Raw genomic sequence first — 101,160 nt, 5'->3', positions numbered from 1 at the left:
TAATTACGTAAGGCACACTCATACAGGCTTTTTTTTTTTCCTAATGTTCCCTCAAATTTTGACTCTTCTTAACAATACTTGCACACAGGGTGACTCTATTTGCACACACGTATATGGCTCGTTGTACCCACTTACTCGCAATATCCACCTTTAAGAAAATGTCTTATCATACACACCTAATTCTATTTATTTTTTTTGTCAAGTTCTCACTACACCTACCCAAATGAGTTTTGTGTTAGTTTCGATCTATTAAAACCCATAAAACCCCCTTTTTCGGATTTATTTAGTAGCCTACAGTGTCTTTGATGACACATTTCTTGAAGTTAAGAAACGTTAAGAAACGTAACCCACGAATGGATCACTTGTGGTAACCAATCAAAATGTGGGCGAGTACTTGATGGAAGCCTCGTTAAAATCCGGTTATATTTAGATCCGTTTGGCCCCCAAACTCTATACTCTCTCTTAATCTTCTTCAGTCTATACCATCTAACGTGAGTGTATCCAAGTTTGGAAGTGCTAAACGAGACAGAAAATCAGTGGAAGAAGTGCGTGTGAAATCAGTGGTCGGAGGTATGCATTTTGGGCATTTTTTCAGATTTCGATTCTCTTATTTTATTTCCGCATTTGAGAATCAATATTTTAGATTCAGATTTATCTAACATTTCAAACACTTCTCTTTTTTACAATGTTCAGTAGCTAACTACCGATCCTAAACATAGAGAGATTCGATACTAGCATACCAAATACAAAGATTTACTTGAGAAAGTTCTAGTCAGTAGATACCTAACAAATTTGCTAAAAATGAATTACCAAACAAATTTTATAAAAAAATTTCCCAATTTTGGAAGTTTTAGTAGTGCCTTTTCTATCTTCCTTAGTGATTTATGAATGATATATTTTCTTTTATAGAGAATAAGACATTTTAAAGAAAAAATTGATAAATTACAATCCTTTTTGAAGAATTAAATATCATTCTTCACCATGGAAAACTAAATCTTCAAAACAACTGAATGTTTAGGCATATTCAGAGAAGGCCGTTCATATAATCAATTAGAAGAAATATTCGAGTTGAATGTCCTAAAAGAACGAGAAGAAGATTCAAACGAACGTAGATAGAGATGGTAAAAGCAAATATAAATACACTTTCTTCATTAACAAGTTTTGGACAGAATCGAATAAGGAACAAGATTCATTTAGCTGAACCTAAGTCTTTGGGATTAGGCTTTGTTGCCGTTGTGTTCCACTCTAAGGAACTTTTATTCAATAATTTGAATGCAGGTTCATTTATTGCAAATTTAGCTTTTACCAAGAACGGGTTTTGCACAAGTGATGGAAAATCCATACGCACCAAAGTGAATCGAGCGAAGAGTTTATCTTAATGGGAAGAAACAAGCTCATGAAATAAATCATATTAGATTGCGTGAAACTTGCTCTAAAAAAGAGGTTCTGCTCAGTATGAATTAGTTACAATTCAGGACAAATAATGCACAACCATGCGTCGCTACTTCCAGTGATATTGTTTCCTTCACAACTCCATAGTCTTTTGCACTCCATACTTCGCTGTAAGTACACGTATCTTGGTTCAAGTTTCTACCTGGGAGCACCTTAGCCAAATCCGACATCTTTGCAGAAATTATCGTTTTTCCAGGGTTTAGGTTGAAAAAAGCAACGTATATTTCTCCTATACAAAAAGAAAGAAATCAGAACGATTGAAAATACATAAAAGGAATATAAGTAGACACCTAAATTTCACCCAAAACAAGAATGGTGTGAATTTTGATTAATTTATTCTTATTAGTTAGTATGGTAAGAGTGATGCCAAGGATGATCCGAAACATTTTAACTTTAGCAAAGACCAAGATTATCTTTTCAGACAAAGAAAAATTGGGAATCTTAGCAAATCAAACCTTTTCTTCCAGTTGCAATCCAAGAACGAATTCCACCGGAATTGGCATTAGCTGCATGAACAATCAATCAGTTATTTAAAAGCATTAGCTTTCAAATATGTTTTTTTTTCTTTTTCTTTAGAGAGGGTAAGATTTTATATATTTGTAACTTGATATCGATCACCTTTTGCTGCCTTCACAGTTGCACATAGTCCAGAGTAGCTGTTCATTAAGGTCCCATCTACCTTTAGTTCCCACATCTGCAAAGTGTAGGACATGTTAAATGTCATTCTATGAATATAACTTTCGAAAAGAAAAAAAAAATCCAGACCTCATACCAAGAAAAGGTAAACATGGTCAAATGCAAAATATTGAAAAAACAAAGGAAAAAAGTTAGAATTGTATAACAACGAGGGGCCCACATGAAATCGAGTATGTGGAACTCATTTTGTTCAAGCTATTAGAAAATGACTCCTTGAGACGGGCTTAGAGGATTCCGCTTTGAGACTCTAAGAATATTTAAATTCTGGAATGCTCATAAACGACTCCAAATTACTTTTTTCAAAGGATGCATAGCTTACTCCTTTAAATTGAGGCATAATTCACAGTTTCAGGCTTGGTTTCTTCTATGACCTGCATATTTTGCTTTATTGTTTGCATTGTTATAGCAAAAGATTGGGCCTAGAAATTTCTAGTTAACTAATCATAATGTTGCTTGCATGTTCTTTAGCATTGATCGCTTCATTCCATAAAGATTAAGTTTGAATCAAAACCAATACCCAACTCATTGAAGGAAGCCATGTTATAAAACTTTGCTGCTTGTGATAATAATCATCAGCAAGGCTTTCCAGTTAAATTAATGGAGACCCAAAGTGCATAGAAACTACCTCTCAAAGTAGTCTTTGAAATTAAAAGGTTGGGTACCTTGGGTAGAAGTAGATAGATACCTGATTGGCATCCCATCTGCACGGGGAAAATGAAGTGCTCTTCAACTCTCGAGAAGTAAGCTTTCGCTTTGGAGATGCATCCAAGCAAAACTTCATCGAGTCTGATGCTAATAAATGAAGCTTTCCTTGGTATTGTTGTTTGTAGACCATCTCTTCATCCCTACATCAACATAAAATAGAGTGACTTTGGTAAAAATAAATAAAAGCAAGAAGAGCAACAATAATATTCATAATAACGTTCATGTCTTGAGCTTAACAGAGATAAGGTCGTTGAAATAAACGAGTCGTTAGATTCAGAAACACAAAATTAAAACCAGTTGCATTCAAGGAAATTTATAAATGACTCCAATAGGAAGAGTTAAATGGCAAAATAAGATTCATGTTGCCCACCCAAGCCATTGGAATAAAGTATAGAAGATGATGATGATGATGGTTAATGAAAAACTTTAAACAAGGATTCCGTACGATGTTGAGAGAGGTTTTCTCTTGTATAGGCAAAATGGCCGTCTATATTTTCTTCCAAAATTATCTTTCCAGCAGGTCCGTTCAAGCTCTTGGTCAAGAACTTCAATACTCCAACCTTTCGCCTTGTGATTTTTGCAACTAGTGAGACCCAGAACATGTGTATCCAATGTATTCATTTCCTTTAGATTTGTAGATCGACGGGTCCAGATCAAATTATCATTTCTGAGACCATTAGTTCCAGTGATGTACAGAAACTGAAAGAAACAATAAAGAAGATATGATGTTGTGGACTTCCGATTTGTTTTCAAAGAAAGCTCTAACATGGAAAATTGGGAAACATACCTCCATGTTGGTCATGCTAAAATAATTTATTTCAAGCAAGGTAGGATTTGTGATGATAGTATAAGTGATCTCATCGAGCTTCCTCAGGTCTCCTCCAAACATGAGAGGAGACTTAGCCATAGACCATAGAGTCATCTGTTGACACAAAATTTGTATTGTTGCAAAACTGCAATTATGTAAAATATATATCACAAACTTTCTAGTTAGAAATTGTGTCTACACACCTGAGTTCTCTGCTCATCAAGACTGAGTCTACATTTTCTGTGAGGACCTTCATTTGATCCTGGTAAATATAGAAAGATGAAAGCTAAATGAGGCTTTCCAGTTGTTCATGCAAGGTAAGTTTCCCTTGTGAACTTCTTAAACCTCTGCCTAAAAAATTTTCAGGCATAAAATAATTCGTTGGTGCATAAACATGTGAAGGATATAATTTCACTAAAGAATTTTAGTTTCAGTCAAAGAAAGTGTGACTAATTTATCTTATGTTTGTTTCAAGAGTCCAGGATATGTGTATGGGTCAAGATATCTTAACATACCATTTTTGTTACATATAAAAACACCATCCTGACTGAACATCTTGAAAAACTATGGTCAGGATTGATGCTCTGATGTAGCAGCAAAAAGTGACATTTTCTATGGCACTATACTGACCACTGCTTTCGAGATGTGAATCCAGGATGGTGTGTTTTTCTGTTTCAAACGGTGTATCAACAGCCCTATAATAACAGCTTTATTGATCACTCATGATACCCACAGGAGAGAGAGAGAGAGACAGTTGAGGGACGAATTTTGTCGGGCTAATCTATATAACAGATCCGTGATGCCTAGAATTGACATCCAAAATCCTGCCTGATGGTGGGGAGTGGGGACCATACACAAAGTTGATCAAAATAACAGTTTAATAGAAAGGACCAAAATTTTCAAATTTAATTCAACTTTTCACAAGGTTAGGAATGCAAGGATGGACTGATTTATTGTGATGATGATCTTCACGATATGGGCAATTCAATGTGTGCCAGGTCAATCACCTGGATCGGTAAGCGTCCCCAATGGTAGCATATCTAAGTCAGGCCATGACCTTCCTTGCAAGCCCTTAGCTCCTATCATATTAGAAGTAGCAAAGTCCCTGACGCACAAGTATATATGAGATGTAAAACAAAAAAACTCCTTAGTTTTGAAATATCTCGAATTGAATTGAAGAACACTAGTATACCTCGTTACATTAAAATGAGCTGACACATCCCCCCATGTATCCCAATCATCCCCGGTTATCCTATACATGTTCACAAGGGAACTTATATCCTTGGCCATGGTTGGTGTCGCACTAGTTCCCGGAGAGAGAGAATACAATATAGGGCGGCTGAGCTCATTCAAAACCTGCACAAGGGTTCTCTATGGATCATCTTTTCTGTATGTAGTTTCCTCCATGACTCAGTCAGCTCCTAATCAAATATCTTAACTTTAAAACTACTATTGCGATAGAAAAACAGAGTTGTCATAGTGTACCTCTGACACTATGCTTATCTCATTAACATCCAAGTCATCACCAAAGATGCAATCATGCTTCACTGCGTGAAAACCAGAAAAAATAAAAAATAATCAACATTTACGAAATTAAAATTTGACCCACCAAAATCAGATGATAATTCAAAAAATATTTTGTCATATTGTGATCACAGAAGCATATGAATAGACTTATATTGTGGTACACACATATTACCATGTTATTCAGCATTACAGAAGGTTACAGGATCCGTCAAGGGATTTATCTGTGATAGAAATATGTGACTTAATATGGCTTGTATGTTCAGGTGTATATCATCGTACTTTTCTTTTATGGGTAAGCTGACCTTGAACCCACAACCTCAAAGTTACTATGCAATGTGTCAAACCAACTGAGTTATGCGTCTAAGCCCTTATATCATAATAATTTACTATGTGCATCAGCAATTAAAAAAAAACACAAACAACGCAAATCTCCAATTGGCAATATCGAATTACCGAAATCTACACCCCAGTCGGCATATTGTTGATACAGAGACCTCAAGAAGGCCTTTCCAGCTCCCAATTTGGTATCCACACTCATGAAACCATGTGACATCCAAGCACAAGCTCTTTCTCTCAGCCCTATATCTTTTGCCCACCATTGTCGTCCAGACTCCTCATAGGCATGTCCCTAATAAAATCACAAACAAAAGTTCAAAAATAAATCTTAGTTCTAATTAAGGTTGAGAATCACAATATTGATTTCACTTGTTCAATTCCCCTTTTTTTAACTTGTTTTGGCTTTGCTCCAAAAGTTTCATCGGTGAGTACAACTAGGAAATTCTTTATGAATGTTTAACCATTGAGTTACAAAAGGAAAGTAAGAGATTGCAATTAATGATCGGAAGGAGAAAGACCGTGGTGATGTCCAGGATGGGAGTGTTTGCATTGACTGCCTGTGTACTTATTCCTCTCATGACATGAATCCCAAACTTCAAACCCATAGCATGTACTTTGTTGGCTACTTCAGTGAACCCTTTCCCATCCCTAGAAGAGGGCCATCTTCCAGGGTCAGGGATAACCCTTCCCCATTGGTCAATCACATCGAATCCAAGTGAATCTGTGTACGCACCTTCCACCTTCCTCCTATACCATAGGTAGTCCACCACAACATACTGCAAAGAATTGAATAAAAGAAAACAAAGAAGCAATTACATCTCATGTGGAAAGAGTCTCAATCCTCTCTCATATTGCAATATATACAGTCTTAAATACAAATTGGCCCAAAAAAAAAAAAAAAATCAAATTTACTATTTCTAACCTGATACCCATGAGTGAGTAGCCTCTTAGAAATGATATCTGCATTTTGGAGGAATTCTTCTTCAGAGATAATCCATGAAAAGGAATCATATGAGTTCCAACCTCTAGGAGGGAAATTGGCATGCTCGTCTTGCCCCTCGGATGAAGCCTCAAATAATTCCCTGAAATGGGCATTCTTTTTTACTTTAATTTCACAAGACTGATTGATTCAACAACTAAAATCCTAGGCATCAATGTCACAATTGTATAAACGTATAAATAAGTAAAGAACAAGCAAACTAATTCTACGCAAATGGGTATGCTTTATTCATCCTCTATGTAATGAATCTGAGGAATTCAGCCATTACGATCGTATAAACCTTTTGTTGCAAAACAATTGGAACGGGATATTTCATTCCGTATCAATTTGATCAACCAGATCAGTTCAGAAGCCAATCTCTTAACTATAGGAAAAATTTTGTTAAATTGGTTTAGTTTTTCTCCTCGTTTTTTTTCAATGAAACTAATCATTTTAGCTACTAAACTCCTTTGATCACAATTAATAATAATAATAATAATGCTGAAAATTGTTTCCTGAAATGGGTATATTATATTCCATATTAATTTCATGATAACAGATTCAGCTCATAAACTTTGAAAAATAAGCAAATAAATAAATAAAAAATGCTGCAAATAGTTTTCTGAAATGGGTATTTTATATTCCTTATTAATTTCATGATAACAGATTAATTCAACTAAAAAACTATGTAAAATAAATAAAGAAATAAATGCAGATAATTTCCTTAAATGGGTATTCTTTAAAACTCCTCATTAATTCCATGAGAAGGTAAATTTAGCATCTATGATACCAAATTATCTTGAAATTATTAAAAAATATAATTTCCAAGATTGGGCGTTTGCATCTCATTCATGATCTCAATGAATGTTTAATTTTGCTAGACATTTCGCATAAGAAAGGAAAATTTTAAAATAAGAGCAAATTGGGGGAGAAGAGAAACAGAAACCTTTGAAGAACAAAACTACAGAAGACAAAGAAGAATAGAGAGCCCAAACGGATCACTTTCATGGCTACAGGTTTTGCTTTTCAGACATTGACGAGTGTGATTAAGTGATTTATTTGCTTTGAAGTGACGATGAATTTAGACAGCGTTAAAGAATTTAACGGCGTCAGTAACGATTGATTGATATAGATACCTACGTTTTGGTGAATATTTGAGAAACACCCCTATGTTTTAAAACTGATGAGAACGTGCGTTCTTGACCTTGGTCTTCAGTTGATGACTAATAGAAAATGTCATAAATACCTCCATTTACAACATTCAGCCAAAAACCATTGCTTTTATTCCCAAATTCATCTATCTTCAACCTTTAGGTTTTATCTATTTAAGTCTCAAGAAAATATAAGGATTTTTGGAGAGGCAGAAGATGATGGCATTTTTGGTAGAAAAATAAAGGATTATTGTTAAAGTGAGGTTGAAAATAATGGCTTTAACATGAGTAACTTGTAGATGGACAATTTTGAAAAGAAAAAAAAAATAAAGAATTTTTGGTTAAGGGTGGGGGGTATTTAAGTAATATAAAATTTTGGATAAAAAAAATCAGAGGTTAAGGTGAGGTTGAAATGGATGGATTCAAGATGAAGTTGAACCATTTATGTCCTTTTACATTAGTCCATTAGAGAAGATCAAGGTCAAAGCACAATATCAACAGTCTGAAAACATAGAGATGTATATCTAATATTCACAAAAAATCCGGGATGTGTACCTAAATAAACCAACTGTTTCTGACTTGTTTTGATTGATGTCTGAACCTCATATAACGACAAAATAACAACCATAAAATTTTATGTAGCCGACTAGTTAAGATACATCATGAGTTATTTTTACGTGGGCCCACATGAAATGATTGCTAATAAGGATTATGGATTACAGCCTTGGAGTTATCAAAACGGTTTCATGGGCCCGACACGTTCAGCAAAGAACCGCGTTTGAATGTTGTGTTGGTAAATAAAAAATCATGTTCTTTGAGACAACTTTGCTGCAATTCTAAGTTATTCAACTTTTTGTTGAATCACTTTAATGAGCATTTTGATTGCACAATTGGTCGATTGGTGATAGTGTTTAGAAAAAGTTATTTTTTTCCCCAACTCTGAAGGTTTTGGCTCAATGGCAATTTCGAACCAATAAATGGTTGAAAGTTCTTATGTCTTGAGTTCGATATTTAATATGAGTATTAAATTCTTCGAGGCCATGCACGAGGGTGCACCCTCACTAACTTACACGGTGCGTGTGATGTATGAGCGTTGCAAGTACCCAAGGGAAGGGAGGGACCCATACGACTTGGCCCAAATTCTAACTCTAGCTCTTCTGGTCCCACAATTGACCGTAAGTTCAAATAACCCCATCATCAAAACAAAAAAAAGTCTCCAAATTTAAAGAAAATGTAGGGGTATATTTGGTGAATAAATAAATTTTGCCTGAGAATTGTGTGTGTGTGTGTGTGTGTTTTTTTTTGAATCATGATAATCTGATTTAGCCACGAGGCATACTCAATCGACACCCTTGATGTGATAGACTTGGGAATCGTAGATCTACTCTCCTTGAGGTACAAAATAATGATTCATCGTAAAAGGTGCAAGTTTATATCCCGAGGAGAGCAGATCTACGGTTCTCGAGCCTGTCACATCAAAGGTGTCGATTAATTACACATGACTAAGTCAAATTATCATAACTCTTTTTTTTAGTTGCTAGTAATTTAAAAGTGCTCAAAGAAAGTTATAAGATAGAAGAGAAATTTTATTCTGAATTGAAAATTTGGAATATTTTTTAATATCCTGTTGAAATTAAATTTAAGAGTGCTTTCATTGGGGACTGCTCTATTTGCATCATCACTTTATGCTTAGTGTACCCACTTTCTTCTATACATCCCACTCCAAAATATGTTTTAATTGGGTGCAGTCATTACAAACGGTGGGTGCAAATAACTTCCATTTTTCACGATTTAAAGACAAATTGCACTTGGGCACATAAAATACATAGCCAAGGCTTGAAGACCAAATATAGATGTCATGATCACTTTGGTCCTTGGAGAGCAAGTCATTCATTTCTTATTCATTTGGAGGCTTTTGAAGGCAAATTTATAATATAGCATATGTCCACTATTTATTTAGGGATTATCCTTATTTTTGTTATTCTCTTGAGTATTGATTTCTTATGGAAAAAGAGAGAAGAAGTTTAAAATAATTCTTGATTTTCAAATTAAATATAATAGAAAATATTACTTAAAATTCAACCCTCTAAATTCTAACAATTTCCATTAACATGCTCTCATCGACCTTTATCTTGTTTAATAGACAAATGAAAATGACTTAACTTCCCTTAGAGGAGGACTCAGAGAATTTCACTTGCAGGGTTAAATTAATTATTTGAAGATGAAAATTAAAATATAAAAAAATTCATATTAAGATGATTTTAGAAATCGATTTTCTTTAGAAAACAAAAGGATTTAGAAGAAAAATCTTAAAATAGGAGAAATGATGGTTACTTGGCCTTTTGTAACTCAAATTCTCAGAGTGAAGAAGTGGATAAGATGAATAGAGTACAAACCCTAACAGTTAGTCCCATGTCATTTTAACCAAAATAGCCTTTATTTAAAAAAAACCCTAAAATTACTGAGTAAAATTGCCTTGACTAGGTAAGTTCTAAAATTATGATTTGTTGAATCACGTAACAAATTAGTGAAACTGTGAAAGAGTTTTTTCTGCCCATGTCTTATATTCAAAAGAGTCCAGCTTTATTAACTGAGTAATATTTCAAATCTTAATAAAGGTCGTTGAGCTCATCTTGTGACATAAAAAACATGAGCAGATGCCAATGGATGTGGAGGAAAAAATTATATGAACTTAAAAATAAAAAAAATAATAATAAAAACTTAGAATTTTTTTTTTTTACTGTTAAATTTTAATTTTAAACTTAGGAGTTCAATGGGAGTCCAGTAGCCATCCATTTTTAAAACTGTGTATCAAGCCCCAATTTATTTATTTATTTTTTATTTGAATCTTTCCATGAAATCTGAAGGGACATGGTGTTGGATTGCCAATTTGGTAATGATTTCGACTAACTTTACCAAGGATCCTTGGGCTCACCTTGTGACATCCAAATACATGATCCAATGCTTCAGGGTTGTAGAGGAAAAAATTCTATGAACTTTGAAGCAAAAATTTTCCCAAAAAAAAAACTGTTGTATTTTGATTTTAAGTTTGAGAGTTAGGTGGAAGTTCAGTAACTGTCAAATTTCAAAACCTTGGATCAAGATCAAAAGAAATTCTTTGTTGAAAAAAAAAATGATCTTTGTTTTTCAATGAATTTGAGAGGATTGTGGTGTTGGATTGCTGATGTGGTAATCCATTTGAGCAAAAGAAATTCTTTGTTGAAAAAAAAAAATGATCTTTGTTTTTCAATGAATTTGAGAGGATTGTGGTGTTGGATTGCTGATGTGGTAATCCATTTGAGCTTTACGATCCTTAGTAAGATTTGAAATTTTACTAGGTTAATAGGAAAAGTGTTTTCCTACATAAAAATAAAGTGTTCCTATTGTCACACCAACTTTTATTAACAACACCTAAGATGTGGGTTACTTCTTTGGTGATTTACATATGAATTATGGTGCTTTTAGCAAAAGTTGGTGTGGCAATAAAATCTCTCTAAAAATATTTTGTGTGGCCACACAACCGTCCCAAATTAGTTTAGTCTGTGCAACTGTGAAATAATTTTTTTTATTCAAGATTCTACGTATAAAAAATATTGTGGGGGGCACACATCACGCTCATGTAGTTCAGCTATTGCAGCCCTTGAGTTTGTAATGGAAGCAAATCCTTAGTATCACACTTTTAACGATTAAAAAAATGCCATGTCATCGATACAATTAGATCCCACACTTAAAATCTTGGGAGTTCACTAGTCATTCATTTTTAAAGACATGAATCTGAAGAAAAAAAAAATATTTTTGATTTTGATATATATTTTTTGAATTAGATCTAAGTCATGATCACAAGAGGGTTGAGATGTTATTTATTTATTTATTTTTTTTAAATATAACTCTCTCTCATCCGTTAAAATTGTGGTACAAGAACCAGGTGATATAGAGGATTCGCTTCCGTTGATAAGCTTCAAAAAAAAAAAAAAAAAAAAGAATTCTAAATTTTTTGTAAGGAACCATTTGAACTTAACAATCCTTAATAAGATTTGAAATTTTACTAAGTTAGTAATAAAAGTGTTTTCTTATATAAAAATATAGGATTTCTATTGCCACACAAATTGTACTAACAACACTCAAGATGTGTGTTAATTTTTTTTGGTGATTTCTTATGAATTAGGGTGCTTTTAGTAAAAGTTGGTGTTGCAATAAAATCTCTCTTAAAAATATTTTGTGGAGGCCACACAACCGTCCACGTGATATACTCAAAATAATCTCCTGACATGGCATGTTCTAGAACCATAGATTTTATGTCTCAGGATACAAATATGCACATTCCCATAAATATGTGCATTTGTGTATCCCAAGAAGTAAAGATCCATAGTTCTATAACATGCCACATCAGAAAAGTATTTTGAATATGCCACATGAGGGAGTCAAAAAAATCATTACTCTTCTTTTAAATGAGAAAGAGGGATTCTATTGCCTCACCAAATTGTACTAGGAACACCCTAACTCATATGATATGAAGAATAATTAGCACAAATCTTGAGATGCTCTTAGAAAAGTTGGTGTGTCAATAGAATCTCTCTTGAAAATAACATGGGATATGGTCTGAATTTTAAAACAGTGGGAGTAAAGATTGTCTGATTCAAATCGGATTAAATCTAGTTTTAGAATCATAAATAGTTAGTCTTAGGAGTGCACGTTGGATCGGGTCAAACTGCAAATCAAATCAAATCAAAGCATTTTAGATTGGGTTGGTTCAATTTTAATGTGTTTTGATTCGATTTTGGGTTGTAAAAAAAAAATCGATTGATTAAGTTTAATTCTCGATTTAAGAGTATCATAAAACCGAACATTTCCATCATTCCATGGGAAGCATATATGGTTCTAATTTGTCTTAAGTTACTTTTCAAGGTTAATGTATCAGTTTTGACGATGGTTTTGAGTTTTGTTTGATGGAGCTTCATATTAAGAACAAGTTCAATCTTGGTGATAAAATCGGTAGTGGGTTGTTTGGGGAACTCTATTTTTATTTGGGTTCATTGTTTTTCTCCCTTCTAGTTTTGATGTTTTTCTTTGTTAATTTATGATTTTTTTTCTCTTTTTTAGGAAATTTAATTGGTGAATTAGCTTGCTTTCGTAGGTACAGATGTTCAGACAAATGAGCACGTCTCCATTAAGCTTGTAAATAGCCTTTTTGTTTTTGTTTTACTATCCCACGTGGCAAATTCAATGGACTACCTTGACATGACAAGTTTGGAATAGTTGATCTGCGCTTTGTTTTTGTTTTACTATCCCACGTGGCAAACACAGTGGACTACCTTGACATGAAGTTTGGAATAGTTGATCTGTGCTTCTCGAGATATACGGCTGCACTTCCTCACAAAAATGTATTCCGAGGGAAAGGTGTATCGCGAGGAGTGCAGATCTATATGGTTCCCAACTTTATCATTAGGGTAGTCGATTGAGTACGTGGGTAGTTAAATTATCACTAACTCTATAGATGTGTTTCCTCGTGATACGAGTAAAAAGCATTAACGATTATGTATACAGATCATCACGACTCTTTCGATTTTGGATTTGTAGGACCGAACCATGTGCACCGCACCCCCTAGTTAGTCTCACTTCTTGGCAAGACCGACGAAAAAAATAAAAATCCCCAAATAGAACCAAAACCCTAGAAATGAATTCGATAACGAGGCATGTATCGGTCTTCTCTAGAATCCCAATGTTGCAGCAATGGCGAGGGATCAAAGTGGAAGTACGAGACGGAAACCTAGACCGGGCATTGAATTTGATGGAGCGTAAAATGATTTCGAGCGGTGTAGAAAGGCTGATAAAGGCCCAGCAAACGCATCACCTCAAGAACTCTGAGAAACGCATCTTAGCTCGCAAGAACCTCGAGCGCAAGATCAGATCTCAAGATCTCGCCCGTAAACTCCAATCCATCCTCATCAAGAAAGTCAGGTACATTGTTTCATACAACCTCTCTCACGAATCACGATCCTTCAATCCTAATTTTGTTTAATTTTCGTTGTTGATTCGTTTTCGTATTTTATCTCTAGATTCACAATTTATTTCTACTCAGAATTGCATTAATTCATGAATTATTAGGCCATAAGAGAACCCTTTCCAGGTATCAGATTTTTTATGGACATTGCTCGCAATCGATTTAGCTGTTTTAAACACTGCTATGATATTAGTTACAAAGCACAGAGATATCTTGAATATTTACCAAAATGTAGAGGGATGTCTAAATCATCTATTTTTTTATATTAAAAAATAGTTTTATGCGTGGGTAGGGTGAGCAACCAGATCAAAGGATAGTCACAAAATTCTTCTAATTATTTAGAAAATAGAATTCTTCAAATGATGGACTTGTTGATTAAATTGACGAATCAAGATCAATGATTCATCAATCATAAAATGTGATAACATTTTTACACTTCAACCTAATTTTTTTTAAGGTTAAGATAGGATTTTTTTTTTGGGAAGTTGAAGTGATGGTTTTAGTAAGAAGCACAAAAACATCAATTTATATATTCCTTGAAAAAATTTCCTTTTTTTTTAAACAAATTTATTCAAATTAACCGATTTGAAGCCCCACCGAATGATTAGTGAATCCAGTCCTTTGCTACTGTGGCTCAAAGGGGGCATGTAATCAATTTGGAAAAAATAGGGGTTTATCTCAAATAGTACCCAATGAAGAGGTGTGTCTAAAATTGTGGGAGAGGGGGCAACTCTGTAAAAGATGGAGCATATCATCATTTGGAATACACAAGAGGTAGCTAAAATATTCATCATAGAGGGATTTTTAATAAAATTGAGAATGGGCAAGAACTTCAGAAATAAGAGCGTATCTCAAATATTCTCATAAGCCTAAGGGTATATCTAAACTAACCATGAAGTTGAAGGGGGAAACTGCCCCCTCTTGCCCCGTGGCTCCGCCCTTGGTTCCCGTCATCTCTATATCCTTATTACTCATCCTCCTACGTCTCTTCACAACGCTAACCTTACTAGTTAGGGCTGCAACTTGGGCAGGCTAATCCGAACTTAACCCGATTGATGGGCAAGCCTGAGCTGGGTTATATGGAAAATGAGTTGAGTCTGGGCTAGGAAATCTCAACCCAAATTGAGTTTGGGTTGAGGCTCCGACCTCCGGGCAACCCAACTCAACCCGAACCCGACGCTATATATTTACATATAAATATTTTTATTTATTTATTTAAAAACAATAGTTTTCTCTTCCTAAATATATTTGTAAAACTAAGAAAAAAAATTTATTATTGATTTTTCTTTCTATATTTAAATTTATTGCTACATATGTTTAAGTATAGTATTTTACAGATTTTTAAGATTAAGAGTCGTTCTTATATAAATTTTGAAGAGAGAAAAATGAGTTCAACCTGCCCAAAGTTGCCTAATTTGAAAATGAAATTAGGCTTGCTCAAAATTACCTTAACTTGGGCTGACCTGAGCTCAACACGATTTTTTAAGCTCAATCTTGGGTTGAGCTTGGGTTAATGAGCTCTAACTCGAAGGTCAGGTTGAGTTGAGCTCAGGCTAAGGGTTCTACAACTTGGGTTGAGCCTGGATTGACCGCCCAACCCTCCCAGGTTCAGCCCTATTACTAGTAAGATCACCATCCGTCTGGTGATCCCAATCTCACTTCTCAACCATAAGCTTGCCAAACTCAAAGGTTCACTAATCTCCTCAAGTCTTCCAACAAGGCCTCAGGCCCACAAGAAGATTTTCCATACGTAATGGTCTTAAACTCTCCACTACTTCCCAAACCACCACATCCTGTATCTGTCCTATAATCTTCATCACACTTTCCCTGAACAACTCACTGAATTTGGCCCCGGAAACACTATATTATGCTTCAAGATATGATGCTCAACATTCTTTGGTTAAGGTTGCTACCATTTACCAATTGACTCTTCACAAAGAAGTTACAAACTGGGTAGGGTGGGGTTGGGGGAGAGACGATCAACGTTCGTCAGTGAAACTTGCAACATTTACTAACTTGATTCTTCACCAAGAAGATACAAACTGTGGTAACTGCTCTTTGTTCACTTTGGTAGATGGGAACCAACTCTATCCAATGGAATCTTGCGATGCTAACTTACTTTGACGTAACTATTAGATGTTATCATGGAGTCAACTCGAATCTCCAGTTACCCAGCCTCAAAAGACTAAGTTTGCCTTCCCAATGGATTTGATTTCACTACTAGCTACTATTTCTTACGTTATAGAAAGAAACCAATATTCTTGTTTTTTGCATGAAATGGTGAGACATAACATCCTTGTGTTTGTGCAACAATTCTTTGAGATGGCATGTGCATTGATGTATTTGGTTGGAAATGCTGCAGGGGTCTTTGAGAACAGCTTTGAAGTAGAAGCTTGAATGAGACTGCTTTACTTGATGAGTTACAAAGAGGGTCTCTGCATGGTGCTATTAATTTCACAAGTTTGTTTCATGTTATTTTAGGTTTACATATGAACTGCTCCCTACTTTTTTTTTTGTGCAAACATTCCTGCTGTTTCCCATTTTGGTTGTAGTCACCATACACAAACATATTCCAATGGTTCTTTATGAAAGTGTTCAAAACTATATATTTTTTGAGACCATACTTATCACATAGACCTTTCTTGTTCATGAGATGAGCCAGTGAATTTATTGTGAATCACCAGATTATGTGTATGTATTCCCATGATGAGTCTGAACAAAGAATGCCCGTGTTTTAGGCCTACCTAGGCTGCAGAAAATGAACTGGCGCTTTCTTTGGAAAAGGAGTGTTGAAACAACGAGACAGATTTTTTGGTGAATTTTGCAAGAGTATGTCTTGTTCCCAGGTGTCCAATCTCAACAAAACGTCTTGAAATGCATCTCTGTAAGGCACAAATTGTTAAATTATCTCATAGTTTACTAGCTATTATTTCCCATTGAATGTTATTGTTAAATTGGCTCGGAAGTCTTTCGGTAATGGTTGCAAAGTCTGAGCAAGTCTTATTCATCAATCATCATCTAGGCATTGTACAGCACAAATGACAATAACAGCAGCTAGGCTCGTACTGTCAGCATCCTCACCAACTTTGCGAATCCAAACAAAACATTTACATGGGCTTCGGCAATAAATGATTCCTGTAAACATTCAGGCCACCAAACGAGTTATAGGTTTTCACCAGCAAGCAATCCCTAAGGTTTCCATATAAATGTACACTCTTCGGGGATATATATATTTTGAGGGGGTTGGTATTTGTGGGCTAATGGTTATGACCTTCTGTTTTACAAGAACTTCGCTATTTTACACACCCTAAGAGGTTTGATGACCGTTGATGCTTAGGACAAATCACTCCCAAGAGGGGTATTCCATTACCAAACCAACTTACACTCCTCTTTATGCCCTCCGCCCCATCTTCGGGTTGATTAATCTTCATATTTGCATAAATCCAAGCTTCAAGAATCACTATTCTTTTAAAACCAATCGGGCAACAACATATCTTCTACCTATAACCTATATAAAAATAAAATGTTCGGATGTTTTTTTGTCTTTTAGTGAGATTATCATGTCATCTCTGTTAATAATTCTTAATAATATTAATTATCCCTTCTTCTCCATTCTCTTTGACTACTACCGTTTTAATTGCTTCTCTTTGACAGCAACCGTTGCAACATTCCCTCACGTATCTTTTTGAGAGATCAACCAAAGTCATATGACACCTCTTCGTCTTCTCCATCTCTACACATTCTCTGCAAATCTATTGATTAAATCATGAACTAAATTGCTTTCATAAACTAAATCAAGTCTCTCTACACCTTCTCTGCAGATCTATTGATTAAATCATAAACTAAATTGCTTTCATAAACTAAATCAAGTCTCCCTCCGCGACTTATCTTTAATCTTTATCTACCAAGGGATATGCAATGACTGAGGTAAAGCAAACTCATTCTTCTTTCTTATTATTATTTGAGGAATCGTCAGAGAATATATTCTCTTTCAAATTTGTTATCATTGTTACTTGATTTTTGCATGTTGATCTTTGAATTGTTTCCAATTCTGTTTTTTTTTTTTTGTTTGTTTGTTTGTTTGTATATCTTTGTTAAATGAAACTTAACTGATCACTTTGGTGTTCTTTGACTTGCATTTTCAATTCCTCTCAATGAAGCTTTCTTCGGTTAGTCCCATGTTCTATGAATTTGATGTAGATTTAGATGACTTCATGCATAAATCAGAGGTATTATCTACCTACCCCTCTGGTTTTCAATTTCTTTTTTTTGTTATATTTTGGTCATTTTTATTTCATTGTGAAAGCTGATGGGCTCTTCGTTTCTAATACGAAATTTCAGAAACAAAATAACTTGTTCTCACCATTTCCATCTTTGCAACAATCCATTCCTACACCATCAACAGCTTTTGCTGGTACTACAACCACCTTCCACGACAAATAACTACCCTCTTCTACATAACTCAGTTGCTCTTTCACTTCATTAGGGACAAAGGCCAAATTCATTCTCAGGTATTACAAAACTCCCAATCAACCCCCTATATCTTGACTTAAAAGAATCCAAAAAAAGAAAAAACCCATGTCCTAACATTGGCCATACATATTGGGGATAATGGTTTCACAAGCTATGTTCTTTTACCTATCTGAAATAATATGAAATCTCTCTCTCTCCCCTCCCCTCCCCCCTCTCTCTACCCCAACTGATAAGTCCTTACCTATCTTTTATATTAAAATTAATTAAATCTTAAATTCATTCTCTCTCTCACACAAGAATATTTGGTGCTTGAACTTAGAGAAATATTATACCAATTAAATCACATAAATAAAATTGCACTGTATCATTATTTTTCCAGTTGTGGACACAGAATATCCAAGTAGAAAATCTGTCATTGGTACCCAAAGAGGTCAGAAAGTCGAAATAAGTGAATCGATCAAGACAAGGGCATTTTTGACCAACTAAATTGATCACAGTTAATAGTCAAATGATGTACTGTAATACTTTAAAAGCGTCCTTAATTCTTTGCTAAAAAATTTCCTATTATTAATAAAATAATTTTTTTTTATCATTATTCAATAAAAATTCCAAAGTGCATTTCCAATAATTATTATATTCATAATAAACTTTAAGAAACTATCGATAGTGCTTTTTCTCATGATCTTTAAAAAAAAAAAAAAAATCAGGATCAAAATCTTATTAAATTCTATGTAATTAAATATAATTTCTTACTTAGAATAATGATTCTACAAAGTATTAAAATATAATGTAACAAAATTATAACGCTTTACCAGTAAATAGAAAAGGAAAAAAACTCATTGGTTACCAGTCAAAAGCAAGGATGAAGATGAATGAAGCACAAAAAATAAAACAAAGTAAATGGCTACACTTTGCCAGTCAAAGCTCCTCTTTATATTAACAAGAATGGAGTCACAGTGTAATCTGTGCTCCACAAAAGATCTTTTTCTACAACACATTGTAATGTAAACATCCTCCTCCTTGGTGATTGCACTAGGAACACAGTTTTGTCACTAATGCAGCCGCCGCCGCAGCAGCAGCAGCAAGCCCATTAGAGAACTACTCTAGAGAGATGTCCCCTCCCAGAAGCAAATTTCCCCCCCCCCCCCCTTTTTTGTTTTAAGACCTCCTGTGATCCCTGGTAAAGAATGGATGTCTGAGGGCTTCTCTAGCTGTCAGTCTATCCGATGGATCATACCTCAGGAGACCTTGCAGTAGATCTATCAAGTCCCCAGCCGAGTGGTCCACATGCTGCATTACTAGATTCTGACATGATAAAAGGAAATAATAAGCACAATTCACCATCATCATCATCCCTCATCATGCATTAATGTAAGATAAACAAATGTAATTAACAAGCACCATACCTGAAGTCGAGGTAACTTTAATACTGCTTTTATACTCTCTCGTGACGTAGAGCCCTCTGGCCAGTCCAATCTACCCCTTCTCACATACTTCTCTGCGTGCCGGCTGGATAATAAACAGATATATATATATATAAGGGGATCTAACTACCAGATCTATATAAATTTAGTAGAATGAAAAGGGGCTTCAACAAAATACGCACTCTACTCTCTTCAACATGTGCATAGGCAATGGGCCTAAAACCCTCTCCATCATGGCTAGGTGTTCCAAATTCTCATGGGTCTGAAACAGTGCTTCTCCCTGCAACAAAAAAAAAAAAAAAATACAAAATAAACATCCTCATCATATAGAAAGACGGCACACCAAAAAAAAACAAAAAACAAAAGATCAAATAATTAAAATAGCCTACCGAGCACAGCTCTACAAGTATACAACCAATGCTCCAAATATCACATGGGTAATTCCATCCAAGTCCTGCAAGGACAAAATCACAATGGTTAACAGTAGTACAAAGCTGCTGATTATTCTTAAGAGACCCAAAAAAATAAAGAATAGGTATAAAAGAAGAATATAACAGATCGAGGTAGGAAACAAGGGAGATGCGGATGTCAATAACATCATACCAAGAATAACCTCAGGTGCACGGTAATGCCGTGTTGATACGATGTAGCTATGATCCTGATGCTCATAGGTTGTGCTACCAAAATCAATCACCTTGATAGCACTTGACTTTGGAAGTCTCTTGAAGTAAGACCCATCCTTGGGCGATCGAGATGAAACCTTTACATCAACAATATTTTAATGGTGTTGGATAACCAATGAAATAATAATAAAACAAGGTAGGCAAAGAATAAGAGAAAGAGAGGTTTTTCAATTTCAGGTAGTAAGAAGATGAGATCCATTTTTTAAAACATAACTAACCTTGAATTCTGGAATTTTTACATACTCTGGCGAAACAAGGAGTATGTTCTCTGGCTTCAAATCAGTATGGATGAGACACAAATCATGCATAACTGCAAATTTTATAAATATAATACCAAAACATAAGCACTTGTAGCAGTGGACACATAATTCAACATAACAACCATCTACTGATTAAACAATTTAACTGATAATAGCAAGCATAGGCAGAGAGGACTGCCAATGATGTGCAAGACCAGGATATATAAATTAAATAAAACCAATGGAAAAACCTGACTGAATCCCTTGATTATATATCTACTAACAAGAAATGATCCCAAAAATGTTGAAAAGATATATAAAAATGGCAGAAGTGATGACTACACACATGCTACACATTCCAACAGTTGTCTGCCAAGCTCGCGGACTAGATCAATAGGAAATGAGCGATAATTGTTTTTCCGTAGAAAATCGTATAAGCTAGGTCCAAGCTTCTCAAATACCTGTTAAAACCATTTAAATCCACTCACAAGTCTTAACCCCCAAAATATTCATCAGATTGGGGAAATCAATCTATCACAATTCAATCATATATACTTACAATACAGATATGGTTACGATAGTCAAACCAGTTCCGTATTTGCACACAACTGCAAAGAATAACCCGCTTAACGGCTTATGTGAAAAAGAAAAAAAAAAACCTTGAATCTACTAAAGAACACGGAAAACATTACAAAATATATGATCAATGGGTATAGTGTTTATATAAAAAATAATAAGACTCACCGAGACCCATTTCTATCATGCTTTGCAAGATATTGTAGCACATCAATCTCTATCAAAGCTGCTTCACGATACTTCTTAATTCCACGGACAATTTTGATGGCGACCATTTCTTTCCTTTCTCTATCCCAGCATTCCAAAACCTGACCAAAGGTACCTGGATAAGAGAATAGAAAGGAATGCATGGATGTGAATGAAAAGTAGAATTGAACTTTTAAGGCAAACAGTAATTCTAAAAAGAATACCTCAATAAGCTTATTAATATTTAAGGCTATTTTCACATCACGAGAAAAGACGATAAAATCTATAATCATGATAGAAAATAACAAATATATACATATATATAAGGGTAGACAGACGATCATTGCTTATGATTTAAGGTGCAAAAAACTGACCTTCACCCATTTTGCTTTGGATCCTATCTGCAAACACAACAAAAGAAAACCCATAAGGAGAGCACTAGATGATGTAATACTAAGATATTCAATGTTAGTATCAAAATGCTTGCATTCAAATAAGAAAAAATAAAATAAAACCAACTAGACTCCAAACTACTGATGCAAAAAAATAATCTAATTTTTTTTCATTCAAAGAAAAAGACTGCTGGTATAATGAAAATAATAGATAGATGAGGAGAAAAAACAAATAGAACAAAGATTTACTTTCATAAAACCTAAATCAAGGACCCAAAAGGGCAGTAAAATAAATAGTAAATAATCTAACAAAGAAAGCAAATCAAAATATGGCCCAATTTGTACTGCAACCATGAAATTAATACATGGTTAATGAAATAAGTAGATAATTTGATAGAACAAGATTGAGACGCAGAAAAACGAATGTAAAGATTCATTAATTGTGATAGTGTAATTACAGCGAGAAGTTAAATTATCCCCAAGCGCAAACATGTAATGTCCATCCTTGTCATCATCTCGCCACGGGGGAGAACCATTTCGAGCAACTCCCTTTAAAAATAGAGTAGAACTAGTATGGTCTGAGGGTGGTGCATAGCTTGTCACATTTCCAACATCTTGCCCACAAAACATCCCTGGCTGGGCCTACACACAGCCATCCATTCATGTCTACTCAACACAAAGTAAAATAAATTTATACGTTCCCTTTCCAACCCTTTCCAACACATATCCTTAGTTATTGTCAACACATCATGGATTGAACAAATAAAAGGAAGAAGAATAAAAGATCTACCCTTGTAATCAACCAAAGGAAGTCCATCAAGTCTAGAATAATTCACACAAAAGATAAGGGCTAAAATAAATGCTTCATGCATAGAGCCCTTTTTTAAACAACAAGAGTGACCAAAATAATAAAAACTACAAAGAATAATAAACCAACTAACCAAGTAAAAAAAGAAAGAAAACTCCGAAAACACAGAAATACCTCTAAAGAGATGAAAAAAAAATCCTTACAGAAAACGGGGAAAAATATTATAAAAATAAAAATAAAGAAAACCTTATGTTCTGATAGATCTTCATCGGATATGTTGATAAACCTACTTAAATCGGCTAAAAACCCTAATACGTGGAAGAAATCTCTTATCTTTGCTAAGACCTGACCATACTAATTACTCCAAAATAAAGAAAAACAACACAAACGGGTACAAAATTAGAAATAATAATAAAGAAAAAAAGCAAACGATGAACAGATCCTGTAAGAAATCAACCGAAAAATATAAGATCCTGTACTAAAAACCAAAATAAACTAGATCCAGTAAAAAAAAATACATGAAATCTTCATATAATTTAACGAAAAATAGTCAAATTCATCAGATCGTCAAAGAAACCCGGAAAAAGAACGCAAACATGCAAATCTAACCTCATTTGAAAACAAATATAGATAAACATAATCAGATCTAGGAAAAAACAACATATAATCAACGGATCTAAGCAGATCTGAAGGGAATTTTTATTTTTTTTACCTTAGGTGCCTGAGGAACAACATCCCAAGCTAACCTCGGCCTCTTCCTTGGACGACGATCCATGTGTGTATGAGGAAACTCTGTCAAACATTCCAACTCCATGATCGAAGAATAAAACTTGCAGAAAGATCGAAATAAAAGAAACTATATTATGAGATCGATAGGTTTTTTCTATGAAGAAGAAACCCTAACCCTAAATCCAAGAATAGGTAATGCGTGCGTCGGTTGTGATGGGGCTTATCTGACGCTACACGTTTCCAGCAATTGTTGTTGAATTGTTGACCGATTCTTAATTTATAACCCAACTCTTATCCTTGGTAGACCCTAACCATAGTTAAATATTGACCGTGGTTTCATTGATACTCCTTCTCCCAATAATATACGGGTAGTTTCTAGAGCTACGGACCAGAGTTCTTCTCTAAGTGGAATTTTTAATTTTTGGTTGTATTTTTTATCTTAGTTACATTTTATTACTTATTAAAAGGAATTTTAGAAAATATTAATTTATTTTATATTGATATATATCAATATATATGTATATTTATAATTTTTAATAGTATTGTGGCATGTGCAAACAAACATGTCTCAAAAGGATTTTTTTTTTTAATTTAAATATTAAATAAAAGGCATTTTAAAGATTAAAACTACCCAACATGATTATAAAATCTTGGATTGCCATTTTCATGATTTATGACTAAAATGACCTTAAGTTTAGATGTAAAGGTTGGTTAATAATGAGAGAGACGGACTACTTCGGCCTCTCTCATTATAATAATAAATATAAAGATAACAGTAAAGAATAATCGTTGGCATGTGAGTATGCATATGAATTTCAGTAATAAGTATATATGTAAAGTAAGAATTATATTCATAATTAATTTAAAGATTATTTTATAATTTTTAAATTAAAAATTTGCTTAAAGATTGATTATTGAATCAATTTATTTTTATAATAATTATGAAATAATAAGTATCCAATTTTGTAATTATATTTTTTATACAAATAATTATTTTATAGACAATTTGATGAATTTACCTTTATCTTTTTGCCCATGAGTTGAATGTATCCCAAAAAAAAATGGCAAATAATATAGTAAATGAATTGCTCTTTGTTTTTTTTCATAGGTATTGAGGTAATCACTTTTATCCCAACTTAATTATTATTCTAAAAAACAAGGCAAGCCCCCCTGAGTTCATATTTGATTCATAACTCATATCTAATATAAACCCTAACTCGTATCTAAATTTAAGTATAGTCGCTCACTTTAAATAAGATACAAAAATATCTGAATTAAATTGATGGGATACCATGTATTAGAAATATTTTATTTCAAATTTAATAAATTGCAACACTTACACATCGAGTTCAATCTTACTAACAAGTGATGGGTTCATCTCCCAAAACACTAAAGTGTACCTTAGTTCAACAACTCATTTAAATATTTGGACTAGACGGATGGTGACACATATCTCTAGATTTCATCTATAAAAATCAAGCTATCAAGTTGAATGAAGAATTGGAGGTGGGAAAGTTAGGAATGCGATAAATTGGAACTGGGTGAGTTGAAAATTGGATGACTGAAAATTTACAAGTAAAAAACCACTCTACAAGTTCATTGTAGATCTTCTCAATTATTTGTTTTCTTTCATTTGAGTATTAACAAAATCATCGAATGAACGTTGACAGTCCTCGCACCAGAGCCTTCAACCTTCTTTAGTTGTCTCCGACCATTATAAACAAAAAAATGTTATTCGAAAGAAGTTTGATGGAAATCAACGGTAAAATCAAGATTATCAACACCATCCGAAAAAATGTACATCTTGAGAAATGGAAGGACCTAAAAACCTCTCCACAAGTATTAACAAAACAAGATTGATTTGATAATCTTGATAAAAACTTGGTTGTTTTCATAAATGCCCTTATATATATAATTTAATAGCATTTTGTATAATTTAACACAGTCTAATAATATTTTAATTACTTAAAAAAATTAACTAACATGAATTTAAATAAACGATACTCACCCTTCTCTCATCACAATATAAAGATGATATAATTCGTGGATATTTTTGTAATTTAATAAACTAATTAATAAGAATTTGCATTAATAATAGTCAACATTTTCTTGTTGACATAATTTATTTTATTTTATTTTATCTTATTATATTATTGTAGCTAGATTATTTTATCTATTCAAAGATATATTTATAATTTTAAAAATATTAATTTTAGTAGGTTTGAATATAATTGCTCAACCTTGTCTCATCAAATTTGTATTAAGCAGACATTATGTAATTTGTAATATAATTCACCTCGAGTAAACAAGACCATAAAATGCAGAGAAACTTTTAGGGTGCTGCTCCAGAAAACTTTTGGTTGTTATTCTTATCCCCATCTACCCAACCAATGAAAAAGATAAAATCAAGAAAAAAGAGCAAGCAGAAAACAAAATACCCCTAGTTTTGCAATGATTTACTATTGTGGATATTTTACATTAATAACCCTGACCATTACGCCAAAGATTATTGTTGTCTGTGTGAAAAATTCTAAAAGATTGAGGGTACTTAAGTCATTTAACTTCAATTAAGGATATTGTATTGTACCACCCACGAGAATCAAGCGTCCACATTCATCCTCTGCCGCACATTTTTTTAGATAAGCGATCATCAACATCCGTCAATTACTGGGTCGATTAGGTTATTGGATTAATAACTCATTATGATAATAGTTTCCAAACGGTCCCTAAGAGTCTTTTTGGATTGATTGAGAGAAAAGGAGAGAAGAGAAGTGAAAATAATAAATAGAAAGTAATTTGTACTATTTTACCACTTTCTCTCCAAATCTCTCCAAGGGAGAACAAAATTGAACTATTTTCTCTCCATTAACTTTCTCTCTCTTCTCACTTAACTTCTCAAACAAGAGAAATGGAGAGAGAACTGATTCATTTCTCTCCTCTTCTCTCCATTTCTCTCAATCCAAACCATGGTTTTAAATTTCGTTCAAGACTGAGACAACTCGTGTGATACGTCTCGGTATTGTTCACCAATGAGACGGATAAGATTTTAAATGTATTGGACAAGATTTTAAACCATGGTTCATTTGTCTCATTGATCAATGAGACAGCTCAAACATATTGGAAAATTTGTTTGAAACGACTCGGTCTTGTTCATGGACAAGATGAGATGCCAAAACAAGTTTTAAAACCACGATGCAAACAAAGTGTAAGTGACAAAGGAAGAACAATCTCATGCAAAAAAACAAAAATAAAAATTCTGAGCAAATATTTTTTACAATTTCTTGTGCTTCTAAAGGTCTACTCAACCAAGCAATTGCAAAGTGTTTCAATAATTTTCAGAAGAGTCAACCAAACAATCGTAACGTAATAAACCACAAACCAGTAATTGCAAGAAGTAGGAAATGCGAAACTTTGCATTTTGTGGATATTAGCAGGTAACCTAGATCCGAGAAGAATGCATTAGTCGGCTTTAAACAGCAGGTCCATTGTCACGATAACACGTGAGCACATCGTAAGGCTACTCAATCAAGCTCAATAGACAGAATGATTGGGAATGTAGGAACGGAAATCTCTAAGAACATTTAACTACAAACACGTTCAACGTTGGCTGTTGGTGTCTCAGTGAGACCTCAGGTCTTGAAGATATCGAGCCGCTTGTTGAGCCCCAAGAAACAGAGCATCTGCTAGGAGAAAAAGTCCAACCTGTGTAAACCATTAACCAAAAGGAATTAGTCCTTTTTGATGGAATATAACTCCATTTAGCACCATCGAGCAAGTATGTTTAAGCCGTTTTGTTCCGAATTGGCAGTGAAACTCATACCAAACGGGCGGAGAAAACTAATCTGTAACTCCAGCCTTCCTTTGCAGCTGCGGCTCGTTGTTGATCAGTCCAACTGAGAACAATACAAGTATAGATAATGAGAAGACTTCTTGATAAAAAGTGGTAAAAAATACTTTTAACAGAAGATATCGTTCTTAGATTTTAAAATCATTTTGAGTAAGCTGGACTTGAACTCATGACTTCAAAGCATGGTTTTAAAACTCATTTTGACATCTTGTCTCGTCCATGAACGAGATCAAGTTTTCTCGGACGAGTTTTCCAATATGTTTGAGTCGTCTCGTTCAATAATGAGACAAATGAACCATGGTTTTAAATCTCGTCCAATATGTTTGATTTGTCGATCCATCTCGTTAGTGGACGATACCGAGATGTATCAGATGAGTCGTCTCGGTCTCGGACGAGATTTAAAACCATGTCTCAAAGTTATATTGCAATAAGTCAACCAACCTGGACCTAGGGGTCTTTGACAGAATTGAATTGCATAATACATCTCATGTTCATTGTCGTCATCTACGCCTTAACCAAAATATTTGGATTGGTAACATCAATCTCATTCCCCCATTAAACTCTATGTGGAGTCATGTAAGGAGTCAAGGGAATTGTCTACTCTTCACGTTGCCGAACCAAGGATTGTTAGATGACAGTGGGGAATGATGAGATCTCCTAGGTGGGACCTCTTGAAAGTGACTGCTGCCCACTTAGCATGCGTACTTGTATATAGAAGGGACTAATCCTTAAACCAAAGCTCATTGAAAATAAATATAAAAATGTAGATTCTGATCACATATCAGGTCTCAATAAGACGGAGGTACATTATATATTACCATCTTACTAATGAAAAGAAAAGAGAAAAAAAATGTGGATTCTTGGTTTATGCATCAAAAGAATCTCACAACTTCTTTAGGGACACTTTTTTTTTTTTTCAAAGGAAATGTACCAAGAATGAGATATAGTTACCCAAGGAACTCCGAGATCCCACCGATTCCAGCAAACTTGAAAGGCTGAGGACCTTCCCTTTCAAGATCCTGCTCCCAAGAAAGAAAAGAAGGAAAAACAAACACACGTCGAGAGATTTTATTGGACTTGAAGAAGAAAACATCATTGAAAAGAGTAAAAAATACAGAAAAAAGGAAAATAATTTGAACTGCTTAAAACACATCTTACTTCTTCTTCAGCAGCCTCCAGACCCCCTTGAACCCAAAAAAGGTTTTTGTAACCTGCATTGTATAGTTGCTCACATGCAGCAAGGGATCTGCCAGGCACATATGGTTAAGTTTGAAACACGACAAAGCATTGGGGAAAGGTCAAAAGATATGAGATTGTAATCAAGTCTTCTTGACATAACTGATGTTTATAAATGATTATAGATTGATTCTAGGTACACATTTATGCTTGAATTATTATTTAGTCTCTACACATATCTCTAAAGGCATTTTTTGTCCTTTTTTTTGTGTGCATAATATATGTATACAGCCTCATTTGAAAGTAGGTTAATGCAACATTTTCAACTATCAATTAGGTTTTTCACAGTTTGGAAACAGAAATATGACTGTAACCTAAATATTATCATGTTTAGGTAAACTGAAACTCTAGAAAAAAACACTTCAAATAAGCTATATTGGAGGTAATTTGTTGGAAGTAAATGTCTAGCATCAAATGGCTTAAAGGTGGAAATAATGCTGTGGAGGGGCAAATTAAGGTGGAAATAGTTAGATTTTACTCCAATATCTATTCAGAACCTTGTCAATATAAACCAACTATGTACAAACTCGGTTTCTAGTGTTTGTCATAGCCAACCTAAGAATATTGAATCAATGATTATCGAGGAAGAGGTTTGCAATAAAGCCCCTAAGTTGGATGGGTTCACCCCATTTGCATAGAGAGACTATAAAAAATGAACTTAAGGAGATGAAGAAGGAATTTCAGGAGGTTTAATCTTTGCTGATTGTGATGAGAGCCTTTCTCATAAAGCCTTTTTTTATTCCATTTTCTCTTCACTTTAATAATAATTCTTTATTTAACCAAAACAGCTCTAGATGGCTTAAAAAATTGCTCTGGGGTCCAAGAGTACACTAAAACTACAACTTTGGAACATGGAAGTACTAACAACCTCACATGATTACCTAATATAAAAAATGCAATTATCTCTAAAACTAAAGTAACCAAATCCTTCTTGGCATGAAAAGTAAAATATTCTTTCAGTTTGTAAAAAGATCACCTCAACCCCTTTTGGCACGCAACAATAAGGTCAGTATCTTTTGGAAACTTCTCCTCAACCTTTGATATGAACTGGCTGTAACAAAATGGTAAGAAATGGGTAATTTACATTATGTAATGATAATGAAATAACACATAACTAGAGGAATGACAAGGGTGTAACATACTAATCATAGGACAATGTAGGTATGCCACTCCACCAACCTCCTACACAATCGAGAAAAATATAAAATTTCACTCCCCAACCTCCAAAGGGACTAGTAGATATATTAATAAAGCTTATGAAGTGTTCCAACTCTAAATATTTATTTTTGATCGACAAAAGGGTAAGTGGTTACTTGTTACTGTGCATAGGTGGGTTAGGAACCCAGGTTGTAGTATCAACACACATAGACTTTACCTGCTTAGCGGGCTGGATATGATAAGAGGCAAGAAACCATGCATTTTAGTGATCTTGAAGGCAAAATCATTGAGTATTTGTAGGTTATTATGGCATGTCAGTGCTAGAAATCTCCCAAACTGTTTCTCTCTGAGATAATCAGTGAAAATGCAAAAGAAAGAAGCGTGCATAAGAAACTTAGACAGACACGTGTGACAATTTTAGACATGGACATGAAGGAACATTGATCCTGGCAATCGTGATGCACTAACACACCTGTGAATTTGAATCCAAGTACTACAACAATTAAGTAGACAGTATCAGTCAGGCGAAAGCATCTAACAGGGTGTGTTGGTTAAATTTGTACAAAGAAACTGAAAGTTTTTAAAAATGGAGAAATTTTGAGGACACTAATAATGGATAGAGAAAGTTTATCTTTGCCAACAATGGATGTGAAGTGCCCCTTGTTATTTATAACAAAACACCCAGTCTTTTGGGTCATTGGGCAACCCATTAATGTCTTGGAAGAATGAAGTACATTAGTAATAGAAAATTTTCAATCACTCATGAAAAATGAGATAGCAATCATTAAGATACCCATCATGAAATTTGTGATCTTTCTGGAAATGGTTCCAGCATCAAACTTGCTATCAACATCGAAGATGGGAATCCAAGTTGAGTCTTTAACCCATGCCTGCCAAAACATAGGAAAGGTATTGATGGATAAAGACCACAGAAAGCGATCAAAATTCGCTAAGAGTCAATGACCCTTTGAACAGATTAAATGCTATATAAAAAGACCATAGAGAGTATTGGCAAGTTATGAAAAAGAGAGGATACATTAGCACAAAGAGAAGTGGAAAATCATTCAAGAAAAACTCGACGGTTAGTAAGCAAGACTTCCATGCACCCGCATTCAAAACCCTGAGCTTAAATACATAAATTGGAAGAAGAAATTGAGCACCTTTTTGTGTTCAATGGAGGGACGAACATCAAGGAGGGTTTTGTTAGTGAGTTGAATTGCGTATCCAGCTTCCCTTGGTGTGAGAGCCTTCACTTTTTCTTCCCTGATCTACGAAAAAGTAGTCACAAATATAAGACAATAAATTTATTTAAATGGAAAGCCAAAAGCTAGAATTTCAAATATTCTAGTGCTTTTCCATGTAATGAGATGGCGCTTTAGCCACTAATAAATGATAATTGAATGATTGCTCACTATTTGATTGTTGTTAATACATTCTAAGTACAATACCTACATTGTCTTACAATACATATGACACTACCATGAAATTTAATAAAATAATAGAGAGCTAATTATCATCCCTCATAAGTAACCTAATAACCAATATCTTTACCATTATAATGAGAGAAGGTGGAGTAGAAGTAGTTCAACACCAAAATTTGGATCTCACAAATGCCCCCACCTTTACGTTTAAATCTTAAAATAAGAGCAGGCGGAGTTCGACACCAAAATTTGGATCTCACAAATGCCTCCACCTTTACATTTAAACGCAATATAATTAGAGTCATTTTGATCATAAACCAAGAAAATTGCAAGCCTACACCCTATGATCACGTTGGTTAGTTTTCAAAATTACAAAAATATATTTTTTACAACGAAATCTTTAAGAACCGTTAAATCAATATTTTAAATTACAAATAAACACTTTTGGTATATGTGCATTTGCACATGCCACCTTCTAGTACACATAAATTCATTGCTTTGAGTTGTCAAAATTGAGAACATGAACTAGAAAACCTCACACATGATGATTGAAGAAAGGAAATGTGGATTTCCTAAAATGGCATTTTAAACCCACTTAAATCAAGCCTTAGTAGCAACAAAATTGAAACTTAAACCAAACTAGTACCCAAATTTTAAGCCTACCATGTTCTCAAATCTAGAATACCTATCTCAAAACTCTTCTAAGATATAACTCACTCAAAAACAAATTAATTAACATAAGCAAGATGTTGAAATGGTTGAAAAAACGAAATGCAAATCAAAAGAAACCAAAATCATAACTTGGTATGATGTAAATTACCAGAGCCTCCCATCTCTTCTTTGCTGCAGCCATCTCCTTCATCTGCTTTGCTGGGTCGTCTTCTACGCTCACTCTCATTCGAATACTTGAATTCTGAAGCAAATTAAAACAAACCCATTTCATAAAATCGAGTAGGAATCAATCTATAAATGCCCATTTATTTAAAAAAAAAAAAAAATTTAAGGGAAAGATTAGGTTACATGGTAATGGGTTCTGTAAAAGGGTTTGAATCCCAGAGAAGATGGTTGTGAAAAGTTGAAGCAATCACTTCTTCCTTTTAGTTTTCTTCTCGTCAGTGAAGGGTTTAAAGTATGGAGAGATGGGAATCCCAGAACTTCCATGGTTGAGAGACGAGAGAGGATCAAATTCAGAGGGAAGAAGAAACGGAGGGATTTTAAGCTTCTTTTTTATTTTATTTTTCAATTCAATTATCCTCTGTTACTCTGTAGCAATGCGAACTACAGTTGCAGAGTGGACAGCTTGGACCTTAAAGAGGATTTACAAAGTACAGATAGGGTGGACCTTGATTGATGGTCTTCTGTTCTCAAAATGAGACACGTATAATTGATGGGAGATCCAAAGCATTGGTAGATGATCACATTAAGGGTGGCAATTTCAACACGACCTGTGAATACAACTCAAAGTTAGTGGGTTTGGGTCAAGTCTAATTGAGTTTGGGTCATAATTGTCAAGTGGGTTTAGGTCAAGCCTAATTGGGTTTGGGTCATAATTGTCAAGCGTCTAACACCATTATTTAATGGGTTGGGTATGGGTTTTGGGCATTAACCTACTTAATCCATTTTGACATGTTTAGTTATCTTGTCATTAACGTGTAATTTTAAATATATTAAAAATTATTTAAGAATTTTTTAAATTATTCATTTATTTTTAGAATTTTCTAGAATTTTTTCATAATACAATATCTTTTTTTAAAAATTCTATAAAATATAAAAAGTGTTTTAAGATATTTTTAATTTAAAGTAATAAATGGTTAAGCTTTAGTTTGAGAAAGAAATAATACTTTTCTTACTAAGTTATTTATTTATATTTATAATTTTTTATTCTAATTTTTTCATTGAAATTTAGAAATACATAGTGTTTGATATCTAATATGGGCGAAGATTAAAGACCTTACTTAGTAAGGTTAGTATGTCTCATATGATAATAAAATACATTTTGCTTAGCCAATAATAACAATTATATATATAGGGTCCCGTTCCCCACCCTAAGCTTTACCCTACACTTTAACAAATGTGTTTTGTCCTACATGTGTTAGAAGTTTTGGAATGGGCTGATTTTTGGTGAGGATGATCTCTATAGTGAGGAAATCATCTTCACCAAAAATCAGCTCATTCCAAAACTTCTAACCCCATCAAAAATGATTTACAAAAAATGGACGGTCCACGATTTTTCAACTTGTAAACATGGGGTTAAAAATTTCGGAATTGGCTGATTTTTGATGAGGATGATCTTCTAATCATAGAGATCATCCTCACCAAAAATCAACCCATTCCAAAACTTCTAACCCATGTAGGACAAAACATGTGTTGTTAAAGTGTAGGGTAAAGCTTAGGGTGCTGAACATTTCCCATATATATATGGTCGGGTTCCGTATACCCCTATTACGACTCACATTGCGACACACCATTTTGTCTTATATAGGCAAAAATGTTTGGAATGGGCTGATTTTTTGTGAGGATGATCTCTATGGTAAGGAGATCATCCTTGCCAAAAATCAGCTCATTATGAAACTTCTAGCCCCATGTTTACAAGTTGAAAAATTTTAAACCCTCCAATTTTTGTAAATCAATTTTGATGGGGTTAGAAGTTTTGGAATGTGATGATTTTTTGCCAGGATGATCCCCTCATCACAGAGATCATCCTCACAAAAAATCATCTCATTCCTAACATTTTTGCCCATATAAGACAAACGGTGTGTCACAATATGAGTTGTAATAGGGGTCGTAATAACGCCATCCATATATATATATATATGGGTCCCGTTCAGCAACAAACATTTTGGCAAGACATTTTTCAAAACATGTTGGAATGGGCTGATTTTTGGTGAGGATGATCTCTACGGTGAGGAGATCATCCTCACCAAAAATCAGCCCATTCCAAAACTTCTAGCGCCATGTTTACAAGTTGAAAAATCGTGGACCGTCCATTTTTTGTAAACCATTTTTGATGGGGTTAGAAGTTTTGGAATGAGCTGATTTTTGGTGATGATGATCTCCTCGTTGTAGATATCATCCTCACCAAAAATCAGCCCGTTCCAAAACCTCTAACCCATGTTTTGAAAAATGTTTTGCCAAAATGTTTGTTGCTGAACATTTCCATATATATACATATATAAAATATAAAATTTAAGAAATTAAATTCTTTTAAATAAAATATAGATATATGTGCTTCAAAACCCTTGAAGGTTTGAACTCATTTACTTGGGTTTTTGGAGTCGCCACCATTAATTTAAGGTGTGAATGGACATTATGAAAATATTTTAAAATTCGTTTTTCTTGGCTTGCAGTGATTTTAGTATTCAAAAAGGATAATGGGAGAGGTCTTCCTAGAAATTTTAAGTAAGGGAGTTCGGTTAAGAGACAAGAAAGGTGTTAGACACTTTGTCCCTCTTATCCTACAGGACTACCAATATGACCATAAATGAAGCATTTAAAATTATTTTTTTGATTTTGAAAATAGAGGGAGTTATGAAGAGAATTAGGAAAAATTGCCTATAGTTTTATTTTGAAAAATGAGAAAATTAAGATGATGAGCAAGTCATACATCCTTACTTGTAGCCATTTTAGTAAGTATGCGCATAAGTGTATGCATGAGATGGACTTATCAAGAGAAGATTACTTCTAAGAAAGTAAATAAAAGATAATTATTCTAAGAATTTTAAAGTGCAAGGGAAGTAAATGAAAGTAAACAACTAATCTAAGAATTTAAATTACATAAAATAAATGAAAGTAAAAAACAACTTATTTTAATGCTTTTAAGGAGTTTATTAAGGACTTATTGGGAGAGATTACCTCTAAAAAGAATTACTATCTCCCCCAAACCTCTAGACTAGAAATTGAATATCTACATTACTAAACTAAAAAGCATGTAAATAAAAGAAAATTGCTTGAAAGATAAAGAAAGGGATAGTAAGAGTAGATGAGATTAAAAGGGGGGTTTGAACTAGAACTTTTCCCACCTTGGTCTCCTTTTTTTCTTCTTCTTGGATTTGGCTTCTTGAGAGAATGAGTGGTTATTTGGACAGAATTTTGGGAAGCCTTAGGAGTTTGAGAAGGGATTTTTATAGAATTTTAGAATTCTAATTTTTTTTTTCTTTTTGTCTTAATCCTATTTATAGGATTTTGGGAAAACTCTTGTGGATAGATTTGTCTTAAATATTCAAGTTCTTATTATTTTCACTAAAATTTCAATGAAAGGTCATAATTATCTCTCTTCTCTTTGACCTTGATGGGTTTTCACTCGCCCATGAGTCTCACCAATCAAAATGATCAAGGGATAGATTAGTAAAAGTCTAATAATTTCTAGTTGGCTTCTTATTTTTTTGGGAATAGTTCATACTTGTGTTGAGGAATGACATGCAATTTATTCTCGTGTCAAGGAACAATATACAATTTAAGCTCATGCTGAAGAGCCATCATGCAATTTAGGCTCGTGCTGATGAGCAACCAAGCAATTTATTACTCTTATTGAGGAGCAAACATGCAATTTAAGCTTATGTTGATGAGCAGTTGTGTAACTTAGGTTCATGCTGAGGAGCTATCAAAAAGTTTATGACTTTTCCTAAGGAGTAAACATGTAGTTTAAGCTTATGTCAAGGAACAACATGCAGTTTAGGCTCATGGCGAGGAACAACATGCAATTTAGGCTCGTGCTAAGGAGTTGTCATGTAATTTAGGCTCGTGCTGAGAAGTTGTCATGCAAATTAGGTTTGTGCTGAGGAATACATGCAATTTAAGCATATGCCGATAAGTAGTTATGCAGTTTAGACTCGCGCTGAGGAGCATCATGTAGTTTAGGCTCATATCAAGGAACATCATGCAGTTTAAGCTCATGCTAAGGAACATAAAGCAATTTAGGCATGTGCCTAGGCTCATGTCGAAAAGCATTTGATGGAGGATTCCTTTCACAATATTTATGATTTTTCTTAAGAATGCATTTCTAATCATGTTGCCATCATGAAGAGTATGCTCTACCGGGGATAAAAATACTCTTCTTTTAAAAATTGATAAGTTAGATCTAAAAACGAAAGTAGGGGAACTCCTTAAGGATTGGATTCCAAGAAAATTTTATCATAAACAAAATGGAATTTTCGAAAATGTTTGAATGAAACTATTCTGGTTAGAAGGTGACTTAAGGCCAAGTCAATAGTTTGCTGGCCGAAGGTAAGGTTCGGCCAGGCAAAAATGTGCCCCAGTTCGAAGGTGAACCATGAACCAAAATTTTCTACGACTTTAAAATCCAAAAAATCAAATTTTGAATATGAAAATTACGATTTTTTTGTTTTGAAAACTCTATGATTCTCTTGTCTAAGAACAAGTGATAACGATGTAGATGGAGGATCCAAGACTGAGAGACCCGTCTTGATGCTTTCTATCTTTTATGCGACCATACCTGATTTTTCTTTATTTTCTACATCTTTCTTCCTTGTTTCTGCATACTCAAACAAGAGATGTAAAATATTCAATGAATTGAAAAAAATATTTTTTGATATTATTGGCCTCAGGTGTATGTACCTTTTGTTTTAAAACTATTGTTTTGATATAAATTCTAGATTTTTCCTCATAGGTCAAAAAATATAATTTTTAATTATTATTATTATTATAATGTGAAATGCAATGCTTAAAATAAAGAGTAATTTTTTTGTATTTTATTTTTTGTTAGAAAGTTCGTGAAAATTGCTTGAGTCAAAAGAAGTTTAAATGCGAATACATGAGCTTGATCTAAACATCTTGGAGCATCGAAGTAGAATGTTTCGTCTGAATAACTTAGATCAATTCTCAATCATTTTTTAAATCATTTAAATTAATCCCCAAACTAAGTTGACTTTGAAAAATGTAAAATGTTCAAGTAGGTTGAAAATTTTTCGAAGTGATTGGATAGGCTTGAAAGAATGAACAAAAGGTTGTACTTGGGCTGATGGAGTTAAGATGGTGAAAATTTTGGTTGCTCGTCTTTTGTTTTTTTTAAAACATTTTTTTGCCTCTAGTACCAATTATGATTTTCACCAAGTTCGATTTTTTACTCTTTTTTGCACATCGATGCCCTTTTTGAGATTTTCATCATGTCAGTAGTTTTGATCTTGTCATAGTTTGATTTTTTTTACTCACAACGCCCTTTCGGATTTTCGCTATGCCTTTTCAAACTATGTTTTATTTTGTTTTATTTTTTATTTTTTTAATGTCCCATCTAGGCTATATTCTCGGTATCAACAACTTTCTTTATGGTCTTGGTATATGAGTTTAGCTGAATGATCTTCAATCCTTTCTATTGCCCATGCTTAAGTGCATTTTTGTTACTTTTTTTTTTTTTTTTTTTTAAGTACCTTATCTAGATGCTTCTCTCAATATGACTAATGGTTTTAGAATGTGAGTTGAACCGCGAGATCAATGACTTCTAATTTTCTGCTACCAAACTTGTTCAAATTCCATCATCAGACTGTTGGTTACCTTCAAACTTTCACCTGATCAGAGAGGTCTTTATTGTGGGAAAAACGTAGGCTATGATTAGGGTTAAAAAATAAATGGATAAAAGGACCAAAAATAATATTTAAATAGGATTGGTAGAATTGGGGCATGCCCTTATTGCATTTCCTAATATATCTTTTTCTGATTTCCTATTCTATGATTTTTTTCTTAGAATTATCAGTCATGTTATCTTCTTGACTTTCTCTTTGCTTTCGAGATGTGAGTCAAGTTCAAGATTGAAAAATCTATTTTTAGACTCTCTTTTTTGTATTTTTAGTCATTCACAGTTTATGCTCATGCGAGCTAGGAGTTTACTATATCATTTCTTTTTTCTTTTTGATTGTCTATTTTCTTTTTCTCTAATTTTATTTTTTCTTTTATTGAAAGATTTAGTTATTCCCCCTTACTTGCCTTGGTGTATTGTGACACCCTAAAATTCAGGTCCACGATCTGACCCATAACTCATGAGTCAGAATGTAGATTCAAATATTGAATGTCCGAAGATTATAAATCATTTACGATATATGTGTATTTTTTTTTTTTTTTTTTGTAAAAGTATTTCATAGTTAACACTTCAAAATTATTTTCTCTATAATTATTTATTCTAGTAGTAAATATCGACAATCTAAAATGTATCATTCATTCAATTATGGACATACCTCTATATGGTACATTCTCTAAATCATTAGATTATCAACTCAATTTATTTTTTTATAAAAATACAATAGTTACAAGGTATATAAGAAAATATGATAGAAAATGTCAAAAAAAGTTAGCAAATGCATGATGTCCCATTGAGGACAAAACAAACCCATTTTAAAGAAATGGTCGATTTCTCTCAAAATTGACTCAAAGTTTAAGGTATAAGATGACTTTACCCTCCTCAAAGACCAAGTCAAATGACATGTAACTAATTGATAGGTTTTTGACCTCTTTAATCATTTTCCTTGGGAGAGTCTTCAACAAACTAGAGATAAGTTGGTTATTAGGCATAAGTTTTAGAGAATTCTCTAGGGTAGACAAAGTGGTCACAAGCTTTGAAAGGTGATCAATTTACATTCAATGCCATGGAACCTCTTTGAATTTTGAAGAAGGTTGGAAGGGTAGAATTGTGAAGCACTCCTAACGTGTCTTAACAAACTAAAGTTAGAGGAGGGAACTCGTTTTAAGTAGAGACCAAAAAGAATTTTATGTCAAGATTAGGAGAATAAGTAGATTACCAAAGGACCTTTGGGGAAAGAGAATTATGAGGTTTGATAACATGGGTAATTAGAGAATTAAAAGGTGATTAGAAGAGAGAATCTCATGCACACATGGGTTTTCTAACTGCCTAACAAAATTGGATGTATGCTAGGTATGGTCAGAAGAATTATCCTTGATTGTTCTTGAGGTAAGGCTAGTGTAAATTAAACCTACATATCACAAAGAAAAAGCTAAAAGCATTTCGACACACTTTTTTTTCAAATAATAAAAGAACGTTTAAAATAATTAGGAGTCGCCACCTAGTTTAGGTTTAGAAACTAAAAATAACTCCAAAGGGAATCCGGATCGATCTACGAGTAAGAGATATGGGTAAGAGGTCAAGTTATGAGTTTCGGAAGGTGTTAGGCATCGAACCTGCCCAATCGAAATGATCGGTCTCTATTACGTTGGAAGAAATTCCTATGGTCAATGGACAAAGACTAAAATCAAGGTAGGGTCTAATCATTATTATTTTATATCGAATTTGCCAAACGAATCTTAAGGCTAAAATTCTCTAAATATCTAAATGATTTATCAAATTTCGTAGTAAAAAAATATGAAAAAACCTAAATCTTATTCCACATCCTAAGGCTCACGTAACGAGTTTTCACACAAATTGAGATTTAAAATAAAAAATGCCACGTGCACAAGAAGTTTCCATGCAATTTTACATCAATCAGAGCCTATATGATTTCCAAATTGATGAAATATAGTCACATATAAAGTTTTCAAATCAGTAAAATTCATATCACATGTAATTGTCAAATTGATAAAATATGAATATGTGAAAATTTTCCAAATCGGTAAAATTCATATCATGGATAATTACCAAATTGGTGAAATATGAATATATGCAAACTTTCTAAATCAGTAAAATATAAACATATGTAAAATTTCTAAATTAAAAAATTATGAACATATACAAAATTTCTAATATTGAAAAATTTATACATATGTAAAATTATGAACATGTGTAAAATTTATACATTGAAAAATCATGAACATGTGCAAAATTTCTAAATTGGAAAATTATGAAAACATGCAAAATTTCTAAATTTAAAAATTATAAACATATGTAAAAATTTTAAATTGAAAAATTCTACTTGTATCAAATTTCTAAATTAAAAAATTATGAACATATGTAAAATTTTTAAATTGAAAAATCATGAACACGGCAAAATTTCTAAATTGAAAAATTCTAAATTGAAAAATTATGAACATATGTAAAATTTCTAAATTGAAAAATTCTACCTGCGCATTACAACATTTTTGATCTATAGCGACTGTTTATAACAGCGAATAATTTTATTTGCCTCTATTAATATATTTATTGCAGCGGATAATTTTATTCGTTTCTATAAATAGAATTTGTTGCAGCGGATAATTGTGTTCGCTGCTTTAGGGATCCCTCGTACCCCTGATATGCTTATTCAATCTATATAGCAGCGGAAATATATATCCGCCACTACAAAATCATTGTTTTTATCAATTTTTTTTAAAAAAATTGAATATAGTAGCGAATTAGACTATCTGCCACTAAAATACTCAAATTTCTTTTTTTTTTTAAAATTGAGCATTGCGGATTAATCTGTTCGCTACTATAAAAATTATTATTATTATTATTTTTGGGTTTAGTGAGTTCTTTTTAGGGAAAATTATAAAAAAAAAAATCTAATACAACAATTATTTAACAAAAAGAATCTAATTTATTAAAAATTACAAAAATGATAACAAAAATATATTTTATTAATTAAAAATTGACCTATTGCAGCGGGTATTCAGGACCGTCGCTATATGTTGTATATTTTATTAATTAAAAATTGACTTATTATAGCGGGTATTCAGGACCGTCGCTATATGTTGTATATTTTATTAATTTAAAAATTGACCTATTGCAGCGGATATTATGAGCCACAGCTAATGGTATTACCTTCAACAGCGGAACCTATTATCCGCTGCTACATTTAGCGATCGAGGCAGCACCGTTGAATCTTGCTTCCGCTGCTTATTGTCGCAATATCTTTTACATGCGGAGAAATCACCTTGTAATGGCGGAAAAATCCGTCGCTGTAGATAAAAAATGTTGTAGTGGCGTTGTAGACACCCCATTTTTGCATCTGTCTAATTCGATAATTCGTCACCCGATTACCGTGAATTCCTAATGATGAGCGTAAAGAACTCGAAGGCTTGTGAGTACTGTCCTTGATTCATTCCATTTTCACTCTTTTCATTTCCCCTACTCGTTACGACTCGACATAGAAATTCACGCACGCTTAGGATCGCTATACCTTACACTTGATTTAGCAAGCATGTACGCTTTAGGTTTGATACATAGTTCGATAACTTAGAGACCTCGCTACACTAGGAAAAAATGACTTTGAAACTTAGAAATAATCACGTCGGAACTGAAAGAAACCTCGCGTTAAAATTCGTAAAAGTCTATAAAAATCGATAAAATGATGAAAATACCCTTTATAAATTTCGGACCTCCGAAAGACCTCGAAAGTACCTCCATTGCAATCAGAACATGATTTCGAGTCTAACAGGACCCAAACCGACAAAAACAGAAAAATTTAGAAAAATTTATAAAAATGACCGAAATGTCCCTCAACTTCTAAATTCAACTTAGAGATCCCAATCCTTAGGAAAATGTAATAAAAATCGAAATCCAGTAAACAATCCAATCTAAACTAAAAAATAAAATTCAAATTAAAAATTAAACAATTCAAATAAAAAAATCCAAACAATTAAAATTAAACGATTAAAACTAAACGATTCAAATTAAGAAATGCAAACAATTAAAATTAAAATAAAAAAAATCAAAATTTAGTCAAGTAATCAAACTTAATAAAAAATAAATTAAAAATCATTCAACCAATTAAAATCAAATCGATCAACATTGACCAACCGATCAAATTAAAAATCACTCCATCAACTAAAATCAGTCAATTAAAATGCAAAATCGAACTCAAATTCTATCGAAATCTAATTAAAATTCAAAATTGAACTCAATCAACCAAATCAAATTAAAATCCGAAATAAAATACAAATTAAATTTTTTAACCAAACCCAAAACAAAGCTCATCAATTAATAAAACTAAAAAAAAAATAAAAAAAAATCAACCAATAAAAACTCGAAACAAAACGAATCACGACGCATTAACAAGAGACCACTAACGTGGTACGAGTAGCGGGGAATCCCCACCATCATTCTCCAAAAGGGAATAAAAAAAACTCAAGAAAGAAAGACGTGTAAAAATAAGAGAAAAAAAAAGAAAGAAAATTTGGGAAAGAAAAAAACGAAATAGAAACTTAGTTTCTATTTAAAGAGAGAACGTTTTCTCTCTTCGACTGGAGGCTTTCTCTCTAGATTCTCTTCACCTTTTTTTTCTTCCTCTCTCATTCGTCTATCTCTCTTCATGTCCTCCCCTTGCTGCTATGCTCCATAGAACCTGCTCTGTTAGATAACAAAGAAGAGAGAAGGAAAGAAAATGAGAAAGAATAGTAGAGAAGGGTGGCTGAACTTGCTCCTTCTCTACTACATTTAATCCTCTCCACGTCTCTACAGCTCCATTGCAACACAGCCACTCTCCCTCTCTCCATCTTGCTGCACATCCCATCTTCTTCACGTCCTTATTACTCAGCCCTTGTTTTGACCCATCGCTACAACGTCATCCTTCTCAACTTCTTTTTCTTCTCTGTTGGTTACTGTACCAACGTCCCAACCTCCCTTTCTCTCTGTTGGTTGCTGTACCAACGTCCCAATCCATCTCTCTGTCCTCGTCTCTTGGCAGCGGATACTCACAAGCTTTGGAGGTCGTATACGAAGGAATCAGATCCTATCACCTCTCTATAGGTAAGTTTTATTTATTTATTTATTTTGTACTTTTATTTTTTATATCAATAGGATTAGTAGAATTCTTTTATGCATTTTGTTATTTATTTATTTATTTTTTGTATATCGATAGGGCTAGGAGAATATTTAGTTTACGTTTTTTTATTCATTATTTTTGCATATTGGTAGGATTAGAAGAGGTTTTTTAAATATTTTTCTATGTTTTTATTTGTTTTGTATCTCAATAGGGTTAGGAAATTTTTTTTTTTATATACTTGTCTATGACTTTTTTTATTTGTCTTGGCATATTGATGAGGACAATACATATATATATTTTTAGGTTTTTTTTAGATTTTATTCATTTTTGTATATTGATAGGGTTAGGGGTTTCTTTATATTTATTTATTCATTTTCATATTGATAGGAAGAGGAGAATGTTTAGGTTTTATGCTTATTTTTTGTTCATTTTTATTTTTATGTTTTATTTTTATCTTTATTCTTTGCATGTTAGTAGGATTAGGAGGATATTTTGTTTATATATATGTTTGTGTCTTTTTGCATATTGATAGGATTAGGAAAGAAGTTGTTGTGCTTTTGTCTTTATTTTATTTTTATTTTTTATGCATTTTTATAAACTTGTGGTGACATGATCCTTGTATTTAAGCATGATGGTCCAATACTTTTACAATGAGTTTGTGATGATATATATTTTTTTAGCATGACGAGTATGCATGTCGATTGAATGATAAATGTTACTGAAAAATTGAGATATGTCATTGCATGGTAGTTGTTTTGAAAAAATTGATGGTCCTAGATGCTTGCCCGTTTGAGTCAATTTGAGAATCATTTGAGTTTGAAAATTTTGTATGCACTGGTGTTTGTCGATCTCCAATATTTTGTATGCATTGGTACTTGTTGATTTACAATTTGGTAAGCATGGTATTATGAACTTTTTTTTTGTTATTTCATGAGTTTCCAAATTAGTGATCCTTGGTAAATCCACATCTTTTTAATTCGAAAATTCCCATTCATTTCGTTTTGAAAATCGGTATTTGGAATTTTCTGATATGAAAATTGTATAATTTTCTATTTAAGGAAGGGATATATTTACAAATTTCTATTTTAGGAATTTCACATTTTAGCAATTCTAATTTAGATGATTTTGCAATTTTATATTTGGAAAGTTCATGGATTTAAAAGTTTCTAACTCAAAACTATGATATCTTTGGAAAACTTCTATTTTGGGAAAGTTCCATTTTAAAAAATTCTAATTTGGGAATTCATCATATATTTTTGAATATTAATTTGGGAAACTTCGAATTTCCAATTTGAAAATTCTTTGAGTTCCAATTTGGCAATTTCTACTTTGGACATTTTGGAAAATACTTGCATTGATCATGAAGCTAATTGGGGTTTTTTCAAATCCTTTTATATTTTTTGGAATTCAAAGAGTAATCATGTAACAAATGGGGATAATTTTAGCCACATGATTTGTTTGGCAAACCCAACATAAATTGATGATGATGATTGAACTGTGACCTTGATCGTAGTTTTTGTATGTTGACAATAAGATGATTTTATATTGTAATAGAGACCGATCATCTTGATCGGGCGGGTTCGGTGCCTAACACCTTCCGAAACCCGTAATCTGACCCCTTGCCTATCTCTTCGATCCGTAGATCGACCCATGTCCATTTGGAGTTATTTATGGTTCCTAGACCTAAACTAAGTGGCGACTCTCTTCTTTCAAAGTCCCCTACTAATAAATCGGACCCCTATTCACTCTTTAGTGAAGAAGGGTCGAGGCGATTTCAAGCGTCAAATATCTGAATTAACAAAATAGAGATATATGCATAATTTCCAAATTGGTAAAACATATCCCATGTATAAATATATTTTCAAATCGGTATATGCCACATGCATAAAATTTTCAAATTGGTAAAAAAAATATCGCATACATCAATAATTTTCATACTGGTAAGAATTCACCACATGCATAAATATTTACCAAAATGGATGAATATTATAACATACTTGGATAATTATCAAAATAATTAATATTTTATTATGTGCATAAATGATTATCAAAAGAAAAACATTATAAATACCAAATCCGTTGAAATAATACATACATAAAAGATGATTAAGAATTATAACCTGTATAACCAACTAACTTCAAATTTTCTCTCCCACATGAAACAACGCAATAAGAGGGGAAAAAGAGATCATTACAATCCGACAATGTGATTGGCACAACTTTAACAGGATCTACCCATTAGATTGTTAGGAGTACAAAATAAAACACAAAAAAAGTGCGGCTATTGTGTATCCTTCAGAATTTGGAAGCTCCTGAGGGATTGACGAGAAAACGGATTTGAGAAAGTGATAAAGCAAACCGGAGAGACCGAGAGAAAGAGTGCCAAAACAATAAATGAAGGGGGGTTTGGGGTTGTTAGAACTTGAGATGCTGAGGGGTGTTTGGGGCTGCTGATGGTGGGCGTTAGAAGAAGAGAGAAAAGGGATAGTTGTGGTTGTTGTTTGGGAACAAAGAAGGGTGGTCTGTTGGCTGCTAATAGAGGTCGAATGAGGATGGTTTGGGGATGCTGATGTTGGTGATAAAGTGGCGATAATGGGAGCTTTACAGTGATTCTCACAATTCTGACGTGCACATGCATACATAACCGTAGATGGATTTTACTCGTATTGCGAGGAAACACATCTATGGTTATGTGCACATCATATGTCAGACTTGTGAGAATAGCAGTAATGCCCTGTGTCATTCCAGCATTTTCCTTTTTTCATTGAGATTTTTTGAAAGTTTCTTTTTTCTTATTATTTATTTCTCTTGTTGGCCGACACATAGAAGAAAGACCTTGACATTTTGGCGTATGTGGTGCGGGAGTGATCCCATGCTACTCGACTTTATTGAGTGGTAAGGTTGGGTCAATGATCGATTCAAGACTAATTAAAGTTTTCGATTGGTTTGATTAAAATTTTTTGATCAAATATGAGTTCAATTAATTGATAAATTTTAATGTTAATTAGTTGAAATTCCCTTTGATTGGTTAATTTTCAAATTGATTATTTTAGTTAAACTCAACGATGACTTTGACTAGTACGATGAAGTTGATTGATTGGTCTAGAATTGATCAATGATTGACTTAATTTGTTAAAATTTTATTGCTTGATTGGATCGATTGGAATTTTTTTAATTCGTTATTAATTGATTGATGAATTTTTTATTTATTTTATGAATTGTGAATTTATTCAATCCGATTGGTCATCGAGTGATTTGATTAATTTTGGTTGATTTGGAAATATTGTCTATCGTTTCCACTGAATGAATTGAGGTTTGACTAATTTTCTAAATTTAATTTTGATTTTCTGATCATGTTTTAAATTTCAACATTTCATGCAATCGAAGATTGTCGAAAGTTCACGCTTTCCTAAGAATCGAGGTTTTTAAATAAACATTAGATTTAAGGGGTATTTTAATCATTATTAATTTTTTGTAAAATTCTTCATTTTTATCAGTTTTAGTCTCGTTAGATTCGAAATCACATTCTGAATATAACATTTGTACTTCGAAATATTTCGGAGCTGTGGGACCCATGGAGTGGTATTTTTGTCATTTTATCAATTTTGTGAATTTTGTCGTACGACTTCTTTATGTCCCAATATGAATATTTTTAAGTCTTGAGGTCACATTTTCCTAGCGTTGCGAGGTGTATAAGTTATCAAAATGTGTGACGAACCTAAGTGTGCATATTTACTAAATCGAGTGTAGAGTGTAGTGATTCTAAGTGTGCATAATTTCTATGTTGAGCGTGCCAAAGAGGAGAGATGAAATTACGAGAAATGAAACAGAAGAAATTCGAAAAAATTTGGAGAGGGCCTCACAAACTTTCGACTTTTTGGTATATTCTGCATTCATCATTAAAAATTCATAATAATCGGATGATGAATTGTCAAATCAGGCAGATGCAAAAATGGGATATTTACAAAAACCAACATAAAAATTGACTTGGCCATATGCACCAAAACGGCCAGGCAAAGCTATGCTTGGCTGTTTGGCTCATATGGCCAAGCAAACCCGATTTTTGACGATCCTGATTAATTATCTTTGATTGGTTCAAGTGGGTCCCATTTTGATCGAAATACTCTCGATTTGATCTTTGATATTTTATTCGAATGAGCTCTCGGGCTTGTTCGATCAAATTGGGGTATCTACATAAAGTATGTTTTAATAAATGATAATTTGATTAAAATTGGTCTCTCAAGTCTTTAATAGGTTTTGTTAACGTGTGCCCCTACGACAAATGTTAAATATGAATTTAAAATAGGAAAGCATTAGGAGGCCCTAAAGAGCGCCAAACATTTTTCAAAATAGGGGTTAAAAGTTTTGGTATGGGCTGATTTTTTGTGAGGATGATCTCTATGGTGAAGAGATCATCCTTACTAAAAATCAGCTAATTTCAAAACTTCTAACCCTAGTTTACAAATTGAAGAATTGTGTACTGTCCGATTTTTGTAAACCACTTTTGATAGGGTTAAAAGTTTCGGAATACTCCATTTGGATGAATATATTTGTTTAGTTGTGAGAGAGGACAAAAATTCAAAAATTAAAATGTCATCTTGTTGCCATTTTGATACCATCACCATTTGAAGTTGTTTTGGAGAAGACATATAATGAAAAGTTGTGTTAGGTGATGCATCTTAATAGGCATTAACAGAGCACAATGAAGATTTATTGTTTAGTGTTGTCATGTTTGAACAATCATACCCCAGATTTTTGTGGATAAACCCTTGATGATAATGATCATGGTTTAGCAAATCTTGTGGTGTCATCTTAGTGGATGTGGTTGTATTTCTCCCATCATTATTTTTTATATCCTCTTAAGGAAATGGAGTTCCTTATATATATTTTTTCTCTATATACACTCATCTTTGGCTAGAAAATTTGATATATGATGTGTGCTTCCTGAAGTGTATAGGAAAAGGGACTATAGACTACATCGTTTAAACCCTCAAAATAGAGATGCTGAGGTAAGAGGACCAACAGGAGAAGGAGCTGACTTTGTGACTCCACCACTTCACTTACTTGCCCTTCTTCTGATTGGCCCAACCTCCAAGCTTGCTACTCTAGATGGTGCAGATAGTCTTCGAAGATCTTAGTTGTTCGATGAACTTTCAGTTGCATATATGCCTTCTTGTTATGGGACCAGATCCCCACTGAAAAGCTGAGACCATACTTGGTGTTTGGAATCGAAGCCAGAGCGTGCTTCTCACACTTTTGGTACTGAAAAGTGCTTTCAGAAGCTTAGTTGTTGGTAACAAGAATTGCATCGTAGCTACATGCTTTGCATTTTCATTGGAAGCTGGAAATGCATTTCCACAAAGTGCCGTAAAATGTAAGTTGGTCTCAAATGATAACATATTCTCCTTGAGATCTTTCTAGAAATTACACTCTCGTATTCATTAATTGAGGGACAGAATTATTAGGGAAATTTATTTTTACTTGGGGAAGAAGACTTACAGGCTTGGAATTTTCTTTCTTGCAGGAAAACCTACTTCTATGGAAGGAATTCGAATCTTATGATGATAGTAACTAAACCAACTGTTGTTGCTGGTGGTGGTGTTGAGAGTTGGGAATGAAAATGATGTCAACTACTCTCGCAGCAATTGCTCAAAATATGCGTGAGCATTACAAATTGGTGCTTATTGACACACCATTGGCTCCATATTTCTCAGAATGCATTACATCTGAGGTACTGACATGGTCTACTCTACTTCTATTTTAAATTCAAGCAGTTCTACTTCAAACTATGTGGTGTGAGTTTTACAGATTGGTGTTGTTATTTCTGCAATTTCCTCATTATCTCTGTTGTGACCTTTATGTTCGACTTGGATGACATGAATATTGAAATCATGAGGAACACTCCTTTCAAGGCGTACCTTCTATGGGTTATGTCAGGTAGAGATCGATTAACTTTTTCATAATGGTCTCTCTTTTTTATGTCTATGAATTCTCTCATGGTATTACTGCATCTAATGCAATGCTTGCCTATAGAAACTAGGGGATGGAGCAACTGCATATATTATTCTGACCTCCTACCCTTTGAAGCTTATAGGTAGAATTACAATGGAAATCCCATGGTTAGCTTGAGAATTATGATTTGTCTTTTAAGTATGCAGCACACTGCTCATTGATTACATGAATTCTCAAAGACATAATATATAGAGGTAATTGCAATTGCCAACATACTCTTTGATGGTAGATTTTATAAGTTTTGTCTTCAACTCTAGATTTTCTCTCTCCTTTAACCTTCAAAAACTACATCGGTTTTGAAGATAGTTTGTAAGAGAGAAGTCAAGGTTTTTGGAAATTGGAAACAAAATCAATATATATTACTTTCATTGACACACCAATTTTTATATAGCACACCAATATTCCAAATCTAATAATCCACCTAGTATCTAGATAGTCATTCCTTTTTTATTTTTTATTTTATTTTTTAAGGATACCACTTTCATTTCGTTTCCAAGTACCTTATTAGATAAAGAGGGGCCAAAAGAAAAAAAATGAGGGGGCATAAATAACAAAGTAGAGAAGAAATAGGGGTTGCTATTGTTGGATTTCCTACAAACTTGAAAATGAGAATGAATTTCCATCATTTTTAATCTTTCTTTTCTTTTTATTCTCTTAATATTGTACCAATTATATACAAAACTACACTCAATTATAAGAAACACCCCACCTCTTCATCTTTTTTTAGCACACTTTTTTTTTTCATACAACCAGTACTTTTTCTCGTTCCCTTTTTATGTGTTTCACATGCAAGTTTTGGGTTCCCCAACAAGGGAGGAAATCAAGTGCATGAATTCCAACAACAAGGTTTTGGGTTCCCCAAATTTTGTTATTATGTCAACTTGAGCATCCTTCAAGAGAGTAAAGGAATGTCATTGAAAAGGATGGGAAAAAAGAAAAGACAATAAAGTTGGAGGGGTGTTCTTAGAAAGTAGGGTAGTAGAGGAAAACAAAAAAGTTAGAAGGATATTATTAGAAAGTAATAGAAGATGAAAGAAAATGGAGTAAAAAAATTGTTAGAGAGATTAAATCCCAACCCCTCTTTATGTGGGGGGGGGGGGGAATAAAAGAAGTTGGGTCCACCATTGTGTTTTATATATATATATATATATATATATATATATATATATATATATATATATATATATTTATCGAAAGCATAAATTTTATTTTATTTTATTCCTTAAAAAATGGCATTACATTTAAGATAGGCTAATGATAAATGCAAGTGTAAATCATACGTGGTCTGTACGCGATTGATGTGGTAAGGGCACAGAATCGCAGATCTTTTTCCTTTTTATCCCGAAGAAAAGGATCCATGGTTCTATGCCCTTGCCACGTCAATCGTGTACAAACTGCGTATGATTTACCGCATGCATTCATCACGACTCTTTAAGATAATCGAAAAATTGACAGATGTATCAAGGCGTTACATCAAATGTTGAGAGTGATAATCGACAGGTGTATATCAAATGCTTTGTTATTTTCTCTATAAATGCATATATATTCTTCATCCCAAGTTTATTATAAAGTAAACCATCTTTTTCCTCCTCATTTTTCATCTTAATGTTCAAGCCTATAGTTCAATCGGTTAATGTTCCACACCACATCATGAGGACACAGGTTCGATCCCAACTAGGCCACCTCGTTAAGACATTGTGGACCTATTGCTTCCTTTCAAAGGTAAATCCCTTCTCAATCACAATCTGATTTCCTCGCTCAAACAATATGAATTCCATCAATATGTTTTTTTTTTTACCTAACTTTTTTTATTCTTTGAATTTAGTAATCCAATTTTAATCTTCTGAGGGATTTTCATGAAATGGATCCCTAAATAAAATGTACCAATACTAAGAAACATGTGTTTTTTTTCCTATGTTATTTAATCGGGTCCTTATTGGAATCCAAAATTTTAATCCAATTCAAAATTATTAGATCATTTACTCCATGTTTCATCAAATCCTTTCCATTTCATCTAATCTAATTATGATTATATTTTGATGTCACTCTTTTGTCATCCTTGTTTTTAAAATGGATTTTGTTTTAGGCCACACGTTAAAGTGCAATAACTACACTTTGGTAATTGGATTTTTGTAGTGAAAACGCCCTTAATTTTTTTTAAAACTAAAATATCCTTGGATTCCAATTTCTAAAGTTTATTTATTGCACTTTAACGTGTGCCCTAAGGGCACAAGTTAACAAGACCATTTTATAATTTTGATAAAGGAGTCATTGATAAATAGGTAAGAATGATTATTTACATCTATGTATCTTTACTAGAATTTATATGAATGATTTAACCAATATCTAAGTGTATTTTAGGAATAAAGTAAAATTAATTTTTTTTAATTTATATCTAAATTCTAAAGTCAAATATCCTTGACAAAATAATAACAAGTCTTTAATTGCAAGGTACCATAATCATCTTTATGTTTGTTTGAATTATAGGACATGTTCTATTTGATAATTTTCTTTTCCATGGACTATGTATTTTGGCTGGCTGGCTGGCTGGCTGGCTGGGGGGGGGGGGGGGGGGGGGGGGTTGTTGTTTATCTTGAATACGTCTACCAAATTTTTTCCTTTGCTCCATCCGTAGAAATAGTCCTTCAAATCTTTGTCAAATAATGCTGAAGTGACCTCCCAATTGTTCCTCATATCTCACTTTCCAGATGTGGAACTGTGTAGGAACCATAGATGCTTTGGTATGGGTTTATCTTGATATGTCTACCTAATTTTTATCCTTTGCTTCGTCCGTAGCAATAGTCCTTCAAATCTTTGTCAAATATTGTTGAAGTAACCTCACGATTGTACCTCATATCTCACTTTCTTGGCGTGGAAGTGTGTAGGAACCATAAATGCTTTGGTATAGGCTTATCTTGATATGTCTACCTAACTTTTTTTCCTTTGCTATGTCTGTAGCAATAGTCCTTCAAATCTTTGTTGAATAAATTGTACCTCATACCTCACTTTCTTGACGTGGAAGTGTGTGGGAACCATAAATGCTTTTCATCGAGATAAAAGTGAAAATGCATCTATGGCTCCTACACACTTCCACGTCAAGAAAGTGAGATATGAGGTACAATCTTGAGGTCACTCCATCACGACTCTTCTTTGTCGATCGAAAGTGTTGTCCTACACCAACTTCCTTGGATACTGCAATGGTGTGTCAGTGTGTGGAGAATGATAGATATTTTTCATTGAGATACAAATAGAAAAATCTATGGTTCTCTGCACACTGCCATGTCAACACAGTGTTGAACGCGTTGTCTAAGGAAGTCAGTTCAACATTTTCCTTGTCGAAAAAACCTTCAATCAAATCGTATGGAATGTGTTTGTGACAAGGGATACGGTCTCACACGCAATTTCTAAAAGGAACACTTTTAAAGGCCGGGGGGGAGTGACACAATTGAACATTCGTATTGCTGCCAGTCCAGCACTCCTAGACTTGCTTAGAAAATTTGTTTGTTTAGCAAAACCAACCAAATCCTGGTACCTCTTACTTTGATTTTTTCGACCAACAAAATTGACTCGTTTTAAGACGACGCATATTCTACTCAAGCCCAGGTTACATCTTACATATTTCCTTATCCATTTAGTAGCTTATCCTTCCTTTATTTTTTTACAACTTTGTCAAGAAGACCACTTGATACATACTGAGAATTTTGGGGTTTTTGGTTGTGGCTGACTATGAGCAAGACCAATAGTGGACGCACAATTACATTGAGCACAACACTATGGGTGTTTTTCCACGGATCAAGTTCCGACAGTGAAACTCTTTCAAGTAGTATCAGATAGCGGCCAACATTTGGGTTACTCTGATCAAATGGAGATATAGAGGACTGTGAGAGCTTCTTGAGAGAACACATGATCCTTACAAGAAGTAGGAAGCACTTCGGGATGGATATGAAATATGGTAGGGTCAGTATATTGGATAGAAAATAACCCCAAGGGGTTGGCCTAGTGGCAAGCCGAGCCTTGATAAGCTCCTCAGCAAAGAGTAGTTCAAGTGTTCGAAACCCCACAAAGCTATGAGTTTCTTGGGGCCACCCTCCAGGCTCATGTTGATCCTTGACTTGACCTATTGCACATAGGACTTTTCGAGGGGGCAGTGAGTGTGATCACAGGATTAGTCCCACCTTAAGGGTGGGGATACCCACGATATAAAAAATAAATAGATATTGGATAGACGCAAAATGTATTTAAACTCCTTGTAGAGAAGTTGTCTAAGTATCACCATTTTAGATAATAAATAGGGGAAAAAGAAATAATTCAAATTTACTTGTTTTGTAACCTAATTATATTGATAGCCTTGTTTAGAAATTGGAAAACAATGGCCTTGATCTCCATTCATGTTACGATTTGTGGAGCTTGATGGTATTGGTCAATAAGGAGTATTGTTCATCATTCTAAAATACCTTAATTTCATAGGTATACGTTAAACCCTAGGTTTTTTAAGGGGTATATATTTTCGTTATTTGGTGAAAGGGTGTAATATGTAACAAAGGAATTTCTCTTTCTAGCAATGGTAAGGATCCATGTATGAACCTCAATCTTGAGAGAACCACATAAAACCTCAATCTTGAAAGAACCACATAAAATCTTTGTGTTTTTAGTGTGTGATTACATCTTGATTTAATTTCTTCCATATTCCCCTTGGATCATTTTTTCTTCACATCAAACAAATAGTTGAGATGTAAGGGATTCCCAAGAAAAACGTTTCTTTAATTTTTTTAATTGCGTCCTTAGGGTACAAAAACCAATGTCTAAGAAAATTTATTTTTACCTCTCATTTAATCTCTAGAAAGCAATTACTAATATCTAGGAAAATTTTGTTATAATGTCCTGTGTGTATTGGTACGCTATTGAAGAAGGAGACATAGATACTGAGAGCAGGTATGGACATATAATTTGCCCACAAAGAACTAGAAAAGGAATGCATGGCAATGTCATGATTCAAAAAAAATAATTGAAGAAAACTTGATGAACCATAACAAATGGATTTCTTTCTAAACAAACCCTACTTTTTTCCACGGTAACTTGATAGTTAATTTAGTAAGCTTTTCCTTTCTAATTAAAGTCCCCTCACCCCCTTCAATTACTGAGATTGATGATTCAAATTGTCAAGAACGGCAATTCAAATCATTGAGATTAACTTTAATTTGTTCCAATTATCAGGATCGACCTTCTACAGTCGTCATGATCAATGTTATTAAATTGTCAATATCGATGTTTTAACATGTTCATCATGATGAATGATTCAAATTGTTGAGATGGACACCATTACAATCATCGATCTTGATGATTCAACATAAACCGTTAAGATCCACCATTCAAATTTTCTAGGTTGATGATTTAAATAGTTGATATCAACAACTTGAAATCTATCTAAAGGATTTGAGTTCACCTTGTTATTGGTTGGTGTGAAAAGGTATGAAGAAAGAAAGATTTTACAGATTTTACTAACCAAGTTGATAAGATATTATTAACGTATTGATATGAAGCACTGTAAGAAAGTGTACTGCGATACACCGATGAATATTGATGGAGATTTATATAATATTAGATTTGCTAGAGTTGGATAAGATAAGATTAATTAAAGATCTAAAGCATTGTAATCACTTGTACTACGATACACCAGGTTTTATTGATGGAGATTTAGATAGGATTAGATCTGTATATGATTAGATAAGTTAAAGATGTGGATAAAATCTTATTAATTGGAATTTATCCAAATCCTAACAAATCAAATCTGATTTGTAAAACAAATTTGTACAAGAACTAGAAAACATTAATATTTTTATATCAGTGGCTTTATGAACGGGTTTATGAGTAGAATTCCAATAATAAAAACATACCATGACTTTATGAACAAATCATGATGATAGGGAGAAACTGTTTAGTGTAAAAGTTCAAGTAAAACGAAGTGTGGTTACTGCTATCATATATCTTGGTGGTCAAAGATGGACTTTCTATTTATAGAATCTTTAACCGCGAGTAACTCTAATTCGATCGTAATTCTGAAATTGTTACAAAAGAGAGTTTTTATGTAATTAAGATTCTTAATTGAATTATGAAGTAATTAGTATTTTACTATTTTTAGACTTCCTATAAATAGTATTTAATATTTTTAGTAAGTATGCCAATTAGAATAGAACTAGATTTTATTTGTTTTTCTTCTTTTATAAATACCATTTTAACTTTGTTTTGGATGAGGGATATAGAAGAGTAAGCTCTTTCTTCTTCTTCTTCAATTATTTGATCTTGTTCTTCTTTACCGAGGATCATTTGGATTACTATAAGTATTGGAATTCTAGTAATAAAAGAAATACTTGAATCTTATAACTAGAAATTATCAATCAAGTTAATTTTTTAATTTTTTGTGTAAGTTTACAGGAGGATGACCAACCTTACAGAGAAATGACATATCTACATAATAAAACACAATTATAAGGCCCACTTAAGCTATAGTTTTGAGGATAAACATCCCCTCCAACTATAGTTTTGGAGTGTGGTCCATACTACCCACCCCATTCCTCTTAACCCCCTTAAACTTTATTGTCTTTTTTTTCCTCCCCTCCTGCTTTTTCAATAATACTTCTTCTAATTTTACTATCTTTCATCTTTTACCCCTTTTAATTCCAAAGGAGATGTATGGGCAAATTTTAGTCGATATAATAAAATACAAAGGTGAACCCCACTCTACTACAATTTGTAGATATAAAGATTGAAACAAAGAAATGGGGTCCATATAATCCCATTGTTAAAAAATAAATAAATACTTTTTACATTTTTTAGTGTTGATTCAAATAAAATTATTATTATTTTGAGTAAATTTTAAATTATTTTTTAGTTTGGTGTGATTTTTAAAATGATATAATTTATTATTTTTGGGATAACTGTCTATACTTATGGGATAACTATCTAGTAGTTATAACTTTCTTTCCAACATGTTTATTTATTTATTTATAAAAGACATCATTTTTGGGATGTTGTTCGGTTTCAAGACTCTAAAGTTGCAATGATTTTATTCATTGTGTGACACCCATTAATGCTTTTGGCACCCCAATGTTTATACCTCTTGGTTAATGATATTGGCACCCCTAGGTTTATACCTCTTGGAAAATGTTGGAATCTCTACAATATTTATAAATATGAGTAGATTTGAATTTAAAAATATGTGATTAAAAAGTAATCTCTCTCTCTCTCTCTCTCTCGCTCTTCTTAATTAAATTCATTTTCATGTTTTTCTTATAAAAAAAAGGCATTCGTGTATCCAAAATTTTGTGTGACAGATTTTTTCAAGATAAGTGAAAACCTTGAGAAAATATACAATTTTGGCACAACTGAGTTCTATTGTATCTTGAAGGCAAATTCGCTAGCAATCCATTTGCATATTCGATTCAACAGGAGTGGGGGCATCTGTTGTCTATGAGATAACGTAGATTACTATGTGCCTCAACGCAATCCTTTAATTTTTCTTTTCCTCCCATAGTTTTTTCCATTTAATTTAACACCCACTTTATTGTCTTTCTTTTTCTCCCCCTTCAACTTACTGTAGATGGTGAAGACGTTATTTATTGTGAACCTATGTATATTGGGTCATTACATAGAGAAATAAAAAATATAATAGAGTATGATTTTAAAATTTGATATTCTGACTCATTGTGCCTCCACAAATATCGAGTTATTTATCCACGTCATCTTGTGTAGGATGAAATAAACCATTAAACTCGATTTATAATTCTTTACCACACACATATAAATATATACACACACAAGCATATGTATATATATGTATGTATATATATTGATAAATTATTTTATTTTTATATATAATAGGGTGGATTAAAAGACACTCGGACGAGACATCTTGAACAAGCCAACATGAAGGATTATTCATATTGATTATTCCACTCATTTAAGAACGATATCGAGATGACTCATCTCTTTGTAGGTAATTTATAGATAAAGGTACAGTCCCAGTGGCTGGTTGGATTATACCTAAAATTCAATATCTCCAAATCCCAAAAATAAAAATTCAGGTCATAATCGGGATTTAGGTCACAATAAAGACCCAATCCAACTGACACACATATAAATAATCAACCATATCCTGAATAGATAGGGATCCAATCAGATAAACATGCGAGAAAATATAAATAAATTATATATTTATGTTGCTTATTTCATTAAATGTTATTGTATCTAAATTGAATCTAGTTTTATTTCAGATTTTTCCTAGAGGATTAGAAAATCAATTTTTATTTTTGTTTTTTGAAAAAAAAATTGGCATTACATTTAAGATAACCGAAAGCTTGACATACAAATCGACAAATTTATCAAGACGTTACATCAATAGTTCACGTGAAAAACTGAAAATTGACAGCTGTATCAAGGCGTTACATCAAAAGCTCACGTGACTGTATTAAATATTTCATTATTTTTTCTATAAATACATGTGTATTCTTCGTCCCAAGTTTATTACAATATTGTAAACCATCTTCTTCTTCCTCATTTTTCTTTAGAATGTTCGATCCCATAGTTCAATCGGTTTACATTCCACACTATATCATGAGGACACAGGTTCGATCCCATTTTGACCTCCAAAATAGGTAGTTGTGGAGCGCCCTTGGCGACCTTGGAAAGGTAAATTTATTCTCAATCATGATTTGATTTTCTTGCTGAAATTACCCCACCACTTGACCATAGTCACAAAATTCTCCTAATTGTTTTTTTGAATAAGTGAGTAGCATATTAAATCTTACTGATTAGCCGCAGATATGGCAGCATTTTGTACCCTTCACCTTCAAAATTTTAAGAACTCAGGATAAATTTTTTAGGGAGGTTGAAGATGATAGATTTTGGTAAGAAACCCAAAAACCTTAATTGTCTATTCCCAAAAGAAATTTCAATTCTTTTTATGGAAATGTCCTTAATTTACATGACTTAACTGAACTGCCCCATCGTATATAATTAGAATAATTATAGATTTACCCCCCTCTGAAAAACTCTCCCCACGTTGCTGTACATGTGTATAAAACCAAAATTTTCCTCGAGATACACAACTTCACATACTTATGGGATGTGCAGTTGTGTATCCCCAAAGAAAAAAAATCTATGGTTCTATGCACAACCACATGAGGAGAGTTTGGGGCGAGTTTGTCAGGGGGGAGTTAGAAAATCACAACTTGTATAATTATACCGAATCTGAACTTTGTTACTATGCCCTCACTCGGTTAGATTCCAAGATGGCTAAGGTGGTGATTGGGTTAGCTCTATCGAAAGGTTCCGAATTGAAAAATTCAGGATGTTCAGGAACTGCCATTCAATGGAATCCCACCTTTTACATCAATAAAAATAGATGGAATCGGTTGGACGGTTAAAATCATCCAACATGTGCTTCTGGCCTGAAAAGCGGACCGTGCACTGTTGAGTGGTCTTGAGATGGGCTGAAAATTAAAGGGACATATATAATATGAAAAATAGTTTCTAAAAATTTCCTAGAAAATAGATTCCTGACCTGACTTTATTGTTTTCCTTATGTAAAGGGTTTGGTGTCCCTGTACTAACCATGGTTTTAAATCTCGCCCGAGACCGAGATGACTCGTCCGACATGTCTCAGTAGCGTCCACCAACGAGACAGATAGACAAGTCAAACGTATCGGATGAGATTTAAAACCACAATTCAGTTTTTCTCATTGTTGAATGAGACGATCAAACGTATCGGAAAACTTGTTCGAGACAACTCGGTCACGTTCATGGACAAGATGAGATGTCAGAACGAGTTTTAAAACCCTGATACTAACCCAATAAGGTCTTTGGTGGATGCATAAACAAACATTGCAATGACAAAAAGCAATTAGATTTGAAATATTTCCATAACTGACTTATAATGATTGATTTTGATCATTAATTGATATCAGTTATATGATTAATCATACCAATTTTTTTTCTTTTGTTTATAACTTGAATGGAAACCAATCCTAATTTTTTTCCTCAAAATTTGAAGACTTTTTCAGGGATATTCACGAAAGAAAATGATTGTAGTGTTTTCATTGGAGAGGTTTCAAATAACATTGTAGAATTCAAAGTTTTCTTAAATGGCCTTTTTCTCATGGACCCTTCGATCAAGGTCACTAGTGATAGAAACCGACTCTTTAATGGTGGTCAGTGTTTTTGAAGGAATCCTATTCATTACAAGACACGTGGTATTTTATATTTATTTCATGCTCCTACACTTCCACCAAAATTTTAATACCTCCTTTGAAATGCCACGAGGAATTCAATGTAGAGGCACTACGTGAAAACCTATTAAATTATACTGCAGTATGCGGCGGCTCTTATTTGTCAAATCTTTTTTACAGGATTTGATGGGCCAAAGCCATCAAATAGTTTTGGGGTTTTATTTATTAATAAACAAATAACACAATAAAACCTAACTCTCGATTTCATCTCCCTCTCAATCTCCTCTCTCTCTCTCTCACACATTCTCCGCTTGTGTTGTTGTTATTCAATTTCTCTCATTGTTCCTCTCCTGATCTCATCTCTCTCTTGATCTCCTTTGATCTGTCTCTCATTCTCCATCTTGGTCTCTCTTATTCTTCGTCTCAATCTCCCTTGATTTCTTTTTCTCTATCGTTTTCCCTCTCTTGATCTCATTTCTCTCACGATATCTTGGTTTGATCTCCTTTGAGAAATGAAGGGAACAACGGAAATCTTTCTCTCCTTGTAAAATTTGTTTTGGATTCTTTGAGAGAAACGTGAGCTTCTTGTTTGTCTTCAAGAATTCCAGATCAATTGGATGAAATTCTACTAACAAAGGTAAGGATTTTGAGTTCAGATTCAAAGTTTTTTGTGATTATAGACTTCATTTCACATTTTCTTCATGATTTGTGAAGTTCGGATCGTTTAGGTGTTCTTTTAAAAAAATCGAGAGTTTGAGCTCAAATTCACAACTTATCCTAAACTGTTGATTTAATCTATTTTTGTTTTGTTTTGTTTTTGTTTTTTTTAAATTTCAGATCGAATAGATCCAATTTATTTTGCTTAAATTTTGAATATGAAACTCTTTACAATTTTTTGACAATATTTATGCATTTGATATGATGGTGTATACGCACTTTTTATAAGAAAGTTGAGAATTAGGATTTGGGTTTATCTTATTGTTACTTGATGTATTAGGTTTTAGTGTTTGCCTTTCATTTGGCTGATGCATGAGTTTTAGGGTTTATTTTACTGTTCGTTGTTGTATTAGGGTTTATGGTTTGGATTAACGAATGAATGTCGTTCTGCACTATTAGTGTGTCAAATTGTTAGTCATGCTTGGTAGTGCTTGGAATGCATGACGCTTGTAAGTTGTAATCGACAAATGTAGGGAAGGTTGTTGACTATGTCAAACAGTTTGCAGGTATTTAACTTGAACTATTTATTTAGAGTGCTATGTTTTTGTTTATTACTACCACTTTTTGAGTTCATTGTAGAACATGAACTTGTGGTAAACTCCAAGGTGTAACTATGGAGAATCCTTTGGACCCATCAGTTCTTGATTCTTCCCATTCATTTAGTTTTAACCATTATTGTTCTTTAAGCTAACATAATTTATTCAAGTTCTACTATATATGAGTTTTGATGTTAGTAAAATTATTCAACTCAAAATTCAACCTGTTTTGGCCTCAAAGACCTCCAAAGCTAATTTCAGAGCACAAAACCAACAATGAGACGAGGCTTCAGCAGAAACTACCATTATCTAATCAATAAGACGTAAGTACAATAATTTTGAATCTCTTAACATAATTTGTAAATTCAATATAAAGTAGCAATCTAATGATTTCCACAAACTGGACTACCAGAAATCAAAGGGTTCAGAGGATGTTTCGGTACAACTAAAACTTGAAGCTTCAAAGAGGAAACTTCATGAAGGATACCAACAAGCCGAGAATGGTTTGTCCCTCCCCTGAGTCTTCAAATGGTTTCTTTTTTCTCTTATTTTTAAATTACGTAACAAATTTTGTTTTTTATTAATAGCTAAGAAGCAACAAACAATACAAGATGTAATTGATTGATCTTCCTAAGTAGGGCATGGTTCACAAAAATCCGCACATGAAAACTAGGAATCACCACTGACATTGGGTCCTAAATGGAGGGTAATAATTGCTCTCACTTCTGATTACATGTTAGAATGTTAGATGAGGAATCATATTCAATTTTTTTTTTTTTTCATTTTCGCTGGTTTCCTTGTAGAGAGAGAGAGAGAGAGAGAAACACAAAGCAAGTCCAAGGTCAACAATATGATGAATGGGCTTGGGAGGGTGCATCAATGATTGGTGTCCTGCATCTTCAGTGAGAAGTAGTTTTGTATTAATTTTAGAACAATTTGTTTTACTATGCTTTTTTGTGAATTAATTGGTGGTGCTGCAATAATACATTTTGTATTTTGTATCAAATTAGATTTGATGTGAATTGAGTTTCTTGAGTGGTCAAGATCTAGTTTATATGAGTGATCTTTGTTTTATGATTTTTGTTTGTTTTTTTGATATTTTTATTGTTTCGTTTGTTGTGATTAGTGAATTAAAGGACCTTCCTATTGTTTGTTAAACTTCCATATTCGATGGCCATAGACTATGGAATTCTTTTGTTTTTTTTAAGCTTATCCTCCAATAATTTGACAGTTCAGGGTTGTCAAAATAAAAATTCCATAGGAAAATATTTGATAGGCATATTTGACGGGATGGTCTGTCAAATTTCTCAAAATTTAGCGGGCTGAGACAGTCAAATATGGGATTTTTTCACATTGTGAAGGTTCATTCAAAATTTTGAAGCGGGCTGCCTGCTTCAAAGTTTTTTCTTCATTTCGTGAAGGAAACTCTGTTATAGACGCTCTTGCTCTCACCCTGCCAAGACTTCTTCTTCCATTCATGTAATTGATTCAGTTGATGATCTCCCTTTGATAGCTCGCAAAATGTTATTGGGGGGATGCTGCTGGGTTACCATCTTTAAAATGCTTGTTATATGTTTGTGCCTTGGACATAATAGATTGCGCACTTACTTCTTTGGTTGTTTTTAGCTGTCGTAACTTTTTGTCATAGAAGCACTTCCTTTTTTCTTTTACGGACAATAAATTCATGAGTTGTGCTGGAGTGACCTCAAGATTGGACCTCATTGACATGAAAATGGATAGGAACCATAGATATTTTTTCACTCGTATCTTGAGGAAAAGCATCCAAGGTTCCCATACACTTTCATGTCTTCTCGAGATCAAGATTTGGTTAGAGTAGGGAAAAATCATGATTTTGGCCGGGTAGGGGAAAAAAAAAATCAATGACTCATATTATTGGATCCAAGAAAGAAATGGTTGATATTTCCTTTTGATGTTGTTGCAGCAGTGTGAGGGCCATGATGGATGGTTGTGATATAATGATGGCGCACACACGCACAATAGTTGCTTAATTGATGGAAACGATGGTAGTGAAATACACGGTTAAAAGTGGGTGTGAACATATAGGGTCCTGTACAGAAGCTACCATTAGAGTCAACACGGAGACAATGATTTTGTCCTATATATGAATTAAAAGTATTGGATTGGGCTGATTTTTTATCAGAATTAAAAGTCAACACGGAGACGTTAATAAAACTTGATTGAATCAATGAGGTCTTTATATTTTGTTATTATGCAATTAACATCAACATTTTGAATTTTAAAGCACTAATTAAAAAGTGAAAAAAAGAGCCGTGCTAGAGTAGCATTTAAATTTACATTGTTTCACACATTGCTGGAGTGGAGGTGCCCACAGAACCATTGATGCTTTCACGCTTACCTCGATGAAAAACATCTATGATTCTGTGCACGCATCCACGTTAACAATGTGTAAAATGATGCAAATTTCAATGTTACTTCAGCATTTTCCATAAAAAAAAAAAAGACTAAGAAATATATGCATCCCCACATTTTTTTCCATTGTTTTTGAAAATTAGAAAGTTTTTCCAGGGAACCTGTGGATCTCTTCTCATCTATCCTTTTACTTTCATTTAATTTCCCACCCTAGATTTTTTTAAATTTATTTTTATTAGAAGTTTAACATATTTTTCTTGATCATTAAATATTGGCCGACACTCTCTGTACGTCTTTTTATTTTTTGGCATGATGGAACCGTGGTATTGGATTGCTGGGTTTTTCCCCTTAGGAAAATATTGAAGATTATAGAGTTATATAAGCAATTTTTCTTCATATATATAGATATTTAATCTTATATCCTCCCGAATGACTTACACAAGTCTCTACCATGTAATGAAGTGGGATCCAAATAATGTTCAACATTTTTGCTACTTCTTTTCATAAACATATCCTACTAACTTCATTATCTTATTATTATTATTATTAAAGTCAGTTTTGTAATTTTATAGAATCCATTGATGCGAGAGTGTTCCTTGGAGGTGACGCACTTCAGCGGGTGCCCTTTATAGTGGAAAGTAGGTGGGATTAGCTAGGGCATCCTAATTTGAAAACGATCTGGTTAGCAATTTTAATAGAATAATGATGAATGCACTTGGTTTTAGCACCTGGTCTTCGTGCGGCTGATGTGGCAACGGCGGATAACCACATGTCTTTTTCATCAGATACACAGGAAAAGATGTGTGGTTCTGTGTCTATAACACGTCAGCCGCGTACCCAATCACGTACGAAATCTGCGTGCATTCATCATTATTCATTTTATTATTAGAAGAGTTGGCACTGTACAACTATAACATGATGACGATGGTTTCTAACATTTTTGGATTATCAAAAATATAATGACACGATGATTTTTTTCTTACATTTTTTTATTATTATATTGAACAGATAACAAAATTAATCCCTTGAACTGTCCAAGTTTATAAAATTGTTCGAAATAGTTTATTACAACTAATCATACTATCCATTTACCTCACAATTACTAAATAATTTTATACCAAAATTTCAGAAGAGTACCCATATACTTTCTCCATCTTAGTTTCAATTTATAAATTTTAATTCCATAACTTCCAAATATTTATAACTTTGTTTGTGCTGAAGTATTTCTACTAGAAAGCTCCTCATGAGTAGCATTAGTAACAAAAATTGGATTTGGTAATTAATTTTTTTGTAGGACTTCCATTCAGTTAATTCGAGAAAGTTTCTTTAAAAATGTGCAAACTTTGGACGAACTTACAAATGATGTTTTGGGTTTCTTACTAAATCCAATCATCTTCAAAATCCCTAAAAATCATATCTGGTTATTGAGATTTGAATTTTGAAGAAAAAAATTTGAGGGTAAAAGGTTAAATTATTACCATATTCTGCGATTAATCAATTAGTCACAAGATGCAGCTGCTGAATTTTCAGTAGATGTCGGTCTTGTTGTTATAAATGTAGATTAACCCTCTCACTATCAGGTGTTTGGGGGGTGTTTGTTGGAAGGCTATATGAATGCCCTTGGGTTTGGACAAATTTAAATGGGAAGAATATTTTGATGGCTTAGAATTTTAGCAAATTTGATATTAATCACTTTTTGATTTGCCTTTTGTATTATAAACTGGATATACTCTACCTTGGGACTGTTCGATCCATTAACTTTGGGTCTAGATTGACAATTTGGTTTATGATAAGGATCCAATTTGATAAGGTTCCAATTTGATATCTTATTAGATAGATGTTACACTTGTTAGATAATTGGATGCAATTATATTATGATGCATGACATATATTATATCATTACCAATGTATCTCATCAGAAAAGGATGGTAGCGGGATGGAAAATAATATATTAATAATATCAATTAGGATATTCTACATTAGGAATATTAATAAAGTAGAATATTTATATATTATGCTAGTTTTCATATTTAGATTGATGTAATCTCTATAAATACTCTATTAGTGTTCATTTAAAGATCATTCAAGAATTCTCAATAAAAATTAGAATTCTTCATGGTGTCAGAGCTCAAACTCTCCTGAGCACATTGATCTTGGAGCGGTGTTCTTCGGCAATAACTCAATTGCTATCATCGAACCTAAATCATTTTGTTCCCTTTATTAGTATTTATTTATTTATTTTCAATAAAAATTCTATCTTTCTCTTTGTTTTCACAAACCTTCTTACTACACAAGTTAATGCCTCACGATGTCGATTTTCATTTTATCTAAAATTTCTTTAATGAGAGTTCTTGTATTTGAATTATATGACCCTTATTCATATGCTATGGGAGAGATCACGGCAAACCTGATTTAGTGGGCCTTTGACTCCGACAGACTAAAAAATAAACGGGATGCGACAGTGATGGATTGTATAGATAGGCAATGACCATCATCAAGCATGATTGGATGTTTATGACTATTCATCATCAAGTTATGGCTAATATTTTATGTAATCAATTGCATAATCTTTAATAATATGAATTATTGATTTTTTTCCCCTTCTAGACCAAAATTATGACTTTTCCTTACTTTGACCAAATTTTTATCTCAAGAAGATTAATTTATTTTTACTATTTTTGAAAATTGAGATTATGATTAAAGTATCTTTTTGTAAATTATGATCGATGATCTATTTGATCTTGTAATCCATGAAAGCCAGGGTTGGTTACAATATCTCACAATGTGAAAAAAAAAGCCCAAAGTTGACAGCCTTGAGCAATAAAATTTCATAAAATTCGATGGACTAAGAGGTTGAATTGGCGTCGAATTTTTCATTGTCAAATTTTTTTTTTTCAATGGGTCAAAACTGTCAAATTATTGAAAGATGAGAGAAATTCATCAGCTCTAAACCGTCAAATCTGGGAACATCAAGAATCTCGATGGTCTTAGACCGTCAAAATTCAGTTTCTAAAATTAGTGGGTCTTGGCCCATCAATTTTTTCTGTCGAATTTTCCAATTTTCACGTAGTGTCTCATTCTCACTTTCTTTTAGAAAAATTGAAATTCTCCCCCATGAAAATTCTAAAAGGAGTTGGCTATGAATTTATAATAATGCTAAAGTAACTTCAAGCAAATGGCACACTCAGAAGTGAAAGTGTATGGGAATTGTATATGCTTTACCTCAAGATACGAGTGAAAATATATATGTGGTTCCTACCCACTTTAGTGTCAAGATGTGCGATACGAGATCCAATCTTGAGGTCACTCCAGCTTGACTCATGAATTTATTGTCCATAAAAAATATGGAAGTGCTTCTACGACAAAAGTTATGATGGCTAAAAACAACAAACGGAGTAAGTGCACAATCTATTATGTCCAAGGCACAAACATATAACAATACATTTTTATTTTCTAAGCAAGTAGTATAAATTTTATTAAAAGAAAAAAAACAAAGTACAGGTAAAAACTTTACAAGTATTTTAAAGATGGTAAACAATAGCATCCCCCCCAATAACATTTTGCGAGCTATCAAAGGGAGATCATCAACTGAATCAATTACATGAATCGAGGAGAAGTCTTGGCATCATAAGGAGCAAGAGCGTCTACAACAGAGTTCCTTTCATTTCTATTATAAAAACTCCCTTGGACTTCTGACAACTCCAAGGGAACCTTCCTTTAAAAAGTTGTTACCCACAAAACCTCACTTTATCAAGTTTGTTGCCAAGCCAACCCTAGAGTGGGGATCCATGTCATAAAATTCATATTTATGTAGTTAATTTGTTCCTAAACATACCTTGGAGTGGATTCTAACCACATTAATTTGTTGTATCCGAAAAACACGATCTAATGCCACATAGTTATAAAAGACACAATTCTAATTACTTTAAAAAAAAAAAAAAAGAGTTAATTTTCACCGTTCAATTTTAGTTTTTAATTTCGGAGTTCAGTAGCCATCCATTTTCAACACCTACGATCATGGTCAAAAAGTTTTTTTTATTATTTAAATTTTCTTTTGAATTTGAGTTTTTGGATTGCTAATTTTATAATCCATGTGAGCCAATGACCCTTAACAAGATTTAAAATCTTACAAAGTTAATTGTGGTTGCTTCATCTATAAAGTTAGGTTTGTTAAAGTAACAAACTTGATGAAGTAAGAGAGTTCTTGTTATAAAATTACAACAGATAGGTCTACACAGGAAATGTCTCTTTTAATATTACAAGAGTTGGCTCTCAACAAATATGACATGATGATGATGGTTTTCTAACATTTTTGGATTATTACATTGAACATATAACAAAAGTAATCCCTTGAATTGTCCACATTTATAAAATGTCAAAGTAATTTATTACAACTAATCATATTTATCCATCTACCTCACAATTACAAAATAATTTTTGTACCAAAATTTCAAAAGAGTAGCTATATACTTTCTATCTTAGTTTCAATTTATAAATGTTCCATAACTTCCAAATATTTATAATTAAGTTTGTGCTAGCATTAGTAACAAAGTTTGGATTTGGTAATTAATTATTTGGTGGGACATCAATTCAGTTACTTCAAGAAGGTTTCTTTAAAAAATACGTAAAATTTTGAGGAACATACAAATGATGTTTTGGGTTTCTTACTAAATCCAATCATCTCGACATCCCTAAAAAGCCTATCTGATTCTTGAGTTTTGAATGTTGAAGAAAACAATTGAAGGTAAAAAGTTAAATTATTACCATATTATGCGATTAATCGATTAATCATCGATTCACTTGTCGTTTCACCAAATTAATCACCTAATCCCTTATGTAGAGAATTTTACGAATTTTAGAAAAAATTTAGAGAAATTTTAACCATGCTCATAAGAACACCATCATCAAAGAATTATACCAAATGTTTGAGGTTGGCTACATTGCGACTCTTGTTCCGATGATAATAAAGAAACCCTTAAGGCTTAAACCTTTACATGAATATATCTGACTTTGAAGTGACCTGCCCGTACATGCTTCTAAATTTTGGGGAAATCCTCTCCTTTTCATGACATGTGGTCCTTAACGTTTTCAAAATGAGGACATCCCCTCCACAATTTTGATAAATATTTCAAATATATCCCTAGTTTTTCAAATTTGAAGACAGGTACCTTGAACTTGGTCTTATCTCATATATTAATGAAAGGGATTGACTAATTGCACACCACCCATTGCTACTGATTGCACTCCATCACTTAAAAATTCACTTCATTTGGATGATTACACTCTAAAAATAATAGAAAAGATATTGCACTCATTTTCTTCTTCTTCCCCAATCTTTCCTACATAAATTATTGTTGTTTCAATCATTTTTGTATAGTCTAATTTATGCGTAAACATCACAAATCTCTTTTAATCATCATGTATCCGGGGTGATAAACTAATAAAGGACTGATTTTGACAATTTTAAAGTCATGGCGAGAGTTAAGAAAACTCGTTGGAATCCATGTGGAAATTTTAGGCTGATCAATGATCATAGAATTCCAAGAGATAAGGTCCAAGCTTAAGCTTTTATGATCAATTTCTAAATAAAGCCTAAATAGAGATTAGAAAAGCAATACCTTCAATTGGTGCCAAAGAGAAAAAAATAGAGCAACAAAATAAAAGAAGACATGGGAAGATGAATAGGCCCCTAAATTATAAGATTACCATAATGAAATGCAATTAGTCAATTAAAAACGGGGTTTTTTTTTAACCCTGAGGGATTATCTCAATGGTAATTTCAAATCAATAAGTGATTGATGCTCGCAGGTCATGAGTTCGATACCCAGTATGAGCACTAATTCCTCAGGGGCCACCCAAGTGACACTCTCACTTACCTAAAGCATGTGATGTGATGGCATTGCACGTGCCCTGGGACTAGTCCTTGGACAATACCATGGTTTATGAATTAGGCAAAGCCCAGATATGAGTTTGGTTCACTATCTACAAGGATACTCAGTTATGAATAAAAAAACAACTTAAAAAAGATCATTTTTTTAATATTAGAATGCAACCAACAACTAATGGTGTGCAACTAGTCAGTCCCTAAATGAAAATGACTTCAATACTCTTATCATCATCGTCATTGCCATCCTCATCCTCCTCATCATCTTCTTCAGCATTGTTATCATCATCACCATCATCATTTTATCCAAGTGGTTGAAGATGATTGATTTTGGGAAGAAAAATTGAGGTTTGGAAAGAAAAATCATGGGATTTCTAGTCATTTGTCATTAATCTATAAAAAAAAATAAAAATGAGATTAAGGGGTATGCTGGACAAAAAAATGGATTGTTTGGTAAGAAAATCAAAGGTTTTTAGGTAATTTTTGATTAGTCTATAAGAAAAGATCAAGGTTCAAGGGTATGTCATCATTTTGAACACTTAAGGCTACCTCAAATATTCAGCTAAATGTGGTAGGGACATGTGCTCTATAAAGGAGAAGGTTCTTTTTTCTTTTTTGCAGTAGGCTGGCCGTTTCAAACCCCTCCCCACCCTATGAGTGGGATTATGTTCTCCATATTACATTTAATACAGCTGATTTTATTCCATATATACTAGAGTATGCCTGTGTGTCTATGGCACGAGCATCCTCTTTGGGGTTAAGGGGGTAAAATAGGAAAGATAGTAAAATTGGAGAGTATTATTGAAAAAGGGAAGGGGAAGAAGAAAGACAATAAAATTATATGAATATTATTAAAAAGATAGGAGAAGAGAAAAATAATATATAAAGTTAAATAGAAAATTCTTAGAAAGTGGTAGAAGAGAAAAACAATAAAGCTAGGAGTTCTTTAAAAGAGGGAGAAAATAAAATTAGCCTCTTTAATTATATGGCACTTGGGTGACACTTCAAGATTTCTCTTTAAACTAATAATTTTTAAAGTATAATAAGATGCATTGCGATACACTAAAACATATTCTCATGTAGATTATGATAAGTTTTGATTAGACTACATTTCCTTGAACTAGAATTTGTTTCTATTTAGGATTCTATCAATTACCATATAAACCTTTATGTGAAAATTGGAAAATTCGATGGGTGAAGGCCCACAAATTTTAGAAATCAGATTTCAATGGTATAGGACCATTGAAATTTTTTATGTTCCCTAGATTTGACGGCTTAGAGCCATCGAATTTCTCTCATCCTCCGTTAATTTGACAGTTTGGGCCGTTGAAGAAAAAAAATTCCACAATGAAAAATTCGACATCTTGATCCATTGAATTTTATGATATCCAACAACCTTGGCCGCAGAATATGGTTTTTTTTTTTTCACGTTGTGAACCCTGTTAGGATTGATGTAATCTTATAAAAGAGAGTCAATCCATTTTTTATTCTTCTTTAGTAATCCATGTTCTAGAACGCTTTTGAGGCTGATTGCTCAATTGTAATAGGTTGTTCTCAAAATTTTAACATAGAGATATATTTTGGGTAAGTCTCCCCATGCCACACTTGGTTCAAAACTCAAATTATCTTTGAAACAGTAACCACAATGTGAAAAAAAAAAAAAATCTATATTTGACAGCTTAAGGCTGTCGAATTTCATAAAATTTGTCGGACCAAGGCATCAAAATTTTCATTGTCAATTTTCATTTTTTTAGACAGACTGAAGCCATTAAATTAATGGAAGATGATAGAAATTTGGTGGTTCTAAGCCGTTGAATTGGGGAATATAAAAAATTTCAATAGTCATGGACCGTCAAAGTTTGGTTTCTGAAATTTGTAGGCTTTGGCCCATCAAATTCTCTTGTCAAAATTTTCAGTTTTCACATGGTGAACAGAAGAAGGAGTTGATATGAAAAATTACTATGTCTCACTGAAAGCCTAGTGACTTGAGGGGATGCCTCAAACAGTTTAGTAATAAATTTTGTTAACATTGCCATCCAAAAAATAAAATATTGATAGATTATTCTATATGTTTTCCCTTTTAATTTGTTGAACTTCTACATTAATCTATTGGGCTGTATTTGGTAGTATTTTAGTTTGCTTTCTACTATGTGGTATTTCCTTTACACTACAATATGCTGGTCCCAAATCCCCTGAATAAAGAATAGAGTAGAATGGAAAAAAAGATTAATTTAACCAACACTAAATCCTTAGGAAAAGGTGTTGATTATGAAGGCTGTTCTCTAATATATTTGGACTATTATTTCGCAGAGATTAAATAAAGGAAAACTTACTTAAAAGACTCTGGCAGGGGACTATTTTCTAAATAGTCCCTAAGTTTTAGGCACTCTTTTAATGCTCCATTCAATAAATTTTTCTTTTCTTCATAGTCCCTGGACCTCAACTCCCACATTTCTCCCGATTGAATGTTCTAACTATTCAAGGTTATCGTTTTCATCTAAAAAAGTTGGATTTTTGACATCTTAATCAAGTTTCAAAAACTCCAATACTCTGTCAAAATGAATTTAAGAACAAAGAAGAAGTCATTTTCAAGGATTTTTTATTTTTTTTCAAATATTTAGAAGATGTATGTAAAAAATTAGGATTTTTTTCACTTTTTTTTCTTAGTTTTTGGATGAAAATCAATCATGAATGAATCTTTTGGGTTGAAATCATCTCAACAAGTCATTATCTCAAGTTTTTAGTCAATCTTTCCGTGTATATTAGTTAAAAAAAACACTCAAAAATTGCAAATGGGCGGATTTTACCAGTGTTAAATTCGATAATAAATAAAAAAGTGATGAGTTCGGCAATAATGAGGGACCATTAATAAATAAAAAAGTTTACTAAATGTCCTGTCCTGCCATCGCGCTAAACTTAGGAACTATTTAGAAATAAATCCCTTTGTCAGAATCCTTTAAGTAATTTTCTCTTAAACAAATGATACCTTAAACCAGCCACATTAATTAATAAAATTGACGACCTACATTATTACAGCCAATCCTATTTACCTGTGTACCTTCCACTTAAAGAAATGGGTTTATTCGAATTTTTCCAAAGAGTTGGTCTAGACTTAACCCATGTTCCGCCCCCACCCATCTACTAAACTCCCAACAAATTCAGACCAAATTATTTTATTTTTTTCTTGTACCACGTTGTATTTATTCATCGGTAATCTTTCTCCCAATAACTCATATATACTAAACAAAACCCTAAAAAAAACAAATTAAGAGTATATAGACCATGCTCTGTCCATGGCAAGATAGGATTTTTCTAAGACACTAAACGACCAATTGTGCCAAAAATGCTTCTCAGAAAGTGCATCTTATGAAAATAAGACTAGTGATAATTGGTGCTCTTTATGCGCTCTTTGACATGGCAAGTGAATATAACCATAGATCTTTTTCCTTATGTATCCCGAAGAAAAAGATCTATGATTCTATGCACTACCACATTAGAGAGCATCAGTTTTAGACCATCAATTTATCATGACTTTGAAATAATTCCACAAAAGTACTTTCACATAATGCGACTAGTTTCGAAACAAGACCTAAGACCTATTCCAAATTAAAGCTCAATTCTAAGCTGATCTAGTTCCTAAATATATGATTTCCCCCCACACACCCTTAATAGGATGGGGGTTGCGCAAGTATGCAACACATTTTCTTAAAAATTGGACATGCTAAACTAACTTCCTAAAACACTGCCCCCGGCTCTGTGCTGACGGTAGTGTGCAGAGAACTATAGATGCTTTTCCTTGAGATGCGAGTGTTGTGTAGTGAAGAAAAAGTAATGGCTCTATATAGAAAGTGTTGTATGATGTAAGTGTAGCATGACTCACAAGTGTCGGTTGTTAAGCTGTTAAAATCAACTACGAGATAATATGTATCTACTTTGAGTCATGATGAATGCACGCGGCTGGTACACGATTGATGTGGTAAGGGCACAGAATCATAGATCTTTTTCTTCAGGATACACTGGAAAAAGAAATGCGGTTTTGTGCCCTTGACACGTCAGCCACGTACCAAAAACTGTGTGCATTCATCATTATTCGTCTACTTTATGTGGCAGAAACACAAAAGGGAAGCGTTCGGAGGCCCTAAAGAGGGCCAAGGGGTTTGAAATTTCGGAATGGGCTGATTTTTTGTGAGGATGATCTCTATGGAAGAGATCATCCTCACCAAAAATCAGCTAATTCCAAAACTTCTAACCCTAGTTTAACAGGTAAGAATCATGGACCGTCTGATTTTTGTAGACCACTTTTGATGGGGTTAGAAGTTTCGGAACAGGCGGATTTTTTATGTGGATGATCTTCTCATCGTAGAGATCATATCCTCATAAAAAATTAGCTCATTCAAAAACTTATAACCCATACATTTAAAATATGTTTGGCACCGAACACCACCCAATACAAAAATCGTGGGATATGTGTTTTGAATTTCACATCTTATGGAAACGTGAAAGTTTTTTGTTACTTTACAGCTAATATCCATTTTTATTGATAGTAAATCCCAACTCGTTCTAGTGGGCATGGTTATGGATGGTCGCACGGTTACTCTCATCTGACATAACATGTGCTACTCTGGCATCATTAGGAGGAAATGGACGGCTAAGCTGCGAATTTTTTTTCTCAAAAATAGATTCCTATGAAGGGAAACCTGTGTGTTTTCCCTATCTCGTGAGGTTGAAATGTTAAGGAAATATCGCTGCAATGGCGAATAAAAAAATAAGATGCAATCACACACAAACACAACGATTTACATGATTTCCTCAAGATTGAGGTATAATAGTTACAAATAATAATTATTAATATAACAACTAATTATTGAGCATAAGTTAATCAAAATTGGTTGTCATTGTGAAGCCAATCAAAGTGGTTGTACATTGATATAACCCATACATTTAAAATATGTTTGATACCGAACACCACCCAATACAAAAATCGAGGGATATGTGTTTTGAATTCCACATCTTATGGAAACGTGAAAGTTTTTGGTTACTTTACAGCTAATATCCATTTTTATTGATAGTAAATCCCAACTCGTTCTAGTGGGCATGGTTATGGATGGTCGCACGGTTACTCTCATCTGACATAACATGTGCTACTCTGGAAACATTAGGAGGAAATGGACGGCTAAGCTGCGAATTTTTTTTCTCAAAAATAGATTCCTATGAAAGGGAAACCTGTGTGTTTTTCCTATCTCGTGAGGTTGAAATGTTAAGAAAATATCGCTGCAATGGAGAATAAAAAAATAAGATGCAATCACACACAAACACGAAGATTTACATGATTTCCTCAAGATTGAGGTATAATAGTTACAAATAATAATTATTAATGTAACAACTAATTATTGAGCATAAGTTAATCAAAATTGGTTGTCATTGTGAAGCCAAGCAAAGTGGTTGTACATTGATAACTAATTAAGTTGTCAATGTTAAGTTACGTGTAAAGCTGAACCAATCAATCAAAACGGTGTTTAAGCAATAAGTAAAACGAAACCAATCAATCAAAATTGTGCTTAAGTCTTTTATGAAGTTGAACTACTCAGTCAAAATGGAGTGTTAGTGTTAAGTCTTATACACATTGTGTAATTACTTGTTTGGTTAAGCTCATCGGTTAAGAACTTTTGTAAAAGTTCGGGTGCCAAACCTTTGTAACATGTGATAATTAATTTAAAATATTGGGGTGTAATAATTAAAAATTAGAGTGCAATAACAACTCTCATGATTAATCTTGATTTACAAAAAATAAAAATAAACAATTATAATATAAATAATTATTATTATAATAGAAAAATAAAAAAGTACTAAAATTTATAATTATTATTTTAATATCATATATAAAAAATATTATACAAATGATAAATTATAAAATAATATAAAACAAATTTACTTTATATACTTTACAGTATAATTTATTATATTATCTATAAATGCAGAAATCACATTTAATATTATAAATAATTCAACATATATTTATTTAGGAAAATCGGCGATCCAACTATCGGTTTTCAAGAAAATTTTGAATTTTTTAAATAAGTAATGTATTATTTTTCTAGAATTTTCCCTAAACAAAATCTTGAAAAGAAACATCAAGCACTAAAACAGTTATATTTCTACTGGCTTACTTAAAATGTGTATATTGTTTTATAAAAAAGATGTTAAAAGGTTATTTTTTTAATATCAAAACATTGTTCATTTAAAATTTTACCATTTTGGTAAAATAACTTATTTTCAAACATATTAACTACCATTTTCGAAATTAACATGAATAGTGCACCATTTTAGTAATTTTCAATTTTTAGTGCATGTTTTGGTAAATTAACTAAGAATCAACACAATGTGGATGGAGAAAATGAAAATGCATTAGAACTCAATTTCAATGATAGAAGATTGACTCTAAATAGAGTGGAAAGAGGAAACATGATTCATTTAGTTGACCAAATCTTTGAAATAAAGCTTTCTGTTGTTTGTTGTATATAGGGAAAATTAAGAAAAAAATTCAAAAAAAAAAAAAAAAAAATATTTCTAAAAAACAATATAATTTTTAAAAAATTAGAAAAAAGATACAAATCCGGTCATTGAAAGATCGGTTTTTTTAAAAAAAATTGATTTTTTTTTTAAATGTAGAGGAGAGAGAAAGATGATAGAAAAGTGAAGAGAGAGAAAAATCGGTCCTTCAATGACCAGATTTGTATCTTTTTTCTAATTTTTCAAAAATTAGATTTTTTTTTTATAGATAATTTTTTTTTGGATTTTTTTCATAATTTTCCCTTGTATATATTTTCTTACACTAGTTATATTTAGTTTCATAAAAAAAACAATTTACAAATTATCAAAATGACTTTTATTTACAAAATTTCCCGAAATGGTACATAAATATTAAATGACCTAAATGGTGCACTATACACTTTAATTTCAAAAATGATCAATTATCGTTTTAAAAAATAAGTTAATTTACCAAAATAATAAAATTTTAAATGAACAGTATTTAATGTCAAAAATCCCCATTTCACCATTTTTATTATTATAAAACATTCTACGTATCCCTGTTTAAGTAAATAGATAGAAATATAATTATTTTAATACAATGATATTTCCCTTTAAAATTTAGTTTATTTCATCATATTGTACTAAAACAGTTATATTAATATTTCTTAGTTAAACAAGGGATATGCACACTGTCTTATAAAAAAAAACGGGAATGTGTGTTTTTGGTAATATAATATTATTCATTTAAAATTTTATCATTTTGGTAAAATAACTTATTTTCGAAAATGATAATTTACTTTTTCCTGAGTTAAAATGAATATTGCACCATTTTGATAATTTTGCAATTTGCAATGCACGTTTATGTCTGGAACACAGTAACAAGTTTGCAATTGAGCATATTTTCTTTTTAGAAGAAAAAAAGTTGGTTTTTTTTTTTTTTTGGTGGGTATTTTAATCAAAAGTTGAAATGTAGAGGCCACTTGTTTTTCTCTGATAAGGATCCTACATTCCTACTGCATGTTATTTAAAGGGGGCCATTTACTTATAAAATTCACTAATTTGCACACTAACTCCTCTCTACAGTCTAGAAGATGTCTTTGTGGCTGTCTCTCCTCCTCCTTCTCGTCCTCCTACTCCTCCTGTTGCTTCTTACACAAAAGAATAAACATGGGAACAAAACTTTTAACCTTCCTCCTACCCCTCCTAAGCTTCCCATCATAGGTAACTTGCACCAACTTGGTGAGTTGGCTCATCGTTCTCTATGGAACCTCTCCAAGCTTTACGGTCCCATCATGCTTTTACAATTTGGTAGTAAACCTACATTAATCATTTCCTCAGCCGAAATGGCAAGAGAGGTCTTCAAGACTTACGACATCAACTTTTGCAGTAGAACTTCTTCTTCAGGCTCAAGGCATCTTTCTTACAATTTCTTAGATGTTGCTTTTAGTCCCTATAGTGACTATTGGAGGGAGATGCGTAAAATTTGCATTCTTGAGGTTTTTAGCATGAATAGGGTGCAAGCATTTGGGCATGTGAGGGCAGAAGAGGTTGCACTTATGATTAACTCTATCTCCCAATCTTCATCGCATCCTATTAATCTCACTGAGAAGCTTTTTTCTCTCACAGCCCACATTACTTGTAGGGTTGCTTTTGGTAAAAGTTGTGATGGAAGAGAGTTTGATGGCAATAAATTTCGTGAAATTGTTGTTGAGGCCGTGGACATGTTAGGTAGTTTCTTTGCAGCCGACTTTATTCCTTATATCGGGTGGATCATCGATGTGTTCACTGGACTCCATGGGAGACTTGAGAAGTGTTTTCAGCAGTTGGACACTTTCTACCAGCAAGTCATCGATGAGCACCTTGATCTTGAGAGGACAAAAGCAGAGCAAGAAGACATCATAGATGTCTTGCTTGGAGTAATAAGGGATCAAAGAAGTGCAATTCATATCACGAAAGACCACATCAAGGCAATCCTTATGGTGAGTTACGATCCTTGCCTTTTTTTTTGGGGGGGGGGGGGGTGTGTGTGTGGCTTTAATTAGTCGATTTCTAAATCTAATTATAGGAGAATCACTAAGATATTTCATTGCTTCAATATGTTAATTTCAGAATATTTTTCTTGGTGGAGTAGACTCACCTTCCCTTACCATGGTGTGGGCAATGGCAGAGCTATCTAGAAACCCAAAAGCCATGAAGAAAGTGCAAGAAGAGATCAGAACTTGTGTTAGAAACAAAGGGATTGTGGAAGAAAAAGATCTTCATCAACTTCAGTACCTTAAAATGGTGGTGAAAGAGACTCTAAGACTTCACCCACCCTTATTGATTCCACGAGAATGTATGCGTCATTGTAAGATTAACGGATACGACGTGTATCCCAAAACAAGCATCCTAGTGAATGTTTGGGCCATCGGAAGAAACCCTGAATATTGGGAAAACCCAGATGAATTCATTCCAGAGAGGTTTATGGATAGTTCCATCGATTTTAAAGGACAACATTTTGATTTCTTGCCATTCGGAGCAGGTCGAAGGGGTTGTCCTGCAATTACTATGGCAAATTCAATGATGGAAATCATACTTGGGAATCTCCTTTATTGTTTTGATTGGAAATTGCCGAATGGAATGAAGAAAGAAGACATAAATATGGATGAGCATTTAGCTGGTATTACTGTCCACAAGAAATCTGCTCTTCACTTGGTGCCTATCAATTACAATTGGTAATCCTCATGAAGTTTTCTTTAGAATCTTTGATTATCTTCTTATACAAGATATGTAGGATTAAACTGCAATGTAACTTTGAGGATTACCAATTATTAGCTCCATCTCTAATTATCGTGTTATGAGAATGTCTCATGTAATATTAGAGACATGAAATATTGTTACAAGTTCATCACGATAAACCATCTGATATAAGCTCTTTCCTGACATACTCCCCCTGTGGCATGTGAATAGAACTACATATATATTTTTTTTCCCTCAGAAAACACAATTATACATCCTCATTAAAATGTGAAGTTGTGTATCCCGAGGGAGAAAATATTATTATATGCACGTGCCACGTCAGGAGAGTATAGGTGGGAGTCAGTTGTCATTATTCTTTCTTCTTTTAGGAGTGAGCTAGACTTGAATCAAAATGATGTCAAAAAGTTGAGATTGCCATATGTCAATCAACAGACCTTTGGGTCTAAGCCCTCCTTATCACTGTCACTGTCACTGTCACTACCACCATCTCTATTATTGCTTGCTATCAAACAATATATGCCACCAGTGTCTCAATGTCTGTATGTGGTAGCTTATATTTGACAGCTTAAGACTGTCGAATTTCATAAAATTCCTTGGATTAAGACGTCAAATTTTTTATTGTCAATTTCATTTTTTTAGACAAATTGAACCCATTAAATTAATGAAAGATGATAGAAATTTGATGATTCTAAACAGTCGAATTGAGGAATATAAATTTTTTTAATAGTTATAGAAGATCAAAATTTGATTTATAAAATTTGTGGGCTTTAGCCCATCAAATTCCCTTGTCAAAATTTTCAGTTTTCACATGGTAAACAAAGGAGTTGATATGAAAAATTACTATGTATCACTGAAAGCCTAGTGACTTGTGGGGATGCCTCGAACGGTTTAGTAATAAATTTTGTTAACATTGCCATCCAAAAAAATAAAATATTGATAGATTATTATATATATTTTCCCTTTTAATTTGTTGAACTTCTACTTTAATTTATTGGGCTGTACTTGGTACTATATTAGTTTGCTTTCTACCATGTGGTATTTCCTTTACACTACAATATGCTGGTCCCAAATCCCCTGAATAAAGTATAGAGTAGAATGGAAAAAAAGATTAATTTAACCACCACTAAATCCTTAGGAAAAGGTGTTGATTATGAAGGCTGTTCTCTATTATTTTTGGACTATTATTTCTCGGAGATTAAATAAAGGAAAAATTGCTTAAAAGACTCTGGTAGGGGACTATTTTCTAAATAGTCCCTAAGTTTTAGGCACTCTCTTAATGTCCATTCAATAAATTTTTCTTTTCTTCATAGTCCCTAGACCTCAACTCCTACATTTCTTCCGATTGAATGTTCTAACTATTCAAGGTTATCGATTTCATAAAAAAAAAGTTGAATTTTTTGGCATCTTAATCGAGTTTCAAAGACTCCAATATTCTGTCAGAAAGAATTTAAGAATAAAGAAGAAGTCATTTTCAAGGCTTTTTTTTTTTTTTTTCTTTCAAATATTTAGAAGATGTATGTAAAAAATTAAGATTTTTTTCACTTTTTTTTTCTTAGTTTTTGGATGAAAATCAATCATGAATTAAACTTTTGGGTTGAAATCATCTAAACAAGTCATTATCTCAAGTTTTTAGTCAATCTTTCCATATATATTAGTAAAAAAAATACTCAAAAATTGCAAATGGGTGGATTTTACCAGTGTCGAATTCAATAATAAATAAAAAAGTAATGAGTTCGGTAATAATGAGGGACCATTAATAAATAAAAAAGTTTACTAAATGTCCTATCCTGCTACCGCGCTAAACTTAGGGACTATTTAGAAATAAATCCCTCTATCAGAATTCTTTAAGTAATTTTCCCTTAAACAAATGATACGTTAAACCAGCCACATTAATTTATAAAATTGTCGACCTACATTATTACAGCCAATCCTATATACCCACGTACCTTCCACTTAAAGAAATGGGTTTATTCGAATTTTTCCAAAGAGTTGGTCTAGACTTAACCCATGTTCCGCCCCCACCCACCTACTAAACTCCCAACAAATTCAGACCAAATTATTTTATTTTTTTCTTGTACCATGTTGTATTTATTCATCGGTAATCTTTCTCCCAATAACTCATATATACTAAACAAAACCCTAAAAAAACAAATTAAGAGTATATAGAACATGGTCTGTCCATGGCAAGATAGAATTTTTCTGAGACACTAAACGTCCAATTGTGCCAAAAATGCTCCTAAGAAAGTGCATCCTATGAAAATAAGACTAGTGATAATTGGTGCTCTTTATGTGCTCTCTGATGTGGCAAGTGAACATAACCGTAGATCTTTTTCCTTGTGTATCCCGAAAAAAAAGATCTATGATTCTATGCACTGTCACATCAGAGAGCATCAGTTTTAGATCATCAATTTATCATGACTTTGAAATAATTTCACAAAAGTACTTTCACATAATGCGACAAGTTTCGAAACAAGACCTAAGACCTTTTCCAAATTAAAGCTCAATTCTAAGCTGATCTAGTTCCTAAATAGGATGGGGGTTGCACAAGTATGCAACACATTTTCTTAAAAATTGGATTGAGACATGCTAAACTGACTTCCTAAAACACTGCCCTCGGCACTGTGCTGACGGTAGTGTGCAGAGAATTATAGATGCTTTTCCTTGAGATGCGAGTGTTGTGTAGTGAAGAAAAAGCAATGGCTTTATATAGAAAGTGTTGTACGATGTAAGTGTAGCATGACTCACAAGTGTTGGTTGTTAAGCTGTTAAAATCAACTATGAGATAATATGTATCTACTTTGAGTCGTGATGAATGCATGCGGTTGGTACACGGCTGATGTGGTAAAGCCACAGAACCATAGATCTTTTTCTTGGGGATACACTAGAAAAAGATATGAGGTTTTGTGCTCTTGACACATCAGTCACGTACCAAAAACTGTGTGCATTCATCATTATTCATCTACTTTAAGTGGTAGAAACACAAAAGGGAAGTGTTTGGAGGCCCTAAAGAGGGCCAAGGGGTTTGAAATTTCGGAATGGGCTGATTTTTTGTGAGGGTGATCTCTATGGTGAAGAGATCACCTCACCAAAAATCAGCTAATTCCAAAACATCTAACCCTAGTTTAACTTGTAAGAATCATGGACCGTCAGATTTTTGTAGACCACTTTTGATGGGGTTAGAAGTTTCGGAATAGGTGGATTTTTTATGATGATGATCTCCTCATCATAGGGATCATATCCTCATAAAAATTAGCCTATTCCAAAACTTATAACCCATATATTTAAAAAATATTCGGCACAATGTTTGACTCTCTTTAGGGCCTCCAAACACCACCCAATACAAAAATCGTGGGATGTGTTTTGAATTTCACATCTTATGGAAACGTGGAAGTTATTGGTTACTTTACAGCTAATATCCATTTTTATTGATAGTAAATCCCAACTCGTTCTAGTGCGTATGGTTATCGATGGTCGCACGGTTACTCTCATCTGACATAACATGTGTTTTCCCCATCTCGTGAGGTTGACATGTTAAGAAAATATGCTGCATGGAGGCTAAATATGATTTCCTCACGAGATGGGGAAACACAAACAACGGTTTACATGATTTCCTCAAGATTGAGGTATATTCACGAATCATAACATGAAAGTCCTTGGAGATTAAAAAGGCATTTATTAATACTTTTGGGTGTGTCACATGGAAGGAAATCTGCTAGTCAAACATATGGTCATCGTAGCTCCCCTCACATAATGCACCCTAAATTGTTAATTGGGGTACGATCAGCTATTAAAAGTGGTGGTGAATGATAATCAAGACTGGTTACACTTGATCAAATAGAGATGAATACAATATTGATCAATACTATATGACTTTGGCAATCACCTATTGCATGAAAATAATCACAATTGATTTGTTATCAAAATGAAAAATTGATCACCCAAAAAGCTTAGTTAACATGCAATATATAACCCCAATTACCTATTGATAAGTAGTTGACATATAGGCAACTACATCCTTTCAATAATATTTGTACGGATTATTGAATAATCCGTCTGGCCTTAAGTACTTAGGGTCCTTGGGCTCAACTTGTGGTATCTGAAAACATGATTCAATGCTTAGGATTGTAAAGCACTCAATTCTATGAACTTTAACCAAACAAATTTCTAAATCACTATTTAATTTTAAATTTAAATTTAGGAGCAAGTTGAAATTTTGGTAGCCATCCATTTTAAAAACTTTGGATTAAGCTCAAAAGAATAAAAAAATTTAAGTTTTTTTTCATCTAAATTTTTCCATGAAATCTAGAGGACTGTGGTGTTGGATTGATAATGTGGTGGTAATCCATTTGAACAAATGACCCTAAGTAATAATGACTTTTGACTGATTTGAAATCTCATTCACCCCTTAAAAGGAATGGACAATTTTCAACATCATTCCTGATATTTAATCTTGTTCTCATTCTTAAATAATAAAGATAATCTTAAGCCTTCTTGAGATATCATAATTTTCATAACCAAATCTCAATCTTAATTTTAAATTATAAAGATAACATTAGTCTTCATGAGATCATGAAATGGTTCTTTTATGTTCAACTTATTACAATAGAGAGATTTCTACATATTTCTTTTTCTAGAAGATTGCTTATTTGTTTTTTCATTATTCGTTTAGGAACCAAAGTAATGTATTACATGGGAGGTGAAATAAAGGTTACCCATGACCAGGGAATGAATTTTTTCATTTTCCAAAACAAAAAAGTAAGGGGAACATTATGTGAGAACTGAAAATTTTGACAAGAAAATTTGACTAGTCAAAACCCACAAATTTTAGAAATCGAATTTTGATGGGCCATGAACATTGAAAATTTTTATCGGTTCCCTAATTCGACAGCTTAGAGTCTTTAAATTTCTCCCATCCTCTATAAATTTGACAGTTTCGGTTTATTAAAAAAAATAATTGACAACAAAAAATTTGACGCCTTGATCTGTCGAATTTTATGAAATTTGATTACCTTGGGTCGTCAAATATAGACATTTTTGTAGTTTTCTTCCACTCTTATTGGCATCCGACACATTTGAATTTTCCTTTTAGTAATTGTGTTAAAATATGAAAACTAGACCTGAAATATGTCAAATTATTCTCACGAAGGTATCAGATGTGGGTTCAATTTAGTTGGATCAATTAACATTTGTTGTAAAATTAATTTTTTGTATTTTTTCTGCCGGGTAACATCTTCCAAGGATGGAGAAAATTAGAAAACCAACAGTTGGAATGTCACTTTTCATGGTATAGATAGATAGCGGACCATGTTCTCCTACTCACTCACTCTCACTTCGTCAAAAGCTCCCAATGCGCTCACATTTTGAAAAAATCAGAAAAAAGTGTTAATGTTTTAAATTTTGTTATATTGTTATTTTTTTTTAAATGTATGAAAATTAGTAACTATTTAATAATAATAAAATACTATATTATTTTTGTAATAATTTAATCTTATTTTAAGAAAAATTGTAAAATATATATATATAATAATTATAATTATAAAAAAATTATTATTTGTAGGTATTAATAATTTTTTTAATATAATAATTATAATTAATTATTAATATAACAAATAGTATTGATTATATCATTTTTCTTTTGGTTGTCAAAAATAATGTTGATAATATATGTAATTATGAATATTATTTGTAAGTATAATAGTTACAAATAATAATTATTAATATAACAACTAATTATTGAGCATAAGTTAATCAAAATTGGTTGTCATTGTGAAGCCAATCAAAGTGGTTGTACATTGATAACTAATTAAGTTGTCAATGTTAAGTTACGTGTAAAGCTGAACCAATCAATCAAAACGGTGTTTAAGCAATAAGTAAAACGAAACCAATCAATCAAAATTGTGCTTAAGTCTTTTGTGAAGTTGAACTACTCAGTCAAAATGGAGTGTTAGTGTTAAGTCTTATACACATTGTGTAATTACTTGTTTGGTTAAGCTCATCGGTTAAGAATTTTTGTAAAAGTTCGGGTGCCAAACCTTTGTAACATGTGATAATTAATTTAAAATATTGGGGTGTAATAATTAAAAATTAGAGTGCAATAACAACTCTCATGATTAATCTCGATTTACAAAAAATAAAAATAAACAATTATAATATAAATAATTATTATTATTATAGAAAAATAAAAACTACTAAAATTTATAATTATTATTTTAATATCATGTATAAAAAATATTATAAAAATGATAAATTATAAAATAATATAAAACAAATTTACTTTATATACTTTACAGTATAATTTATTATATTATCTATAAATGCAGAAATCACATTTAATATTATAAATAATTCAACATATATTTATTTAGGAAAATTGACTATCCAACTATCGGTTTTCAGGAAAATTTTGAATTTTTTAAATAAGTAATGTATTATTTTTCTAGAATTTTCCCTAAACAAAATCTTGAAAAGAAACATCAAGCACTAAAACAGTTATATTTCTACTGGCTTACTTAAAATGTGTATATTGTTTTATAAAAAAGATGTTAAAAGGTTATTTTTTTAATATCAAAACATTGTTCATTTAAAATTTTACCATTTTGGTAAAATAACTTATTTTCAAACATATTAACTACCATTTTCGAAATTAACATGAATAGTGCACCATTTTAGTAATTTTCAATTTTTAGTGCATGTTTTGGTAAATTAACTAAGAATCAACACAATGTGGATGGAGAAAATGAAAATGCATTAGAACTCAATTTCAATGATAGAAGATTGACTCTAAATAGAGTGGAAAGAGGAAACATGATTCATTTAGTTGACGAAATCTTTGAAATAAAGCTTTCTGTTTGTTTGTTGTGTATATTTTCTTACACTAGTTATATTTAGTTCTATAAAAAAAAAATTTACAAAATTATCAAAATGACTTTTTTTTACAAAATTTCCCAAAATGGTACATAAATATTAAATGACCTAAATGGTGCACTTAATTCCAAAAATGATCAATTATCGTTTTAAAAAATAAGTTAATTATCAAAATAATAAAATTTTAAATGAACAGTATTTAATGCCAAAAATGCCCGTTTTACCATTTTTATTATTATAAAACATTCTACGTATCCCTGTTTAAGTAGATAGATAGAAATATAATTATTTTAATACAATGATATTTCCCTTCAAGATTTAGTTTATTTCATCATACTGTACTAAAACAATTATATTAATATTTGTTTAGTTAAACAGGGGATATGTACATTGTTTAAAAAAAAACGGGAATGTGTGTTTTTCGTAATGTAATATTATTCATTTAAAATTTTATCATTTTGGTAAAATAACTTATTTTTCGAAAATGATAATTTACTATTTCTTGAGTTAAAATGAATATTGCACCATTTTGATATTATGGCTGGAACACAGTAACAAGTTTGCAATTGAGCATATTTTCTTTTTAGAAAAAAAAAAGTTGGTTTTTTTGTTTTTTTGTGGGTATTTTAATCAGAAGTTGAAATGTAGAGGTCACTTGTTATTTTTTTATAAGGATCCACATTCCTACTGCAGGTTATTTAAAGGGGGCCATTCACTCATAAAATTCACTAATTTGCACACTAACTCCTCTCTACAGTCTAGAACATGTCTTTGTGGCTGTCTCTCCTTCTGCTTCTCGTCCTCCTCCTCCTCCTGTTGCTTCTTACACAAAAGAAGAAATATGGGAACAAAACTTTTAACCTTCCTCCTACCCCTCCTAAGCTTCCCATCATAGGTAACTTGCACCAACTTGGTGAGTTGCCTCATCGTTCTCTATGGAACCTCTCCAAGCTTTACGGTCCCATCATGCTTTTACAATTTGGTAGTAAACCTACACTAATCATTTCCTCAGCCGAAATGGCAAGAGAGGTCTTGAAGACTTACGACATCAACTTTTGCAGTAGAACTTCTTCTTCAGGCTCAAGGCATCTTTCTTACAATTTCTTAGATGTTGCTTTTAGTCCCTATAGTGACTATTGGAGGGAGATGCGTAAAATTTGCGTTCTTGAGCTTTTTAGCATGAATAGGGTGCAAGCATTTGGACATGTCAGGGCAGAAGAGGTTGCACTTATGATTAACTCTATCTCCCAATCTTCATCGCATCCTATTAATCTCACTGAGAAGCTCTTTTCTCTCACAGCCCACATTATTTGTAGGGTTGCTTTTGGTAAGAGTTGTGATGGAAGAGAGTTTGATGGCAATAAATTTCATGAAATTGTTGTTGAGGCCATGGGCGTGTTAGGTTGTTTCTTTGTAGCCGACTTTATTCCTTATATCGGGTGGATCATCGATGTATTTACTGGACTCCGTGGGAGACTTGAGAAGTGTTTTCAGCAGTTTGACACTTTCTACCAGCAAGTCATCGATGAACACCTCGATCTTGAGAGGACAAAAGAAGAGCAAGAAGACATCATAGATGTCTTGCTTGGAGTAATAAGGGATCAAAGAAGTGCAATTCATATCACCAAAGACCACATCAAGGCAATCCTTATGGTGAGCTACGATCCTTGCCTTCTTTTTTTGTGTATGTCGCTTTAATTAGTCGATTTCTAAATCTGATTATAGGAGAATCACTAAGATATTTCATTGCTTCAATATGTTAATTTCAGAATATTTTTCTTGCTGGAGTAGACTCATCTGCTCTTACCATGGTGTGGGCAATGGCAGAGCTGTCTAGAAACCCAAAAGCAATGAAGAAAGTGCAAGAAGAGATTAGAACTTGTGTTAGAAACAAAGGGATTGTGGAAGAAAAAGATCTTCATCAACTTCAGTACCTTAAAATGGTGGTGAAAGAGACTTTAAGACTTCACCCACCAGGGGCATTATTGATTCCACGAGAATGTATGCGTCATTGTAAGATTAACGGATACGACGTGTATCCCAAAACAAGCATCCTAGTGAATACTTGGGCCATTGGAAGAAACCCCCAATATTGGGAAAACCCAGATGAATTCATTCCAGAGAGGTTTATTGATAGTTCCATCGATTTTAAAGGACAACATTTTGAGTTCTTGCCATTCGGAGCAGGTCGAAGGGGTTGTCCTGGAATTACAATGGCAAATTCAATGATGGAACTCGCACTCGCAAATCTCCTTTACTGTTTTGATTGGAAATTGCCCAGTGGAATGAAGAAGGAAGACATAAATATGGATGAGCATTTAGCTGGTATTACTGTCCACAAGAAATCTGCTCTTCACTTGGTGCCTATCAATTACAATTGGTAATCCTCATGAAGTTTTCTTTAGAATCTTTGATTATCTTCTTATATAAGATATATAGGCTAAAACTGCAATGTAACTTTGAGGTCCTGGGTTCAAGACCAAAGAAAATCTATTATTAGCTCCATCTCTAATTATTGTGTTATGAGAATGCCTCATCTAATTCTTGGTCAGGCAATTGGAGATTCTTTTGGTGGTGCAAAAATGGGGTTGTGGAGTATCACATCATTCGCAATCTACTCGGGGGTGTGGTTTGAAAGAAATAGACGTATCTTTGAAGGGAAACAAAAAGATTGCTCAGATATGATTATTTCTACTTTGTAATTTAATTTTTGTTGGTCCAAAGTCTATATGGAGTTTAGGGGTCTACTCTTGAAAGATTTTATGCATAATCGGGATGGGATTTGTTGCTTTATTGGTGTTTATTGTCGATTTGTAATGTCTGGTTGGTCATCTCGACCGACCTCATTCTATTATATGAATGAATTACTATTTATCAAAAAAAAAAAAAAGAGATTGCCTCATCTAATATTAGAGACATGACATATTAGTATAAGATCATCATGATAAATCAGCTTAGCCGTCCATTTACTCCTTACGTGGCATGTGAATAGATCTATATATATATATTTTTTTCCTCAGGAAACACAACTATACATCCTCATTAACATATGAAGTTATGTATCTCGAGAAAAAATATTATCATATGCACATGCCACGTCAGGGGAGTCTGTTGTTATTATTATTATTTTTTTCTTTTAGTAACCTAGACTTGAATCCCCCAAAGTTGAGATTGCCATATGTCAATCAACTGTAACTATCGGTCTAAGCCCTCATTATCACTATCACTGTCACTGTCACTATCACTATCACAATTATTGCTAGCTATCAAACAATATAAGCATCATCAGTGTCTTAGTGTCTGTACGTGTACCGTCATTTTCGACAACCTAACATCATGGCCCGTGTACAGCTGCAACATTATCAATAGAAAACATAAAATATAATATATAAACGATTTTCTAATCTCTGCTTTTTGTGTTTCTTTTTTTTTTTTTCTTTTTCTTTTGTTAAATGATTTTCTAATCTCACGCATTGAATTTCTGACTTGGCTGTGTGAACTGGTTTAAATGAAATTTAATACTGAGTCAACTCAAAATTATATCAATCTTAAAAATATGGGGGTGTATCTCAAATATAGACTAACATATGGGGATGTGTGTCTAACTAACGTGGGGCCTAATGACCTGTCTAAATCACCCCCAAAAAACCATGCCTTATCATCACTATTATGAGGAGAGAAGGCGGATTAGAAGTGGTTGTACCCCAAAATTAGAATACATATATTTCTATCAACCTTAAAAACATGGGGATGTATCTCAAATATTGATTAAAATATGAGGATGTAAGTCTCAATAATGTGGGGGGCCAAATGACCTATGTCTAAATCACCCTAAAAAACCATACCTTTGTCTTTACTATTATAAGGAGACAAGGCAGATTAAAAGTCGTTGGACACTAAAATTTGGATGTCACCTGAAATCATATTAATTAATTTTTAAAAATACAAAAATATCTTTTTTATCATGTAATTTTCAAAATCACCATTTAATGTCTCACAAATGGTTTGATGCAAAAAATTTGGACCTCACAAATGCCCCCACCTTTACCGTTAAATTTAATATAATTAAAGTTATTTTATTTAAAAATCAAGAAAATTGCAGTACACGACTATATAATCAGGTGGTCACTTTTCAAATTATAATTTACTACATAATATCCAAAAAAATTTTAATCAATATTTTAAATTACAAATAAGTCTCTTTAACACATGCTCATTTGTACATGCCACCTTCTAGTTGTAAAAAAAATTAAATGTGTACCAAATTAATAAAAAAAAAAAAAAAAAGGAAAAACATAATCAAGTAATTTCAACAAAACTTCCCCCCTCCCCTCTCCTCCTCTAGCAATATTTTTCTTGGGGAGTAGACATTGTTGCGGTCACCATAGTCACAACAATCTCTCCGAATTTTTTCAAAATTACATGAAAAGGGGACCAAGCAATTAAATTGGTGAATCATGGATTTATCGATGACTTTACGTTTAATTGTGGCATATGTCAAGATTTTTGTCCTTTATCCTGAAAATTTTATTTTCTTCAACATTCAAATCTCAAGAATGAGGGAATTTTATGGGAGGTTGAAGATGTTTTTTTTTTTTTGTTTTTTAAGTAAGAAACCGAAAACCTCATTTGTATCCCAATTATTTTACGAAACTTTTCTTAATTTATCCAAATTAACCAAATTGAAGCCTTGCCAAATAATTATCAAATCTGAACTTTCTTACTACGGCTGTTACTTAGGGTGTCAATGGATAGGGTTCAGAATTATCTACAACTGGAATCACTGTATTTATCCAATTGTTATCTATTTCAATTGTAAAGAAAAGTCAAATTGGAAACGTCTTGAATTATGGATATTAGTCAGTTTTTTTCCTTTCAAGAATTGAAAACATATATCAATAACATAATTACAATTTGATCTAGTAAAGATATGATTTAATAAAAAATTTCAAACTAAAGTTCGATTCCTTTTAGACTCCACTCTAATCTGATTAGAACGGTACTCATTGACACCCCTTTCTGTTACCATGTTAGAGTTGTCTAGAAACCCAAGAGCAATGTAGAAAGTGTAAAAATAAATCATAAGTTGTGTTGATTCTTAATCAATTTCAGTACATTAAATTAGCTGTAATTACTACTCCAAGAGTTCACACCCTTTATGAATGGATTGCGTCAGGGGCAGACCCAGAAAAGTTCACTTGTAGGGCCGAACTAACGGTATGAAAATGAAATTAGAAAAATTATAAATAACAATATATATAAATATTTATTTTATAATAAAACTCGTATTACATGTTTTTAACGTAAAGGAAGAACTAATGTTAATGATAGGGCATTATGTTTTTCAAAAATGAGACTTCACCCTTTACAACACTCATACCTTCTTGGATGTAGTATTTGGGTGAACCATGTAAATGTTAGAAATTCAAACTTTTAAAACGGAAGTAATTCTATGAAGGAAGAAAATTAATTTCTAGGCTTAAATCTGATTTAATCTCTTTTAGACAAATATTCTCCTACTAGTTGAAATAAAGTACACAAGGTATCAAAGAATAAATACCTTCAGGATACAAAGAAGTCTACACTCAAGTTACTAAATCAGATTATGTACAATCCAATTTAGTCTAAAATATTCGGACAAAAAAAAAATAATGCCTAGAGCTTAAATTTAGAGAGAGGAGAACACATAAATTTTCAGTGAAGAAATCTGATTTCTAATTGACTTTTTACAATCATTTTTGTGTTTGTTGATCAAGATTCGTGATTTAATGTCTCTTGATTTAATAACCGTTAGATTGTGTTTGATCTGAGATCTAACGATACAGATTGCACCCTATTGAAGGTATGTGTCTCATGTCTTTTAACCAACACCTTTTAGTTGAATATGTATAATCTAGTGGCTCTGATCGCGTCCGATCAGTTACTATTTGATCTAACGGATCTGATCGTCCCTGATCGGATACTAATCATGAATCAACACACCTGATCAACTCTGATCGGGTACTAACTTGATCCAATGCACTGGATCGTTCTCGATCTGGTACTATATTGATTCATTGTTCCCGATCGGATACTAATTTGATCGTGCGGTGCAGATAGCACCCGATCCATCATACGTGATGGATCAACCATAACCGTTGGATAGTTTTGTATCTCGGAAACTTTAAGGCTCCCCAGCTCCTTGCCATGATACGTACGTGTGAAGTGCAAATTGCACCTCAAAGCCCCTTAAACGCCCAATCGCCCTTTCGCATAACGCCAGTGCGTATGCGCGGTGGTGCTTCGCACCACCTCGAAGCACCAAATCAAAGCCTCAAAAATGTAATACAAATATAACTAATTATGTTAACTATTACTTATAAGGTACACTACTATCTTACTTGTGAGTAATGTGGGACTAAACCTTATATACACAAAAATCTCAAAATCTAACTTAAGAAAAATCAAACAAATAAACTACAAAATTAATTTTATTTTAAAAATATTTCGACAGTCCAAACCTAACGAATTTTCAATTTTTTTTCCCAAAAAAAATAGTTTAAAACCCTTTGTGCTATCTCATTGCTTGTTGAGATTGGAGGGCACCTCCCCATTTGAAGTACATGGAGATAAGAGGTTTCTCATTAAGGTGGAGGTGTTATTAATAAATTGAGGTTCCAACGTTTCCAAGGGTCGAAGAGTTTTTCGTCAAGGTGGAGATTGTTGAAGTATGGCTCAAAAATCAATTAGGCCGGTCCAAATGTGTATTTTTTTTTGTTGATCCAAGGTAATTTGGGTTAAGCTTGTAACTTATGTAAATGGCCCACTTATGTGATGTTTCTAAAAATGATTTTGTTATTTTGTTATAAGAAGTCTAACTTCAAATCTAAGTTTTTTCTAGATAAGAGAGTAGAGTAAGAAAAGAACCCAAGAAATGAGAGGTTGAGAGGTTTGAGAAAATTGAGATCTAGAACAATGTGAATCTAAGTGATAAAAGGAGTCCTAATATCGATTTGTCCTGCTTTCTTCATAGTGAAATCAAACTCTAATGCTCATACCTCTGTGAATATAGTCTTTGGGTGAAACACGTAAAATCTTGTGTTATGGGCATTGTGTTCTTACTCTTTTCTTTGTATGGTTATTTATCTTCTTTATATTTACTACTATTAGTTAGGTTACCCTTCATTGTCACTATCAAACCAAGTCTTCTTACGTATATCATATAAAGTATTTGGTTAAGTGCCTAATGAGTATTTGACCAAAGTACTAAGTGAGCTTGACAAGGGTGTTCACATACACAACAACTCCTAGGTCATGATTATAGGTTGACTATAAATTGAAAAGATGCATCAACCAACATTGTTTGGCACAATGGCCCTCCTTGATACACTACAAATCATTCACATTTGCAAATCATTTGTACTGCAAATATTTTGATGTGAAAATTTTACTATTGCTCGGTGGTTATTAGAAAATATCTTATGAAATCATTTTTTATGTTCCCTCAGTGTTTACAATGCAAAAAAAAAAAATATTTGCAATGACTTATTTTTAATATAAAATGTGGAAAACAAAATTAATTGTTCGACCTCATTAAAAAGATTATTCAATCAACGAGCATTGGGCGTAGTGGCCAAGGCATTCCTCTAAAAAGAGAGAGGTCTTGAGTTCAAGTCCCCTCGTTGTCCACCCCATAGAGATTTATCCCTGCTTACCTATCGGTATTTGTGGTTTGAGGGGTATTTGCATCTACCCGGGGGATTTGGACAAGATATGGCGCTCTAAGAGGCCATTTGCCTCGCCCTAGTTAGTCGGGTCTAGGTTCAGAACCCCCATCTTAAAAATAAAAAAATGAGATTATTCAAAAAAAATACCTACATTACTTTCTACACTCTAATACATATGGATTTATAAAATATCCCTGGCAAAGGTATAGTAACTTGCATATTGGAATTAGAAAACGTCCTCCTTCAAAGAAAGTGTTCAAATTACAATAATGCCTTTAGTAATAGTTGCACTAACATGTATATGTACAAAAATAGTCCCATGATGAGGGATATTTTTGTAATTTCATATGTAATTAAATATATGTTTGGTGAGATGCATTTTTGTGAATTCATAAACTTGTTACTGTAACAAGTATTGAGTGCTATTTTTGTAATTTAAAATTTTCTTTGATAAGAGGTATTTTCGTTAATTTATGTGCATATTTTTGTAATAAGTACTTGGATTATTTTTGTAATTTGATTAATTTCTTGAATAAAAGATCATTTGCTGAAATTTCTTAAGAATTTAGGTGATCCATGCAAATTTTTCACAACACAAATCATTTGTATTATTTTTCACCAAATACCCATAAAATTGATTTCAGAAATTTTTTTGACGATCCTATTTCTGTAGTTATGCAATAAAATATTTTGTACCGAAGCGCAAAGACATCTCTTTAATACAAAACCTACAAACAAGGTATTACATTTTGATTTCGGCATTCGCTATTCAAGCTTACCACTTACGGGGAGATAAAGAGCTCAAACCTTGGTGGAGTCACCAACTCACCATTACGGTTGACGGTAGGGATGGCAACGGGGTGGGTTTAGCTAAACCCGATTCCGGCCCCGATTATTATTTTGCTTAGTGGTAATTCTTGATAGTAAATCTATTATATATAAATATAATTTGGGCAGGTTGGCAGGACGGGATAAATTAAAATCATCCTCGCCCCAAAAACATTTAAAAGTGGGAAAAACCAACCCTATAGGGGTGGGTCAAGGCAAAATTTCCATCCCTAGTTGAGAGTCCGATGAGTCTCCTTAAATCTTGGGGATTAGGAATGAGCTACCAATATAAACAAACCATCATTTTGATTGATTGAGGGTGTGGAAAGAAATATGGAAGGAAAGAGAGCGAAGTGCGAGCACAACCAAAAAGGGCACCTATTTGCATTTGAATGTCTACTTCAGTCATCTTGAAAATGGAAATGTTTTGTGAAAATATTTTGATTAATATGAAAATCAATACAATTTGAAAGAAAATGATAGAAATAGTATGAAATGAGAGAAATTTTGTAGAAGTTTTCATTGAAAGCGTAGGAAATGATAAAATATGCATGAAAACATTTATAACCCATCAAACTATAATAAATAGTCATATGAATTGTGGTAAAATAAATATCAATAATGTTTAATTACATGTTGGCATAAGTATTTAAGAGTCCAACATCTAAAACTACCGTACCCTTCATGAAAATAATAAATAAAAAAATGATGAGTTCGGTAATAATGAGGGACCATTAATAAATAAAAAAGTTTACTAAATGTCCTATCCTACTACCGCGTTAAACTTAAGGACTATTTAGAAATAAATCCTTCTATCAGAATCCTTTAAATAATTTTCCCTTAAACAAATGATACCTTAAACCAGCCACATTAATTTATAAAATTGTCAACCTACATTATTACAGCCAATCCTATTTACCCACGTACCTTCCACTAAAAGAAATGGGTTTATTCGAATTTTTCCAAAGAGTTGGTCTAGACTTTACCCATGTTCCGCCCCCACCCCCCACTAAACTCCCAACAAATTCAAACCAAATTATTTTATTTTTTTCTTGTACCACGTTGTATTTATTCATCGGTAATCTTTCTCCCAATAACTCATATATATTAAACAAAACCCAAAAAAAAAAAAAGTAAGAGTATATAGAACATGGTCTGTCCATGGCAAGATAGAATTTTTCTAAGACACTAAACGTCCAATTGTGCCAAAAATGCTTCTAAGAAAGTGCATCTTATGAAAATAAGACTAGTGATAATTGGTGCTCTTTATGTGCTCTCTGATGTGGCAAGTGAACATAACCATAGATCTTTTTCCTTGTGTATCCCGGAAAAAAAGATCTATGATTCTATGCACTGCCACGTCAGAGAGCATCAGTTTTAGATTATCAATTTATCATGACTTTGAAATAATTCCACAAAAGTACTTTCACATAATGCGACAAGTTTTGAAACAAGACCTAAGACCTTTTCCAAATTAAAGTTTAATTCTAAGCTGATCTAGTTCCTAATTATACGATTCCCCCCCCCCCCCCCCCTAGGATGGGGGTCGCACAAGTATGCAACACAGTTTCTTAAAAATTGGATTGAGACATGCTAAACTGACTTCCTAAAACACTGCCCCCAGCATTATGCTGACGGTAGTGTGCAGAGCACTATAGATGCTTTTCCTTGAGATGCGAGTGTTGTGTAGTGAAGAAAAAGCAATGGCTCTATATAGAAAGTGTTGTATGATGTAAGTGTAGCATGACTCACAAGTGTTGGGTGTTAAGCTATTAAAATCAACTATGAGATAATATGTATCTACTTTGAGTCATGATGAATGCACGCGGTTGGTACACGGCTGATGTGGTAAGGGCACAGAACCATAGATCTTTTTCTTCGGGACACACTGGAAAAAGATATGAGGTTTTGTGCTCTTGACACGTCAGTCACTTACCAAAAATTGTGTGCATTCATTATTATTCATCTCCTTTATGTGGTAGAAACACAAAAGGGAAGCGTTTGGAGGCCCTAAAGAGGGTCAAGGGGTTTGAAATTTCGGAATGGGGCTGATTTTTTGTGAGGGTGATCTCTATGGTGAAGAGATCACCTCACCAAAAATCAGCTAATTCCAAAACTTCTAACCCTAGTTTAACTTGTAAGAATCATGGATCGTCAGATTTTTGTATATCACTTTTGATGGGGTTAGAAGTTTCGGAATAGGCGGATTTTTTATGATGATGATCTCCTCATCAAAGGGATCATATCCTCATAAAAATTAGCCTATTCCAAAACTTATAACCCATATATTTAAAAAATATTCGGCACAATGTTTGACTCTCTTTAAGGCCTCCGAACACCACCCAATACAAAAATCGTGGGATGTGTTTTGAATTTCACATCTTATGGAAACATGGAAGTTATTAGTTACTTTACAGCTAATATCCATTTTTATTGATAGTAAATCCCAACTCGTTCTAGTGCGTATGGTTGGATGGTTGCACGGTTACTCTCATCTGACATAACATGTGCTACTCTAGAATCATTAGGGAGGAAATGGACGGCAGAGCTGGGAATTTTTTCTCTCAAAAATAGATTCCTATGAAAGGGAAACTTGTGTGTTTTCCCCATCTCGTGAGGTTGACATGTTAAGAAAATATGCTGCATGGAGGCTAAAAAATTAAGATGCAATAACACAAACAACGATTTACATGAATTCCTCACGATTGAGGTATATTCACGAATCATAACATGAAAGTCCTTGGAGATTAAAAAGGCATTTATTAATACTTTTGGGTGTGTCACATGGAAGGAAATCTGCTAGTCAAACATATGGTCATCGTAGCTCCCCTCACATAATGCACCCTAAAGTGTTAATTGGGGTACGATCAGCTATTAAAAGTGGTGGTGAATGATAATCAAGACTGGTTACACTTGATCAAATAGAGATGAATACAATATCGATCAATACGATATGACTTTGGCAATCACCTATTGCATGAAAATAATCACAATTGATTTGTTATCAAAATGAAAAATTGATCACCCAAAAAGCTTAGTTAACATGCAATATATAACCCCAATTACCTATTGATAAGTAGTTGACATATAGGCAACTACATCCTTTCAATAATATTTGTAGGGATTGTTTAATAATCCGTCTGGCCTTAAGTACTTAGGGTCCTTGGGCTCAACTTGTGGTATCTGAAAACATGATTCAATGCTTAGGATTGTAAAGGACACAATTCTATGAACTTTAACCAAACAAATTTCTAAATCACCATTTAATTTTAATTTTAATTTTAATTTTAAATTTAAATTTAGGAGCAAGTTGAAATTTCGGTAGCCATCCATTTTAAAAACCTTGGATCAAGCTCAAAAGAATAAAAAAATTTAAGTTTTTTTTTATCTAAATTTTTCCATGAAATCTAGAGGACTGTGGTGTTGGATTGATAATGTGGTGGTAATCCATTTGAACAAATGACCCTAAGTAATAATGACTTTTGACTGATTTGAAATCTCATTCACCCCTTAAAAGGAATGGACAATTTTCAACATCATTCCTGATATTTAATCTTGTTCTCATTCTTAAATAATAAAGATAATCTTAAGCCTTCTTGAGATATCATAATTTTCATAACCAAATCTCAATCTTAATTTTAAATTATAAAGATAACATTAGTCTTCATGAGATCATGAAATGGTTCTTTTATGTTCAACTTATTACAATAGAGAGATTTCTACATATTTCTTTTTTAGAAGATTGCTTATTTGTTTTTTCATTATTCGTTTAGGAACCAAAGTAATGTATTACATGGGAGGTGAAATAAAGGTTACCCATAATCAGGGAATGAATTTTTTCATTTTCCAAAACAAAAAAGTAAGGGGGAACATTATGTGAGAACTGAAAATTTGACAAGTCAAAACGCACAAATTTTAGAAATCGAATTTTGATGGGCCATGAACATTGAAAATTTTTATCGGTTCCCTAATTCGGCAGCTTAGAGTCTTTAAATTTCTCCCATCCTCTATAAATTTGACAGTTTCGGTTTATTAAAAATAAAAGAATTGACAACAAAATATTTGACGCCTTGATCTGTCGAATTTTATGAAATTTGATTACCTTAGGTCGTCAAATATAGACATTTTTCATGTTGTGAAATCGGTTGACAAGGTAGCATGTAGTTTTCTTCCACTCTTATTGGCATCCGACACATTTGAATTTTCCTTTTAGTAATTGTGTTAAAATATGAAAACTAGACCTGAAATATGTCAAATTATTCTCACGAAGGTATCAGGTTCATGTTCTCCTACTCACTCACTCTCACTTCGTCAAAAGGTCCCCATGCTCTCTCATATTGAAAAAATCAGAAAAAAATGTTAATGTTTTAAATTTTGTTATATTGTTATTTTTTTTTAAATGTATGAAAATTAGTAATTATTTAATAATAATAAAATACTATATTATTTTTGTAATAATTTAATCTTATTTTAGGAAAAATTGTTAAAAAAATATATATAATAATTATAATTATAAAAAAATTATTATTTATAAAAAAAATTATTATTTGTAGGTATTAATAATTTTTTTAATATAATAATTATAAATAATTATTAATATAACAAATAGTATTGATTATTTCATTTTTCTTTTGGTTGTCAAAAATAATATTGTTAATATATGTAATTATGAATATTATTTGTAAGTATAATAATTACAAATAATAATTATTAATATAACAACTAATTATTGAGCATAAGTTAATCAAAATTGGTTGTCATTGTGAAGCCAATCAAAGTGGTTGTACATTGATAACTAATTAAGTTGTCAATGTTAAGTTACGTGTAAAGCTGAACCAATCAATCAAAATTGTGCTTAAGTCTTATGTGAAGTTGAACTACTCAGTCAAAATGGAGTGTTAGTGTTAAGTCTTATACACATTGTGTAATTACTTGTTTGGTTAAGCTCATCGGTTAAGAACTTTTGTAAAAGTTCGGGTGCCAAACCTTTGTAACATGTGATAATTAATTTAAAATATTGGGGTGTAATAGTTAAAAAATAGAGTGCAATAACAACTCTCATAATTAATCTTGATTTACAAAAAATAAAAATAAACAATTATAATATAAATAATTATTATTATAATAGAAAAATAAAAAGTACTAAAATTTATAATTATTATTTTAATATAATATATAAAAAAAATATAAAACAAATTAACTTTATATACTTTATAGTATAATTTATTATATTATCTATAAATGCAGAAATCATATTTAATATTATAAATAATTCAACATATATTTATTTAGGAAAATTGGCGATCCAACTATCGGTTTTCAAGAAAATTTTTAATTTTTTTAATTTTTTTTAAAAATAAGTAATGTATTACTTTTCTAAAATTTTCTAAAACAGTTATATTTCTACTGGCTTACTTAAAATGTGTATATTGTTTTATAAAAAAGATGTTAAAAGGTTTTTTTTTAGTATCAAAATATTGTTCATTTAAAATTTTACCATTTTAGTAAAATAACTTATTTTCAAACATATTAATTACCATTTTCGAAATTAACATGAATAGTGCACCATTTTAGTAATTTTCAAATTTTAGTGCATGTTTTGGTAAATTAACTAAGAATCAACACAATGTGGATAGAGAAATGAAAATGCATTAGAACTCAATTTCAATGATAAAAGATTGACTCTAAATAGAGTGGAAAGAGGAAACATGATTCATTTAGTTGACCAAATCTTTGAAATAAAGCTTTCTATTGTTTGTTGTATATATTTTCTTACACTAGTTATATTTAGTTTCATAAAAAATAAAATTTACAAAACTATCAAAATGACTTTTTTTAACAAAATTTTCCAAAATGGTACATAAATATTAAATGACCTAAATGGTGCACTATACATTTTAATTTCAAAAATGATCAACTATCGTTTTAAAAAATAAGTTAATTTACCAAAATAATAAAATTTTAAATGAACAGTATTTAATGTCAAAAATGCCCGTTTCACCATTTTTATTATTATAAAACATTCTACGAATCCCTGTTTAAGTAAATGGATAGAAATATAATTATGTTAATACAAGGATATTTCCCTTCAAAATTTAGTTTATTTCATCATATTGTACTAAAACAATTATATTAATATTTCTTTAGTTAAACAGGGGATATGTACACTGTTTTATATAAAAAAAACGGGGATGTGTGTTTTTGGTAATGTAATATTATTCATTTAAAATTTTATCATTTTGGTAAAATAACTTATTTTCGAAAATGATAATTTACTGTTTCCTGAGTTAAAATGAATATTGCACCATTTTGATAATTTTACAATTTTCAATGCACGTTTATGTCTAGAACACAGTAACAAGTTTGCAATTGAGCATATTTTCTTTTTAGAAGAAAAAAAGTTGGTTTTTTTTTTTTTTTTTTTTTGGTGGGTATTTTAATCAGAAGTTGAAATGTAGAGGCCACTTGTTTTTCACTGATAAGGATCTTACATTCCTACTGCAGGTTATTTAAAGGGGGCCATTCACTCATAAAATTCACTAATTTGCACACTAACTCCTCTCTACAGTCTAGAACATGTCTTTGTGGCTGTCTCTCCTTCTGCTTCTCGTCGTCGTCGTCGTCGTCCTCCTGTTGCTTCTTACACAAAAGAAGAAACATGAGAACAAAACTTTTAACCTTCCCCCTACCCCTCCTAAGCTTCCCATCATAGGTAACTTGCACCAACTTGGTGAGTTGGCTCATCGTTCTCTATGGAACCTCTCCAAGCTTTACGGTCCCATCATGCTTTTACAATTTGGTAGTAAACCTACACTAATCATTTCCTCAGCCGAAATGGCAAGAGAGGTCTTGAAGACTTACGACATCAACTTTTGCAGTAGAACTTCTTTTTTAGGCTCGAGGCATCTTTCTTACAATTTCTTAGATGTTGCTTTTAGTCCCTATAGTGACTATTGGAGGGAGATGCGTAAAATTTGCGTTCTTGAGCTTTTTAGCATGAATAGGGTGCAAGCATTTGGGCATGTGAGGGCAGAACAGGTTGCACTTATGATTAACTCTATCTCCCAATCTTCATCACGTCCTATTAATCTCACTGAGAAGCTCTTTTCTCTCACAGCCCACATTACTTGTAGGGTTGCTTTTGGTAAAAGTTGTGATGGAAGAGAGTTCGATGGCAATAAATTTCATGAAATTGTTGTTGAGGCCATAGACATGTTAGGTAGTTTCTTTGCAGCCGACTTTATTCCTTATATCGGGTGGATCATCGATGTGTTCACTGGACTCCGTGGGAGACTTGAGAAGTGTTTTTAGCAGTTGGACACTTTCTACCAGCAAGTCATCGATGAACACCTCGATCTTGAGAGGACAAAAGCAGAGCAAGAAGACATCATAGATGTCTTGCTTGGAGTAATAAGGGATCAAAAAAGTGCAATTCATATCACGAAAGATCACATCAAGGCAATCCTTATGGTGAGCTACGATCCTCGCCTTCTTTTTTGTGTGTGTGTATGTGGCTTTAATTAGTCGATTTCTAAATCTGATTATAGGAGAATCACTAAGATATTTAATTGCTTCAATATGTTAATTTCAGAATATTTTTCTTGGTGGAGTAGACTCATCTGCTCTTACCATGGTGTGGGCAATGGCAGAGCTATCTAGAAACCCAAAATCCATGAAGAAAGTGCAAGAAGAGATCAGAACTTGTGTTAGAAACAAAGGTATTGTGGAAGAAAAAGATCTTCATCAACTTCAGTACCTTAAAATGGTGGTGAAAGAGACTCTAAGACTTCACCCACCAGGGGCATTATTGATTCCACGAGAATGTATGCGTCATTGTAAGATTAACGGATACGACGTGTATCCCAAAACCAGCGTCCTAGTGAATGTTTGGGCCATTGGAAGAAACCCTGAATATTGGGAAAACCCAGATGAATTCATTCCAGAGAGGTTTATGGATAGTTGCATCGATTTTAAAGGACAACATTTTGATTTCTTACCATTCGGAGCAGGTCGAAGGGGTTGTCCTGGAATTACTATGGCAAATTCAATGATGGAAATCATACTTGCGAATCTCCTTTATTGTTTTGATTGGAAATTACCCAGTGGAATGAAGAAGGAAGACATAAATATGGATGAGCATTTAACTGGTATTACTGTCCACAAGAAATCTGCTCTTCACTTGGTGCCTATCAATTACAATTGGTAATCCTCATGAAGTTTTCTTTAGAATCTTTGATTATATTCTTATATAAGATATATAGGC

At 32.8% G+C, this 101,160-nt stretch overlaps 6 protein-coding genes, 2 long non-coding RNA genes and 1 pseudogene across 11 annotated transcripts in view; 6 read left to right on the top strand and 3 right to left on the bottom strand.

Moving 5' to 3' along the window:
* Window positions 1-1,397: 1,397 nt before the first annotated feature.
* LOC147398704 (uncharacterized) lies at window positions 1,398-7,604 on the bottom strand. The gene is made up of 14 exons (XM_086447960.1): window positions 7,450-7,604; window positions 6,447-6,606; window positions 6,043-6,300; window positions 5,642-5,816; window positions 5,147-5,208; window positions 4,854-5,017; window positions 4,669-4,766; window positions 3,865-3,923; window positions 3,641-3,775; window positions 3,299-3,552; window positions 2,834-2,993; window positions 2,071-2,146; window positions 1,908-1,958; window positions 1,398-1,681 (listed from the first exon to the last, which is right to left on the bottom strand). The coding sequence occupies exons 1-14, from the start codon at window positions 7,509-7,511 to the stop codon at window positions 1,461-1,463; spliced, it is 1,935 nt and encodes a 644-aa protein (XP_086304086.1). The 5' UTR covers window positions 7,512-7,604; the 3' UTR covers window positions 1,398-1,460.
* A 5,635-nt stretch (window positions 7,605-13,239) lies between these two features.
* On the top strand, window positions 13,240-16,276 carry LOC147398703 (Ribosomal protein S21 family protein). The gene is made up of 2 exons (XM_086447959.1): window positions 13,240-13,612; window positions 16,018-16,276. The coding sequence occupies exons 1-2, from the start codon at window positions 13,329-13,331 to the stop codon at window positions 16,025-16,027; spliced, it is 294 nt and encodes a 97-aa protein (XP_086304085.1). The 5' UTR covers window positions 13,240-13,328; the 3' UTR covers window positions 16,028-16,276.
* Window positions 16,277-18,971: 2,695 nt separating this feature from the next.
* Window positions 18,972-23,423, bottom strand: LOC147398702 (LAMMER-type protein kinase AFC2). Its single transcript, XM_086447958.1, has 12 exons — window positions 23,149-23,423; window positions 22,087-22,270; window positions 21,611-21,637; window positions 21,219-21,372; window positions 21,034-21,082; window positions 20,821-20,935; window positions 20,454-20,545; window positions 20,156-20,312; window positions 19,942-20,006; window positions 19,735-19,832; window positions 19,535-19,637; window positions 18,972-19,433 (listed from the first exon to the last, which is right to left on the bottom strand). The coding sequence occupies exons 1-12, from the start codon at window positions 23,248-23,250 to the stop codon at window positions 19,287-19,289; spliced, it is 1,293 nt and encodes a 430-aa protein (XP_086304084.1). The 5' UTR covers window positions 23,251-23,423; the 3' UTR covers window positions 18,972-19,286.
* A 3,144-nt stretch (window positions 23,424-26,567) lies between these two features.
* Window positions 26,568-32,103, bottom strand: LOC147398701 (Rhodanese/Cell cycle control phosphatase superfamily protein). Its single transcript, XM_086447957.1, has 10 exons — window positions 31,848-32,103; window positions 31,648-31,740; window positions 30,567-30,674; window positions 30,200-30,296; window positions 29,391-29,430; window positions 29,225-29,299; window positions 28,171-28,258; window positions 27,964-28,031; window positions 26,986-27,058; window positions 26,568-26,867 (listed from the first exon to the last, which is right to left on the bottom strand). The coding sequence occupies exons 1-10, from the start codon at window positions 31,986-31,988 to the stop codon at window positions 26,784-26,786; spliced, it is 867 nt and encodes a 288-aa protein (XP_086304083.1). The 5' UTR covers window positions 31,989-32,103; the 3' UTR covers window positions 26,568-26,783.
* A 9,880-nt stretch (window positions 32,104-41,983) lies between these two features.
* On the top strand, window positions 41,984-48,701 carry LOC147398700 (uncharacterized). Its single transcript, XR_015180182.1, has 3 exons — window positions 41,984-42,450; window positions 47,417-47,840; window positions 47,991-48,701. It is a non-coding gene; the product is annotated as an uncharacterized LOC147398700 (long non-coding RNA).
* Window positions 48,702-57,174: 8,473 nt separating this feature from the next.
* LOC147398699 (uncharacterized) lies at window positions 57,175-62,320 on the top strand. Of its 3 annotated transcripts, XR_015179977.1 has the most exons (6): window positions 57,175-59,338; window positions 60,196-60,277; window positions 60,367-60,457; window positions 60,542-60,660; window positions 60,758-60,856; window positions 61,897-62,320. It is a non-coding gene; the product is annotated as an uncharacterized LOC147398699 (long non-coding RNA). The 3 variants fall into 3 exon arrangements; XR_015179976.1 differs by lacking the exon at window positions 61,897-62,320 and having other exon boundaries at window positions 57,179-59,338; window positions 60,762-61,010; XR_015179975.1 differs by lacking the exon at window positions 61,897-62,320 and having other exon boundaries at window positions 57,179-59,338; window positions 60,758-61,010.
* A 13,510-nt stretch (window positions 62,321-75,830) lies between these two features.
* LOC147398698 (cytochrome P450 71B34-like) lies at window positions 75,831-77,564 on the top strand. The gene is made up of 2 exons (XM_086447956.1): window positions 75,831-76,739; window positions 76,870-77,564. Exons 1-2 carry the CDS (start codon window positions 75,852-75,854, stop codon window positions 77,476-77,478), a joined length of 1,497 nt encoding a protein of 498 aa, XP_086304082.1. The 5' UTR covers window positions 75,831-75,851; the 3' UTR covers window positions 77,479-77,564.
* A 7,500-nt stretch (window positions 77,565-85,064) lies between these two features.
* Window positions 85,065-86,886, top strand: LOC147398697 (cytochrome P450 71B34-like). Its single transcript, XM_086447954.1, has 2 exons — window positions 85,065-86,016; window positions 86,133-86,886. The coding sequence occupies exons 1-2, from the start codon at window positions 85,129-85,131 to the stop codon at window positions 86,745-86,747; spliced, it is 1,503 nt and encodes a 500-aa protein (XP_086304080.1). The 5' UTR covers window positions 85,065-85,128; the 3' UTR covers window positions 86,748-86,886.
* A 12,572-nt stretch (window positions 86,887-99,458) lies between these two features.
* The window catches only part of LOC147398696 (cytochrome P450 71B26-like), a 1,729-nt pseudogene continuing 27 nt past the window's right edge, over window positions 99,459-101,160 (top strand). Inside the window, exons 1-2 of the transcript XR_015179974.1 lie at window positions 99,459-100,367; window positions 100,489-101,160. The exon at window positions 100,489-101,160 is cut by the window's right edge and continues 27 nt beyond it. The product of XR_015179974.1 is annotated as a cytochrome P450 71B26-like (transcript). The remainder of the gene's footprint in view (window positions 100,368-100,488) is intronic.

The sequence above is a fragment of the Akebia trifoliata genome, chromosome 7 (assembly GCF_017979445.1).
Source record: "Akebia trifoliata isolate Shusen 1 chromosome 7, ASM1797944v1, whole genome shotgun sequence".
NCBI lineage: Eukaryota > Viridiplantae > Streptophyta > Magnoliopsida > Ranunculales > Lardizabalaceae > Akebia > Akebia trifoliata.
Note: the sequence above shows the minus strand (reverse complement) of the source record. Positions and strands in the feature narration are given on the sequence as shown.

Coding starts and splice junctions, on each gene's coding strand:
- LOC147398704 (XM_086447960.1), bottom strand. CDS start 7,511: ATGAAAGTGATCCGTTTGGGCTCTCTATTCTTCTTTGTCTTCTGTAGT. Junction 6,607..7,449: donor TGTAGTTTTGTTCTTCAAAG/GTTTCTGTTTCT, acceptor TGCCCATTTCAG/GGAATTATTTGAGGCTTCAT. Junction 1,682..1,907: donor GATTGCAACTGGAAGAAAAG/GTTTGATTTGCT, acceptor CTTTTTGTATAG/GAGAAATATACGTTGCTTTT.
- LOC147398703 (XM_086447959.1), top strand. CDS start 13,329: ATGAATTCGATAACGAGGCATGTATCGGTCTTCTCTAGAATCCCAATG.
- LOC147398702 (XM_086447958.1), bottom strand. CDS start 23,250: ATGGAGTTGGAATGTTTGACAGAGTTTCCTCATACACACATGGATCGT. Junction 22,271..23,148: donor TTGTTCCTCAGGCACCTAAG/GTAAAAAAAATA, acceptor GGCTGTGTGTAG/GCCCAGCCAGGGATGTTTTG. Junction 19,833..19,941: donor TACTTGTAGAGCTGTGCTCG/GTAGGCTATTTT, acceptor TTTTTGTTGCAG/GGAGAAGCACTGTTTCAGAC.
- LOC147398701 (XM_086447957.1), bottom strand. CDS start 31,988: ATGGAAGTTCTGGGATTCCCATCTCTCCATACTTTAAACCCTTCACTG. Junction 30,675..31,647: donor AGAAGAGATGGGAGGCTCTG/GTAATTTACATC, acceptor ACTTTTTCGTAG/ATCAGGGAAGAAAAAGTGAA. Junction 29,431..30,199: donor GATCACAAATTTCATGATGG/GTATCTTAATGA, acceptor TCGATTGTGTAG/GAGGTTGGTGGAGTGGCATA.
- LOC147398698 (XM_086447956.1), top strand. CDS start 75,852: ATGTCTTTGTGGCTGTCTCTCCTCCTCCTTCTCGTCCTCCTACTCCTC. Junction 76,740..76,869: donor ACATCAAGGCAATCCTTATG/GTGAGTTACGAT, acceptor TGTTAATTTCAG/AATATTTTTCTTGGTGGAGT.
- LOC147398697 (XM_086447954.1), top strand. CDS start 85,129: ATGTCTTTGTGGCTGTCTCTCCTTCTGCTTCTCGTCCTCCTCCTCCTC. Junction 86,017..86,132: donor ACATCAAGGCAATCCTTATG/GTGAGCTACGAT, acceptor TGTTAATTTCAG/AATATTTTTCTTGCTGGAGT.